This window comes from Miniopterus schreibersii (genome assembly GCF_964146895.1).
Source record: "Miniopterus schreibersii genome assembly, chromosome: 8".
Taxonomy (NCBI): Eukaryota; Metazoa; Chordata; class Mammalia; order Chiroptera; family Miniopteridae; genus Miniopterus; species Miniopterus schreibersii.
This window is the reverse complement of record NC_138109.1, coordinates 21,753,438-21,895,390: the sequence shown is the minus strand read 5'-3', so window position 1 is coordinate 21,895,390 and position 141,953 is coordinate 21,753,438. Positions and strand designations below refer to the sequence as shown.

At 51.9% G+C, this 141,953-nt stretch overlaps 3 protein-coding genes and 1 long non-coding RNA gene across 8 annotated transcripts; 2 read left to right on the top strand and 2 right to left on the bottom strand.

The window, feature by feature from the left end:
* Positions 1 to 51,229: 51,229 nt before the first annotated feature.
* LOC308560391 lies at positions 51,230 to 95,793 on the bottom strand. The gene is made up of 5 exons (XR_013999328.1): positions 95,259 to 95,793; positions 71,103 to 71,274; positions 68,340 to 68,555; positions 52,805 to 52,907; positions 51,230 to 51,426 (listed from the first exon to the last, which is right to left on the bottom strand). It is a non-coding gene; the product is annotated as an uncharacterized lncRNA (long non-coding RNA).
* Positions 95,794 to 96,116: 323 nt separating this feature from the next.
* On the top strand, positions 96,117 to 99,007 carry POU3F1 (POU class 3 homeobox 1; the record flags this gene model as incomplete). Its single annotated transcript, XM_081145190.1, has 1 exon — positions 96,117 to 99,007. The coding sequence occupies one exon, from the start codon at positions 96,117 to 96,119 to the stop codon at positions 97,464 to 97,466; it is 1,350 nt and encodes a 449-aa protein (XP_081001316.1). The 3' UTR covers positions 97,467 to 99,007.
* Positions 99,008 to 116,443: 17,436 nt separating this feature from the next.
* On the bottom strand, positions 116,444 to 127,791 carry UTP11 (UTP11 small subunit processome component). Its single transcript, XM_081143930.1, has 9 exons — positions 127,658 to 127,791; positions 125,648 to 126,167; positions 122,488 to 122,549; positions 121,189 to 121,291; positions 120,687 to 120,800; positions 120,124 to 120,217; positions 119,897 to 120,027; positions 117,410 to 117,520; positions 116,444 to 116,685 (listed from the first exon to the last, which is right to left on the bottom strand). The coding sequence occupies exons 2-9, from the start codon at positions 125,708 to 125,710 to the stop codon at positions 116,602 to 116,604; spliced, it is 762 nt and encodes a 253-aa protein (XP_081000056.1). The 5' UTR covers positions 125,711 to 126,167; positions 127,658 to 127,791; the 3' UTR covers positions 116,444 to 116,601.
* Positions 127,792 to 129,959: 2,168 nt separating this feature from the next.
* Positions 129,960 to 137,764, top strand: FHL3 (four and a half LIM domains 3). 5 transcript variants are annotated; one of them, XM_081146092.1, is made up of 7 exons: positions 129,960 to 130,327; positions 134,259 to 134,438; positions 135,027 to 135,200; positions 135,288 to 135,462; positions 136,402 to 136,571; positions 136,675 to 136,861; positions 136,988 to 137,764. In XM_081146092.1, the coding sequence occupies exons 3-7, from the start codon at positions 135,045 to 135,047 to the stop codon at positions 137,140 to 137,142; spliced, it is 843 nt and encodes a 280-aa protein (XP_081002218.1). In that variant the 5' UTR covers positions 129,960 to 130,327; positions 134,259 to 134,438; positions 135,027 to 135,044; the 3' UTR covers positions 137,143 to 137,764. The 5 variants fall into 5 exon arrangements, with proteins under 5 accessions (XP_081002218.1, XP_081002220.1, XP_081002217.1 ...); XM_081146091.1 differs by lacking the exon at positions 129,960 to 130,327 and adding an exon at positions 130,469 to 130,698; XM_081146094.1 differs by lacking the exon at positions 134,259 to 134,438 and having other exon boundaries at positions 129,984 to 130,327.
* Positions 137,765 to 141,953: the final 4,189 nt, after the last annotated feature.

Sequence of the window (141,953 nt, the reverse complement as noted above, 5' to 3'; positions counted from 1 at the left end):
CAAAATGCTAACAAGCGCTGGCTCTAGATGCCAGATTTATGGATAATAACTGAACTGTTCTTTCAGCTCATCTGCAAGTTTGAAAACTTCCAAAGTAAAATGCCGGGGAGTAGGGGCGGGGAGGGAGCCCAGAGAGCTTGGGAGCAAACTCAGCCAGCTCCGTGTGGCCGGCGGGGCCCTGGCAGGACGAGGGCTGTGTCGCTGCTGGAAGCGGCCCTCTGGCTGTGGCTCAAGCTGGGGAGGGCAGGAGGGCGAGGGGTTGGGGCCCAGCTGCAGCTTTCACCCCGCCCCACCCTCTTGGAAAGGTCAGCTCCCCAGGCATCAAGGAGGGCCCTGTCCCCGGGGAGGCTGGAGCAAGAAGCATCCTGTGAAGTTCACTGTTCCCTGGCCAGGAGGTGACCGTGATCCCCAACTCCTTGGGACAAACATGCTTTTGTTTTTGCTCGTCTGAGCTTTTGGTCCCTGGTGTGGGTGCTGCTGTTGGTTCCCATTTCCAAATGCTCCCGTAGCAACGTCCCACCTCTTTATTTCTGCTGGATGACAGGAAAACGCTGTCTGGGCCAAGAGGGTGTTTGTGGAATTTAGGGGAATGTTTAGGGATCACAGGGGTTTCCAGACAGCATGGGCTGAGCCAGGTAGAACCTAGCTAAAAACTTGGGGACACAGCAAAAGAGAGGACTGAACAGAGAGGGCTGCTGGGCCTCGGCAAACTCTGTGAGGGGCAAAGATTATCATGGGATTTAATCTATCCAAGAGGCTGCTGGAGGCTCCCATGCAGCCTGCATCTCTGAGGCACTGGCCAGATCTCAGAATCCATGGGAGGAGGCTAGGGGACCCACTGATCTAGGGTCTTTGTCGACCTCACACCTCTGTCGACTTGCATGAAGACACATAAAGAGACTGCACCAATGCAGCTGAGAGCCCATGGCATAAAGAAGGTTTTCCAGTATTTGTCGAGTCCTTCCAAAGTGCCGGGTCCCCTGCTAAGTGTGGTCCATGCATGACCTCATTCAGGACTGGCAGTTCTGCTTGAGCTTCTCAATTATAACCAGAGGATGCAGACCATCTGTCTTTTTCCTGTGGCTGTGGATGGACAAATAAACAGGAAGGAAATAAGAAATGGTGTCCATCTCAGGAAGCACAGTGAACTAGGACATCCATCCAAATGGATGGTTACTCCTGTCCACCCAGAGAACAATATTTTTCCTCTGAAGAGCACACTAGCTCCAACCCAGCATGTACAAAAATGGGCCATTGAAAATTCAAGTGTGGGCCCCGGCCGGTTTGGTTCAGCAGTTAGAATGTCAGCCCGTGGATGGAAGGGTCCCAGGTTTGATTCCCACCAAGGGCACCTACTTCGGTTACAGGCTCGATCCCCAGCCCATCGGGGCATGTGCAGGAGGCAACCAATCAATATGTCTCTCTCATATCAATGTTTTTCTCTCTCCCTTTCACTCTCTGAAAAGCAGTGGAAAAAATAACCTGGGGTGAGGATTTAAAAAAAAAATTCAAGTGTGGGCCATAAAGAAGAATTTCCAGAATGGATCTGATTAGATGTGTTTCCCATAAGATAGTCCATGAAAAGAGATTTTGAGGTTAAAAGAGCTTAGGCAACTCCTCAGACTATGTTTCCCTCTTGGAGAGCCACAGAGGATCTCAGCAGCTTGAAGGCTCTGAAAACTCCTGGAGTACAGAGGCCTCCCAACCCTGTTTAACCTGACGTTTCTCAAACTGTTTGCCCTCCAAACCCCCTTTCTTGCATAGCACTGATGAAAGCTCTTGGAACCCTCTTAGGAAATCCTGCTATGGAGCCATCACTTTAGCCTGTGGAACAAATCTAGCTTCTGGAGCACCTCATTCACTTAAATGTTTCCCCAATTCATAGGGCAAACTAAAACTCAATAAGATGAAGACCTAAAATCATCCCAAATGCCTGGAAAGGGCAGACATGGAAAAAAAGAGCCCCTCCGAGATGCGGTCCTGAGCTGGGATGGGGAGGGGTGCGCTCTGGCAGTTCGAGGGATTATTCAGTCACAAGGCCGGTTGTTCTCAACAGATACTCCCTTTTTTAAATCAGACCCCAGCCCAACTTGAACACAGTGGTGAGCAGAGACCGGCCCTTCCTCGCAGGGCTCACAGGCCAGGGTAACATGGACAGGAACAACTAATAGCACAAACAGAGACAGAGTGACCACTGTAATAGTGCTTCATACACGCCCGTGACTCTGACAACTTCTAACAGCAGACCTGACCCAGTCCTGGGAGTCAGAGACCCGGACACACTCCTCTTATCTAAGGGCTTCCCTATATATTTTTATATTTGTATGCATCATATATGTACTTATATAAATATGTACTATGCAAAGCTGCTTGACTAACCCGTATAGTGAACTGCATGTCTCCATTAATCCTGCTGACTTTCTACATAGCAAGTGCCTTCAGATATTACTTGTGATCATTGGTGTCCAGAGTGAGCAGAGGCAATAAGAGCCCTCATCCAGAACAGGACCCCAGTCCGGGAGCATTCTGTCCAGATGTGCCAGCTGTTACACCTGCTTGGGAGAGTGTGTGTGAATTTGGACAGGGATGTGCCTACAGGCCCTGTGTGCCTCACTGTGTGTGTGTGCATGCTTGCCATACGTGTGCACATGTCTGTCACATGGGCTCACATGTGTATTTGTGTTTGCCGAGCTGGGGGTGGCGGGGAGTGCCTGATTTCCCTGGGTCGGCAGTTTTGCCGCTTGGTGCCTCCGGGAGCCGGCGCTCGCGCACGCCCTGGTGTCCCTTACAGCCGTTTTGCCTGCAGCGGTCACACAGTTGAAAAATCTGGGTCCGTGTGACTGCTCAGAGACCGTGCAAAGGCAAACAAGTAGGATTCGTGGCCATTTTGCAATTCTTGCTCATTAGACATGTCTGGGGCCTTGTGAGTGAGCTCTGAGGATAAATAAGTATAAATATTATATTTGCCTCCAGGTTATCTTTAAAAATGTATTTCCTCTCCTTCTACCTGCCCCCCACCCCCCAGCCCCCCCAGCAACTGTCAGTGCCTCCTGAAAACCCCTGGGTATCAGGAGTGCCAAGTGAGAGTCTAGATCTTCCCAAGTTGTTTGCTTTCCCTGAGCTGGCCCCCGTCACCCAGTCCAGGGGGTGGCCAGAGGCAGCAAGGCACCTCATGAGCTTCTTGGTGTCCCCCGGGTGGGGAAGAAAGGCATGAATGTCCCCTGTGTGCGGAGAGCCTGAGCCACCAAGCAACACCACACATGGAGACGACAAGGGGCTTGTTTTTCTCCAGCTGTGCCTGGCTGGCATGGCAGGGACCGCAGAGGAACTGGAGCCAACCCTCAGCTGGCATGATGCCACCCCCCTAGAAGAGACTAAGGCCCCCACGTCGGGGCATAGAAATTCCAGGTACCTCTGATTTGTAGGTCCTTAGTTTTAAGAAAACAAAACCTACTCTAATAACTCAGAGAAAAGGAGAGACTTGAGGGCAGTGTATGTGGATTCTGTGCCCCTGCCCCCCTCCCACGACCCCCTGGATTAGCAGTGTCTCATGGGTGGGACTCGGGAAGTGGTGTTGTTAGAAAGCTGCCCTGTGATTCTGGTGTTTGGCCAGAGGAGAGAGCCACAGTGAGAAGCGGACAGTGCCCAGAGCCCTGCTCATCAAGCTTCGGGCCTTTGGATGGTCAGCGGGCTGCGTATCAGGATCTGCAACCCTGCAGAGCATCTCCTGTGAGTCCCCCCCTCCCTCCCGGCCACAGCAAGGTGGCCGCCCTCTCCGCCCCTGGCAGCCTTCCGGTGGCCTAAAGAAAAAGACAGAGCCGCCTGCACGATCTTCTCCGGGCTGAGCTTCCTATGTCCAGCCCTGCCACAGGCCTCAGCTCCCAGCCACTGTCCTCCACGTGAGCGTCGCGTGCCACTGTTGCTTAAAATAAGGGACACGATGGGTCTGCTCCATGTCCAGCTGGAATAGCAGGTCGTGGGCTGTCGTCCCCACCTTGAGAGACTGTCCTCCTGCCTGCCCTGGCAGGCACAGACCTTCTTGGACTCTGAGTGTGGGAAGGGGTTGCCTCACCCTAACAACATGGAAAAATCCCCCCCAAATTACAGAACAATAATAGTTATCATTTAATACTTTCTGTGTCCCAGGTACTCAGCTGGTTGCTTTATGTGTATAATCTTTACTATAATGAAGGTAGCGTTATTGCCATTTTGCAAATAAGGACACTGAGGCCCAGAGTGGTTGGATAACCATCCTAAGGTTACACAGCTCCGAAGAAGTAGAGACAGACTTGGAACCCAGGTTTTTCTCATCCGCTAGTCCTGAAGAGCCGTGCAATCAAGGGCAAGAGATGCTGGGATTAGAAAGGCCTGGTCCTAGGCTCGCCTGTGGAATTCAGAGCTATTTTCAGCAGGAGGGTGAATGGATGCTGTGGGGATGTGTGATTAGGGGTTGGAGGGGCTATATAATAGATCTCCACCATGCTCACCAAATACCAATAGAGATTTCCAGGAACCTCAAAAGGGAGAGGAGAGTGTTCTGAGTCATGGGCATTGTATTCTGGTCACTGGAAGGCATATCACCTTTGTTAATAAGAGTTGGTCTTTTAAAAAAGCAAAAAGCAAAAAAAAAAGAGTAAGTCATCTCATAGTCTTAGGCAAACTTCACCAGTCTCTCTGAGTCTTCTGTTCTCCAAGTTATAAGTTCTGCTGCAAACACATTTTCTTTAACACTAATTATAACAACAGTAGTAACTTCTCTAGACACCCACAGTCCTGTCAGGGTCACTTGGGTGGGAGAGGGGGCAAGTTCCTACTTTCCCAGGCCCTCCCTTATCCTTTGCACTTCTGGCCGTTTCTCTCTGTTTCCACCTAGAACTGATTGTAACTGCCCTTCAGTGAGATCAGTTAGAATGCTCGTCTCCTGAAGGCTGACAATTACGTTGCAGGAAACAAACAGGCGCCCTCAGCCCCGGAGTGGCTCTGGCTGGTGGGGAGCAGCCACTTTGGAGGGAGTAGGAAGAAGTGGGCATCAGAAAAACCTCCAACTCTGTATTGGCCTCAGAGCCATTCATCAGAGGCTGACAGCGCCTCCGTGGCTGGCCCAGGCCCAGCGGAGTGAGTGGCTCATTTCTGCTGCATTACAGTTTGAGTCCATATGCAAACCAGAGGGCTGTGTCTATAAATAAGATATTATAGTTAAATCAATATTGATTATTAGGAGTTAGTGTTATATTTAAAGCCATAAAACTGAATAAATATTATGGTAAAAGTGTCCTAAATCTCACAGGCAAAATCATTGAGCAAGGCAGAGACACGGGCCTTGGACTAATGGAGCCTTGACTCCATTCCTCACCCCCGAAAAGGGACCGCCAGGCAGATGGCTGTCCCCGGCAGGAGCAAGAAAAAGGCAATTTGGGGACAGTAGAGATGTCCTCCAACCCATTTCTCAGCCACATTCTTGGCTTTGTTCAGACCTGTGTATGTGTCACTTGGTATATGCTCAGATGATTCTCATGACTGACAGTAGAAAGGTAGCTTATTGACAACAGTGACAATTATATTCACCAAGTTTATTTTTCTAAGAAAACCTTTTTCTAATTAAAAAGTATTTCATGTTTATTGTAGAAACTATAGAAAAGACAAGAAAATCAAAAAGAAGAAAATAAAACCCACCCAGAATCTTGATACCCAGAGATAATCATTAGCATTTTGAAATATATCCTTCCAGTCATTTTTCTGTGTGTGTGCGCGCGCATGCGTGCGTGTGTGTGCATGTGAAATTTTTAATAGGTTTGGAAGAGCCAGGCAGTTTTGCAAGCTGAACAGATTCAATTGTATGTACCAAAATTTATTTAATCAATCCCTTATTATTATATGTTTAGATTGCTTCCATGCTAAGTAAATCACTTTTAAGTTTTATTCATTAATTCATAAGTAGAATTAAAAGGCACTTATCTTTAGAAAATAAGCCTTTCTTTTTCCAGTTCACTAAAAGGAATGAAGCCTGAGACAGGAACAGCGCACTATGTCGGAGAGGACCCAGGAGCCACGGCCCCTGGTTGCAGCACCCGCCTTACCGTGGAGCAGAGGCAGGATCACAGGGACTGGCCCTAGTGGAAGGTGAGTCAGTACAGCCTCCCGCCTGGGCCTCTGCCCCACAGAGTCCTCTCGAGGCCCCGAACTGCCCATCACAGAAAAGCTCAGTCTGAAGAATTGAGGGTGCCCTCCTCCTTAGTGAGCATGGGCTTGGAATAGTTGTCACTGCACAGATTCATGGCAGAAAGTAATTCCCCAGGTCCACAGCCCACTGCTCATCACCAACTATGCACCTAAAAAGTCATATCCTTGCTCTCTTTCAGGGACTCGGGAGGAAGTGACCTAAAGTTGGCCAGTCAGTCACTGTCTCCCAGGACTCTGAATCTTGAGCAATTGCCGCTAGGATCGCGGGGCCATTCGAAGGTTGATTTCAACAGTGGCAGAAACAGCCTTGGCATCAACAGTCATGTCCTCTCCCACCTGCTCTCACTGAGAACCAGCTTCTCAGCTCCCTGCTGCCTGAATCCCAGGCTTCCACTGCCTCCTTAATTCCTGCCTTTCCCAGGCCTGATCTCCCAGCCTCCTGTTGGTTAGTTACATGGAGTTAATTCTGTTGCTTGCACACAAGAATCCTAACTGAAACCTACTTCCTCTCCACTCTACTCATCCATCCTTCACGGTTCAGGTCAAATGTCATCTCCTCTCTGAAGCCTTCCCCAGGTGCCCTAGACACAATCAATATTATCTTTCTGCTTCAATTCCACATCTCCTTGTTCATAACTCTTACAGCACTTATTTTCTCCTAACTGGTATGATAGGTCATTTTTAACCTGACCCAGAGCCAGGGTTGTGCCTTACACAGTGGCCATACGAGTTTGCTGAATGAATGAATGAATGAATGAATGAATGAATGAAAAAATATGCATATCTATGAGAATAGAATGCCTACTTTGTGTTCAACCATCAGTTGATGAACCGATGTTAACAGAGACACTGGATACTGTTTAGTATTTAGTTCAAACAAAAAGTCATTTCCATCATCTGCAGCTATGAACAGTAAAGTTGACCTGGTAGGCTGGGAACACGTGGACATTAAACTGTAGATGTTTCCTAGTGCTTTTTATCTGCATTCAGCATTAGCTGGTACATCTGTCTATTGTTAGACACAACTATGCCTCAGGTCCCTCTATATCAGGCATCACTGAGTGGCCACCCTCAGGCCAAATGCCTCCTGAAGCTTTATTTGGCCCACACAGGCATGTTTTTTTAAATTGATTTAGTTGCCAAAATCTCAGATTCAGGAGGTTTCACATAAAATTACAGATTTCTTACTTTTCTTGAAAACTCAGAAGCTCCGACAACACCGGGGTTTAACTTCCTACCTGTCAAAAATCTGCTGGACCTAAGCAGAGGCTACTCCACACCCAGCTCCCACCCTCTGTGTGGAACATAAACTCCCCAGTCCCCACAGTGCCCACTTCACTTATTACCTTCCTGGTCCCTGAAGACATTACTACTCTTGGTCTCTATTCACTAAGATTGGTCATTAGAGGTAGAAAGACAGCTGGGTGGGGAGTTAGAGAAGGGGATATCCTTCTGTTGAGTCAGTTTCCAGAGTATCATAGTCAGGAAATGCTTATTTAGAAGATTCTAGAAAACTGTCCTCCTCTTTATCCCCACCTTCCCCCATGGAGGACTCACCTGCTTCTGTGAAGCTAAAACGCAGCTCCTCTTTTAGCCTCTAGAGGCACAAATCTATCTTCCCCAATAGGCCAGAGAGGGGAATTCTGACACCCAGAGTCTCCAAAGCCCAAAAAGGAGCCAGCGGAGGCCATGCCTTTCCATTCCTCCACATGCGGTGTAAACCACAGCCCAGTGGGCACCACAGGGCATCAGCCTTCGAGGCTGCGTGACAATATCTCCCACCACGTGCCTAAGACAGGGCAGCAGGGATGAGGGCCGATGGTTCCTCAGCTTGATTGCTCTCAGGACAAAGCCCGATGGGGATGGGAGGATGGGAACAAGCCAGACTCAGCTCACCTCCCTCCCCATGGCTCAGTTCATGAACAGGGTCCACCCTACTGGCTCAACTCCAGGCCAGGCTGCCCCCAGGAAAGATGAGTTTGACCCACAGCCCCTTTCTGAGACAGTGCCATTAGAGCATGAGGATGGGACCGACTTAGAATTCTTGTCCAGGAGCCTCTCTTTTCTCTGTAATGAGGCCCAGGAAGGGAGGAGGGCTGAGTCTTGAGGAGACACCCTTGCTTCCTCTTTCTCTCACCCCCGCATCCAATCCATTTGTAAGCCTGATGGCTCTACCTCCAAAACAAACCTTGACTCCACCACATCTCTTCCCATCCATTTCTACCACCCCATCCTCGCCACACGGTTGCAATGGCCTCCTAGCCAACTCCCTGCCTTCACACTTGACCTCACTCAGCCCATTCTCAACACAGCAGCTGAGTGAGCTTTCTAAACTATAAGCCAGATCTCATTTGCTTAAAGCCCTCCCAAAGGCTTCTCATCGCTCTTAGAATAAAAATCTATTCTCTACCACGGCCTATGAAGCCCGGTGTGCTGGGACCTTCACCTACTTCTTGAAACACATGTCCGAATGGCCTTCCCCAAGCTCACCACGTTCCAGCTACACTGGCCTTGCTCGTGTGTGTGTTCATTCCTTGAACCCAGCCAGGCTCAGTCCTATCCCAGGACCTCCCCTGCTTGGAACTCACACATCTTTGTGTGGTTGCTCTTTCTTGCCATCCGGGTCTCAGTTCAAATGCCACCTCCTCAGAGAGTCCTTCCTAACACTCGATCTAAAGGAGCTCACCTCGGGTGACTTTCACTTATATCACCCGATTTTGTTTCCTTCACAGGACTAACATTAGCTGAAATTATTTTGTTTAAGTAGGTGCTTTCTTGCCTACTGAGTGTCTCCCCGTCCTAAGAATCCAAGTCCGTGAGCTCCAAGCCAGTGTCTGCCTTGCTCGATGCCACTCCCCCCAGCAGCGCATAGTGATATGCAATAAATAGTTGTTGAATTCATTGACTAGTTAATTATCCAGCGAGAGGTGATAGAGGCATAAACTAAGGCAGTTGCATTGAAAGTGAAATGGAGAAAATATATGTGAGGTACTTAAGAACCAGAATCAACAGGGCCAGTTCTAAATAAGACATGAGACAGCCAAAGCCTCAGGCTCTAGCAGCTTGGTGGGTGGCGAGATAACCCATCAATATTGGTAATTGATGGGGAGGAGGAGTTTTGGAGGGAACGTCAATGAGCTCAGCTTTGGGAAGCTGATTTTGAAGCACCTGAGGGACTTGCAGGTGCTATCCAGAAGGACACACGTTTTGAAGATTTGGGCAGCTGGCTGCGATGTGGGGAAATCCTGGGTGGTCGATGAGTGATCGGTAGTCAGAGCTGTGGCCTGACCCTGAGTGCAATAAGAGGACCTAGGATGCAACCCCAGGAGACTTAAAATTTAGCAGGGCAGACAAAGCAGAAGCAGAGAAAGCCTAAGAAAGAATGTCTGGAGAGGTAAGAGGGGGCCAGGGAAGTGTTGTTAGGGAGAAACAGTTCAAGGAGAGTGGTCAACAGTTTTCAAGGGAAGAGAGATCCTAAGGATACAGGCTGTGATTTGGGCATCAGTAGGAGCCTGCGTGGAGGAGTTTCAGGGCCAGGCTCTGGATGGACGCCAGGCCCGAGTGGGTTGCGGGTGAATGAGAGGGAAGTACATGGAGACAATGATGGAGTAGGAACTCCTCCAATCGATCCAGCTTTGAATGGCAGGTCAAGGATATGCTAATAGCCAGGAGGACAAGGGATTGAAGAATGATTTTTAATTGGAAAAGACTGACATATATGTAGCCCAAACCTTTGATTGTATACAAGTCTGTAATGTGGTCTAAGTTCTTTCCCAACAGGTGAATCACTGACTGCAGTGTGTCCTAGGTACTCAGCAGTCGCTGTGGCAGGAAAGAATGTTGAAATTGTGCAGGAAAAGCAGCCCTTGAGCCAGGTACAAGTTCCTCCACCAACATGGAAGAAAGTAAAAGGAGCAGATGACTGTGAGAAAGAAGTAACAGATGATGCCCTGGATAATGTAACCCTCCTAGACTTTGAGGGGTGGAGAAGTGTGCAGGGTTCTGCTCTTATGGCCTTTGGATTCCCCTGCCTGGCTCCGATCAACAGAAGCTGAGCAGAACAATGTAATAATAACAACAAAAAGGCACGTCCCTGGAACACGTCCATGGATTCTACTTCCAGCTTTACCACCAACGACGTGACTCCTCTTCAGGCCTCGGTTTCCCCCTTTGTACTTTAGGGACATTGACCTAGACTTTCTCTGAGAGCCCATCACCTCTGACACTATCTCTGAGGCCAGTGTGACTGGACTGAAACCCCAGCTCTGCTGTTTTCGACCTGTGTGACCTTAGGTGTATTACTTAACTGTTCTGCATTGTGCTTTCCTCATTTTTAAAACAGGGTTAATTATCCTACCTCCTCGAGTTGTTGTGAGGATGAAATGAAGATAGATAAATGATAGATGATAGATAGATAGATAGATAGATAGATAGATAGATAGATAGATAGATAATAGATAGATAGATAGATAGATAGATAGATAGATAGATAGATAGATAGATGATAGATGGTAGATAGATAGATAGATAGATAGATAGATGATTGATAGATAGATAGATAGATAGATAGATAGATAGATAGATAGATAGATATGGAAATAGAGATATCACAGCCTTAGGATAGTGCCAAGGACCTAGGAGAGCACTATAGAGGTGTTGGCTAATATTATTATGGTAACCACTCAGTCCAGGAGAGACCCCCAAGTGGGTGAGTTAAGCATCTTGGTATCGTTTAGGAGAGAGAAGACTCTAGAACGGTGTGGACAAGCTTCTGTAAAGAACTAGATAGTAAATATTTTAGGCTTTGTGGGCTATCTGGTCTCTGTCATAACTACTCAACTCTGCCATTGTAGTAGAAAACAGCTACAGACAGCATGCATACAAATGAGTGTGACTGTTTTCCCATAAAGCTTTATTTATAAAAATAGGCAGATTTCCAGACCCCTATTCTCACACCAGGGACCCTGGAAAGAGGGATGGTGGATAGAGCTAGAATCTTCATGCACCCAGACCCAGGCCAGTGGTCTGACCACTCCTGGCTGCAGACTCGCCAAGAAAGTAAAGCTCCCAACTCACAGAACAAGCAAATAATAAACGAGTTTTGAAAATAATTAAAATTGAAAATTGATTGTCTGGGCCACAGCAGATTTATGCAAAGGGGCCCTGCTCCACGGGGAGTAGAAGGAAGGTTTCTAAGCTCTGTGTTGAACAAGCTAAGCATTTTTTCAGATTATTCCCAGCATAATATGCCAAAGGGAATAGGCTCCATTTATTATTTCCTTAAAAAAATCAATGAGCTGAAACATTCCCTCTAGACCTATAATATTTATTTCAATGTTCTGTCAATAAATATAACAAGGTTAGCTTTCTATCAGTTTAGTTGGAAGAATCATTTGAGGGAAGTTCTATTTGTTAAGCTCGATTACAGAAAGCAATCAATAGGGGAAAATTCCCTGGTCACTATAGGCAAGAAATATAGAGCTCAGAGGAGCCATCCCAGGAAGGAGATTGATGCCACTGCCCCATAATCCCTCCCTCCCCCCACAAGAAGTAGGAGATGTGGGTGCCACACTGAGTTATGGAGCATCAGGCTGGAGCAGTCCCCATCTGGTGCTGATAGGGAAACTGAGGCCCAAAGATAGAAAAGGAATTATTCAGAATCATGGAGTGCAGAATCTAAACTAAAATCTAGATATTCTGATCTCAGATTTCTCCCAGGGACTGAATTATTCCAAACAGAAAATAACAACTCTCCTGAACTGTCACTGAGATTAAGTAGGAATTTGGAAAGAAAATTTCAACTAATGCAGTTGAACAAATATTTGAGTTCCTAACACACCAGGCATTATTTTAGACACTAGGAGTACAAATGTATTCAACAGCCTGCTGACCATTACTACCTGAATGTTCCCCAGTAAATCCCAAACTGAATTCAATATCCTACCAACCAGTCACCCAAGCCAGAAACCTGGGATCCATCAGACTCTGCCCCACCTGTCACCTGGCCCAGCACACATTTACTGACCCTGGGTACAAATACAGTCACATCACTTTAATAACTTGGAGGCATCCCAACAGCATCCGATCAGATTTATTAGCACTGGCTCCAACTGTCCTTGCCAGACATGAAATCCTGAGTCCAAGGAAAGTATTTTTATATCAATAAATACTCCCTAACCTAGACTTATATTCCTCACCCCCCACCCCATGCCAAAACCTTCAGGACTCACCTCTATGTGTATTCTCCTGGCTCCTACTGATATAAGTTAACAGTTTGTGTAGCTACTTTGGTGACTAAGCTATTTCCTTCTGGAGCAGGACCTGAACTTCTCTGCTCAAGCTATGCTGGCACCTGACTCCAGTTAGATTTTCTACTTCTATGATGACCATGGGACCAACATAAAGATAGGGGAGCCACAAAATGGAAGGGGTCTGGGTCCCTAATTGCCACTTGGAAGAAAGTCACCAGTGATCAGGAACATCTATTTTGGAAGCAAGAAATAAACTTTTACTCGGTTAAGATATTGAGGGGTGAAGGATTTACCTTTTATAGCAGTTGGCCTTACCTTAACTAATATAATGCTCTAGTTACCTCCATGCCTTAGAACCCAAGGCAAACTGAACCAAGGCCCAGAAAGAGGAGGAAATTTTCCCTTAAAGCTAAATGCTACCTCATAACTTCACATTTCCACTCCAGGATTAGCCTCCTCCCAGGATGATTGAAATTGGGAATGTCAGTCCCTTCCAAGAGAAATATTACCCTCCACCCACAGAGATATGATCAGGCCCTAAAGCTTCAACAGATAATTAAACAGAAATCCAATGTTAATACATTTCTCAAAATCTGAGCTTTCAGCCTTAAAACTACATATGAGTCCTCACCGGCCCTACAGGTTGGGAAAGACTGTGCTCAGCCCAGTTTCTCTTTACCCTCCCATCAACATTTCAAAAAATCTTACCCAAGCTTATTTTATTTCTCCCAAAGGTGAGTCAAAGGAAAAAGGAAGGAAGAGAAATATGAAGCAAAGAGGAGGAGAGCTAAGAGGACTATTTGAAAAACACGCTACTGCGCTATCTCTGTCCCACAAATTACCACACTGGAGACTTTGGGAGACATCTCCTGTTTTGTGAGAGTCAAGGCCAAGAAGTAGCACCACGTCTGAGAAAGAAGTCCCTGTCCGGAAGCTAGAGGATGGGTTCTGGACCTCACTCAGCCACTCACTTGCCCTTAGTCTTGTCAGCTCTCTGGATCTTGGCTTTTGCATCTGAAGGTAATTCCTGTTTCCCAGGCCACATAAGTCAGAGGTAAAAATTAGAGCGAATAATAGCCCCAAAGGCACAGCAATGGGTGACCATCACTGATGTCAATGCCACCACCGCTAGAGCTGTCACTGACCCACCCTCGACACCATCCAGTCATTCATGCCGCACACATATCTTGCATGAGCTGGGAACACAAGAATAGCAAGGATATCATGGCCCCTGCTCTCCTAGAACTTACATTTTATTGAAAGAAACGAGTTTTTATCAGATAATCAAATAAATTAGTGTATAATTACAAACCGATATAAATATTCTGAAGGAAGACAAACCATATTATGAGAACAAATAAAGGATACGTTGGCTTAAATGCATCTCTGAGGACATAACAATTGCACTGACATCTGAACCATGAGTGGGAGTTAACCAGGCCCAAAAAAGAGAGGGTGGAGGAACAACATTCCGAGCAGACCGTAGACCAGGTGCCAAGGCTCTGCGATGAGGGGAGAGAGACATGAAAGTGTTGGTGGAAATGAAAGGCGGGCACGGAGGGAGCACAGAGGCCAAGGGGAGACTGCCATGAAATGAGGCTGGAGGGGCCGGCGGGGGCCAGGCCCTGTGGGCCTTCAGACCTCATTGAAGGTTCTGGTCCCCCTGGTAAGACCAATAGGAGGTGGGTGAAGAGGGAAGTAGAGTGACCAGATGGACGTTTGGCAAAGATCACGTTGGCTGTGATGGAGACAATGGATTGGAGGCAGCGAGAGTAGAGGGAAAAAGACAAGTGAGGAGCCCTTCACAGTAACCCAGGCAAGAGATGTGAAGGCTTAAGGCCGTGGGTGTAAAATCAACAGGACTTGGGTGACGGGCGGATAATGGGCTGAGGGCAGGTGCTGCTGACACCTTGTGCTCTAAGCGTCTCATGAAATCTGCAAGGTTCGTTTGGTCTGAACAAGGGAATCTCATTTTACACGGGGGGTTAGGTGTTGAAGTCTGTGCATAAGACAAGAATTGCGTGGCAAGTACCCTTGAAAAACTCTTAAACCACTCCTACAGGCCGGTCTCCGTGGGTTCGTTTATACAGACATGAACAGGAATTTTTAGGCACACTAAAGCTAGACAGGTGCTGAACTAGAATAAAGAAAACCAAGAAAGAAATCCCATATGCAAATGTCTAGGCATTCACATCACTCTGCCCTTAAGACAACTATTGAAATCCCTAGTAGTGAATGGGGGGATTGTGGGCAGGGGAAGGGAGAGAATCAACGTACATGTGGGAGGAAGGGGTAGAAATCTTTAAAATGCTTCCTGACTATTTATTCCTTTCAGTTTTAACATTAAGGCTTTATAACTCTAACATGTACTAATGTATTCGTTTCTTATATTAGGTGGCTTGTGTGTAGAATTTCCATGCCAACATCTACTCTGGCCTCTACTCCTCCTTCCACAAAGGTGAGTTCTTTCCCAAGAGCCCTGTCTCCACCCCACTCCAGATGCACCTGAAAGCTAGGTGAGCTCAGCTTGGGTCAAACCAGGACTCTTGTATCGGTCAGGACACAAGGTCATGCTACCATGATAAACAACTTCTTAATCTTAGTGGCTTTAAACAATTATTTCTTAGTCGTGCCACTTGCATGCTATGGGTTGGTTGGCACTCTGCTCCGTGTCTCCTCACTAAACGGATGGAGCGGAGACAATTTCCAACATTGCCAGTCACCAAGGCAGAGGGAAAGAGAACTCCAGAAAGGGTTTCACACAACAATTCAATGCCCAGACATGGCACGAGTCACTTCCATTCGCAACTCATTGGCCAGAATCAATCACCAGGCTTCACCCAACCACAAGAGGGCCAAGAAGTACAATCCTGCCATGTGTTCAGCAGGTGCACAGCCAGAAATATTTGACAAACAACACTAATGACTTCCACATGCTCTAAATGTACAATGACAAGAGAGAGGAAAGACGGGCTTTAATTATTAAGTCCATGTTTGGATCCCAGGCCCTGTGCAAACATGTGGCTGAATAAAATGTGCCCCATTCATGCCCCAGGGGACAGAGTGCATGCCCAGAAATAGACTCCCAGACAGCATTTGGATCAGCTATCTTGGAAATTAAAGAGGCAGCTGACAGCCAGAGGCTTGGCTCCACTACCACTCTACCCCCTGCCCAAGGTTTATGGAGACCGAATCCATCATGAAGAATATTGGGGTTGGGGCCCATTCTCATAAAAAAATCTCTGACAGCTCCTGGAAGTGCTTGGGTTAGGGGCAATGGATATACAGCTGAATCCCTGCCCTCAAGGAATTCCTGGTGGAACCACTGTTATGCACTGTAGTAGACAGTTTCCAAATATGGTCATCAACCACTCTCATGCCTAGGCACAAACAATGCTCTTCCCATCAACAGGTGGAGCCTGTTTGCCCTCCCCTTGAATCTGGCAGGCCCTGTGACTCAAGTTGACCAATAGAATATGACACAAGTGAGGTTCTAAACTTTCTAAGCCCAAGATTTAAGAGGAATGGCCATTTCTAGATCGTCCCTCTTGAAGCTCAGCCGCCATACTGTGAGGAAGCCAAAACTAGACTACTGAATGACTAGAGGCCACGCAGAGAGAGGCCCTGGCTCAGGCACAGTGGGGCTCCAAGCCCAGGGCAGCCACACAAGTGAACTAAGCTGCACCAGACAGAGCAGAACTGCCCAACTGAGTGAGGCCAGTCAACCCATAAAATCATGAGAGGAAAAGCAATAAGTACCTGAAGCCACTAAGCTGGAGGTGTGGGGGTGGTTGTTACACAGCAACAGATAAGTGAAAAACACACACTATCAGATGGATATGCATGATTTTAAGGGAACCCAGAGAAAGAGGGCTTAAAAATACTTTGAGAGGTGTTTTCTATTGGGTTCTCTGGAAACAGACTTTGAAACAGAGTTGCACGAGGCTTGTTGGGAGTTTTGGGGGGAGGTGCCATGGAGAGATGAACCTATGAAGAAGAATTGAGGAAGCTAGGATTGGACCAGCAATGTGGCTGCAACCAAGGCCTCAGCCAGTCATGCAGCTCTGGTGAGGAAGGAAAATCAGAGTTGTTCCAAATCGAGGCAAGGGATCCAGGCCTTTTTCCTCTCTTCAAATAGTATTGCCTGTGGGCTGGCCCCAGAGTGGGCTTAACCTTAGTCAAGGTGCCTCTCTACAGCTGAAGACAGTCCCCATGGAGCAATGCAGCTGCGAGCACTCGGAGCCAGTATTCTCAGTAGCTGAGGACAGAGGTGCTGGCCTGAGCTGGGACAACACAGCATCTCCCACAGAAGGTGACCGGTGGCGCCTGAATGGGAACAGGGAAGTGCCTGGTGAAGTGAGGAAGGGGAAGGAGTTTTCAAGCAAAAGAAACAGCAAAAACAAAGGCTCAGATGTGGGAACATGCACTGCAAGTACAAAAAGAGGACTACATAGCAAAGGGGTGGGTGAGGGTGAAGCCACATGGGGCACAAACATGTGGACCTTATCCTGCGGCCACGAGGAGCTACTCGGCAGGGCAGAGACACGATGAGACGTGTTTTAGAAAGGTTCCTTCGGTGGCCACATGGAAGGTGGGGCAGCGGAGTAGAGACTCAAGGCAGAGAGCCTGTCCATGATGCAGGAGAGAAAGTTAAACTCCCGGCTCCCGCTTGTGTACACTGACTAAGTCCCGGGGGAGTCGACCCTGGAGCGGGGGGGGGGGGGGGGGGGGGGGGGGGGGCATCACATGACAGCTGGCACCTTGCAAGTTAGAAGCCTCTGCATCATCTTCAAACACGGGGAAGACAAAGGGCCCTGCTGCCTCAGAGGGCCACAGGCATTTAAGTGCATTAACCTGCCCCAAATGTTAGGGCTCCGCTCCTTCCCAATCAAGGGCCTAATGATCAGGCATACCCAGCTTGCTCTGTTGAGAATTCCATTTTCTCAGGAAATCTGCTACCCTTATAATTCACTCAATTTTTTCCTGCCCTCCAGCTGCAGAAGAAAGTCTCCTTATCTGATGGCAAAGAGGTCCTCTGACTTTCACACTTTACCTTAAACTGGCAATTAATCACCCTCCCAGCCTTTCATTGTCTTTTTCCAACCACTGATAGCCCCCAGCAACAGTCGTCTAATTCCATAGTCTTCATAATTATTCCTTCCTCTGAGCCTCTCAATGTCTGTGTTACTACTCCCACCAGTATGTTCCCTTCCACCAGTATCCCCTCCCAAGCTCACCACAGGTAAAAGTTTAACAATTGCACTGCTAGAGCACGTCAGGGGCCATTAGGACTTCTACTCACCACCAGTGATGGGGTTCCCGTTACCAACTGGCCAGTGGGTGATACAACTCCAAAATCCCATTTGAGAGTCTGTTTCCTAGGAGCGGCTCCTAGCACCAACGGTAGTAGGAGGTCAGGTTTCCTAGAAACAGACCGAAAATGGAGATTTGCACGCAGAGGCTTATTGGAGATTGAGCTCAGTAGGGGCACCTGTGAAAGAGGGAGGGCAACTGGATGGGGCAGAGGGAGAAGTTCAACTCCGATGCATTTGCAACAGAGGCCTCAGTCAGTCCAACCTCTAGAGCAGGTATGTCCCCAACTGAATAATCAGTCATTGAGTTTGAACAGCCTCAGGGAGGGCCATAACCTTGGGAGAGGCCTTTCCCTTTGGCCAAAGATAATACTTAGGGAGAGACTCAGCTGAATGCCGCTGGCCACCAGCGCTCCCGTTGGCTGGGAGAGCAGGTGCCTCAATCCTGAGGGAGGTACCTGGGGCCCATGCGACAGCGTCCACTATACCCAGAGAGTGACCTTGGCCAGCGCAAGATGGAGAGCCGTGGTCAGCATCGGCTGTCGCTGAGGTCACGTAGGCATCCACTGGATTTGACCTCAAGGAGCTGGAGATGGGGAAGCAAGTGCATTCAGGGGGGCAAGGAGGGAGAAGCCCATGCAGAAGGAAGGAGTAAGCAGAGATAAGGAGGGAGAGGTGGCTCTTTTGACCTCTCCAGAGCCCACTGCTGGCTGGTGTGGAAGAAAAAACGGGGTTCTATGGAAAGCAACCTCACAGGGTGATGTGATCATAAATTGCTAACTGGGCAGGTCACGGTGGGTAGATATGCCAGGTCCATCTTTGCCTTAAGTGAGCCCTGTCCATTGTTTCATCTAGGTTAGCACACCTTTGAATAAACCATAACCCCCCTCAGGAGAGCACCTAATCTTATGAACTATCCTGTCATCCTATCCCTGCCTTGCTTTCTCCCACCTCCATGCTATTTTCCTTACTTTCCCATCTTAAATTTATATGCATAAAGGAAGCTGCAAAGCTGTTATTCTGTGGAGCACTTACGATACTGCTCCCTGGCATATGTCATCGGTTTGGCTCAAACAAACTCTTTAAAAGTTCTCTACAGGTTTGGATGTTTCTTGCATTGACACTGGCTTCCTATGTGGGCCTAATACCTAAAACAAGTTATCTTTTAGGAATGTGAGGCATTGAGTATCGCTTGCGTTATCTCCATACAAACACGTACAGAAACACGTACACCTTCAGGTACATGTTGAGATTTCCATGGCTTGTGATCAGATCTCTGACATCATTAGCCAAAAATTGAGCCCTGCGAGTCAAACGTGCAGAAACAGGGCCCACTGCTACCTGTATACCTGTAGGTACCCCAGTCGGGGTCTCAGCTTTGTCTCTAAGTCTGATCAGAACTCTGGCAGCAACCCAAAACAAGGAGAGCCCAAGTCATCAACAACATTAACAGCAGATAATATTTATTGATTACCAGTGTCAGGGAGGAAATTTTTTTCCCCTCTGCCCTTCTAAGTTCTTCTGGATGGTCTAAGAATTAAATTTACATGAGACAGATTAATTGAAGAAAATCAACTTTCATGACATATGGATAGGGAATCCACATAAACAGGAGAGATTCCAAAGACAGTCAGGCAAAGTGAGGCTTATATGCCTTTTTGAGCTAAAGCAAAGGGGACTTCAAAGGGAAGGAAAGCAATTCACAGGAAGATGGAAAGAGCAAATGTTTGGTAAACTAATGTTTGCTGGGCCAACCAGAAACAATGGAACAGGGAGAGGAGCTTTAGCAAATAGACTCTGCTAGGTTCCTCCCTGTCTACCACACCTAGTTCCTATTGCAAGATAGTTATCTACGGTGATAGCTCCCTTCCTGGAGCGGGTCCTCTGTCTGAATTCTGTTAGGCAACTAGGGGGAAGGTCAAGGTTCTTCCTGAGTCTTTTGTTTCTTAAAAATAATCAGCCTAGTCCGGCTGAGTGTGCCTCAGCGGTTGAGCATCGACCTAGGATCCAGGCGATCGGGGTTCGATTCCCGGTCAGGGCACATGCCCGGGTTGCGGGCTCCATCCCCAGTCAGGGGCGGGCAGGAGGCAGCCAGTCAATGACTCTCTCATCATTGATGTTTCTATCTCTCTCTCCCTCTCCTTTTCTCTCCTGAAATCAATAAAGACATATTTAAAAATAATAATAATAATCAGCCTGAAATAATCTTCCTGTCAAAGAAACACATCTTGGGGTGGCAAATTTTGCTCCCCTACACTAGCTTTGTTACAGGCACCTGTTAAGAGCTTTAGTTCATTTAAAAGCATTAATTCATTTCTTCCTCTCCGAACCCCATGAGGTGGTGGATACTTCTATTATCCCATTTTACAAATGAGGAAGCAAAGGCTCCAAGCAGTTAGACAACTTGCCCACAGTTGCACAACTGGTTGGTGGCAGAACTGGGATTGTGATTCTAATAAGGCTGATGACAGACACACAGGACACTGATCATGGGCAGGCTCATTCACTCATTCAGCACATGTTTATGGACAGCCTACTATGAGTCCAAACTATTCTAGGCACTTAGGAAACACCAGGGAGCTCATTTTCTAGCAGGAGAAATAGATGTAAACAATGACTATAATACAGTTACATTTACTCATTTATGTAGATTTAAAGATGCAGTGGACGCTGTGGTAGGGTGACCAGACTCCCCAGTTCTGAACTGAGGCACTCAGTCCCCAAGCTGCTGGGAATGCTGCGCCCCATGGCATTCAGCTTAGTCACTCTCCTCCAGTGCTGCCCTCAGAAAAGACACCTGCTTCACCCAAGGCCATGCCCCTCCATCAGGGCACCCCATAACCAGTATCTGATAGAGAAGGGCTTATAAAGGCCCTAGCTCTCTTGCCTCCTCCTGGTTTCTGGCAGAGTTCCTGAAACCCTCAGAATTTCCTAAGTGATGAGAACAATGAAGTTGTCTTGTTATGTCAATGAGATGACTTTTGAAAAGCCCCTGGGTAACCTAAGGATGGGGGCTGGTTGCCAGGGAAACCCACCACCTGACGGGAGGGCTGGAACTTTCAGCCCAACCCCCACCTCTGTGGAGGGGAGAGGGACTGGAGATTGAGTTCAATGACCAATGGCCAATGACTGAACCAACTCCGCCTACAAAGGAGCTTCCATACAAACCCAAAAAGGATGACTTTCCGAGAGCTTCTGGATTTATGGAGGTGCTGGGAGTGCAGAGCTCAAAAGGGCATGGAAGCTCCACGCCTTGCCCTATGTGTCTGTTCCATCTGGCTGTTCCTGAGTTATATTCTCTTTTAATAAACTGGTATAATCTAGTAAGTAAACTGGTTTCCTGAGTTCTGTGAGCCATTCTAGCATATTCATTGAACCCAAGAAAGGGTGTGGGAACCTATGATTTATAGCTGATTGGTCAGAAACATAGGTAACAACCTGGAGTAGCAAGTGGCATCTGAACTGGGGGCAGTCTCGTGGGGTTGAGACCTTAACCTGTGAGAGCTGATGCTATCTCCAGGTAGATGGTGTCATGATTGAGTTGAATTGTAAGACACCCAGCTGGTATCAGAGAATTGCTTGGTGGTATAGAATTGGCATCAGAATTGGAGTGTTTTTGTCCTGAGCAATGCAAGGAAGACTTGCCAAGAGCTGAAATGGGGAAATACTACAGGTAAGGCAAATTTGGGGAGAGATCAGGAGCTCCACTTTGGAAGTGCTGAGTTTGAGATTCACAGAATAGCGACCCCAGTGACTGCGTAGCCAGCTGAGCTCTGTGGGACAGTACAATCCAATTGGGTGTGACAGCAGGGCTAAAGGGCACCGTGGGAGTGGGTGATGGGGGAGGGGTTCCACGGCACAGGGGCCTGACTCTATAATCCTGTCATCTGACATTACCAGATCTACTCCAAGCTTCTGTGGCAGCCGAATTCAGTGACTAGCAGACAGACACACAGACGGAGAAAGCTCATGTGACAATGAATGACTGAAACTATACACGTGTGGGACTGAGTTGAGAGTGTGCCTGGAGGTAAGAGTAGGGGGTCTATGCAAATAGTTTGTCCCTGGGTGCGGAAGTGTTGACTGTGAATATGCATGAGTGTGCGTGTGTGTGTGTGTGTGTGTGTGTGTGTGTCCCTGCTTCTGTAAATGTGTGCATGTGTGTATGTGTGGACACTTCCTGGAGGGTGTGTGCATGTGTATATGCTTCCTGGAGTGTGTGTGTACATGTAAGCACGCTTGTATGAGTGTGTGTTTGTATGTGTGTGTGCCCACGCTCCTATGAGTGTGCGTGGGTGTGGCAGTGCAGGTCCAGGGGCTGGGCACACTCTGGAGTGTGCAAGTGTGCGTGTAGTGTCACAGTGGCCCTAGCAGTGGGGCGCACATTGATGTGAGGAAATGATACCAACTCAGAGCCTGACACGCTGAAGGCGCCTATAGTTGTGAAACATGTCAAATAAACAAATATCTGCCATCAGTGTCTGGAACAGAGCACTTGAGTCACCTGGACGGTGGGGGTAGAAGCCCCCTTAGCCACCCAGAGCCACACAGGTCCCTTGAAGCCCTGCACAGACGGTTCCAGGACATCGAGGTCCCTGCAGCTCCCCCATTCCATGCCCTTCTGATCCCCTGATGCTTTTGGCAAGGCTGGGAAAACTGCCGACACAGCTCAGGGGAGAGAAGGTGGTTAACTCTCCATTTGCCATTAAACATAATCAGGAAGAAATCCATGTGGGGCCTGCTGCTCTGGCTGCTAAGTGATTCCCCAGAACAACAGATAAAAGCCTGGCACTAAAGTGCAGCCAGAAACGATGTGTAATTGGGATGAAAGAATTCTTAAATCTGCATGCTGCTTTTAACATGGGAGGCTTAAATTACAATTAATAGTTCCCTAGAAGAAGGCAGGAGGGAAAATAGAGGAATTCCAAGGTCTTGAGCTCAGAGCCCTGGGCCCCATTCTCAGTTCTTCAGTGTTTAGGGGAGTGCTGGTGGGTGGGTGGAGCGGTAATAAGAAGGGAGGAGAAATCTGGGAGGAGGGGAGCATTTTCAGGGTCTCAGGCTTTCTGATGGGCTGTATCCATTGCAAGTTCCAAACCCACCAGTTCCCAAATAAGCTCATCTGAACTTCTGGACCTTGGCCCAGCCCCACTCACAACATTGTTTGGATTTTGCCAACATCAAAAATCATCATTCCCATTTTGCAGATGGGGAAAGCACTCCTTTCCTGGGATTCTGGGGTGCAGCTAATCCACCTGCATCTCCAAAACTAGGAGGGGCCTAAGAGCTCATCCCTCCCTGTGATTCAGTGGGGTACAGAGGCCCAGAGATGGGAAGGTGTTTGCTCAACATCACACAGGGCAACAGAGTAGAGTCAGCACTAGAACCTAAGCGCCTGACTTTAGTGGCTGTCCCTTCCTTTGGACCCCTGGCCAAGGAGCTGCATGTCCCCTTCCTTCCCCCGCCTACTCCAGGGGCAGGGATTGAGCCCTGACTGCTTACCTAGGAAAGGTTGGCAGTCCTCCGAGGGCCTGAGCCTACCCCCTCCATCTGTACTTGGCCAGGTCTGGGCTGCCCCCCTTTCAACCAGCACACAAACTTGCCAACTGTCCCTCTGCCGGGACTTTCTGCTTTCTGCTCAGGAGTCATGCCCTGGGCTTTTCCTCTGGGGTCCGTGGATAGGTGTTCAACTGGGCAGCAGGTAGGCACAAATCAGAATTATGAGGCTGTCTGGCTGTCCTCCAGGAATGAGGACTTGAGCCCTCAGATGACACGAACAGATAGTCAGAGGGAGCCTTGGGAGCTGCCTGGGCATTCCCAGAGCTGCCTGAGTGGCTGCCCCTGCCACCAGGTCTGGAGCACAGGCTCCTGTGTTGGCCAGAATTCTGAAGCTCCCTCACATGAGCTCATGGGTGGCTGGGTGCCCAACCCTGCATTCATGGCTTTGGAATGTGTTCTCTGGGCTGGCCTGTTTCAGTCCCCCCATCTTGCCACAGCAAGAGTGGCTGCCTGTTCTCGGCCCTTCAAAGCCATGCAAATTCCATAGAGGACTTTATTCTAAGCCTGCCAAATTGTGCAAGCCATACATGCACATTCATGTGTGTGTGCATGTGTGCGTGCGCATGCAAGCCCCATGCATGCAAGCACTCTGTGTGCATGGCTTAGTCGTGTGCACCTGTCTTTATGCATGAGTGAATATACGTGTGCGTATTTGTGTGCGTATGTGTATATTTCGTGTGTGTTCTGTGCATGAGTTGTTTTAAAAGAATGCAGCAGGATCCGCTTGGGGCCCTGCGTAGCTGAGCCTTATTTATAGCTCTCCTCTGTCTGGTTCGTTTCCTCTAACTTCCCTGCAGAATGATATGAATGAAAATGACACTATTGACTATCTTGGTAACCATAAAAGACCTTATAGAAATAAGATTTTTATAGTTTGTGGACTGGGAGAATCAAAAGACTAAGAGTTATGGACTCAGAGAACAGAAGAGAATCAAGCTGAGGCGGTAGGAGAGGTCCCCACGGTGGACCGTCTGTGGGTTATTTTAAAGCAAACTCATATAAATAAAGTGATTGTCTTGAAAGAGTTATGAGAGCCCTGAAGCCGGTGGGCAGTATCTCTGTGGCCCCTGCTAAGGCGGGAGGGTGATGCCGTCTGCCTGGGAGAAAACCCTGGCTTTAACTGGGTTCTGCTCCTGGCCTCCCAAGTGAGGCAAAGCAGCCTGCAGCAGGACCGGTGCTGCCCCTCCATCTCCTGGAGACCTACAGAATTTAGCAGCCTTGGGAGAAGAGCCCCAGGGCTGGGCCCCCACTAGCTCGTGTGAGTCTGTGGGGCCTGCATAAGGATTGAGCCTACAGATTCCAGGGCGGCAGCCCCTCCAAGCTTGAATGGAAAGACTCCCCGCATGAAAACAGCATCCAAACCCCGCACAGTGACTTTCCAGCCCCATCAGGGGAAGCCACACCATCACCATCGACAAAACCCTGCACAGAGAGCTCCTGCAGCTTCCAGGTTCAGTCTGAGCAGGCCTGTTTTAGCAAAATCCAAGCCCAGTTCCACAAATCTTTACCAGTGTCCACTTTGCATTTGTACCCTCATAGGCAAAAGGACTACATCCTGCCCTCAAGGAGCTCTCAAATCTGGGGGGATGGAGAGGGAAAGTGTGGACAGGAAGACATGCATACGCAGGTACACAGGTATGCAGGTGCAGACCATGAGCAGTGGTGAAACTTGGGGGTGAAACTTCTGATTTTACTCACCCCAACAGAATAGGTGTTGGGCCCTGGGCACACAGAGCTGAATCAGACTCGATCCCAGCCCTAGAGGAGGATCTCATGGCTAGTGGGGACAGGGACACTGACCAGGGCAATCATAGTACAGATGTTAAGGGCTGAATTGTACCAACTGCCCAGGGAGCACAGATGACCTCTGCCCAGGAGTCAGGGAAGGCTCTTCAGAAGAGGGGATATTTCTGCTAAGCCTTGAAGGGTAAGGAGGAGTTGACTGGAAAGATGGGGAAGAAAGGTCATGCCTGGCAGGTGGAATGACAAATGCAAAGGCCTGGAGGTGAGAAAATACCAAGTGTATTTGGGAAACTGCTCTGGTAGTCAGAAGATTGCCAGCTGGGGGTTGGGGCAGGAGGCACTGAAAGGACCACTGGGGGCAGGTCTTGATTATTTGCGATGGTTCATTTTCTGTGGACAATAAGGCAGCATGGGAGTGCTTTAGGGACAAGTTAGGGTCAGATTCAGGTTTTGGAAAGGTCACAGTGGGCATAGAGAGGTCATGGAGGAGGGGTGACCCAGGGGTTCAGAGTGGCAGTAACATTGGAGAGAGTCATATCAGAGATAGAACCTCAAGGGAAGGTGGGAAAGGCTCCTCCCCAGTTTTGCATCTGAAGACTGTTCCAACAGGGCCAATGGATTTTCAGACAAAGAGCAGGATGGCACACTTAATAGCCATGCAGTCAGCAGCCAGCTTCCCTGGTGCCTCTCCTTTCTCATTCCAGCCCCCCACACACACACTTGTTCCCAGCCCTCTGGAGCAACACCAGGTCTCTTCCACTGTGAAAGGGGCAATTCTGAAAACCAGACAGAAACCACGCCATCTGGCCAGGCAGCCATCTGGCCCGTTGGAAATATTCTAGCCAGTCCTGAGAGGCCATCCAGACTCTGGTCTCCTTTCCCCACCTCCCCCCAAGGACCTAGGGACGTAGGGTGAAGGCCACGACGTGCCGGTGGCACTTATCAATGCCCTGACTCCCTGTCTGCAGGCATCGATTTCTCTCCTCCCTGACCTTTCGGGAGAGGCACCCTGAATTCAAAACCCAGTCATTGCAGCACTGGTGGTGGAGACTCTGGGAGTCCCAGCCCCCCTCCTGCAGCCCCTCCAGGATGGGATGCGTCTGGAAGAGCAGTCTGACCACCACTGTCAGCTGGCCTGAGAGCATCTGAATCCAGGCGAGCCAAGCAGGGCTCCCTTCCTACCGACTGGAGCTGCGAGGAGAGTTTATGGTTCTTGATTACACCCAGCAGGGAGGCCTTCTTAGTGATGAGAGAGAAAATATTCAACAACCTGTCTTTGCAATGTGCTGATCTCTTGGAGAGAGGGAGAGCGGGCGGGAGGGAGTGGGGGAGGGGTTGAGAGAAACAGAGAGAGTGATTTATGATTTATGAGAGAGGAGAAAGGTTGCTTTTAATCCAGGGCTCCCCGAAACTGCCTCAATGCTTCCTCTTGCTTATTTGGTTTTGCCTCGGTGTAACTTCCAGGCAAAATGATGCGAGCCCGCGAGCCTCCGCAGGGCAGTGGAAAGCTTAGAAGGACGTGGACCCAGGAGCCCTCGCCGAGCACTGGCTCGAAGCTGGGAGAGAGGGGACCTGCGCAGCACTGCCTCTTCCGAAGCCCCCTTTTCATATTCTTTTTTATACTCAAGCTGCCTCTGCTTGTGCTTGGAGTGCAGACGCGAGGCCTGGCTCCTACTTGGTGCTAATAAGCGAAAAACAGAAGAATGGCTACGTACCTGTCCTTCCTCCCGAGGCAGAGACCACTTGTGCCCCCCACAGCCCCAGTCCAGTAACTTGAACAAAGCCAGCGCTGATTATACGTTTTGAATGAATGGGCGAGCGAGTCAGAGGTCCCACACCCTCCAGGGCTTCTGCACCCCGGCTGAGCTGCCCTTCACTCTGCGCGCTGTCTCTGAAGTTCATTCGCGTTTTAAATGATACAGCACATGCCCCCAGAAAATGGGATACCGGAGGAAGAGAGGGGGCTTTTCTTAGAGATTACATTTTTAGTTGTTTCTTAATAATTCATGGGAACTAGAGTTTTAAATCACTGGATCTAAAGGCATCTCCCAGTGGATGGCCACGGTGGGGAGGGTCCCTCAGTTTCTGGAAACCCCCAAGCTCTTCCTTCCCAGTTTCAGTAAGGAGTCTGGGGGCTGACCAGGTTTTCTTTGCTCTTCTCTCTCAGGTCCTCTCTCCACCCTCCTCAACTCCCTGAGGCTTCTCTTATGGCCCAGTTAAGACCCTGCCACTTCCCTTCCTGCCTCGGGCTCCTTACACAGGAGGGCAACTCAGTGGAAAAGAAAAGGCACTACTGACTTCACATAAACAGCACGATTCCAGCCTCCACCTTGCCGGCCTTGGAATTGGAGGTGGGGAAGGAGGTAGAGGCCCAGTCCCAGAAGGGTGGGTGGGTGACCCGCCTGCCACCACCAGCAGAAGAGGGGAGGCTCTCACCCAGGACCAGTCCCTCCAGGGAACTTTGCAAGATCTTCAAGGCCTGCAAATTCAGTGTCTGCAGGGGGAGTGGAGCCCGAGGCAGGTGGGGTCTCCGCCTGTCCGGCCCCCCTTTCCCAAGGTGACCTGGGTCACGGCTGAGAGCCCGGGCAGCGCGCTCCCCTTGCCTCTGGCTCTGCAACCCACCGAAAGAGGCGGCGGGCAGCGCCACTAGGACGATGCCCCGAGCTCTGAAACTTGACACGGGAAAGTTAATCCACTGAAGCGGAGCCCGAAATAAGCGCGCCGCCTAACGCGCCGGGAAGCGCCGCGCGAGGCCAGGCCCGAGCGGATGTCTGCGCGTCTCCGCCCGAGCTGCGTTCAGCGCCCGCGAGCGAGCCTGGGCTGCGGCGCCGCTTTCACGCCGCCTCGAGCCGGCAGTTTATGGATCTTGATTGCACCCAGCAGGGAATCCTTTTTAGTGATGAGAGAAAAAATATTCAACAACCTGTCTTTGCATTGGGTGTGTTGGACACACTTCCCTGCTTCGGAATCAGACATATGCAAGTTGTGGGAGTGAAGCTGCTGTCAGCAGGCCAGAAGCACGCTCTCCTCTCCGCGGCCCCGTGGAGGGGGCGGGGAGCCCGGAGCGGCTGTGGACAGCCCCAGCCCCCGGGAGGGAAGGCAGCCCCCCCCCCCGCGAGGCTCCCACCTCGGCCTCCGCCGCCTCCCCGCTCGGCCGCCTCCCTCCGGGCCCCCGTGCGCGCCTGGGCGGTCCTCGGGGAGCCGGCGCCCGCGTGGGGCCCGCTGACAGCGAGCCCGGCGGAATATTGTATTAGTTGGTTGTGAGCTGTGTTCTCGTCAGGGTATCTGAGTTTCACAGAACAGACGGGGTGAGAGTTTTTGTGCTATATCCAGATTGGCTTAAAATAATGTCGTTTTCGTAGCTTATTAAACCACAGAAACTACACCAAAGTCATCTCGGCTGCTGCCAGCAAACTCTCCGAGTTGAGGCTGGGGTAGGATCTGAGCTTCGCCAGGGGCTCAGGCCCCTTGGGGAGGCAGAGCAGGGATGACAGGGGAGACGGGAGGCAGCCAACTGCTCCTCACGCAGCCTTTGGGGACCAGGCTGAGGGATCTGCGGCAACAGGGGGCCCCGGCCCTGACCCCAGCACCCCCTCTGGGACATCTGAGCGAGCTCAGGGATGGGGCTTGTAGGCACCAGGGCTGCTTGGGAATGAGACTGCCTGACAAGGGGAGACCCTGGGCTGAGGTGGGCATTGCCTGCAGCAGGGGAAAAGCTAAGAAATGGCAGGCCCAGATCCCGTCCTGGGCAGGGGTGATGGGTGCCTGAATTTCAGCCCCTGTCTGGGTTTGTGGTCTTGTTCCAGGACTGCAGGAAAAAGGCAGGGCTGGGAAATGGGAAGGGGCCTGACAGACAAAGGGTGCCGGGCAGTAAAGGCTCATGGGTGCCCCTCCCTGGCCAGAAAAGCCTCAGACCTCCTCCCTCCCAGTCCCCAAAGAATGGCTGTGTCCCCTACCTGTGGGGGGAGTGGAGACCGAGGGAAAGGGCTCCTAGGAGGCTTGGGTAAGAAGAAAGTCCAAAACAGTGTTCTATGTCATCCTGCCCTGATCTGAAAAATCATAACTAGAGCTGCTGTGTGGTGATTTATCTAATATAATCTTCATAACAGCCTGTGAGGTATGTGCTCTAATGGTCCCTAATTGTCAGATGAGGAAATGAAGGCTCGGGGAGGTAGAGTGATTTGCCCAAGAACACAGAGCTACAGAGTTGGAATTTGAACCTCCAAATGACCACAGAATGAAAGTCCTGACCATTGAACTACAGGGCCCCTCAGTATTTGAGACTTAAGAATGAATGACATATTCATTCTTACAATCCCTGTGAGTGTTTTAGAGATGGGAACACCTCAAGAACATGAAAAACATTCAAGGGAAAATCAATGCCCCCTCCCCCATTTCCTGAGATGCCTGTCCAGGCCATGCCTCTGACCTCCTGCCGCTCAGCCTATGGTGTCCATCGGGAGAAAATCCAGGGCCAGTCCAAGCCTCTCCTGGGCCAGGCAATGCCCTGCTACCTCTCTGGGCACCATCTCTAGGCCGCTAGGGCCACAGGCTTCCCTGCCCTCCTGAGGGACCCATGGCTGTGTCAGGAGCTGCTCTCCTCCCATGGTCTCTGTCTACCCAGGTACCCAGAAATCTAGGAGTCATTTATTCTCAGTAACTGCTTCCCCCTCATACCCCCCATATCCAGTCTACCACCAAATACTGAGACTGCTACCTCCTGAATCTCATCCCCTCATCTCCACCCCCGACCCTACTCCAGCCCAGGCCTTATCACCCTTCTACCTGGATCATTTCATCCCTCTGCTCACCAGACTCCCCACTTCCAGTCTCTCTCCAGTCCATGCTGCAGCCAGATTGAGCCTCCCAGGGTGACCATGCCACTCTCTTGTGTGAAACCCCTCTTGAGGAACCCACCACCTATTCTATAGGCTGGAGGTCTCACACCTTAGCCTGACCTGCAAAGACCCTACACAAGTCACCCCTGCTCGCCTCTCTGCCTCACCCCTGTGTGCCCCACTACACCAGCCACCCAGAATGAATGGCCCTCCTAAACCCAAGCTCCTTTGGCACTCCCCCTACTTTGGCTCAGTTAGGACCACCTGCCTGATACTCAGGCTTTGTGGGAACAAAGAACATGAGACAGAGAGAACATCAAAGTAGTGGCCCGTAGGCCCTGTGCAGGAGACGGAGACCCGGCCGCACCTCCAAGTCCAACAGTCAATCCCTCTCAATGGTTAAGATTTGGGCCTGGGCCCAATTCCTAGCTCTAGTATTTGGGCACATCATTGAATTTCTCTGTGCTTCAGTTTCTCCAACTATAAAATGGGGTAATAATAGTGCTCACCTCTTGAATTGTGAGGATTAAAATAGTTAATATATATAATGGGCTTGGAACAGGCTTGGCATATAGTGTTATATGTTAGCTGCTCTCACCCTCACATGGGCCACCCAAGCCCCACTTCCTTTGACTTTGACCCCTTTGATCCCTGATGACCCTGAAAAATTCCTTTCTCCCTCCTTTCTTCTCCCTTCTCTTCTCTTCTCTCCTCTCTCTCCCTCTCTCCCTCTCATTCTCTCACACATACATGCCCAGGTTTATATATCCAGATGCATGAGGATGCACACGCGTGCACACACGCACACACACACACAAACATGCGGCAAGCACCCTCATGCTCACACCAACCTCCCACCCTCAAAACTCTCCTCTCCCTGGCCTAGCCGGGTGTGGCTCAGTGGTTGAGCATCGACCTAGGATCCAGGCAATCGGGGTTCGATTCCCGGTTAGGGCACATGCCCGGTTGTGGGCTGCAGATGATCAATGACTCTCTCATCATTGATGTTTCTATCTCTCTCTCTCCCTCTCCTTTCCTCTATCTGAAATAAATAAAGATATATTTTTAAAAAAAAACAAACAAAAAAAACTCTCCTCTCCCCCTGAGGACCTCTGCGCCCAGGCCTCTCTACCCCTTTGCCCCACCAGAATTCAAAGTCGGGAGCTCCCAGGAGCCCTCCTCAGGGCCCTCCCACAGCCCAGAGGACTAGGCACACCATATCCCCCGCTAGAGCCTGGTGGCCGGGGTGCTGGTACCTAGAGAAAAGACGAGCGAGGCTGGTGCAGTGTACCCAGCAGGCAGTGGGCAAGGGGGGATGGCCCTTGGCAGGGTGAGCCCAGCCAGCCCTCTGCGGCAGCCCTGGGGCCGGCGGTCCCACCAGCATTAGCAGGGCCCGTTTCCTGGGGGCTTCGCTGTGGTCTGCCCTGCAAGGTGCCCAGGGCACATCAGATCTTCATTCATGAGGGTAGCACAACCTCCCTCAGCCTCACAGGAACCCTCCTGACACCCAGCTCAGGCTATCAATTTCATACATCCCAACCTCTATTTCGAGGGGAAAAGGGGCGATCTGGACTGAGGCAGAACTGAGTTCAAATTTATAACCTCCCTGCTGTGCAGTTTCCAGGACATCACTCAGCTCCTCGGAGCCTGTTCCCTCCTGGAGACAGGAATCTGTACTTAGGGCTGTTATGGAGAGTGACAAGGAAAATGAATAAGAATATGCTAGAAAAATTCCAGAGCATCGATGCAAGTTGTTCAGCACCTTGGGGATGTGCTACCCACTCTCCATTTGCTGTCCCAAGACCCATTTTCTGCCCTGCTCTGTGCCCCAGCAGCCCCACCATGGTGAAGGGTGTTCCCCAGGCTGCCCCCCGCCGGCTTCCAGTCCAGTCCAGCTCCTGCACAGCACCAGCAGGCGATGCAGGGCAGGAAGACAGAGCGGTTGGGGCTCTATCCCCGTTTCTTCCTAACTCGCTGCATTCAGCACAGGCTAGGAGAGTCCATGGCCACAGCTCTGTCAAGTGGCCCCTGTCCCTCCTTCCCTTGCCCCTTCAGCTAAGAGTAGCCATAGCTTCCTTCCTCCAGTGACTAATGTCCAGATGTGTCACCATCCTGTTGTTTCTCTTATACCTGCCTCTCCCTCTCTAATCAAACTGCCCTCAGTGAAGCCTCTCTGTGTGTGTGAACCTTCCCAAGCTGACCCCAGTGCAGATCGTAACTGGGCCTACCAGCATCCTCCATGCTCACCTGGCTGTTCTGTCTTGAAGACGCCCTGGGTGCCCAGCTCTGCCACCCCTGTTTGCTGAGTCCCTGTGGCTTTGGGTCACTGAGGACTCACAGGATGAAGCTGGAAAAAAATAGGAAGGGACTGGAATGAGTCCACAATGGCTGCCCCACTGGTACCTACAGTGGAAGGAGCCTCAGCTCCGCCCTCGTGTTGCCAGTGCTCCCTGCAGGCAGAGCAGGCAGCCCATGTGGGGAAGACCTGCCCTGGCCCTGCAGCTGAGGGCAGGCCCGGGAGCCTCAGCCACGAGTGGCCTTTGTCCCCCACACTTGGAGCTCAGCACTGGCTTTGCCCGCTCGGTGGAAGCTGTGGTTTAATTAAGAATCTAAGGAGAAAATTCTCTCTTGTTATTTTCTGAATAAATTAAGGAAGTAACTTTGATGCAATATCATTTTCATCTAATCAGGAACATTCTCAAATTACCATATTGTTTTCCATTAGAAACCCCATCAGCCCCCAAATCAGATAACCAGGCTGGTGGTTGCCAAGGCCCCTCTGTCCTGGGGCAGGCGCATGCTACAGAGAGAAGAGGGGTAAAAAGGGACTTGCCACTCCTGCCACCATCCTTTGTTGAGTTCTGGAGACTACTCTTGGCTCTCAGCAGGACTCTTCAGCCCTGGTTAGGGCTGGGGAGGGGTCCCCCAGGCCCAGGCAAAGGGGAGGGGCTCAGGGAGTCTTGCAGAGCAGGTTGGGTCTGATGGGAACCAGCCCAGGAGCTTCTTGGCAGTTCAGCTGGAAAGAGGGGAGGTCAGGCTCTTTATCTTGAGCCCCCACTCCCACCCCAGGCAGCCTCACAAGGAAGGGGGCTCATAAGATCCCAACTGGCACCAGGGGGAATAAATAAGGGAGCAGGGGATCCAGCATCTGGGAAAAGGCTGGAGACCGCCCACACGAGGTGGGGCCAGAGGCTGCTGGGAATTTGGGAAATTCCCCCGCCAAGCTGATTTCCCATCTCTGACAAAACTCCCTGGAGGCTTGAGCTGAGGCAGCAAGACCAGAGCGAGGCAGGGGACAGTGGAGGGGAGATGGGAGGGTTCCTGAGCTGGAGCACCCTCCAGTGAACTCACTGCCATGTCCAGGGTCCCCTCGTCCTCAAGGTCACTCCCCAACCCATCTCATCGGGAGGGGAGCTGAGGCCAGTGAGAGTCCAGGGCCTGAACCCAGGCCCCCTTTCCTGAGGACCATTCCAGGGCTGTGCAATCCTGTACTGAGAGAGACCCAAGTCCACTCCTAAGAGAAGAGGGTGATTTTTTTTTAGAAGTGCCTGGTGATTGGGTCAGAATCTCCTTCTGTTGGTCTGTTTGTCCCTATTACTTTTCTCAGTTTCTCTGACTTTAGTTTCCCTCTCCCTCTCTCTCTCTCTCCCCCCCCTCCCTCCCTCCCTTCCTCTCCCCCTTCCCTCTTTTTTCCTTCTCTCCCCTCCTTCCCCCCTCTTCTCTCTCCTTCCTGTGTCTACTTCCTGCCATGCTTCAGGCCTTGGAGAAGCCAAGAGCCTTACCCTGAACCCAGTGGAGACAACCTTCACCCCGCCCCTGGGTCCCACCGGGCTCCCAGAGCCCAGCCGGACAGTGAGGGAGTGGGAGGTGCTGGGGAGGAATCTGAGCTGCTCCGCACACTCCTGACAAGGCGATGGCAGATGTCACCCATCGAAGTGAGTGTAAAGGAGGAAAACAAGGGAGTGGGAACAAACGAGGAGGAAGGTGGCTGTGGCGTGGCAGAGGAAAGCGTGTGAGGGCGGATGGGAGAGTGAACAGTGGGGAAGGGTCCGGGGAGGGTAGAACTCCAGCCTAAGCATCTTGCTCAGCCGCAGAGGTTCTTTGAAAGCAGTGAGTTATTCTTGTCTCTGGGCCCTAGAGTTGAGCAGAGGGCCAGGCCCATGGAAAGCGCAGGACACATTTGCTGGCCTGAATAAAAAACTCGGAGAACATGCCCTGTGATGCAACCTTGTCCCCCATAGGCACGTGGAACAAAGGGGACTCTGCAGCAGCTTGGGCCCACAGGCTGGGAAGGGCAGCCACCAGGAGGCGCTGTGGAGGGCGGGGCTGTGGCCTTGGCACTGCAGCAAATGCTATCTGCCCTGCTGGGTTTGGTCCTCTTGAGCCCACAGACACAGAGCACGGCCAAAAAAGGCCAGCAGCTCACAGGTGGACCTATTCCTTCATCGACACAAAGGTGTCTCAAGTGGCTGTTTATGCAACACTCCTTGGGTGAGGTCCGCTCGCCTCCCTGTGATGTGCACAGAGGTGGTGGGCACAAGTGTCAGAAGATCGGGAGTGGGTGTGGTTGTAGATCAAGTGGGACGATGAACATGTGTGGGAAGGACTCGATTGTGCTTGCAGGCTTATGTGGGACCCACTGAGGGAGAGGACAGAGCTGGGACCGTGGGAGGGGTCCAAGGGCAGCCCCCAACTGGCAGGCTCAGTGCAGTGCCCACTACCGCTGCTTAGCTCACCTTCTGCTCCAGCCACTCAGGGGTGGGGGGTACTTCCTCCTAGACACCTTGCCCAGGGATTTCCAGGATGCTCCTGGAAACAGCTCCTGGAAACCCACAGTCAACCACTTGACATTGACAGCCTCTTACTTACCACAATGGGCTCAATCTGAAGTTACCAAGAGGTGTTTTAATATATTTCGCTCAGTGAATACTTCCCACAGTCTCTTCTAGGCTTTTCCGGCTTTGATTCCAAATCAGCTCTTGCTAACACGTGGCCTGACACACAGTAGGTGTCCCTGCTGGACCTGCCTTTCCCTGATCTCCACCTCTCACCCAAGCTGACAGGTGTGCAAGCTCCCTTGGTCACTGGACAGTCACAGCTCTCCTTCATTCTGGACCACAGTTGAATCTAGCACTCAATTTCAGTCCTGAATTGTCCTCCCCAGCACCAGCCCTCCCTCCTTGCTGCTCCCCCAAACACCCCAGCCCCCAGGAGCCAGAAAAGAGCTGGGATCCCCTTAAAGACTCCGACATTCACCCCCAGGCAGCCTACCGGCCGTTCCCAGAAAAAGTACCCAGTTCCTGGCCTGAGCCCTGGCTGGGACCCAGCCCAGCGCGTAGGGACGCCCCTGCCATAGCTGGCTGAAGCTTGTTGTCTAAGCCAGCCTGGGGGTGCCTGGGAGCGGGCAGGCGGGGAGGGTGGCCTGACAGGGCTCAGAGAGCAGGCACACCCTGGGTGAGGTCATGCCTGTCTCACACCTCTGGTATTCCGGCTGATCTCTATCTCCTCCCCCAGCCCTCCGGTTACTCCTCAGAGATGCAGGTAAAAGAGGTGCTGATATTGCACATCAGGCCGGAGGCAAGACGTGGCTGCAGCTGAGCCTGGCCGGCCTGTCTGAAGCTCCCACCATGGCCTCTGCCCTGCCTGTCTGTCCATCTACCCGCCAGATGGACAGACACAGAGGGCTAGCTATCCCATGAGAGAGATGTCCGCTCCCCAGCATAGCACCTCCGTCTCCATCAGGCTGGGTGTCCTGGGAAGATCCCTCCTCCCACTCCTCTCAGGGAGCCAGGCCAGGAGGAGGGAGCCTGGGGGGTGGGAGGGAGAGCAGGTTTCCAGAGGGCTTTCCCCTTGGAAACACACTTAGTCATCTCCCACCCCACCGTCTGGGCCTCCTCACCTCCATGGCAACCAAACCTCAATAATTCCAGCAGTCATTATCGGTACGGGCCATCTGATTTATCATGCAAACTTTTGAGAATGAAAGAATGAGAATCATACACTGAGACTGTCCCAGGCAAACAAATATATGGATGCCCTGATTCTCGAGCCCCTGCAGCGTGCTGAACTGGACCCCCAAGAAGGCATGTGAGCATTTTGATGAGCTTAGGCTATGAGAAAGCCTGCTGCCCCCTCAGCCTGAGGTTCTCGGAAACCAGAGTGGTGTTCAGTCCTGGATCCCTCTTTGTAACAGAAAGGAGGGGTGGGGGAGGAGGTTCCCTAGGGATCGGAAACGAGGGACAAATCCCAGCAGCTTTCAGGAGACTAACTTGCATCTCTTGTTCTCTTTACTACCCTTCCCCCTAGACTGGTCTCTGAGTCAAGGAAATGGAGGCCCTAAGATGATGGCGGGCCAGGCCACACATCTGGGTAAATGAGAAATCCTCTCCCCTCCCATCCCTCTTCATACTCCCAACACACACGCACCCTGCACTCCCTGTCCGCCTCCTTCCTGTGCCACAGCTACGCCAGTGGTTTTCAGTGTGTGGTCCCCGGGTCAGCATCAGCATCACCTGGAACTTGTTAGAAAAGCACATTCTTAGGCTCCACCCAGACCTACTGAATCAGAAACTCAGATCTAAGGCAGTTAGAAGCACTGCTTTACCCGTCAATCTTTAACAGGTGTACAATCACCTGGGCATCTTATTAAAGTACAGATAATGGAAGGGGGGATGCAGATTATGATTCAGGAGGTCTGGGAGGGGCCTGATATTCTGCATTTCTTAGGAGCTCCTGGGTGAGGCCGTTGGTGCTAGTCTATGGACTACACTTGAAACAGCGAGGCTGGGGACATCCTGGTTCTCAACTCTGGCTGCACTTAGAATCACCTGGGGAGCCTTAAAAACATACCGGTACCTGGGCCCTGTCTGCAGAGATTCTCATTTAATTGATCTGAGGTGAGACTGGGGCATGGGTAGGTTTTCATATCTCCCTGGGTGGGTCTAATACGCATACCAAGTTCTCAGGCCACGGTGGTGAGAAGTGCTTGTTACACATACACACCATGTCCCCAGTCACCCTCTGGGATCCCCTTCTCTCTTCAGTCCTCCTGTTCCCTTCCTCACCTCCTCCCCACATCTGCAGACATTCGGCACTCAGAAGTGCCAACGTATGGCCACGCAGAGGTGCAAAGGCAGAGCCTCAGATGCACCCAAAGGCAGGCAGCCAGGCAGAGCAGAAATGGACAACCCATTTGCTGCAAACACCCACAGGTGTATATAGATAGATGGACACACGCACAAACACACCACACCTGCAGGAGCACACACCAGCCACAAAGAACTCAGAGGGGTCCTCCGTCCGTCTCCACGTGTGACTCTTGGTCCTGCTGCTCCAGGCGATGGGGCCCAGGTCTGTCCCTGACAATGCTGAAAACAGGAAGCCTGGGCTCAGGCCCTCTCCTCTCCCTCAGCACCACTGTGGCACTCTCGGCTGAGCACAGGCCTCCCAGGGAACCATTATGGTGCCTGGCAGGCCAGCTCAGCCCCGGGGTCTCCAAGGAGCCTCGGGAGCCGTGCCTGGCCCTGGTGCCCAGGCCGGCCATGAAGGGGCACTGCCTCCGGGGTTTGACCCTTTCTGGGGTCTGTGGGTGTCTTCAGCCCCTCAGCTCATCACAGTGCTGCTGTGTTGGGGCCTCCTTTGAGTTTAAAATCCTGCGCCCCACCCCAGCCCCCACCCCGAATGCTGGGGCCCTCCCCAGACAGGCCTGATTGATGACTCTGGGGGACTGTGGCGGCTGCAGGCCTATTTTATGATGTCATTAGGCAGCTTCGGCAGCGGGAAGGAATCCCTCCTGACATCATAAAGGACTTGATATTTCGCTAATGTTATCTTGGCGGCGTGTCGCCCTGACATTTTCTCTTTGCTGCGCTCCCCCCAGGACCAGGAGTTGTCTAACGACAGCCTGGAAAAAATGCAAAACAGACAAATGCACCCTCGGGGGACAGCAGGAGAAAACTAATAGACCAGTCCCCGGCTCCCCACCCACGGAGGTGGTTTAGGTGGGAAGCATGATGTGTTTGTCAAAGGGGACAAGGCTGCCTCCCTCCTGCAGCCTCTCCCCCTCGGACCGCCTCTGCCCCGCAGTGGGAAGAAGTCGGTGCTGAGATGCCGCCCAGAGGTCCTGGGCCTCAGTCACCCCGTCACACCACAGGGGGATGGGCCCTGACAATTTCAAAGGCTGTCTTGGGCTCTGTCGAGGGCCTTGGAGCTGTGGGAGAGGGGAGGAGGGGGTCACAGAGGTAAGAGAGAGGGACCCCATCCTACACTCAAAACAGAATCTCTGGACACCTGGGGGAAGCTGGGTTTACAATCCCCCACCCCCAGGAGTGATTTTGTGGGGCACACTCAGGATAGCAAAAGGTTTATCCAGCCCAAAGCCCAGGGTCTTCAAAAGACCAAGACCAGTTGCTGGTTCTGAGTCAAAGTCCTTGCACAGGCCTGGCAAGCAGGGCCCAGGAGAAAGTGACTATTCATCATTCCCAGGTGGCTTGGGTGGCTCAGAGCTTGGTGAAGGAGATAGATCCAACAATCTTGGGTACCTCCTAGATCCACCTTCGAAAGGACCTTGGGTTAAATCAGTCCAAATCACCTCCCCCCAGCAGCAATCACCCACACCACCCTCACCCCAGAATCCCTCAAAGATGGGCCTCCAGCTCACCACCTCCAGGGATGGGACAGCCCAGCCATCTTCCTCCCTGTGGCTCTCTACCAAGGGTCCAAACTCCAACTCCTGGGCATGATGGGACATGGCTGCTCCCTCTATCCCAGGACCCTGCAAAGATAGGCACAAACACCTTCCCCTGACCCCCACCCTCCAAGTGTTCGGGAGAAGAAGCCAGGGTCTGTGCTATTTTCAGACACTGGAAGATTTGCCTTCAGCAAGTGTAACTGGCCGTTTTAACCTGGAGTCCATGGTTAGAACTGCAGGTCACTGCAGTGGGTTTCCTCTGTAAGCCTACGTACTTTATTTTATGCAGATAAAAACCCTGCTTGAAGAGGGTCCATAGGCTTCACCAGACTACAAAGTCCATGGTTTTTCAAAGTCTGTTCTAGAATCCAACCAAAGCCATTTCAGCTATGAATGTGTCAGGTTTGGGGAGATCATTCTGGCCTGGGCATCTCCCCCAGCTCTGGACAACCTCTCTCCCATGTCTGAAGAAACTAATTACAAGTGAAGGCGGGCCAGGCCGGGCGTGGCTCAGCGGTTGAGCATCAACCCATGATCCAGAAGATCACGGTTCGATTCCCGGTCAGGATACATGCCCGGGTTGCGGGCTCGATCCCCAGTCAGGGGTGTGCAGAAGGCAGCTGATCAATGACTCTCTCATCGTTGATGTTTCCCTCTCTCTCTCCCTCTCCCTTCCTGTCTCTGAAATCAATAAAGATATATTTAAAAAAAAAAAAAAAGTGAAGGCAGGCAAGACCTGCTCCCAGGTCTGACCTTCACCACCATGTTCTTCTGTACCCTGAGGTGAGGAAACCACCCAAATCCCAGACTCTTGAGCCAAACAGACCACCCAGAAGCTATTGATGGCTCCTGCTGAGGGCGGAGCTCTGTTCTAGACGGGCAAAGATGGATGGAGCCCGATCCTGGCTTCCGAAAGTTCTCACCAGGCGAGGTCCACATGCGCCAGCCACCCCTGCTGCCCTCTCATCCCCTGCACACCAGGGGCTTCCCGCATGCTTGGTCCTGTCCATGCTGCTCCCTGGGCCGGAGCGCTCCACGTGAGATGGGACCATTGGTGGTTTTGAGCAGACAAGTGAGGTGACGTGACTTGAACGTCAAGAGGATCGCTGTGGTTGCAGTGTAGAGGGAACAGGCCACCGGGGAGTGGGACGGCAGATGATGGCGCTCAGCCTGCTGCCGTGGCAGTGGAAGGGGGGGGAAGCGGTTGGGTTCTAGGTGTGTCCCGAGCTGGAATTATACACACCAGGCATTGCCCCTGGCCCTGTGCACCATTTTCTCTCATCTTCACTTTATGAGTGACCACCTTATGAAGCAGGTCCTTTATCCCCATTGTACAGAAAGGGAAAGTGAGTTCGGAAAGGTCACACAGCCCGTAAGTGAGAGATTCAGCCCAGGCTTGCCCAAGCCTGAAGCCCAAGTGCTTCACACGCCACCTCAGTGCCTGCCTGTCGGGATTCCAACAAGGAGAACGTCCAGCCACAGACACCAAGGCTGGGGACAAAGCCAGCGCACTGGCCAGCCGAGAACCCCATGCTAATTGGAATTGTGCATAAAATGTCATCTTAACACACTTTCTCCTTACATTAAAGTTCAAATGATACTTATTGGTGTGAAGCGTTTTTATTTTCATTTATTCAGTTTCCATCTTGTAACCGATCTTTTTGTTTTAAATTCCATCCAAAATCGACAGTGAATGGAGACAATCATCAGGAGAAAGGGGTGACTGAAGATATGAGCGAGAGCACCCAGTTTCTTACCAGGACCATCCATCAGCACGCCTATCCCCACACTGCTGTGGGCCCGGCCTTGGGCCAGGGAACCAGGGCCAGGCAGGGGTGACTCTGGCCCAGCCCTGCAAGTGGAGCAGAAGAGACATTTACAGCCAGCACATGGGAAGAGCCCTATCCAGGGCGAGGCTGCCTGGGAGCGACCCGGTAACTGAGCAGGGAGGTCCAGCCAGCGAAGGCAGTTCTGAGCACAAGCAGGAAGAAGAAGAGCCGGAGTAAATCCCGGAGAAGGTCCACTGATGGCAGACAAGACGCCGACAGACAGCTGAGCTGGGGCAGAGGTGCCCTGAAGTCTGCGCCAGCAGGTCTTCCAGCAGGGGGTGGGGCTGTCCAGTGCCAGCCCTGTAGGAAAGCTTGGAGGGGACTCCTCGAAAAAGAAGGACAGGCTGGCTGGTGTGGCTCAGTGGTTGGAGGGTGTATGACACACAGAGAGGCGCAGAGGCACTGGAAAGAACACACATGCTGTAGAGTGGTGCTAGCGTGGAGGCCAACAGGAGGACGTGGGCCCACGTACACAGGTACAGAGATGGTAAGACACGCACCAGTGTGGATGCACCAGTATGGACATGCCTGTGCAGATATTGAAGGGTGTGTGCAAACGGACATCCACAGAAACAGGCAGAAATGTACAGGCACACATACATGGATGTGCACACGCAAGAAGTGCCCTTATACACACTGAACACCTTGCCACACAGATGTGCACAACTACACAGATGCACTTATTCTTGTACTGATATGTGACGCATATACACACATTTATAAGGACACATGTTCCCAGATGTATCCTCAGACACGTGTACACACACAAAGGGACACCGACTGACATGTTCAGACATTGCCAACAGCCAGGCTCAGGAACACGACTGGGCTCTGTTCTGACCTCGGGCTGCAGTTCTCAGCATCCCCGAGCTGGCTGTCCTCAAGCCAGATCCTCTCGTGCCCCACTCCTGCCAGCTGCCTACCTTTGGCTAGCTCCCTGGTGCTCCAAACCTCCCACCATCCCTTTGTCTGCCCACTGGCCCTGGCCCAGGCCCCAGGCTCCAGGATGTCAATTGCCCCATTCTCCCAGGTGCCGAGTCAGCCAAATTTTACACCCAGAAGTGGAGCCAGGCCAGCAGGGCTTGTTGCAGCCCGCTTGGGGCATCAGTGAGGGGGTGGCGGCAGGGAGCCGGGATCCTGTAGTGGCAGAGAGAAGAGCAGCCCCAGCTGCTGTGCAGACCTGCCTGGCAAGGCCGCAGGCTTCCTCTTCTCCAAGTCATCCACCCTCTGCAGGCCTTAGGCTCCTCACCTCTGAAATGGGACAATAGACTTGCCCCACCGACATTTGGATTCAATACATACATGCTCTCCCAGATGACAAGAGGACATTGCCCAGCCTTCCCTTGTTTTATCTTTATAACTCTAACACATAGGTTTTATTTCCCCTGTTTTAGACTACCTAGCTGAGCTCCAGAAGGGTAAGTCACTTACTCAAGGGAGCAGACAAGACTGGAACCCAGGTTCCTGCTCCATCTTTCACGGTCAGTAAATATGCCACATAAGCTTCCAGGGTCCAATCACTTGCCCATAGCAGACATCATTAATCGATCACAGTCTCCTTTTTGGTGAATCCAGACTTGGCCTCAGAATCCTTCTCAACAGCACTCCAGGCAGACATCAGTAACTGGCCAGAGTCGGCACCCAGGATGGAACCCGCTGCTATCCTGTCACTACATCTGATTCACCTAATTCAGAGGGTGGATGTGACGATTCAGTGAAATCAAGGGCAGAAAGGACTTGGGAAGAGAACAGTGATGTGCCTGTCAGAGGGATTTTAGTACAGTTTCACATCCAAGGCTGTTCACATCCAAGCCCTCCCAAGTCCCCACTACCCTGGGGAGAGAATTAGGGGCAAGACAGTCACTATCATTGCTCCATTTTGCAGAGGAAGCGCCTAAGGCTCAAGCGAGTGAGTCCAGGGCCACACAGCTAAGAGTCAGAGGTGGGACTGGGAGTCAAGCGGCGCCTCCCATTTCTGTGCCCTCCGAAAGTCCACACCACCAGCCAGCCAGGCCGGGCCAGAGTATGTGGGCATGGGAGCCAGGGCAGGGAGGGGAGCAAGAGGGCCCAGTCTCTTCCCAGCAGAAAGGAATCGCCCCTACAACTAATTGGTTCAGAGTGCTTCTTTTGACCCTAATTAGCTATTTGTCATGTCTCCATTTGCATACCAGAAAAGATGCAAATTTGCATATTTGTAAATGAGGCCGGGCCTGGATGTGGGTTCTGGAAGAGCTTGGCAGTTGCTGGCAGGCAGGGAGGCAGCTGGCTCTTGCCACTGAAGCATGGGCCGTGGAACCAGGAGGTTTGGAAGACAGCTCCTTGGCTCAGGGCTAAAGGGGCTCTCAAAGGGGGTCAGACAGGCCCCCTGCTTGCCCCCCTCCCCTGGGGCTGAGTGGTGGGCACGGAGAATGGGTGAGCCTAATGCTGCTATTTTGATTAGATGAAACGAGGAGGGGGGAATATAAAGTAATTTCAGGACGCTCTGTGCTGGGAAGCCTTCTGTTCCCGTCCTTGGATAGAATCTGTAACACTTGCAAAAGGGGGGGACGTCCCCCTCCACCTCGCAAGAGATTAAAAGGTTTGGGAGGGAATGAAGGTCAGGAGGAATCGCACCCTAACTCTATCTATCTATCTATCTATCTATCTATCTATCTATCTATCTATCTATCTATCTATCATCTCTACCCCCTCAGAGGGACATATACACTTTACACACACCTACAACTCAATCACACATACACATTCACATACGCACATCCACACGCACACAAGCCTCCCCGCCCCAGCACCCTCATAAGCGGCACCCCAGACCCACATGCAACTCTAACTGGAGAGGCGCATTCGCACATGCAGACATTCCCAGACTTCCCGCCACATACACATTCACGCCCTTACACATACAGACACACACTCAAACACTTGAACATAGATGTAGGCATACAGACTCACTTAAGCTGTGCGTAAATATTTACATACACACACACACAAGCCATACATGAGCACATCCTTGCTAAGACCCAATTCCCAGGCAAATTCTGGAAACTCTGACCCCTCTGCCAGAGTTCCCTCTGCTTCTGCAGGAAGAGACAAAGGAAGCCAGGGAGTCATCCTTCCTAGAAAGGGAGCAGGTCTGTCCCCGAGGAATTGGACCCCAAGTAAGGACTGGTTTCTTGTCCAGGAAAGCAATGACTAGGGAATGCCCCGGTGCCTTCTGGGCTTTGGTCTAGGACTTGGAGTGGGAGCTGGGTGGGTCTTGGCAAACAGGAGAGCATGGAGGCAGAGGGCAGGGGAGTGGGGCCTGCCCTGTGCATTGAGCAGGAAAGCCTGGATGCCTCAAAATGTCCATGTTGACCTTAGGAGTCGGTGTGGGATGGGTGGCACACGCTGCTGCACCTTCGGGCATGCGGGCACCAAGATGCCAAGCTTACAGGGAGCCCCAGACCCATGAGGCTTCCCAGGTTGGGGGCCTGGGTGCTGACTTTGTGGCCTGGGTGCCCAGGGTCAGGGACCAAATGCCTCAACCACAGTTCCCATTGCCAGCACCTCCTCCCCAATGCCTGCATCTCAAAAGGCAAGCTAAATAGCTCCGTATTTGTAAATTAAATATAGCTGCACTCCAGCTTTCCAAAGAGCTGGGAAGGAGAGAAGGAGAGAGAAAGAGAGAGGGAAGAGCAGAAAAGCTGCCGCCCTCAGGAAAGTCTGGCTGGTACAGATTGCCTGAGTCATGAATATTCATCTGGCGAATGAGGAGAGCGGGAGTTTGCATAACAGCTCCACCCACCCAACTGAAAGAAATGTCACCGCCTTTGCCAATAAAGTGCCAAAGGAAGCCGGTGGAGGCTGCCAGCCAGACGGTGCCAAACTGCTGACTTCCACTCCCGGGCGTGGAGAAAGCACATTGTTTCCGGCCCAGGGAGCCGCCACTCGGGGCTGGAGGAATGGAGCTGGCTGCTGGGAGAGAACCAGGAGGGAAAGTTTCGCTCGCCACCCACCGGGAAGCCTGGTGGGTAGGGTGCCTGGGCCACAGCCCCTCTGAAGAGAGCTCAAACCCACTGATCGAGGGCACCCACTCTGGCCAACCAGCAAGGGCCTGGGGCCCAAAGACCAGAGCTCCATGCTTGGGATCCCCTTAAAGAAATCTCAAGAGCGTCCTCATGAGTACTGAGAGGTTACCAGAGACCAAGAGGCAAGGGGACAAACTAGATGTCACTTTGGGGCCTAGAAGTCCACAGTAACCTTGGCCCCATTTCACAGAAGGGAATACCCCAACTGTAGGTGACTCTTTCCTCTCTGGGTCACACTCACTGCCAAGGCCCAGTCCTACTGTCTCTATTCCAAGAAGTCTCTGACGCCCTTCCCCAAGACAGAGTCCATCTGTCCATCCTCTGTACCCCAGTCCTGAAAGTTTGCCCTGTGCCAGCCTTTTCTCTGCCCACAGCTGTTTCCTCCCCTAGGCTGTGAGCTCTGAGGTCAAGGGCTGTGGCTGATCAATCGGTCTCAGTGTCCCAGCCCAGATGGAGATTCAGAGAAGGCATCTTGAGCAATTTGTTGAATGAAACCATTTTCTTCCATCCACTTCCATCCCCTGCCTGTACCTGGCCCTGGGTCCTTCTTGCTGCCCTGAATTGTGCTCATCAAGCCCCTGGGAGGCGACTAGTCCTGACCCAGCAGCTCAGTCGGCACCCACTGGGATCAGGATGGGTGCTCTGCAGCTGGCCGCCCATCCTCAGGCCCTACTTCCCATGAAGAAAGCAGAGAAGTTCCAGGCCAGTGGCATCCCATCCTCATGGTGGCACCTACTCGGTGGTGTTACAAACCCGCCTGCCCGCCCGTCTGCCGCAGCTGGCTCCTTCCAGTAATTACCTAAATGAATGGAAGAAGCAGAGCTGGAGAGAGGATGTTCTCTTGGTACAGAAAAGCAATTAGGGCTGTGGGCGTCTCCAGCTGCTGCTCCTGTTATGTAAAGTTTGGGATGTGTATTTGGGACTTAATGAGGATATTTATGTGTTCACATCTTACCTTCACAGGCTGTTCATTTCAAGCATCCCAAGTATTCTTGGGCCAAGTACTCAGCAATATAAGCCAGGCAATAATATAAGACAGGCTCCAAGGGAACAGTACCACCTCTGGGGAGCCAAAGAGCCCCTCTCCCAGGGCTTGTGGGCCTCCAGAAATAAATGATGACAGCCACCTGGAGCCTGGCTCCCTTCTGCAGCATCCCTGACAAGCCCACACTCTGCTTGAGGCCTCCAAGGACTGGAATTCCTTTACTGTCTCTGTTATGGTTAAGATATCTGCAATTGTTGCAAAGTTCTTCCTTGAACTGAGCCAAAATTTGTCTCTTTGCAACATCCCTATATCAGGGCAAACTCTGCCCTTGGGACCACATGGCACATGTCACTCCCTCTGCCCCAGGTCAGCCACTCATCCTGCAGGAGTTACATTGGTGTAAAATTGAAAACGTTCCCGTAGCTAAATAAGTTTCAAAAGGTCTATGTCAAAGTTTCTTTGCCAAAGGACTTCTCAGAGCCTTTACTGTGCTCACCTGTACCGAGCTGTGGGAGCTACATTTCATGAACACAGTTGCTCACAGAGCCCTTTTCTATAAAACAACCTCAAGAAACTAGGATTCCAAGGAGCTGTTTTGGGAAACACTGCTTCAGCAGGTTAAAAGCAAATGTCTAATCCTCGGCCTGAGCTGCTTCAAGCATTCCTCCTAGACTGAACAGGATGCCGGGGCCCCTCCCATGCTGGTCATTTCTGGAGGAGAGCTCTACCCATGCGCCTGTGTCCTCCACTGCGTCAGACAAACTCTGGCCACTGGAGCGCAGAGGAGCCTTTACCTCCTATATCCAGGACCCTATGCTCCCACTAATGCGATCAAAGCACACTGGAGACACGGCCGCTGAGTCACACTGAGTCTTTCCTAAAAGTCCTCCCAACAGGCCACAGTGGAACTTCAGTTCCTCGGTGTGCTCTCGGGCCTGCATTGGAGCCCTCAGGCAGACCCCGACGTGCCATGTGTCCCAGACAATGGGGCTCCTGCTCCGCCTTCCCTGGGCAGCCAGATGGCGGGCCATAGTGAGCCCCCAAATCTCTGCTCACCAACCAGCGATTCGCACACAGTTGGGCTTTTTTCACAGCATCGCCCGAAGCGTAAATTTGTTCTAGCATCTTGTCACCTCAGATTCACAGACGGGGCTCTCCAGTCATCCTGGGCTCCGGGCCCAGAAGTCTTCCCGGGCCGAGGCCATCGTCCACACCGGCCCCGGGGGCCCCGGATCCACAGGCCTCCTCGCTTCTGCACCTTTAATCACCCTTCCATGCCTTCCTTCTCATCACCCTCCAAGTATGCGTTCAAGCCCGGGCATGGCCAACAGGTTCATCTCCCTGGCCAAGCCCATTACACTGCTGGTGGCTCCCGGCCTGGCTGTCGGGGGAAAGATTCGGAGGCTTCCTCTGGGCTTGACAGAAGGATTAGTGACGCCTGCCCGTGCTGGGGAGTGGGCAGGGTGGCTCACGTGCCAGCTATGGCCATCCCTGATCAAGGCTCAGTCCCTCACCCTCAAATCTGCTACCCCAAGCCGCAACCCTCCTTTCCCCCAGGACAAACTGTCCCCCACGCTCCGCACACACTCTCCCACCAAGACTGCTCTCTCTGGAGTCACCAACAAACTCCTATTTGTCAAGTCCTGTGCCCCCTCTTGGTCTCAGCGCCTTTGCTGCATTAGATACGGTTGACCTTTCTCTGGAAATTCGCCCCCGCCACCACGGAATTCTTCTATGCCGCCGGTGGTCCCTGGCCTTCCTGACCACTCATCCTGCTGCTTGTCCCATCTCATAAATGTGGCCGAGCTCCAGGGCCCGGCTCAGCCCTCTCCCGGGCCTGCTGACGCGCTCCCTCCCTCCCTCCCTCCGAGGTCTCGTCCACAGCTTTGTCCCCTGGAAGAGAGGCCCCTGGGCCATGCCTCTGTGACCGGCCTTATAAGCCACAAGCCCACCCCCTGAAAACCCGGCGCCTTCTCCTTCCCCCAGAAGCAGCTCTGGCTCTAGCTTTTCCACCAGGCACAAAAATCAAGTCCTATTTAATATTTATCAAATATCCAAAACGAAAAGAGCTTTTTTATTTGTTCCAATTGAAAAACATATCCTTTTTTTTTTTTTAAATCAAACCAATACTTAAAAGTATGAAAAAGAAAGTAAAAAATCACCCAAAATCCTACCTCCCAGATAGAGCCACTCCCAGCATTCTGGTGAACAGCCTTCCAGACATATCTCCATGCATATATACACACAGAGATCTATGTATATAATTTTATAGACAAGGGATTGTATTACACATACTGTTCTCACTGACACCTACTTTTCTCTCTCAACAATATGTCATAGACATCTTTCTGTGTCAATAAATAGAGCTCTACAAGATTATTTTAATTCCTTCATGGTGTTTCATTGTATGTATCATACTTTAACTGGGTCTCTATTGATCCTTTAGAATGTTGTCAAGATTTACTCTCCTAAACAATGTTGTGATAAATAGCCATGTGCTTGTCTCCTTGCTCATTTTTGTAACTATCTCCTTAGAATTAACTCCTTCAAATAAACTGCATCACTAAGGGTGTGTTTTTTCTAATTTTGTCAGTCTGCCCTTCAGAAAACTTCCAACAATGTGCTTCCCATCCACAGTGCTCCAGCACCTGTCTGCCCGCACCCTCGCCAACCCCGGGTTTTAATATTTGGCCAAATCGACAGAAGGCAAATGACACTCATTTTTATTGGCATTGCTTAGATTAGTGAGAGTAAATGAATATCTTTTCATGTGTTCTGGTCATCTGTAATGATTTTCTTTTCGAATAACCTGTTCATGTCCTTTACCCATTTTTCTAATGAGATAATTATCTTTTTCTGAATGCGTTGTAAGAGGTCTTTGTACATGGAGGTCATATTAAACATTTGTCTATCATATATGTTTTCTCTCTTTTTTTTACTTTCATTTTAATGGTCTTTCAGGTATTAAATGTTTAAATTTTATATATCAAAATTTCCAGTCTTTTATGGTTTCTAGATATCAGATCATGCTTAAAAGGACCCTCCCCAGCTTAAAATGACCAAAATATTCATTTCTATTTATATCTCTGTGGTCTTCATGGCTTGATCAGAGTAAGGTAGAAAACCAGTTTGTGTTGTAATGGCTGGTCTGTTATCCCAACATCATTTATAAAATAGCCCAAATTTTCCCAAATCAATGGAAACATCATTTTATCACATATAAAATCCCCTAAAATGCTTAGATCCATTTCTGGGACTCCATTCTGTCACAATTACCTGTCACTCTTACATAGAATTTTAACTATTGTCCCTTTATAAAACATTTTAATATCTGGTAGCATAAATATTCATCATTTTTTTTCAGCATTTTTCTGATTGCTCTCATTTTTTATTCTTCCAGATGAATTTTCTAATAATTTTGTCAAATTCCAAAAACAAGAATCCTGTTGGGGTCTTGATTGAATTGCCTTAATTTTGTACATTCATTTAAGGAGAATCGACATCCTTTAACTTTTATGTATGAAAATTTCCAGTCTTCTATGGTTTCTAGATAGATCACGCTTAAAAGGACCTTCCCCTCCTTAGAACGACCCAAATATTCATTCTTATTACATCTCTCCACCCAAGAACTAGGTGTGTGTCAGATGCATTCCAGTCTTTCATATCCCTCAGAAAAAAATTCTGGTTTTCTTCATATAAATTCTAGATGCATCTTATAAAGTTTATTTCCAGGTATTTTGTATTATTGTTTTATTCTTGACACTGTGGGTGAGGCTTTTTGTTTTACCTCCTAGATAGTCATTTTATAAATAAAAAAGCTATTTGGTTTTGTTCATTGTTTTGCTACTGGCATTTTACAAAACTCTTTATTCTTTTTCATTTTGGGGGGGGAAATTGAGTTTTCCAGATAAACAATCGTCTTCTCTGAAAACTATGATTATTTTCTCTCCTCCCCCAATATTTACGCTTTCTATTTCATCTTCTTATCTAATTGTAACATCCAGCACTTTAGGGAAAGTCTATTGTGAAATATTGATACCCTGGTCTAGATTCCAAAAAGAATATACGTAGGGTTTCACCAGCCTAATGTCTATTGCCCATCCTTTCCACCCCTGTGATCACTATTCTAGTCTAGCCCATATTAATTTGTCACCTGTTTTATTACAAGCGTGAGGAGTTAGAGTGCAGAGCTGATTAAAGCCTGCAAGAACACTTTATACAAGCTAGCCCTTCTGACCTTCACAACAATCATCTAAGACTCAGAGAGGTTAAGTGACTTGCCCCATGTCACACAGCCAGAGACATGATGACATTGCCCCAGAGGCCTCTACAACAGGTGGCGTCTCTCTCTCTCTCTCTCTCTCTCTCTCTCTCTCTCTCTCTCACACACACACACACACACACACACCCCTTATCCCTCCTCCACTCCCCCACTCAGGCCTGACCTGAAGATGCAGAAACCCCCTGGCACTGCCTCTTTTTTCCCACTTCACCTCAATTTCTAGAGCTCTGAGACTTCCTCCAAAAAGTACAAAGTTTTCTTGCCAGACAGCAGTTTCTAAGATTTGTGTGACAAGGCCGGGTAAAATTCAAATGACTCTGGGTGATTTAATCTGCTTGGGGCTGGGGTGGTAAATCAGCTCAGCCCAGGCTGCCACCGCCGCCCCAGAAAGCCACAAGCCGAGCCGACGATAGGAGTCTATCTGCTGATCTGCAGGTGAGGGCCCTGGAAGCGTGAACTGCGGCCTGGGGAGTTCCCCTCCACTGTGCTCAGAATACATTTGAGGGGCCTACAGCCCACAGCCTCTCCCGGCCTACATGTTCCACCAGCAAGCGCCTCTCCCAAGGATGCAGCCCTGATTCCTCCCTCCCCCGCCTCCCCCACCGTCAGAGCTGCCTCCCAAGTCCACACTGGACTCTTCAGGGAGGAGGCCAGCATTGGTCAAGCTTTCACTGAAACTGTGGCCTCGGTGCCAGGTCCTTGCACACCCACACACCCATTACCTCATTTCATCTTCACAACAACTTAATGAGAGAGGCATGTCCATCCTCAGTTTACAGGTGACTTAATTGAGGCTCAGGGTGATTAAATAACTTGCCCAGGGTTATTACATAGCCAGCAGGAGGCAGATCCAAGATTCAAACCTAGATTCGTAAGATTCCCAAATCCCTGTGCTTTTGACTCCACCCCTCCATGGAGGCCAAGGAGAGATGACAGCTTTCACGGGAGCCACGTCGCCTGAGATGAGAGAGGGGCCAGCCCCTGGCTGAAGGGGAGTTGTTGCTCTGGACAAATGGAACAAAAGCTTTTCCTGGACGAGGGAAATGCCGAAGGTGAAGGCAGTGACACTAGCACGCACCGCTGCGTGTGCCCAGGCAGGGGCCGTGGGCCCGCAGCTAACCGCACCTGCGCAAGCAGTGGGATGCTCGCAAACATCGGCCAACCAGCCATCCGGAGGAAAAGGCAAGCCCTGATTTACAGCGTCTGCCAATTTCTGTGGTGTCAAGATTCCCACCACGGTCAAGTGCAAGCTACCAATGGATGTTGCTGAATACGGGGTTGGAGAGAGATGCCCTCAATCAGCTCTATAGCCATAGGCGTGCAGCACGGGGAATACAGCGAATAAGACGGTAATAGCTACGTCTGCTGGGTACTAGACTTAAAAGGGAATCACTTCCTAAGTTCTATTAATGTCTAACCACTATGCTGTACACCTGAAACTAATATGATATTGAATGTCAAAGCACAAAAGCCAGTAGGAGCCAACTCCAGCACACCACTGCCTGTAAGAGAGGTTTTATTAAACCCACTTAACAAATGAGACCACACAGAAAAGCACTCGGGCTGAAATCCATTTCTTTATAATTTTCTAAAGTCTGCATTCTCTCCACAGCTCCATGTTCCCCGAACCAGAGGTGATGTGGGAGCCACGATCACTGATTTCTAATCTCTGAAGGACGGTAGACTCTGGAGAGGTCCTGAAGGGCAGAAGAAAACCAGTGGGTAGGTCGAGGTTCAGCTTAGGAAAACTTCCTAGACGGACGGCTCTGGGAAGCCAGCATCCAGCTGTGCCTGGCACATAGTAGGTGCTCAATAAATAATGAATGAATAAATAAATGCAAGAAAAAGCCTTCACATGCATGTTCCATTGATACCTCCAACTCACCTAATCCATTACAGAATTCATCATCTTTCCCCCAAAATCCTATCCCCCCTCCTGTGTTTCTTGCCTCAGTGGGTATCACCAAGCCAGCAACCCGGGAGTTCTTGACTCTCCCTCCCACTCAGCCTCCACATCCAATCAATCACCAAGTCCTATCCATTCCACACCCTAGTCTCTCTGGAACAGACGCTGTCCTCAACATAGCCACTCTGCTCCCTGCCTCAGACGTCACCACCTCTCACCACGCTCACACCAGAGCTTCCTAACTGGTCTTACCGCACTCGTTCCTGGCCTGGACCCACTTCCAGCCCCCGTCTAATCCATCAGCAAGGAAGCTGCCAAAGTGATCTTTCAAAACTGCCCCTCTGAGTGTGTCCCATCCCTTCAATGGCTTCCCATGGCCCAGAGGATGGAATCAAAGCCCTTGTTCGTCCAAGGTCTGGCCCATCTCCCTCACCCGTTTGACCACTTAGCTCTTCCTCCACCCACGTTGTTATTTACTCTTCGACCCCACCAAGCAAACGTCCTGCCTCCATTCGTGCCTTTGCTCAAGCTACACTCTCTGCCTGAAATGCCCTTTCTTCTCTTTTCCATCTCCCTTCCCTTCACCTCCAAAACAAATATTCACCCTTTCAGACATAACGTAAGACGGCTCAGTAGATGATTCCTTTTAGCACTAACGTTTCATGACTCTACTGATAAGAAGGCCTTCTGGATTCTACAGTCACCTTCTCTCTTCATGGGACCCTGTAAGGATCATTAGGGATCCTCTGGTTCAACTCCATCATTTTACAGACAATCTAAGACCCTGAGAGGGAAAGGGACTTGACCAAGATCATACGGCAAGTCTGTGGCAGAGCCAGGCCAAGACCCAGACACCTGCCTCCCAGCTCAGGGCTCTTTCCCTGCAACACACTCTCCAACCTGATCACCCCCCATCCACTTCAACACTTATGTTCAAACCATCACTGCCCCACCCCAACTTACCTCCTCACACCCAAGCCAGGCTCTCACCTTTCCTGCCTTTGCTCACTCTGCAGCAAGGCCATTCCATCTCCTCCATTCAACTTCCAGGGCCCTGCACCTCCGGGAAGCCCATCCTGGTTATCAAGCCAAACCCACCCACAGCCCACACCCTTCCCCAAGTCACCCATATTTATCAGAACCCAGCAACCGGGGCTTAGTTCACTCACAGCGGTCATTGTCTTGTATTATCTCGAGCCGGGTAGGATGTCCACTCCTCAGAGCTGGCTGGTGTCTCTGCACCTTCTTTCACATCCCCAGCTCCATACACAACTGCTCGGGTGACAAAGTAGAGCAAAAAGAGGGTCAGATAGACGGAGGCTCAAATCCCAGCTCTGTGTCCCTGACTGGCTCACCTTGATCCATTTGGGCCTCAACTTTCTTTATCTAAAAGAATGAGCTCGCCCATAGTACAGGCCCAGCACTTAGTAGGCTCTTGATGAATGACAGTTCCCTTCCCAAGTGAACCCCCAAGGCCCTTGGAGGAGGCAGCCCCTGTGGGCTGGGAGGTGAGCAGAGTCATGAACATCTCTCCTGCTCCCGCCCTCACCAGGCTATGAGCAGCCTGTGCGCAGAAACGTGGGGCGGCGCCAACCCCCTTCCCCACCCCCAACAATCTGCTTTAACCTTCCTATCACAAATGCCTTGTTTATTTCAATATCATCCGTTTTACTTTTCCGTTCCTGCAAAAAAAAAAAAAAAAAATTTACAAAAACAGATTTAAGAGGAAAAGAAGTCTTTAATGAGTAAAACTGTCTGCAGCCCTGTTTCTTTCTCAGGAAAAAGTGGCTGTGATTCTGGCATGAGAGGGAAGCTCAGCAGCTTCACTTCACCGCAGCTGCCAGGAGAAGTGCATTTCAGAGTGGAACAGAACCTCCAAATTAAACAGTACGCCTTTGAGCCAGGCGCTTCCTGTGCCGGATTCAGCTTGGCAGGTGACACCCAGCTCAGGCGGCATCCAGCCCCGCTGTGAGCAACTGCCAGGCTCTCTGTCCCTGCCCGCCGCCTGCCTGGGAGAGGCGGCCCCGCCGGGCCTGGCAGACCACTGACCAGCAGGGTAAGGGCTCTGAGACGGGAAGGAGACAGCGGGAGAGGCGGCGGGCACACCTGGCCGGTGGCCAAGGGGACCAGCACCTCTCCCGGTTTCGGAACATTCAGGGACCGGCGCTTCCTCTCCCCCAATGAGGGCAGTGTGACATAACGATCAGATCCGGGACTTGCTGCTCAAACAAAAGTTCAGAAAATCTGCAGCCTCGTTCTCTCCTTCAAAGGTGTCATTTCAGGGGGCTGCTCTGGGTGGGATCCAAGGGTCAAACTCCAGAAGTGCTCTGCTCCTCTAAGCACCACCCCCCCCCAAAAAAAAAAGCAGAGGAAGAACTGAGAAAAAAAAAAGAAAAAAAAAAAAAACAGAAAAGCACACATGACCTTCAAATATGAACAATAGTGACTGCCCCAGGGCAGAGAGCAGGCCAGGTCAGGATGGTGGTCCCCTCCCTTGTCCCAAACGTCATACCTTTATTAATGTAGCCCACTGACTCATACTGAACTTAATGGCCCATGACTACTAAATCTCTTTCTCTTGAGCTGCTGCTCCTCTCTACAGTTTTTCCTGTAGTTAAGATGGGCCCCAGCATTTGTACCTGTGACATTTCATTGTGCCATCTTGAACCCGAGCCCATTTAGATCTTTCTGGGTCCTGATTCTGCTATCTGACCTTTTCTGGGTCCTTTTTCTCTGTTTTACCCCCTCCTACTATTATAGGGCTGCATCCCTTATGTCTTCTCTGGATCTTTGGCATATATTGGTCAGAACAGGGTAGAAGGCAGAGCCCCCCAGCAGCTGCTAAAGACCTTCACAGGCTGACCTGGTTCCATTTACATGAACATTCCATGGCTGTTGTTCAGCCAGATGGGAGGCCCCTCTGTGCCCTCACAGCCATTCTCATGTCCTCAAGAGGCATGAGGGACCTGTCCTGTCTTAGGAGGCAGTGTGATATGGCAGAAAGGATCGAATAGATCCAGGCCTAAATCTCAGCCCCACTGGTCTTGGGCAAGTTATTTATCTTCCTGGAGATTCAGCTGCTCGTCTGCAAAATGGAGACTGTCACATCTAGTGCACACGCATGTGAAGATTAAGACAATGTATTGAAGTATCCAGCACACAGTAGGTGCTCAATAAATATATTCTGTTCCACTCCTGTATGGGAAAGCCCAGTTCGAGATATTTTCCCACTAACACTAATTCCCACGTTGTTAGATGCTCCCAAAGACCTGCAGAAGCTACCAAATGCAGTGAACGTGGAACACTCCTGGCAGGAAGGCCGAGCGATGTCACCAAGTCAGCGGATGATCACCGGATCCTACTGCCTCTTCCAGCTAACACCATGTTTCCTTCCTTCCCCAAGTACTGTCTAAGCTTTCTGTCTTTGCTCTGTCTGCTCCACCTCCCTTCCTGGCGCCCTAAAATCTCTTCTTTCATCCTCAGAACTCCATCAGAACTGTTCCTGGAAAGATAGGCAACTCCCTTCCTTTAAAGTAACTTTCCTCTTCACCTTGCTTTCTGTGCTTTTTCTGCATTTTGGTGATATCAGCTCCTACTGGTCCACACATGGTATTTTTATGATTAACCACATTTGGGGTGGGGGGGGTTGACACTGAAGGGAACTCTTGAAGAGGTGATAAAGTTATTCATTCATTCATTCATTCATTCATTCAATAAATCTTTATTGAACATCCACCATGCCACTGTGTGCCGGAGATTGTCCTAATAGGGGGGACACAGACATGTACAACACAGCTAAAATTCCTGCCTCATAGACCTCACGTTCTGGCAGGGAAAGAGAAACCATAAACAAAATAAAAACCCTTATCTGAGGTTTCGCTTTCCACAGTTTCAGTTATCCGTGGTCAACCATGGTCTGAAAATATTAAATGGAAAATTCCAGAAATAAACAACTTGTAAGTTTTAAATTGCACACTTTTTTTAATCACCCCTTTGTCCATCACATCCACGCTGTAAACACTCCCTGCCAGCAGCTGGACAGTCAGATAGACTGTCGTCATATGGCAGTGCCTGTGTTCAAGTCACCCTTATTTTACTTAACAATGGCCCCAAAGTGCATGAGTAGTGATGCTGGCAATTCAGATATGCCAAAGAGAAGCCAGAATGTGTATGTATGTGTAGGAAAAAGCATGGGGGGGGGGGGGCTTCAGTCCTATCCTCAGTTTCAGGCATCCTGGGGATCTTGGAATGTATCCCCCCTGGATAAGGGGGTCTACTCTAAGTGAATATATAGTGTGGTCAGTGGTGATCAATGTTACGGAGATTAAAGCAGAGGAGTAAGAAGGGGAGAGGGGTGCAAGTTCAAGCAAGGATCGAAGGCCTCCTATCCTCACCTCAATCTTTCCACTAAGCAAAACACACCCACAGAATATTTCCCAAACACACCATCACACACTCACACTAGACTCCACACAAACACAGGCGCACGGATATCCTCTCTGCTATGAAAAGTGCCCTTACACACACACACACACGCAACACGCTAGGCATGAACATGCACACAAGCACACTCAGCACACACACACACGCCCAGTTCACTCAAACCTGAGAGGAACACACCCTCAGATCACACAAAGAGACTAGAGAGTCAGAACTGGCAGAACCCTCCACAGCCAGAAGGAGCTGAAGACCAGAGAGAGGCGCCAGCTCCCCCAAGGCCAGCAGCAGGCCAGCGACACGGCGGGCAAGACTCCAGTCCCGAGTCCTTCACAATATACCATTTCCTCCCCTGTCCACACACCGTCAACCTCAGCAAAGGCACCCACACTTGTGAACGCCCACAGGTGAGCACACAGGCTTGTGCACAGGGACACACATGCAGACACACACATTCACTCACTCATTCATTCCCTCTTCCGGGCGACAGGGAGGGGTGAGATTTGGAGAGCCTCTTGCAGTTTCAGCATTGCTTGTCCACTTCACCCTCTCCTCCCCACCCCCCCACAGGTGCCAGCTGTCCAGCCGCCACATTTCCTCCTGCCCTAACCTGTGGCCAGGAGCTCTCTGGATGGTATGAGTGTGCACACAAAAGGACCATATGTGAATGGGTACACATGTGGTTTGCAGATGGGGTGGGCAGGTTTGGGGACTCTGCCATGCGTGAGCACCTTTGTGTGTGCGTGCAAGCGTGTCTGTGCACATGTGTGTGCATGCTCCCAGGAAGACAGGGAAATTTAGAATCTAAATCTGGCTTCTCCCGGGAATAAAAGCAGAGCAAAGTTCAGGTTTAAGTCACGCCACCACGGGCAGGAGGGTTCCCTGGCCTTACGTGGCTATCTGCAGTGTGCAGTGGAATGGGCTGGCAGGCGGGAGGCAGCCAGCAACCCATCAGCAGGGAGGCATTTGTTGTCTCCAGGCCCCTGGGACCTGCTATGACTGCTCCAGGAGCGGGAGACCTGGGAGTGCAGCAGCGACAATCACACTCCCGGCCCAGGTGCTGGGGATGGGGGGAGGAAGCGGGCTGGCATCCGGCTCAGGCTTCCTTGGGCTAAGGAAAAGCAGAGGGAGAAATGGCAGGAGCCCACAGGCAGGAAAAAAGCCCAGGCACTTCTTTGCCTGGATGGAGAGAGAGGGTCCAAGCAAGAGGTAACCCTGGCCCCAGGGCAGACCCCACCCTGCCAACCTCTTCACTGGCCAGGAAAACATCCTCAGGGCTCTAGGAAGTCAGAACCTTAGGCACCCCGAGTTCACCTGGCTCTCTTTTCCCTGTGACAGTCACCCGTGCCCTCCTCTCTGTCTCTCTTCCTTTCTTTTTGCTTCTGTGTGTTTGCTCTTTGTCTCTCCCTGTCTCTCTGCCTGGCATTCTTTTATGTGTGTGTCTGGCCTTCTCTCTCCATCTCTCTATTTTGCACTCTTTTTTTCAGTCCCTCTATCAACCCTAACCTCAAGACTCCCCTTTGCTGACCCCCATCACCTGTAACCTCGCTTGCAACACATCACACACCTCCCAGACATGTCAGGACCTGTGAGCCTCTCATCATTTGCAGGGGAAGGCTGGGAGACTAGAAATCCCATTTTACAGATGAGGAAACTGAGCCCCCAGAAGGCTTACCCAAGGCCACACTGTTGGCACGGCATTAAAAATCCAGGTGTGCCCTGATCAGTGTGGCTCAGTTGGTTGAATGCCGTCCCATGCACCAAGAGGTCACCGGTTCAATTCCCGGTCAGGGCACATGCCCAGGTTGTGGGCTCATTCCCCAGTAGAGGTGGGCCTCCATGTAAGAGGCAGCTGATTGATGTTTCTTTCTCTCTCTTTCTCTCTCTCTAAAATCAATAAAAATACATATTTTTTTAAAATCCAGGTGTGTTCCCACTGCATGACCAGCCTCCCATGACTCCACATCACCTGGAAGCAGGAGCAGTTCCCCCAGTACCCCAAACCCTGAAGGGAAAAGAACTTAAGAGCCCAGTGCCACAAAGCAGCTCATCCCAGCGCAACCACTAAAACTGCCTTCAATTCACAAAAGGTCCTAGAAAACATAAAGGCTGAGGTGGGAGGCATGAGGACTCTCTGTATGTCCTCCCAAGGATGCCCATCCCAGCCCCACTCTCTCCCCGAGTATGAAGTGCCTGTATGTTCCATATTCCCCAGGCCCCCTCGGGTAAATGGGCTTCCTCCTTCCTCAATAGGTGCCTTTTGAGGTCTCAGTCTTCCCATCTGTGCAATGGAGCCGAGGAGGTTGTAATGGTCACACTGCTGAGCTAGGCCCCTGCTCCAACAAACATACCTCTCCCCCTCTAGGACCCTGATCCCTAAAAGACCTCTGGCTTCAGCCACCAAGAGCCCTCAGGCGCCTCTGGAGATCGCTGTGGTTCCGTGGGCCCAAACAGGCTTTGCCCACATAGGTAGCTGGGCGGCAACGATGAAGCCACAGGCCCAGAGACAGAGCTCCATCTGCAGCGAGGTCCAGCAGCGTCCTAACGCCTCCCGGCTGCCTCGGCCCCACCGAGAGGCGTCGGCATCAACGACCCGCCAGGGCCTGCCCATATTCCTTTCTTTTCATTGCCGGCTCCGCGCGCGGTTATAGAACCAGGTCTCCACAGAGTAATTTACTGGCAGAATCTCTCCCAGAATCCAGCTTGAAACCAAGCTGTAAAAACAGCTTCGAGTGTAAATAATTCATGCAGACAATATGACTTTTTTATGTAAATTCGGTGCATTAACCCTCTATTATAATGATGGACGACAGATAGGGGCGACGTTGCCTTGGTAAGAGCTAATGGATGGCCGCCATAAATTCACTGCACATTTTATTGTGTTGCTGGAAATTGTGCCTTCAGGCAATGCTGTTTACTTTTATGTAAAACTCTAGGTTCCCTAAATATTACAAATATTTTACATCCAGCTCCTCAGCATTTGGGCTCGGCCCACAAATCAAGCTTTCTCCATGTGAGTTGTAATTAAAGGTTTGTTGTTTTTTATTTTTTTTCCTGGGACAATTATCTCCTACTATAAAGAGAAATATTTTTCCCCTTTAGATGTTCCGTCATTGACTTATTAACAAATCCTTTGAAGAAGGAGGTTGTCAGCGACTCGCTGTGATACTTGGCACGAGTGGGTCGCAGGAGAAGGGGCGCTGTGGGTACAAGAGCTTGGTGGCTGGCTTTTATGTCTCGCCGCCGCTCCGGTTTATTTACACATATGATATTCTGGGTCTTCCTCCCCCCTCTTCCTTTCTATAATTCATGACCACTTTAGCAGGGTAATTCCTCCAACCACCTTTGCAAGAGATTGGCCCCTTGCAAGCTCCCTGCCGGTGCTCCCCCTGGGATATAGACAGCTGGGCCTTATGCCCAAGAGGGTCAGAAGTGGAGCCTTCACAGCTGGCTGCCCATTCACAAGCCAATTCCTCCCTCCTTGCCCCACACCGCTCGCATGGCCAGAGCACCTTGCGGGGCGTAGGGGGGGTCCTGCATTGATTCTCCTCCAATCCAAAGTGCGGGCAGTGCCTTGGCCCAGTCCCTGCCCAAGCAGCAGTCACGAAGATGCCACTGAGTCTTGCACGAGGTCTGGGGAGAGGAAGGCAGAGCACCTCAGAAGCTTCTTAAGGAAGGGAGGCAACAGCTGGAGCAGCAGCCCTCTTTAAAAATAATCCTCACATTTGTTTATTATTGTCATTAATATTAATGGCCACGCTGTTAATATTCATATAGCTGCATTAATATCATCCAGGAGCACCTGGGATCTCTAAGCACTCCGAATGGCATGTGGATGCTGCCTTCAGGGCCCCGCCTCTCTGCAGGTCACTCCCCACGGGCATGACACCCATCCTACACAGGTTGCAAACCACCCTCCTCTCTGACTGGCACCTGCTTTTGGAAACCCACAGCCACACAGATCCAGAGCCACCTCTAAGTCACCTTTGCCGGGAGGATGGGACTATGGGCCAGGGACCCTGGACATTTCCTGCTTCTCCAAGGGGCACAGGAAGGTGTCTGATAAAGGTGACTTAAGAAAGAAAGATAGCTCGTTTCCCTACAACAGCTCAATTTCCTGTAGAGTCGGAAAGGACACTTTGGTTAAAAACAAAGATGAGATATCACTTTTCACTAGATTGGCAACAATAATTATAATGATAATGATAACAGCAGCGACCAGCTCGCTTCCTGTGGGCAAGTGCTATGCTTAACCCCCCTCACCTACCCTTACCAAATCTTCATGACAACCCCCCATATGCCCGCTATGGGATTGTAAATTCATAAAACCTTTGTGGAAAGTGATTTATAATATGTGACTAAGTGCGATCTGCTTACCCTCTGACCCAACAATTTTATTTTTAGGAATTTTCTGTGTGTTAACAATGGAAGCACTTCTCCAAGTGAAATCCTCTTTCGGTTCCTCTCTCTGCCCACCCATCTTCCCCTTTCCATCCCCTGACCCTGACTCATCTGTCAACCTGAATGTTACCTCGTCAGAGAAGCCCTCCCTGCCTCCCACATCTAAGTTACCTTCCCTTTTCTTACTCTCTCATAGCCTGTAGTTTTCTTCGTAATATGGGTACTTTCCCTTTGTACTCCATATCACCTGTTTCTTGGACAGCTATCTGTGTGAATGCTTAAGACATAAATCCATTGCAAAAAGTTGCTGTCTGGACTGCTGGCAGGGGCTGGATGTCCTGTCTTCCCATTACATCAAAAAACTCTATAGAAGCAGGGACGGACCATGTTGTTTCATTTATTATTTCTGTCCCCAACCTGGCACTAGGCTGGTATGTAGAATATACTCCATAAACATTTATAGCTTGAATGAATGAATGAATGAAATACACAAAGATATATGTACAATGATGTTGGCTGCAAGGATGTTTATAAGAGCAAAACAATTGGGAAAACACGTATGGCCATCGGCTGGGGGCTGGGTGAGGTTTAGCCATACACACAATGCAGGCATTAAAACCACAAGGTGGATCTATATGTACTGACATGAAGGATGTCCGTGACATATTGCTGAGTGGGGAAGAAAACAGGTGACAGAACAGCGTGTGCCGTCTGATCTCGCTCAGGGTGGAACTGCATGCATGGAATCTATTTGTGTGTATTTATGCGCTGAGAGAAGCCTGGAAGGACGTTCACCAAAATGTTATGTGGTTATCCCTGGATGGCAAAATCCGAGGGGATTTTTACATTTTTCTTTGAACTTTTCCATATTGTCTGAATTTTTTGCAGTGAGCATATGTATCCCTTTTTTACAAAATGATAAAGCTGCTTTCAAAAGAAAAAATAGTATAGGAACATTGGGAAAGGAGGGGAGGTGCCTTGCGAGGGGTTCATCCTGAGGCCAGGTGAACGGGACAGAAGCTGAGCCCCAGGGGCCCGGGGCTGTCTCCCCTCTGCACGGACTGGGCACCTGCCTGGCTACAGGGGAGGGGTCAGGGCCGGGCCCCTGCCCCATCCTTTCTGCAGGCACCTCACGCCTGTCCAGCATGGGGCTTCTAAATAGGGATTTCCACATTTGATCCTTCTGACATGCTTTACCGCCTCAGAGCTGTTTTGCAAAATTCATAGCAGTTTTCGCAGGCTCCAGGCTTCCTGGGACCAATTCCATTTTGAACAATAGGGGAGCGTCTGCGAGCGGGCGCGGCCAGCCCGCCCCAGAGCAGCCTCCCAGCCTCTGCGAGCGGGATCCAGGGGCTGAGCGTCGAGGCCACGGCATGAAAATACATGAGCTCGTCCCTGTCCTTGTCCTCACCCTTCTGTCAAACAAGAGGGGAAGAGGGAGGTTGCTGCCCCCCTTCCTGGCCCTCCCGAGCCCTGAGGGGACTCCCCCCAAGGAGGTGCCAGAAACAAAGTCCTTCCCAACATCCCCCCTTTCTTCCTGGATCGCATGCTGCAGGTCTCCTAACCCAAGCATCACCTGAAACCCTACAAGATAACTGGCTTGGCCAAGCCAAGGTCACGGGGCAAGACATGGTAGGGCCTAGGGCCGAAACCAGGGTCCCTGCTGCCTGCTCTGTGCATGCCGTAATTTAAAAAGGCTTGGTGCCCCAATCCTTAAGATACGGCAGCACAGCCATTACCCCAAACTAGGCCACAGGAGGCCCCATCTCTGGCCTCTCTGGCCTTAGCCCTGCCCTCCCTCAGTCACCATGCAGCACTCAGTATGCACGGTGATTTCTGAAAAACACAAAACTCACCAGCCATTTTTCTATTTAAAAACCTTCTATGACTCCACGTTGCATATAGAGGGGGGGGGCATCTATGTTCCTTAGCCGACGCTCAAGGTCTATTGTGATTCGGCCTCTCTCCCACCTCCCTCTCTAGTCCTTCCTGCAGAAGGCAGAGTGATGTTTCTGCTCTGGTCCTGACCCTCTCCTTCTTAAAGGCCTTCACCGCCTCCCCATTGCCCTCGATATACACCTGCGATCTACCCCAGCCCCCTTTCCTGCAACTTGCTCCTGGCCTCCTGCAACTTGCTCCTGGCCTCCAGCCACTGTGAATGGGCCAGGCGGTCCTCCAACTCCATGCCCGCGCACCCTCTGCTGGCGCACTCTTCTCGGCTTCTCTGTCTGAGTAACTAAGATTCTGCTCAACAATCACCCCCTCAGAGAAACTGTCCCTAACCCCTCCCAGCCCCTGTCAACTACCCGGAGCTAAACAACGGTCCTCGAGCACCTGTGCTTTCCCCCCATTAACCTTGCTGACGCTGCCTGTTGGTGGGTTCATCTCTCCCACTGCGCTGTGAGCTCCTCAACAGCAGGGCATATTTATTGTTATGATAGGAAATGTAGGTTTCCTCAGTCCCATTTTACAGATGGGAAAACTGAGGTGCAGAGAGGTAGAGAGACTGTCCCAAGTTCGCAGAGCTAGCAAAGGCTGGAGGCAGAGTTTGAACCCAGATGTCACTGTTTCCAGTGGGCTGCTCTCGCCACTGCATTACAACTTCCCTTCAGAACCACTCTAGCAAGCACTTCATGCAATACACACCCACACTTCAACATCCATAGGAATGAACATGAGTATATCAAACATATATAGAAACACACATCGTCCCACTGACACACAGATGCACGTACACAAATAGCAGACCCCACAGTGCACCTAATGACTCACACAGACATTTACACATGAGCATCCACTGATGTACCCATATGAACATGAACTTACATATTCATGCACATATGCATGTGCATGCACACCAACACGCATGAAAGGCACACATACATAGTGCATACAGACATGGCACAGACACATACATTCATGCACACAACCCAGTCACAAATACACAGATCCACAGACATGCACATATAGGCACGCAGAAATGTACACACACACATTCAGAGGTGCACACATATAAAACCACACTCATATGCAGTCATACCCAGACTAACACACAGGTACACACAGACGCAGGCACACACTCATATGAAAACAGGCAGCACATGTGCACACACACAAAGGCACATATGCACACCCACAGATCCTCCCAAGAAGAAGCATATACACTGGCCGGCGCACACAGATGCACATGTGCAGACACATTCCCTAAGACACGTTAGTGAATGGCACAGGTCAAACGGAGCTGTCTGCTAGGGGCGGGGGCCTGTCTGAAGTACCTCGGGGCGCTCGCGTTTTTGCAGCTCAGGAAGGCAGCTGACATACCAGCCCGGCTGTGATGGTATTTTGCATAAATGCTAATGTATTAATTACCATGTACAGTACACAGAGCTGCCATTTAAAAGAAAAAGTTAAGACTTTTTAATTCAAAAGCCCCATGTGGGGTGGGGGTGGGGGGCCTGCCCTGCATGGTGGGTGGAAGCAGGCAGGGCAGCCAGGCCCGTGCCCGCTGTCCCCGCACTCGGGTCCCCACCTGCAGGCTTCCAGCCCAGCCGGCCTGGGTCAGCCAGCAAGACCTCCGCCTCAGGAGTCCTGGTGCTCTCTGGGGGCCATGCACATCTGGAGCCCTGGTCTGGAAGAGGGATAGAGGCGCACGGAGAGCAGGTAATGCCTAAGCTGACGAGGGGTGGTCCCCGGATGGGGGGCGGACTGGGGCAGAAGAGGGAGCCGGAGATGGACAGCCATCGGGATTCTTTTCTCCATTCAGTTCATTCTCTGCACGGCAACTGAAGTAACCTTTTAAACCAGTGCATGGGATTATGTCATGCCCTGACTTTAATCCTTTCAAAGGCTTCCCATCGCTCTCAGAGTAAAGTTCACACTCCTTAAAAGGGCCTGCAAAGCCCAACAAGAGCTGGCCTCTGCTCCAGCACTCCCCCTTTCTCACTAGGCGCCTGAGCTGGCCAGTGGTCCCCTCAGCTTCTCTAAGCTGGCTTCCTCTCGCCAGCCAGGACTCAACTCGCCTGTGGCCATCGTAGGGGGACCTCCCTGAGCGCCCCTGACCACCCCATCTAAAGGAGCCCCTCCCACATCGCTCTTGCGTCACTGGGGGCTTTTGTCTTTGTAGCGCAGCTCTTTGCAACCCTCTTCGTTGATTTGTTTTACTTGGTAACTACATCCACAACCCCCACTGTGAAGTGAGCTTTGGAGGACTCCGCGGACCTTGTTTCATCACTATATTGCAGCCCCCTGGACAGGGTCTGGCACTTAGTAGATGTTCCGTTAAACGTTTGTTAACTGAGTGAAAACTGGAATGAACGAGAGACGCCCTTTCTGGCCAGCTCCATCCCAGGTGCTCGCCTCAGGCAGGAGTGCGCTCCCCACCTGCTGGGCAGGAGAGCCCCAGCTCTTCCACCTCCCATGGGGGCTCACGGCCCAGAGCAGGAGGTGGAGACCCTGGCAGAAGGCATGTCCAGCATCACCTGGCATCTCAGAGACGAGTGTCTGGGCCTCCTGAGTCCTCCCCATCACGTGGAAGGGAGCCTCGAATGATGCTATTAAGCAGCAGCAACAAACTGCTCCTCAGCCCTTTCCCCTTGCAGCTGACTTTCACATCCACTGTCTTACGTGGGCCCTGTGAGGGAGGCATCATTTCCCCCAATTTCAGGAGAAATTGAGGTTCTGACACATTGGCAATTCTCCCCACGTCTCACAACTTGTCAGAGGAGGATCAGGGTTTAAATGGTGCCTGATGCCAACTCAGGGCTTCCTCCACCGTACCACTGGTCTTCTCTCCCCCTGAGCCCTCAGGGTTGCTCCCGACACTAGAGCACACAGTGATGCGAGGCCCAAAAATGCGCCGCAGGCAACTCCTCCTCCAGAGGCGGGAGAGGCAAGGTGGTCCTGCCAGGCAGGCCAAGAGGGCACTTAGGACCAAACTGGCCCACTCCCCAAGCTCAGGGCGAAGTCCCCAACTCTACCCTCACCCTCACCCTCACACCCATGCAGCTGCCAACCCCGTCCTCCCCTCCCCATGCCCCCTGCTCCGCCCTACTCGAGGCCACATGGCCATCATCTCTCTATGTGACAGCCTCTAGTCTAGACCCTCACATCCACCCTCCACCCAGCAGCCAATGTGATCTTCCCTAAGCTCAAATCCTTTGTCCCTCCCCAATGGCATCCCCACTCCCCACCGCAACTCCCTGTCACTGCCCTTACAGTGACTTGTAAATATGCATCATTGTTAATGCACACTGCCCTGGCCGGTGTGGCTCAGAAGGTTGGAGCATCGTCCTGTACACTGGAAGGTCATGGGTTCGATTCCTGGTCAGGGCACATACCTGGGTTGTGGGTTCGGTCCCTGGTCAGGACGCGTGCAAGAGGCAACCAGTCAATGTTTCTCTCTCACGTCAGCGTTTCCCTCTCTCTCCCTCCCTTCCTCTCGCTCTGAAATCAGGAAGCATATCCTCACGTGAGCATTTACAAAAAGAAGAAGGCACACTCCCAGAGTTCAAATTCTGGCTCTGCCACTTCCTAGCTGTGTGGCCTTGGGCAAGTTACTTAACCTCTCAGTGCCTCAATTGCCTAATCTGTAAAATGGAAATAATAGCAGTATCTCCCTCACAGGGCTGTTATAAGGATGAAATGAGTTAAAATATGTAAAGCACCAAAAACGGTATCTAGAATCTGAAAAACACTACATAAGAGTTTGCTGTCACTCACATTTGGTTTTTGATTATTTGGTTTGTGACTTTGTCCTCCATGAAGCTATAAGCTCCCTGAGGAGGGAGGTTAGACTGGGATGGCTGCTCAGAGGAGTCTGAGCCTGCGACCCAAGTCCCTTTGTCCCGTCTTCCCCTGTCCTGGCTGGGTGTGGCCCTGGAGGGAGAAGGGCATGCCCTCGGCAGGAAATGCGCTCAGCGTCAGAGTTCCCCCCATGACAGTGACAGGCAGCCCAGAGAGGACTGCTCCCCGTGGAGGGCTGGGGAAGGGCTGTACCCTCCGCAGCCCCAAGTTCCCTGGGAGCCCCCCCAGGGCCAAAGCTCCCTTTGTCCGGAAGGTCAGGAGCAGCTGGCCGGCCGTGGGGGAGTTCCGCTGCCCCGCTCCGGCCCGCAGCCCAGATGCGCGTGTTTGCACAGCCGAGCCCGGGCTCTGAAGCAGCCTTGTTGAGCATCATGAAAGGGGGCTTGTGACAAGGCAGGCGGCCTCCGCACCCCGGCCTGCCCGCCTCCAAGACAGCAACCAGGAATGCAGCCCGCAGGAAGCCCTTCCTCCCGGGCCTGCCAAGTGCCCTTCTACTGCCCGGAAAGTCGGGGCCACTGGCACGAGCAGGTTGAACTTGCCAACCGCAGAGGAGATGTCTGGGGCTGTTCCTGCCTTGGTCTCCTCTTCTGTAAGATGGGGAGAGGCCCCAGCGTCCCCCTCCTCTCAGGGAGGCCATGTGATTACGGGAAGCCTGCGGCCGTATGGGCAGAACAGCAGCGTGGCTAAGAGCTCGGGGGTCAGAAAGACCAGGAAAGAATTTTAGCTCTGCGAACCTCGGCTCCTGGGGTTGTCCTGGGGAAGAAGTGGTAATGAGAAGGAAGGGCCGAGGAGGTGCTGACATAACAGGTGCCAACAGCTCCGTGTTCCCTCCTTCTCCAAGCACCAGGCCTCATGGGGAGCCTGAGGTTGCCTGCATGGAGAGCAGGGGATCCCTTCCCACTGTCCCAGAAGAGCTGCTGCCAGAGGCCCTCACACCAGGCGCGGTGCCATGCAGCTGGGCAGTGCTATGCCAGGCACATGGCTCTACTTCCATTAAGAAGGGTTTCTGCCTCTCCCCGTAGTCCTCGGGCACAGCTGGTACCTGGGCACAGTGGGTCTTAGAGCTCCAGATACAGTTCATCCTGGTCTAGTCCAGCTCTGGGCAGGGCCACTCCCTGAGCTCAACCGGTTTGCCAGGTACAGATGTCCTTGGACACAGTTGGTCACTGGCAACGTCAGTCTCTGGACACAGCTGCTCCCCGAAACAGTCTCTGAACACAGTCAGGCTACATACAGTCAGCCACTGGGCATAGATGTTCTCTGGCATAATCAGTCCCTAGGGATGGGTAGCCCCTGGGTCCAGTCAGCCCTTGGGTGGTCATGGTAACAAAGTCAGTCCCTGGGCATAGATGAGCCCCAGTCCAGACACAGGGAGTCCTCAAAGGGTTTCAGTAAGTCCCAGGCACAGTGTGTCCCAGGGCACAGTCATTCCCTGGACAGCTGGTTCCTGGGCACACTTGGTCTCTAGGCATGGTCAGCAGTCAACAGGCACAGTTATTTCTGAGCTCAGTTGCTCCCCTAGAACCTAAGGTCAGTCTTTGACCTTAGGACAGAGCAGACCTGACATAGTTCATTCAGATGCCCCCTGGATTAACATTCATAAACCCACCACCTGCTTCTCTGTGGCCCCCACCCCTCCTCAGATGACCTGGAGAACTGGAACCCACAGAAGGGATAGGAAGTGTCCTCAGGGTCCCAAGAGCCCTGGCATGGTCTGCTTCATGACAAGTGGAGGTGGCCGGGCAGAACTGTGGTGGGGAAAACTGGAGGACTGGTTCTCAGGAGCAGAGTTTGCCCTCGATGCAGGGGGGGTGGTACAAAACACAGTAGAAAAGCCCTGGGCTGGAGGCAGGAGACTCTCCTTCTCTCTAACCTGTTCCCTCTCTATGCACAGAATGGATCCCACAGCTCAGTGGGAGGAGAGCAGCTGGCCTGCTGTAAATCTCCGCGTGACCGTGGGTAAGTGTGTTAGACAAGTTTCTCCTAGTTCTAAAGATACAAATTCCCAACCAGGTGGCCATCCCTGTTCTCCAACCACATACTCACAGCCTGAGGTGTGGTACTCACAGGGAAGGGGGAGGTGGCCTGTCCTGGGGGATTGTCAGCTCCAGGAGACAGCTGGTGCTGGATTTCCAACTCTTCCTGAGTCTGATCAGTCCCGAGGCTCCATCACCACCCAGTCCAGCTGGGAATAGAGCAGCAAGCCCAGGGCAGGGGTCCAGCTGCATGGAGGTCCCATTCCCCAGGCCTGTTGGGTACTCGTTTCCTGATGGGGCACAGCTCCTGCAGGATGGTAATGCGATGTGGCATCCCATTAGCCAGCACCTGCCCTTCCTGCCCACCTTCCTCCCCCAGCCCCCATGCACATCAATGTTTAATTGAATTGCCAGCGTAGTGGTGCAAGTCACATCTGTTTCTGGGTCTGGGAATGAAGCAAGTAACACGCTCCAGTCACCCATTATGGCGACACCATCCACACATGAGCCCTGCCATCCCAGACAAGCCCCAACACTCAGGGACATTCGGATCCCCTGGGCTTGTACCTTCAAAAAGAAATTGAAGGAAAAGTCTGCGTCTGGGACAGGAATGGGTAGGGAGAGCTCGTGTGAAGGGGACTCCACAGGGACAGCGTAGGAAGAGGAATGGAAGAGGGGGTGCTTGGGCAGAGTTGGCCAAGCCACAGCCCAGCAGCTGAGGTCTTCTAGCTGCACACGCCTAAGGGTCCAAGAGCTGGTGAATAATTTACTTACACTTCCTCTCACTAGTGACTCAACCAGGGAGTCCAAGAGAAGAAAGTCCACAGGGAGTGAAAACTCTAAGGCCGAGCAGGAAGTCAACCTGAAGAGACGAGCGGCCTTAAACTAGGTCAATCCAGTTCAGGCTGATCCCGGATGGCTGCCACTAGATCTAACTGATTCAAGCCGGCTCCAGTCGAGCCAGGCCTGTCGGGGCCAGCTCAGATGTGTGGAGCTGGCCAAGACTGGATGCGGCTGAATTCAACTGGTTGTGACCTGCTCAAACCACCTGGAGCCATTGGAAGGCCAGCGATTCAACGCCTACCTCTTTCGCGTTGGCCTTTGCCTAATATATCCTTACGTTTCCCTTCCTCTTAAAACGTCCTGAGTCCTCTCCTTCTCAGCATGTATTTTGGAAACAGTTTTTAATCCAAGCATCACATGAGAGTCGTAGGATATACAATACCTATACCTTCCCAGGTGCTAAGGTGAATACATGGCTAAGTTCAAGGGCCTTTGAGAACCTGGGCTCAGGTCTCCGCACTGCAGTTTCCTGGCTGTGAGATCTTGAGTGAGTTGCCCGCTTAGACTTACTCTCAATCTCATGTGTAAAAAATCCAGCTCATTACAGAACTTGCCTCGTGGAGGACAGTTTTGCAGATTGAGATTATATACACACCAGCACTGTGCCAGGCATGTAACAACCACTCGGTACATGCAAGTCATCCCTATGGTATTTTATCCCTTGGCTCTGACCTCGTACAGCGCAACCTCGGGTGACCAGGTCTCAGAGTCCTGCACTGTCACTTCCCCAGTGTGTGAACCTGGACATTCACTTAACTTCTCTTAAGCCTCAATCTCCCCAACAGAAAGAGAGGTACTAACACCTGTCATTTTGAGGGTTCAATGAAGTGAAGAAAGCACTTAGCACCATACCTGGGATATAGTCAGCATAGTACTCCATAGTATTATCATATTAGCTATTATCATATTAATGATTAATACTTAAATAATGCTAACCCTGTGCTAAATGGTCTATGTACGTTAACTCAGTTAATCCTCAGAACAACCCTACGAGGGAGGTGCCATCATGTCCCCATTTTTAGGAGAGGAAACTGAGGATCAGAACATACCACAGTGATTCTGAACTATTTTAGGGAGCAAAGGAAGTTATACATTTGTCAAGGTGAAGGGCAGTGAAAGACTGAGCAGAGGACAAGTCTGGGGAGGCGGGTGGTGACTAAAAAAAGGACAGGCTTTGAAGTCAAGCAAACCGGGACTCAGTCCCCAACTCACACACTTTCTAAACCTCAGTTTCCTTCTCTCTCAAATGGGAATAATAATCCTTGTCTTATGGAATTGTGAGGATTAAAGTATATATAACTCAAAAAAATATAAGCTCCCTCTCTTCTTCCACAGGGCACAGGCATCCCCAGCGATGTGCATTTGCATGGCGTTTGTCTAGGGTGAGCTGTGTGTGTGGCACACCAGCATCATCTGTAGATGACATCTGCCCACATGTGCAATCCATCTCTACTGTGGCATCTGTCCAGAAGCCACCCACCTTCCCCTACACACCGGACACCTGCCACAGAGAGACATGGCTCTTCACTATCCTGTCACCTGGCCCAGGTTTCTGCTGGAACCAAGCACAATTGTACTCGAGGAAGCAACCAGAGAGATGTAACAAGCTGCACCTCCGGCCAAACATATCCGTTGCGTGAAAGCCCAGTGAAGAAGGGGAGGGCGGTCTGGAGGCGAGAGCATCCTTGGAGGGACGCTGCCACAAGCTGGGCCAGAATGCCGGGCCCTCAACCCACGAGGGTCTCCTTCATCCTGCATCTGCGAACTCTCCACCTGCCACCACCTTGGGCTGAGACCCTCCTGAATGACCCTCCTCTCTGCTTCCTACCTGGATGGATGGGGCTACAACCCCCCTGGTCCCACTGATGATGACAACGACGAGGATGGTGATGGCAACACCTGGCGCTATTTACAACAAACACTGAGTGGCAGGCACTTTTCATAAAATATATTATTACATTCCCAAATTCTGAAAGACTGGCACTACTGCCTCTATTTGATAGAAACTCACAGAGGATGAGTCCTAGTCAAGAGCACAGAGCTGACCAGTGAGGGAAGTAGAGACTTGAGACGTTGTCTCGTTCCAGAAGATATTTTCTGCATCCATCTTGACGGGCCCAGAGTTCCTTTCCTTGCTCTCTTCCTTCTGCAAAGATTAATGCCCTCTGTGTGGCCAACCAGCCCTGGGAGAGACACAAAAAACAAAATATGCTCACTAACCTGAGGAGCTCAAAGTGGATTGTTCCGAATCACTGCAGGGTCTGGTTGAAGAGGGACGGTTTCACCTGAGGTATTACATGAGTGACGAGAGAGACTTAAAGTCTTACATGAGTGAGCAGCAGGGCAGGCCTGTAAGTCAGGTTTGGCTAGGCTGTGCTGCAGTAACAGCAACCACTCCAGCAAAAATGTCAGTGACTTAACACATGAAAGTTTCTTTCCGCTCCTACAAAGTCCACTGTGGGTCCTGCAGCTCTTCAGGGACAGCTTCCTTTCCAGTGGTGACTCAGAGATCCAGGTTGCTTATTTCTTATAGCAACACTGTCTGCAACACATAGCTTCCAGGTCACCATGTAAAGCAAAAAGGGCTGGAATGTCACTCACTGGCTCTTAAATGTTTCATTCCAGAGTATCACATATAGCTGCAGCTCTCAGACCACTGGCCAGATTAATCACATGGCCCCAGACAGCCACAAGGAAGCTGGGAAATATGAGGGGCACATGAATTCAATGAGAAGCAAACGTGTCTGCCATAGAATGAAGCTATTCATCCCAGTTGGGCTACATCATTAAAGGTCTAATATCCAACCTGAAGAAGGTGATGTTTCTGTTCAGCTCTACCATTCTAGAGCCACGCCTGGAGTGCTGTGCCCAGTTCTAGATGTTGTATTTTCAGATATTCTCAAACATATTGAATCTCCAATAAAAGAGAAGACCAAGCTGAAGAAGGGACTTGAAATCTAGCCATATAAGAAGAGTTGAAAAGATGTTTGGTCTAGAAGAGAATAAGCCTTAGATATCTAATTTCAGATTCTGGAAGGGCTGTTATGGGGCAAGAAGAATAAAACTGCTCTGTGGGATTCCATGGGGCAGAGCCCAGACCAGTGGATAGTTACATAGACACTTCCAAGGGTGAAAGTCAGAGCTGAGCACTTTCTTAAAGACTGCCTCAGGACAGACAAAATTTCCTGTTGAAAAAATATGCAAGCTGAGTCCAGAAAGCCATTGGGTTAGATGCTGTGGAAGAATTCAGGTATCTGAAGGCATTGAAATAGACATCTAATAAGAGTCCTTACAGATAGAGTTTAAATGGCAGGGGTAGGGAACACAGCTCATTCAGACTTTAAACTTGGCATTAGAGGTATCAAGAAGGACCTCAACCCTCAGGACCCCTATTAGTCAGGTTAGGCTAGGCTTTGCTACAGTAACAGCAGCAAAAGCTCCATGGCTTAACAAATATAGGTTTCTTTCTCTGGGGCAGGATGGACTGTTCAGACCTGTTTTCTATGGACTCAGCCTCCTCCCCTCACTGCTCCTGTGGTAAGAAACTCTGCCGTCTGGGTGCCTCCCACTCTCAGGGACACTTATGAAGGACACCCAACGTGAAAACAAATAAAAAGGAAATCACCCCATCAGAGCTATAAGTAATAATCAATAATTCAAAGCCTTGATAAAGTCTTGCTGGAGAGCGCTTCAGAGAGAAGGCACAGGCTGAGTTTCATGGTTAATTCAATGTCAATTAGCTGATTGCTAACTTCCCTCCAGCGAAATCGCATGCAGTGCAAGGGAGAGAAATCAAACGTGCTCTCGCTTTAACAAGCCTGGTGTTTCAATCATTCATCTCTGGCCGCAGGCTCAGAACCAATGCCAACAGACGTTTCTTCACAGTTTTATCAACCATTTCTGCATGTCACTGTTTTCTCAGCTGCCCTTAATTGTCCCAGGACCGTCTCTGGGAACCAGGGCTACTTGAAACCCAAAGTCAGAAGAGCAGCTTTCTGCTTCCTGGAAGGTGGGGGACCCACAGCTCCTGAAACTCAGTTTCCCCATAATAATCTCTTCCTCTGTGATCAGTCACTGTGGCAATACATGTAAAGGGAACAGCAGAAAACTTGGTACAAGGTACATGTTCAATCAGAGTAGTTTTTCTCTGCCAACGCAAATCCTGAGATGAGTACGTTGCTCACCTCCAGGGCTCCAAGCCCCTATAGGGGCCGTGGATACCTTCAGCACCATGGCCAGAGTCTCAGCCCAGAGGTTGGAGGTGGGAGGACAGGAACAGGATCAGAAGATGCTGTATTGGCTCAGAGCTGGAGGGCCCGTGGGAAAATCAGTGTGAAGGGATCCGATGGGTCACTGAGGCCCCTGCTTTCCTTTGCACAGGAGGAAACAGGCCAGAGAGGGCAAGGGACTTGCCCAGAATCACAAAGATGCCGGATCTCTGGGCCCAGCTACAGATGCAAAGGGGAGGATTCTGGGTCCACTCCTCTCCTCCCTGGGAACCCCGACAGGGAGGGACACAAGAAGGGAGTTATTGATGTACAGGGAGACGGGAAGGGGCTGCCTGGGGGAATGGGTGCTGCAGGAGAGCTCAGCCCTAGTCTAAAATTCCTAGAAAGTGTCCTTTGCCTATGTCTTCTCCCCACAGTTCCGAGCTGGGGCTTCAGTCGATCATTCACATGTCTGGCACCATGCATGGCACTGGGAGGGGAGGGAGAGGCTCCTTACACATGTCCAGCACCTTCTCCGGGCAGGCAGACATATGTCTCTCACAGTGTGCAGCATGCTGTGATCGCTAATTTTAGGTGTCAACTTGACTGGGCTTAGGGATGCCTAGATAGCTGGTAAAACATTATTCTAGGTATGTCTCCGAGGGCATTTCCAGAGAGATTAGCATTTGAATTGGCAGGCAGAGTAAAGAGGATCATCCTCACCAATGCGGGATGGCCTCACCCAATCCACTGAGGGCCTGAACAGAACAAAAACCTGCTTGAGCTCAGACATCCGTCCTCTCCTGCCCTCAGACACCACTATTTCTGGGCCTTGGGCCCTCCGACTCTCACTGGGACTCAGACCACAGGATCCCCTGGTTCTCAGGCCTCCAGACTTGGACTGGGACTGACTTACACCACAGGCGCTCCTGGGCCTCCAGCTTGCAGACAGTAGATCATGGGACTTCTCATCCCCCATAATCACACGAGCCAACCTCTCACAATAAACCTGTTTCTATGTATCTATATATATCCCATTGTTTTGTTTCTCAGGAGAACCCTGAGTAATACACATGCCTGTACCTGGTGGACTGTGCCCAGGTGTGTGATGACTACAGATATTTTGTCCTATGCTAGACTGGGAATGTTCTGTCCATGACCCAGCAGTCCTCTGGGTCCCTCTCCTTCCCCTGGGGTTGAGGAAAGCCACTCTCTCTAGTCTCCCCTGCCACAGGCCACAGCTGGGACTCCCGGGCCAGGGGAGAAGACCGGGGAGCTGGGCCCACCCAGCCGACCTGTGGCCCTTCCTAGTTAGAGATCTGTGGAGTGTTTTGGTTTTTTTATATATGTCTTTATTGATTTCAGAGAAAGGAAGGGAGAGGGAGAGAGAGAGATAGAAGCATCAGTGATGAGAGAGTCATTGATCAGCTGCCTCCTGCACGCCCCCTACTGGGGATCGAGCCCGCAACCCGGGCATGTGCCCTGACCAGGAATCGAACCGTGATCTCTTGGATCATAGGTCGATGCTTATCCGCTGAGCCACGCCAGCTGGGCCTGTGGAGTGTTTTTAAAAGAAGAGGGAAAACCACACCTCTGCTCTCTGCTGGGGAGTATAGCATGATCCTGAAAACCTACAGAATCCGACACCTGGGTTTGAATTCTGGCTCTGCCACGTACTGGCTGTGGGATATTGTAAACGCTATTTAACCTCTCAGACCCCAGTTCCTTCATCTAGAAAGTGAGGGTGGTGACAGCACCGAACTTATAAATTGAGGGGATTAAATGAGATAATCCACGCAAAGGGTTTCGCATGGTGCCCAGCACAGACTGTTTCATGAAGAAGCAGTTTCCTAAATCTTCCTCTAGTGAAAGTTTCTTCAGGGAAAATCCCAAGCCTCAAGGGTATGCTAGGAGTCTGACCACGACAGAGCAGGTACGGAGGTACTCACGCACAGGCGAGGCCCCTGTGGCCGCCTGGCCCGGGCACTGTGAGGCTCAGCCAGGGCCCGGGCTGGGACTCCCTGTGAGCCAGAGTTCAAGCCCAGTCTGGGCCCAATCAAAGCTCTGGTGCTGGCTGAGAACCCAGCCTTGGGAAAGCCTCCCCCATCAGTCTCACTTTCCTCACCTATGAAATGGAGCACCGGTCCCGCCCAGGCGCCTCCCGGAGGAGGCGGGAGGGCGCCATCCAGCCGAGCACGTGTCCACCTCGAGGTCGGCTTCGTGCTCAGTTACTCCGTGTCCCCCTGGACGCCGGGCCGCCGGGGAGGGACGCTCCCCTGGTTTGCATAAACCCGTGGCCGAGGCCACTCCCAGCACTGGGACAGGGGACCGGGAGGGAGAGGGAGGACTCCAAGGCTCTGCTGCTCCTCCCAGGAGCTGGGAACAGAAGGCTTGGAATTCGCTGCGCACATATTTGCTGACTTCTCTGCACCCTGCCAGCTCCGGGCCTTCACTTCCCAGAAGTTTATTTGAGGAGACGCAGCGGAGCCGGATTCGGGTCCAGCAGACCTGCCCAGACAAACAGGCCGAGCCCTTTCCCGCTGCCTCACACACGCTCCACCTCGCGCCCGTCCTCTGCTGCCTCTCCTTGGCCACCCGCCCCTCGGCCTCTCTTCCCCTCCTGCTTTTCATGCTCTGCTTGATCCCCTGCTCCCCACTCAGCCCTGCCCTTCTCAGCCCTGCTCTGCGCCCCGCCCGGGCTGACCCCACGGACCACATTTGCCGGCCTGGGTTCAGCTGGGGAGGCGCTGGCGGAGGCTGGGGGGGGGGGGCGGTCAGGGATTCCCCCCACTCCCTCTCTCCTGGGCAGCGTTTTCAGCCGCGGCCGTGTTTCTCCATGACTCATCTTTCACGGGCATCCCGTCCTCCCCAGCCCCAGCCCTCGCTGGCTGCAATGACACCCTCTCCTCCCCGTGCACCACCGGCCCTAGAAGTGGGACGGGCTCCTGAGTATCGCCGGGCTCTCCTGTTCCTTCCTAAACTCCACCCATGTCTTGTAAGTAACAGATCCACTGCAGTCCCTGCAGGTAAACCACTCCAGATGAATTCTGTTCCCTGCCAAGAACCTAATCCCTAGCTCCTCGACCCCACCCACACTCTTTGGCATCCTCAGCGTCTCTCACCTTCTCTCACCTTACTGGTTCTTCTGAACTCACGGTGGGAAACATTGAGATTGCTTCTGTCACATCCCTCAGTGGAGATCACCCCAGGGTGCTGGGGTGGGAGGAGGGGGCCCCTGCTGTTACACACACGCACGTGCACACACACCACAGAATCAAGAGCCCTCGAAGCTCCCTCGCAGATCAGGCAGAACTAGGGACAGCCTGGAACTCAGTCAGAAGAGCTGGGTTATAGCACCCCCTTTGCCACAAACCAGCTAAAGCATTAAGTAACCTACATTTCCTCCTATACAGCTGAAAGAAACGCACGTGTCTTCCCAAGCTGTTAGAGGGTCTGGTGGGCTGTGGATGTGGCTGTGGTCTGTGAACCGTAACCACGATATGGGTATGAGAAATTATTACTGGGTCCCCACAAGGAGCCAACAGGCCTCCTGCCTCTCTAAGGCCGGTGGGGGAAGGGATGGCAGGTTTACAGGACAGCCAACATCCATGACCATGGCTGCTCCCTGCCCCTCTCATGAGGAGGGGCCAGTGTTTTCCAAGGGACAGGCTGGTGCTATTGAGGTTGAGGTTGGAGCTGGAACTGGCCTGAAATTAGGAATGAGATTGTGGTTGGAATTCGTGCTGGGGTTAGATTTAGGCTGGGGCCGAGGCTGGGGTTGGTGCTAAAGTTTGGTTGAGGTCTGGTACTGAGGCTAAGGTTGGAGTTGCATCTGTGTTCAAGTTGGGGCTGACGCTGAAGCTGATTTTGAGACTGAAGTAGAGTTGGGGTTAAGACTGAGACAGCCTATGATGGGTTGGAATTGAGCTGAGGTTAGAGCTGGAAAGGGTTTAAGGTTGGGGCTGAAATCAGCATAAGAGATCAAGGCTGGGGTTGGAGTTGGAGTTGGGTCTGGGGCTACAAGTTGAAGTTGGGGTAGACGCTGAGATCAGAACTGACTCAGGGCCTGAACACGAAGTTCCAGAACCCTCCCAGCCTGCTCAGACCTCCACTGGCCTTTGGGAGTCAACCAACCTGCACAGTGGGGGTGTTGACACAGTGACGTCTCCTCCAATGCTCCCCTCTGGGGTGACTACTTCATTCATTTATTATTTCATTCACCCATTCAATAAAAAATCAATCAGTCACCTATTATGTGCTGAATACTGTACCAGATGCTGGAAATGCACTGGTAAGCCAAGGAGATATGGCCGCTGCTCTCACAGAGCTTACACTTAAAGGAAAGATAATACCCAATGATCACAGAACTGGATGCATAATTACAGGCATGCAAAGGGCTATGAATGAAAGGCCCAGGAAGCCATGTCTGAGAAGGCCCAGCAGACAGAGTCATGGAAGGCCGCTGGGTGTGATAAAAGCTCCAACGTAATTCAAAGTTCATAGAGGGGGAACGGAAGACAGAGGGATTGACTCCAGCTAGTAACCAAGGAATGCTTCACAGAAGAGGTGGCATTGTGCTAGGTTCTCCATGGTGAAGCTGGGAGGCAGTGGATGTAGTGCATTTGGAGTCAGATAAGCTGGGCTCAAAGCCAAACTATCCAGTTACAAACCAGCTAAGCTGTGTAGCCTTGGGCAAGTAACTTTCCCTCTCTGAGCCTCAGTCCCATTCTGTAAGATGGAGACAGTAGTTCCTACTCTGTGAGACTTGTGTGAAGATTCTAGATGTGTGTAAAACCCTGGCCCAGGTGAGGTGCTCAGTTAACGTTAGCTCTGTTCCCTTTTCCAGGGCAAGGGGAACAGTAGGAGCTCCGTGTAAGCAGTTGACACTCCACAGGCGACCACTCAGGGTCCAGATCTCCAGGCTCCAGCTGTCACCCCGACAGGCTCAGGCGTGATTTCTCCCTGGAGTTCATGCTCCCCAGTGTGCCGGCATGATTTACACAGTCATCCGGACAACTCCAAATTGGACTAAAACCTAGTGACTGGAAACGAGACGAGTAATGAAATTCTACGCAGGAAATTTACAGGGGAGATTTATTAGGTGGGTTTTATTTACGACGCTGAGCACTTAGGGCCCTGGGGTGGGGTGCAGCATTGGACAAATAAATCCAGTGCACATCACCTGCAGGGGCACTACCTCCGCTCAGCCACCCTAGGCCCCTGCTAGGTGGGAGACCCCTGCAGATCCCCTGTGCTCACTGGACCCACAACCCCACTACCACCCCTTCGGCCAGGCTCCTCCCTTCTTCTCCCTGTACCGCTGGCCTCTCTGGACCCTGGATCTCTCACTATCTTTGGGAAGACAGCTGTGTCCTTGGGCAGGCTGTGCCTAGAGGCTGGACCTCAGCTGGAAACAGGAACTTCAGGGGTGGCCCGTCCGTAGTTGGCACTTAATGAACCTGACCATGGAGTAAGTGGTCCCTGAGGTGCAGGGTGGCAGGCAGAGAGGGCAACAGAAACCCAGACCAGCAGTGCCCTTGAGGTCAAGACCTTCTCATGGTCAGGACAGGGGAGCAGCTGGTAGGAGTGTAGAGGAGAACCCGAGGCAATTCTACATTGCACCTGGGTGCACAAGGGGCCAAGGACCCAGTCAAGAGCTGCAAGAGTGTTTTTAGCTACAGAAAGTAGAGCCTTCTTCTGGTCCCTCCCCTCACAGCTGTCCCTCCATCATCACCCTCTCCATGCCTCCTCCCCCACTGGTCCTTTCTTTCCCTCCACCTGCTTCCCTTGACTCCAATAACTCTTTGACCTATTTTCCCCTCCATTCACCCCACTCCAAGCACACTGGCCTCCTTGTTGTTGCTCCAACATTCCCAGCAAATTCCTGCCTCAGGACCTTTGCACTGCCTAGAAGGGTCTCCCCCCCCCCCCTTAAGCAGCACAGCTTACTCCCTCACTTCCTTAAATGTCACCTTCTAAGAAACACCTGAGAGGGTCCTTACCCAGCAAAATTTCAGCATACCCCTGGATACTTCCTATCCCCCTTCCCTGCTTTATTTTTTCCTTCTTAGCGCAAATCACTAAATGCTTTCTTTATATTTTATTTCTTTATTTGGTTATTGTACGTCTCCCCTACTAGAACATAAGCTCCAAAGGGGCAAAGACTTTTGTCTGTTTTGCTTGCCACCGTAACCCACAGCTCCTAGCATAAGGAAGGCACTGATAGGCTTGATGGGTGATGGAGCTAGTCTCTGATAACCACACTGCCCCTTAAGGAGTAGTGTACCTACGAGCACTGGGGCGATGTGCCAGGCACTGTGCTGGAGGCTTCCTGTGATTACCTCTGTGAGCGGCTCATTCAGCAAGTGTCCTCAGTGCTTGGTCCTGGCCCAGGCTCTGAGGGCACCAGATGAGTCAGACCCCAGCACTGAGCTCAAGGAGCTCCCAGTCTCGGGGTAGGAGAAACTCAGACTTGGGAAGAGCAGTTTCAGGCGTCCGATGCACAGCCCCTGGGAAATGGCAGAGGAAGTCAGCCAGGGAGGCCTGGATGCCAGGACCGCCAGAAAGCAGGCCTGGCAGCCATGCAGAGGCAATACAGGAGCTGGCAGCAGAGGTCCACGGCGCCAGGTATGGGTCTCAGCTCTGCCGTTTACCAGCTGTGCGACCTCAGATGTTCCTCAACCTCTCTGTGCTTCATCTCTAAAATGGAAATAATAGCCTACTCATTGGATGGCTATCAAGATGAAATGAATCGAATTTGCAAAGCTCTTCAGACAGACCCAGAACATAAAAAGCATACAATAAATGAGAGCCATCATTATCATTGCCAATGAAAACTGACAGGCAGAGGGAAAGAGAAAGAATTCCGGGGGACAGCGTGGGCAGCGGCTAAAGGCAGAGTGAGTACAGGCACGTTCAAGGTTAGAGCAGAGCCTTTCAGAGTGGTCTCGGGGCTGTGCTAGTAAAAGTCTAACAAGGGGCTCTGTGGTGGGGGGACCCTGATTTGCGGCTTTTGTCAATTTCTCTGAAATCAATACTCCCACCAAGGTCAATTTCAAACTATCTCAGTGACATCACTGAACAAGAAATGTACATGGAAAGAGGTACACAAGTGACACTTTAGGCACACGCGTGTCCTCCAGCCTGTAGACTGGCTCAAAGGGGATGGCCTGTGTCCACCCCAAACCACCACAATCCCTGGCAGGGCTAGCTCTGTCTGTACCCCACCCTGGGCCCTCAAATTGGGCTCTAGAAAGGAAACAGATTAGGCATGGGGTAGGGGGCAGGGAGAGACCAGCACAGATGTGGCCTGAGGTCCATGTGTGGCTAGACCTCAGAGATCCCTGCCCCAGGGAATCTTGGGAGTCAATCACACACACACACACACACACACACACACACACACACACCTGAATCCACAGCCCTGAGCCCCGTGGCCTTCAGGATATGGCACATCTGCCTCTGGGGAGGCCAGGGTGATTTCAGCCCTTGGTACCCTAGATGGAGAAGGGAGGGAGAGGTCCTTCTTCAAGCCACACGTTCCAGCCTCCCACATGAATTCCCTTCTGAGAGCCCTGGTCCCTGCCTGTGGGCTCTGATGAGGGAAGCTCCAGAAACCAACTTCAGAGAGTTGGGGCTGGGCCAGCCCCCGCAGAGCTGCTCTGCTGAGGGGGGAGGGGCCCTCGAAGCTCCAGGGTTTGCCACCTTGCTCCCTCCCTCCCACCTGCCCTCCCCAGCAGGTTATCAGCGTGAAAACAGGAAGGCTGGCAGTGCTATTAATAATACATGAAGCCAGCTCTGCCCCTGATCTGGCGGGCAGGCAGAGCCGGGGAGGCAGCTCCAGCCCCCAGGGAGAGAGAAAGCCAGGCTGGGGGGGCCTGCCTGCCTGGGAGGTGGGGCAGGGGTGTGGGAGCCCCTCTCCCTTCTCCCATTTGCTTTGTGCACATCCAACATGCAAGGCCAGACCCTGGTGCTCCCTCCATTTCACTGTCATTTCTCTCCTCAGCCTCTGCCTAGGTCCTGCAGAAGCTGCAGCCAGTACAGAAAATCTGGCCTGGGATGCATGAGACCTGGGGATCTGGGAGGCCACAGATGACAGAGGAACACCCCAAGCTTTGTTGTCAAACAGATCTGGGTCTGAACCCTGGCCCAGGACCACTTACTGTGGGGCTTCAGACAAATTACTTTACCTCTCTGAACCTCTGATTCTTCATTTGCAAAATCAGATACTACTAGGGAATGATGCAGTTGGTTGGGCATCATCCCGTGCACCGTGCAGAGGGGTTGCTGGTTCGATTGCCAGGCAGCACATGCCGGGTTGTGTTGCGGGCTCGGTCCCTTAGTGGGAGGTGTGCGGGAGGCAGCCCGATCAATGTTTCGCTCTCACTGCTCTCACATCGATGTTTCTCTCTCCCTCTCCTTCCCTCTCTCTAAAAATCGGTACACTATTCTTAAAAAAAGAAAAATGAGGGAGTGAGCATATGAAGACGTAGGAAAATAACTCCTGGCAGAGAAAACAGCAAGTGCAAAGGCCCTGAGGTAGGAATGACCTCAGCAAGTTTAAGGAGTTACAGGGTGGTCAGCATGGCTGGAATAAGGGAGCAAGGGAGAGGATGGCAGGAGGCAAGATCAGCAAGTAAACAAGAGAGTGGCTGATCATGCAGGGCCTTAAAAGCCATGGTAAGAACGTGTGAGATGCGAACATTTAAAGGATTCTGAAAAGAGGGGAGACATGGTCCAACAAGGTGTTTTAGGCTCCCTCTGGCTGCTGGGTGGATAATGGACCCTTGAGCAGCACTGCTCAATGGAAATATAATATAAGCCACATACACAATTTAAAGTTTTCTAATGGCCACATCAAAAAAGGTAAAGAAACAGATGAAATTCATCTTAATTATATATTTATTTCACCCAAAACATTATCATCTCAATATGTCTATATAAAAAATTAGAGATATTTTACATTCTTTTTTTCACACCAAGTCTTCGAAATCCAGTGCATGTTTTATACTTGCAGCTCATCGCAGTTTGGACCAGTTACATTTTGAGGGCCTGCTGTATTGGACTGACAGCTCCAGAGGGCAGAAGTGAGAACAGGAAGGTCAGGGAGGAGGCAGTGGCCAGATGCAGAAAGAAAAGGCTTAGAGTTAGAGGTGGGGATGAAGGTCAGGAAGAAAACAAGGCTGGGGGGCCCCATGGTTGGAGTCAGTGTCATAGGTCATATTCCCTGAGAATGCCCTGAGACCATGAGGTTTGCATGAAGGGGTTAACTGGTGAGTACTTGCAGGAACAACAGCAAGAGAGGGAAGTGGCATTGGGGAAAGGGAGGAACTGGTGGGCAAGACCATCACACCAAAGGCCTCCGCCTGTCTCAGTCTCACAACGAGCTCTGGAGCTGGGACAGCCCTTCAGAAGAGTCCCAGGTTGAAGCAAGGGGGCCTGGCCTTTGCACACTCCCTTCCAACTGACCAGCCACTGGATGCAGGCTGCCCCATGGGGCAGGCACGACTTTGGGCAAGGTATCCACCTTCCTCCCACCAAAGGCAATTCCTGGAGATGGATTAAGCTGTGAGCTGTCAACCGCCCACACTCAGGAAGCCAGGGGACAGGAGAAAAAGGACAAGAGAGGCCTCCTCACTTGGACAACTTCTTCCTCCCAGGAAGAGCAGCAATGGTGGCCTGGCAGGAGCATCAGGCACAGGCCAGCCATGTTCTGTGGGTAGCCTCTGAGCCCAGCTGGGGAAGTTGCAGTCCCTGGAGGAACTCAGGCCTAGCCTGGGAAGGGGGGGGCTCTGTCTCTAAACCACCCCCCACAATGTGGGACTCATCTCACAGCCAGTCCTCAGGTTCCAGTCCGGCTTTGCAGCTCCCCCTCCTGCACACTGCTCCCCACCGAGGGCACATCCCACCCCCATGCTGGTGGAGGACTCCAACCCCCCCCCCCCTCAGCCTCAGCCTCAGCCCAGCTATTGTGAGGCTTGAATGAGCTTAAGCAAGTGGAAAAGTTTTGTTCACTGTGGGGTGCCATCCACATCGGAGGGGGCTGTTATTAAGCTCCAGACTTCCTGCCTGTGGAAGAGCTGTTCCCCTGGGCGCACCACTTTCTTCCCTTGCCCTGTACCTCCTTCCCTGCCCTTTCTCTCCTCAGACCTTTGAATCTTCCTACTCTCTCCTCATTTTCTCTCTCTCCCTCCACCTATATCCCTCTGCCTCTCCGCATCTCTCTCTGTGTGTCTTGATCTGGGTCTTTGTCTATGGCCCCTCCTCTGAGTTTCACCTTCAACCAGGGCAGCTCAGAGCCACCCCACAGGTGTGCCCTGGGCAGGGAGGAGGGCAGGAAGAGTGACCACAGGCTCAAAGCTTGCCCACCCACCCCTCTGAACCCCACAAGGCTCCTGCTCTTGCCAACACAGCAGCCCCCTTGACCCTGGTTCCCAGCCTGTTTGTTTCCCAGAGCAGTGTGGAGAGGCTCTGCCGCAGCTCGACTTCACCGCTCTGAAAGCTTGGTGCTGGCAAGGGGCCAGCAGCCCCTGCAGCACACAGGCCGGCTGCCACGCAGCGAGGCCCTGCCCTGGAGCAGCTCAGCATCCTCCAGGCTGGGTCATAGTGAGGATCACAGGCCTCGCCCAGTGGAGGTGGGAACAGCAGGCAGGATCCCCACAACCCTGCCCCCCCAGGATACCCAAGCCTGGCAGCTGCTGACAACCCCACAGCAAAAACAGAGCCTTGGCTCTGTAGGGAGGGGTCTCCACTTCTCAGGGAGCCTCTCTAAGGAGCAGGTGGGGAGAGGAAACACACAAACAGAACTGAGATACAAATGTATAAACACTGACCAGCTCTCCAACACACACACTCAATAAGTATAACTGAACTGGTGGTTGTGTTAGGCATTCAGAGAGCAGATGGATGGTTGGATGAATGGATGGGTGGGTGGGTGGGTGGATGGATGGGTGGGTGGGTGGGTGGGTGGGTGGATGGATGGGTGGGTGGGTGGATGGATGGGTGGGTGGGTGGGTGGGTGGGTGGGTGGATGGATGGTAGATGGATGGGTGGGTGGATGGATGGATGGATGGATGGTTGGATAGATGAGTGGGTGGATGGGATGGATGGATGGATGGGTGGATGGATGGATGGATGGATGGATGGATGGATGGATGGATGGATGGATGGATGGATGGATGGATGGATGGATGGATGGGTGTATGGATGGAAGGATGGGTGGATGGCTGTATGGATGGGTGGGTGTATGGATGGATGAATGGATGGGTGGATGGAAGGATGGGTGGGAAGCCAGATGAAGTCACAGTTTCCAGGTTAGCATAGCCCATCAGTACAAGATCTTTCTTCGTCTCACCCAGAACACACCCTTCACTGGGTTCCTTTATTCACCAGACTGACTGAAGAGCTGAACTCCTTCCTTGGCCCCTGAATTTTTAACAACCTTTCTATTTCCTCTTCTCCATCCCTTTTCCTGCAGCAGAGGGGGACAAGTCCAGGTCATGAGCATGGCTAGGTGGTCAGACACCAAGAAGACCACCGTGGCTGAGGCCTGTGCACTGATGTTATTAAGGAAAGGTCAGCAGGAGTCAGGCAGGGTAAGTATGGCCCCTGTTGCATCTAAAGCAGTCTCATCAGACAACAGGTATGGAACCTTCTTTTTTCCCTGCCAGGAGCCTCAGCCCTAGGCTCTCTGAACAGAGCCCATAGGACTGAGAACCCCCCACCCCCAAAGTCATCTCTCCTTCCCCAGTCAAGGACCCTTACCAAGTATGTACACACACACACACACATACCCGGACAATCCTAACTAGGCAACCCAGGTCTAGGACTTGAGCCAATGGGGCTCTGGCCTGGCAGGTGGTCCCTCCCATTCACTGATAGCCATCAGTATCCAAGCATGACAAGGGCTCAGTCAACCTACCAACCACCTGCTCCTCTCAACCAGCTTTGGCAAGAACCACGGTACCATCAGAGTCCACTGGACCAGCTCTAACACTTAAGGGAAAAGAAATCTTTTATTAAGCACTTACTGTGTGCCAGCCACTGTGCTAAGATCCATACACACTTGAGCTCATTTAACCCTCACAACAATAAAACAAGGTAGGTCTTATCCTTATTTTACCCCTGGCCAAGGCAGAATAAACTGGCTAAGTGTTTGGGTTATTGAATGAGCTGCATTGAAATCTAGACTCTTCCACTCGCTGTGTGACCTTGGGCAAGTTACTGCAGCTCTCTGAGTCTCTGCTTCCTTCTCTGTAATGAGAAGATAAGACAGCCACTGCTTTTGATCTTCACGAGGATCAAAGGAGATAATGGATGAAAGTGTAGCGTTGTGCCAGGCATGCAGCCTTCAATCAAGGTCAGAGCCTGCCCTTCCCTCCTTATCTCACCAGCATCCCTGCCAAAGTTTGCAGGCTGGGACTGGTCTCATGGTGCCAGGCACAGGGCTGGGCACAGCCAACACACAAAGAATATTCTTGCTGATTGGCAGATTTCCCCAAGGCCTTAATTGCAGAGAGCACTCTCTTTCCCAGAGCACCCAAGCAGGGGATTCCTGCCCCGGGCCGCACCAGGGGGAGGGGCCCAGGAGGAGGCCCCTTCCTGCCTCTGAGCTTTAGCTTGTTTGGAATCCCTCACCACCACCACCTGACCCACCCTGGACCCCAGATCCTGTTCTGCTTAGATCAGTCTGAGTTCCTACCTAGAAAGCTTGACTGGCACCCTGGCTTCTCCAAGATCATGGTCACCTATAGGCCCACCAGTCACTCACTCAGCACCTGGAGCTCACGGTCCCTTAGCTGGACCATGCCATATGCTGCTCATGGGCACCCCCGACTCACACCAGCTCCAGATCACCTGCTCCAAAATCCCGGGCTCCAGTCTGCCCACTACTCAACCCTCAACCCACAGTCACTTGCACCCCACCCAAAAGTCCCCACACAGGCACACTCAGAACTTGCAGCCGGCCCACCCTAGCCATGCCCTCTGCAGGGCCCTGTAGCCTGGCAGAAAAATCACCAAGACGCTTTGACATTAATCAAAGACACGCATAAATAAATATGTGTAAACCACATGCAAACCAACGTAAAAATTTACATCTTTCACTGCTGAGTTAGCATCTCCAGGCACCCAGTGGGGTGGCTGCCTGCAGCTCAGGAGGTTTGGGACAAGAGCCCTCCCCCACCATCGCCATCTAGGGGCCCACTGACTGATCCCAGATTCATCATCTGACATTCTCAAACTTCCAAGTTGGGAGTACCAACCACCACTTAGTGACTGCCTACTACACGCCAGGCATTCTCTTACCCACTAGCTTCTACAGGCATTAAAGGTGACAACACATGAAGTGCTTAGAATGGTGCCCAGCATGCAGTAAGCACCCAATATATGTGGGCTATTATTATCAATATCATCTCTGAGCCTCAGTTTCTTCATTTGTAAAATGGGAATAATGGTTCCATCTAACCACTCATGTTTTGGTGAGGATGCAATGTGAAACCCAGGTAGAAGCACAAGTCCTGCACATAGTAAGCACTCAATAAATCTTAGCTATTATTATTAAATAGTGTGTGTCCACACCAACAAGTTCTGGAAAGATATAGCCAATAGGAGGTAGTTATGAGGGGTGAGGCAGAGAGATTCGGGAAGGACTTCCACTTTCTGTTTCATATATTTCTAAGGTAAAGAATTTTGACAAATTAATTTGTATTGCTTTTATCATCAGCAAAAACAATAAAGATATTTCTATCTGGGGAATAAAAGCCAACATTCACATCTTTGCTACCTTCTACGGTTCTGCACCCTTCCCTACTCGGCCTCCCTCCCCATATGCTCTCCTGGGGATCTGTGTTCCTCCAAGCCTGGCTGGGTACCAGGTAGGCCTGACCAGGGACAGCAGTTTTCTCTGGACACAACATTCATATGGATAACAGCTTACATGAGTCTCCTCTCTGGCTGGAAGAGCAAGCCTCAGAGCCCTGGAACGTTTCCACATGAGCTAAGCCAGGCCTCATTCTCCTGCCTGGCCTCAAGGATTTGGGCCTGGACCCAGGCAGAGGTTCTCTTTCTTAGATTTAGTCCCTCCCCCGCAGCCCACAGAGAGGCTATCAGGTCTGGATTCAATGCTGCCCCTGACCTTCCCTGCTCTTCCCTGCTCCTGTCAGCAGCAAACGTATTGAATCTTTGGATCCTGTACATCTCTATCCCGGTCACGGATAAAGAACACTGGGCAGGACCGGCTCCAAAAGGCTCAATTGGTTGAGCGCATCCCCTGCACTGAGAGGTCGTGGGTTCGATTCCCCGACAGGGCACATGCCTGGGTTGCGGGCTTGATCCCCAGTGGGGGGCGTGCAGGAGGCAGCTGATCGATGTTTCCCTCTCATTGATGTTTCTCTCTCTCCCTCTCCCTTCGTCTCTCTCTAAAAAAAATCAATAAAAACATTTTAAAACTAAATAAAAATTAAAAAGAAGAAACGAAATGAGATCACAGTGGCACAACCACGTGGTCAATCAACAGGTATTCTTCATTGGTACCACTGCGGACCAGGAGCTGGGCTGGGTGTTGGGAGACAGCGATGAGAGAGCCAGCTGCCCCCAAGAGCTCACAGTCTGGGAGAGACAGACACACAAAGAGTAATGACAACACAGGCCCAGAAACACTAACACAGAGGTGTCTTCACAATACGGTGTGAAAGCAGGTCAGAGGTCCTGGCTTAGTCCAGACAGGGAGCAAAAAGACTTCCCAGAGCAGGTGACCCTTAATCTAGGACTTGAAGGGTGTGACGGGGAGAGAAAGGGCATTCAGAGGACAGGGAATTGCATATGCAAAGTCAGGGAGTCGTGAGGGTCTGGTGTGTTCATGGGGATAGGAGCTCTGAGCTGCTGGATTCCGAGAGCAGACCGGGCAGGAACACTGGGGGCTTTGGGCCCGATGATGTATACCAGGGAGCAATGGAAGGCTTTCCAGGAAGCAAGTGACATGTCTGAGTTGTGTCTCAGAGGAGCACTCAAACTTGACTCAACAAAGGGGCTGGAGGAAGAGAGAATTGTCCTAGACCTGTCACTAGATTTTATGAGCTATCTGCTCCCCTTATACATTCTTTTAACATTGGCTTCCTGGAGCTACTGGGGTGTAGGCTTTGGCTGTCCCTTGAGGTACCCAAAGCAAGCAGGCCAGTAGGCCTACAGCTGGAGGTAAACTGAGGCACTACCTAAAGCCCTTCCCTGGTAGAAAGGAGAGCAGGGCATGAGTCTGGCACATGCTCTGTTCTCAACCACAAACCAAAGTTGATACTCAAGGGTGATTTTATCTGCAATGACATGTCCACCCCCAGGCTCACACAGGTATTATTCCAGGCTCAGCAAACGTCCCCAAGTCAGACAGATGTCCAGGGCTCAAACAGACATTGCCCCCAGGCCAGGAAGATGTTGCACCAGGCCCGGACAGATGCTGTGTCAGGTTCAGACACATGTCCTGGGCCCAGACAGAAGCTGTCCTGGGGCCAGATAATGTGCTGGGCTCAGCCAGGTGTCCCAGCCTCCAACAGATGTTGTCTCCAGCCCAGGCAGATGCTGCCCTAAGCTCGACAGATGTCTGCCACTAGAGATACATAAAGATGCTAAGAGATCCCTGGGAAAATATAACTCCTAAATCTTCCTTTTCCACCTTCACCCTCCACCTGCCACCCCTAGGAAAGCTGAGGCGCGCAAGCATGGAGTCCAGCCAGCTCTCCCCAGGGTCTCCCGAGGAGCTGTGCCCTCCTGTTCTTCCCCGACTCCAGGCTCCTGCATGAAGGGAGGGTGGCACATACTGTGGGGCAATGAATGAGGGACGTAAACAGGAATATGAGCATCTGTGCCATCTGTGGAGCGGTTAATAGTGATGCCCAGGCTACCCGAACTGACTCTGCAGGAAGTGAGGGGATGGGGGGGCGGTTTAATGTAAGGACCAAGCCCACTAAGATCTACCTCAAACCCTATATTCTGGGACTGGAGGGGAGGAGAAGCCTTGTGACCTCATCCCCACAGTCATATCTCTGGTCAACACCCAAAGAATGTCATTACTGGGCGATCTGAAGGTAATTACTGCTCCAAAGCTGGCTGCATTAAGCTAGAGAGAGAGCAATAAGGAGGCCAGCCCAGTGTGGACATAAAGTGGGGGACAGTCCCATTCATCAGCTAGGTCCTGGTTGGAAGAATGACTTTCCCAAGAGCCTTCATAGGGGTCTTCGGACAGGGAAGGAAAAAGAGCTTCCCTCTCAGCCACACAGCTCCTATCAGGAGCTACCGGTGGGCTGGGTATTCCTGGCCCATGGAGGAGGCAGTCATTAGACCTCAGACTGGGGAGTGAGGTGTCACAGTGAGAGCCTGCCCTCCCCAACTACCCTCAGAGGCCTCCTCAGACTCTAGTCTGGAGCTGAGCCGGGGGGCATGGCTCAGGAATATGTCAATTGACCTTGAGCTACGCCCCCAGCAAGTCCTACTGGGACTTCCCTCCATCTCCACCTACTTCCCCTCGAGAGCTACCTGGAGGCTGAGGAAGGTGAGGTGCGGTCTTTAGAACCACTCTCAAAAGGAAGCACTGTCTGACACGCAATGCACACACATTAGCACACGCCAAGCACGAGCACCCTGACACAGGCACACAAACACTTATGGGCATCCGTACAGTACAAACACAGGAGCCCGTGCAAGCATGCTAACATACAGTCACCACACATACACACCAAGCCCCCAACACACTACTGCAAACACTGTACCGCACACAAAAGCAAGAGAACTCTCGTCCCACCCTCCCACCCCACCCAAGCTGCGCCCCCCAAATCGGTACACAAAGTCAACGCCAGCCCAGGAAGGGCACCTTAGTCTTCTTATGATGGTGACAAGGACTTATATTATCACTCGCTGTTCCCACCCCACCCTGTGGTGGTGAATTTTGCAGCCATCCAGATAAAAAGTGTTAAAAAAAAAAAAAAAAAAAAAAACCTTAAACCCAGCCCCAGCCTTTCAGAGTGATTAATCCCACTAATGATTTACCGATTTGCAGAGAGCGTGTTCTGCATAACTGGATTGTGGGCATTAACACCAGCTCAGAGACTGCCATTCTGCTAAAAATGAAAGTAAATTTCAAGAGCAATTGGCCACCCCTTGTCTGACTATTCTGCTGATGCACTGGGAAGACCCCACCTCCGCCCACAGGCCTAGGGGGCTGAGGGGAGGGAGGGGAATGCAAGGAAAGATTCATCCCTAAGAGATGTTTCACCTTCCATCTCGCCTTCGCTTCACCAAGACTGAGAGATAGGGAACTTCAGGTTAAATAAGGGAGCCGGCTTCTCTCTCCTCTACCCTCTGCCCCTCTATTAAGAGCTCTGTCGAGCGCAGGAAGGACAGAAGAGGTGCAGACACCTGGAGGATCTGAGTTTAAAGGGGGAGGGCTTGAGAGCTCAGAGCAGCAATCACATGCCACGTGGGAGAACTTTCTGGATGTGGTGAGCACAATGAATCTGTTTAAGTGAAGCCAACCTGCACCAAGGCAGCCAATGGACAAGATGACTCTGGCGCTGCCCTAGGTGGGAATCTGTGACAGCCAGGACCCTGCCAGACTCTTACAGTTGAAAACACATTCCAGTCCAGAACAACAGGGTATGGGCGTGGTCACTCCTGACATGGCTTAGCAAGAACTGGTCGGGGGAGCAGGCAGGTTCTGATCCTGCTCACATAGCCTCTCACCCCAGGCAGCTGCGGAGAAAAACCAAGCTGCACTTTCCCTTTCCAAGTTTCCATGTGGGCAGTGATCTCACCCCGCCTTCTCAAGAAACCAACAGAGACCATCCTGCCCAGCTTACAGATGAGGATGCTGAGGCTCACAGCCATTAGGAGGCTGAGACTGGTCCAACGTCATCCAGCAGGCCTGAGTCTGAGCCACGGTGGAACCCAGATTTGTTGATGCTCTGAGAATGTGGGATCTAGGGCACGAGGAGAAGACTGGCAGAAGGGAAAGGTAGCGAGCTGTGAGTGCTTCCATCCTGTCCCTGCCCCCAGCCTGGTCCACTCCCAGCCTAGTCAGACCTGGACAAAGACTTAAAGCCCCCGTGCACAGGAGGGCATCCTAAAGCCACCAGCTCCTCCAGCAGCCTTCCCCATGGGCCCTCCCTTTAGCTCCTCAGCACTCCTCACTTAAAGGGATCCAGGTGGAGTGTCCTGGAGCCTGTCTCCCCCCTAGAACTAAAAAGGCCTTGAGTCTGCAACTGCATCTGCTTGCAGCGATTCTTGGACTCCAAGTCCCCACTGACTAACTGACAAGACATAGCACAGGGCTCACAGTCCAGAGGGAGAAGGCAGCCAGACCCAGCTGCCCCCATTCCTCCCTCCCAAATCTAGCTCAGTGTGCCACTGTGCTCGCCTCTCGGGGGGGGGGGGGGGGGTCCTGGAATATTACAGTGCATGTGTGGCCGAAGGGTGCTGATGGGGAGTGTGGTTGTGTTCCAGAGGCTGTGTCTGAATCTCTCAAGAGGGAGTGTGAACGTAGATGGCAGAGATTTGTGTCTTTAACTTGGGGCTCTGCAGAGAAAGGATGTGGGGCTGGAGCTTGTGTAGTTGCCATTCATCCCTGCAGAGCCTCCCCCTGCAGCCCCTCTGGCTCTGAGACCCCCCACAGTGAGGGCCCCATCTGCTGGAGGCTCGGTGACCTGTGTCAAATGAGCAGGCGCTCGGTCACACTCCAGGGCCTGGCGGAGGCTGAGCCACTCTGGGAAAGCCCTGGCAGCTCCTGGCCTGGGGGTGGGCTGGGCAGGGGCCCCGCTGGGGAGAGATGCCTGGGAGCCTCTGAGACTGGCGGCGGCCTGGCTGGGAGCTGCCCTCCACAAACAAGGGGAGTGAAAAAAATATGAAAAGAAAGGGCTTTCCTGCTTCCTTAGGACTAGCACTGCTGCTAAACCACATGGACCAAAATCTGGGCTGGGCATGCCCCTTCCTCCGCTTCTGATCCCATGCAGATGTATAGTTCCTACAGGGTGTAGGTGCATGTGTGTACATCTATGTAATGTGTGGGGTGGGCCTCTTTGTATCTGTGCAGTGGGGACGGGTTGGGGGTGAATGTACGTGGCTGGCTCTATGCTCATGTGTGTGTACATGAGTGCGTGCCTATTTGTGTGAACTGGCACGCCAGTTGAGAGCCTCCATGCTTGTGGCCCAAAAGGCCTGTAGGTCTCGTGTATTTCTGTGTTGCTGAAGGAATGCTTACTTCAGCCCAGTCCAGCCTACGTGGAGGTTCTGTGTGTGTTCCTGTTTAGATGCCTGTATTTATCACTGTGTGTCGGTCCGTGTGAATATGAATATCTATGATATCCAACCCACTGGTACAAGTCCATGTGCCCCTATTGTGAATCTGTATGTTTGCCTCTGAGCTGAAGTGCATGTATGTATCTGCGTGTGTGTGTGTGTGTGCATACACCTGTTCATGTGTCTGAATCATTCTGTGTCTGTGTGATGAGCTGGGTGTCTGACTTTTGTGTTCCATGTCCTCCCCAGGGTCTGTGAGGGTAGGGCTCTGGGAGAGAGGGGCTGTCCTGCAGCAGGTGTTCTGCCAATGGCCATGCCACAGTCCACAGTGTCCCACACAGGATCTCTGGCAGCAAGGGCCTGGAGGATGTGGGGACTTCCTGGAGAATAAAAGTCCCAAATACAAGAAAATTTTAACTCAAGACCAAACCCTTATCATTGTAAAGGGTCTAAAACTTCCCAAGCAGAGAAAGGAAGAGCATCCTTTCCTAGTTCACACTGCTACTCACCCCAGGGGCAGCATGTGACATTCAGAGGGCATCTAAATAACGTGCTTGGCTTCCTCTCCAGGGCTTCAAAGCAATCCTGAGAACTAGGCAGTACTGCTTCTGTTTTAAGATGAAGGATCTGAAGCTCTGACAGGCAAAGCAACTAGCCCAAAGTCACAGGGCTGCTAATGGGAGTAAAGGGATTGCAAGTGAGATTTGCTGACTGACAAGCTGGTAACCTAGGAGCCTGGTTTTGCTACAGACACCCCTCTATTCAGCACAGATCTGAAAACCCAGCTTAGAAGCACCAGCTGGCCTGGCTTTCTCCCAGAGAGCTCCCAGAGATAGGGTGGTGGGCTCTCTGTGCTGTGATGGCCAAAGCCACCGCCTCCACAGGCATCCTTCCCCATCCCACTGGGAAGAAAGATGCGGAGTGGGACCTTTATGAATTCTGTGTCCCCGGACAAGTCTCAGTTCTTTCAGCATTGCGATGATGATAGCAATCTCAGTACACTCTCACGGGGCTGAGAGGTGTAGGCACAATGAGGAATGAAAAGCACTTGGTAAAGCACTGTGCCGTCATTCAAGTCTCAGCGACAATTCCAAAGACTGGACCTGTCCACTGTCCAGACATCTCCCTTCCTCCAACAAAAACTGAGACAGATTCATAGAATCATAGACCATCAGGGCTGAAAGGGCCTGAGAAGTTAACTGGCCCAAACCTCCAGAACTCCACTCTACGAATGAGGAAACCAAGATTTAGTTAGAGCAGGGGAGTAACTTGCCCATTCACTGGGTACTAACAATAGAAACAAGCAGGGAAAAAGCCCTTTCTGAGACCCTTTCTCCCCCATTGTCTTGTACCACCCTCTGACTCACCTTAGTGAGACAGGTGGGCTGCCTATGGTACTGTTATTCCCAATTTACAGATAGGAAAACCAAGAGCTAGAAAACCTGAGCCAAAGTTATCCTTGCCCAAGAAGATAGTGGCAGGTCCAGGTTGGAAGATCAAGCATCAATGTCATGCAGGTCTGATTAGGGCTGGCATGAGACAGACCTTCATTACAGGATTCCCAGCTGCGGTCCTACCTCCTGGGGCTGGGAGAGGGGCCAGGAAGGCAAAGTGGACCAGGAGCTCTGCTGCTTTATGATCATATGAAGGAAATGTGATTCAAGGTGACCACTTTCTGAGCCATAGTCCAAGAAAGCTCAGCATCCCTAGCTGGATCCAGACCCTCTTGAAGCGAGGGTGATACCTAAGGAGCCTGCTCAGGACAGTGGCCACTGGCCAGACAAAGACCTTGCCCTGTCTCACACCCTCCCTAAGGTGCTCAGAGACTGAGTGAGCACAGTTTTTGCCCAGGATGACCCTTGTCACTGTGGACTCTGTCCCAGCCACCCCTGGGATCATCATACCCATGGCAGCTGCCACCAGAACCCCCATCACCCTTCTCACACTCTGAGGCTTTATTTCACAGTCCTAACTTGCCCAGTAGGGCCCTAGCTGGTCCCCCAACTCAGTCCTGTGACTGGGACCTCAGAGCCCTGGAATCTATGACTCCATTGGAGGCAAGATCAAAGAGAGAAAAGGGGCAGGCTAGCACTGGAAGACTGTGCCAGCCAACCCCAGTGTGGGAGATGGAGGCCACAGCTCACTCCACTCCGCCTATGACTCAGTGTGGGGTTTAGAGGCACAGACCGGCTGATGCTGAGGTCCGAGTCCACTCAGGGTCCTTCAGAGAGTCCTCAAGGGGGGAGAGTGGGGAGGTCCCCGAGTTGCATGCCTCACTATTCCAAAAGGCCTTCTCTATCTGAATTCCCTCTTCAGTAGCCCCAAGCAAGTCGGGTTAGATCCCGCCCAGGGCTCCACCGCGGGCTGGACAGCTCCCGGACTGCACGCTGGATTTCTGACGTGCCAGACGCCTTTCCCCAAGTCCGTGCCACTCCTCACCCGCAGCAAGTTTCCCGGAGCATGACCCCGCCGTGACCCCGGCCGACGGGTCGGTCAGGGAGGGAGGAACACGAGCGAGAAGGCTGCGTGGGACAGAAACCGATGAGCCCAGCGTATCCACCGCCCCTGTCCGCCGCGTTTTCCGCGAAGCCGCAGTGGAAGACCTCTCACTCCGAAACCGCGGAAACCCCGCGCGGCCTGACGACATCGCCGCCCCGGGCCGCCCGCACGGTTGCACTCACCTGAGCCGGGGAGAAGGGGAGCCCCCGGGAGGCGCGAAGCCGGGGCGGGTCCGACTCCGCCCGCGCCGGACGCGCTCCCAGGGCAGCCGAGGTCGGCGCGGTTGCGGCGCTGAGTCTAGGAGAAGAGGGGAGAGGAGACGCGCCGGGGAGGCGCGGGGGACAGCCCTGTTCCCGCTGTAAACCGCGGGTGCAAGGCGGGCGAGAGGAGCGGCCGCCCGGAGCCGAGTCCGGGACCCGCGCCGCCTCCCCGCAGCCGCCGAGACCCGCGGGAATCCTAGCCCGCCGCCAACGGCCCCACGGAGATGAGAGCGCGGCGCCGCGCTGCTCCTCGGAGCCCGAGCGCCTCCCGTAGCCCGCCGTGCTCGCCGCCGCCTCTGGCTTGCCGGGCGGGAATTCAGCTCCCGTGGAGAGTGGGACCCGCCGGGCTCCGAGCATCCAGCGCGGGGGGAAAGAGGGGCCCACGCAGCCAGGACGAGAGGGGGTGCGGTCCCACCGCCACCCCCGCGCCACTCCCCCACGTGGCAGCCGCGCCCCCGGGGCGTGAGTGTGTACGCGGAGGGTGGGGGCGCAGTGAATGAAGCCCCAGCGGCCAATCAGCACCGCCGGCGCGCGGGACCCCGGCAGCGAGGCCCAATGGCGAGCTCGGGGCGGCCGGGCCGAGCGGCGGGCGGGCGCGGGGGGCGGGGGCTGAGGCCGGGGGGCGGGAGGCGGCTCCGCGGGCAGCCAATGGGCGGCGGGCGGGGTGGGGCTCCGGAGCGCTGAGCGGGTCGGGGCTTTAAGCCGGCGGAGCGCGGCGGCAGGGCCCGCAGACGGAGAGGAGCGGCGGCGGCGGCGGCGCGGCGCAGGGCGCGGGGCGGCATGGCCACCACCGCGCAGTACCTGCCGCGGGGCCCCGGCGGCGGAGCCGGGGGCACGGGACCGCTTATGCACCCGGACGCCGCGGCGGCAGCGGCGGCGGCGGCGGCCGCCGAGCGGCTGCACGCGGGGGCCGCGTACCGCGAAGTGCAGAAGCTGATGCACCACGAGTGGCTGGGCGCGGGCGCGGGCCACCCCGTGGGCCTAGCGCACCCCCAGTGGCTACCCACGGGAGGAGGCGGCGGCGACTGGGCCGGCGGCCCGCACCTGGAACACGGCAAGGCGGGCGGCGGCGGCACTGGTCGAGCCGACGACGGCGGCGGCGGCGGTTTCCACGCACGCCTGGTGCACCAGGGGGCGGCCCACGCGGGCGCGGCGTGGGCTCAGGGCGGCACGGCGCACCACTTGGGCCCGGCTATGTCGCCGTCGCCGGGGGCCGGCGGGGGCCACCAGCCCCAGCCGCTGGGGTTGTACGCGCAAGCGGCCTACCCGGGGGGCGGCGGCAGCGGCCTGGCCGGGATGCTGGCGGCGGGCGGCGGTGGCGCGGGGCCGGGCCTGCACCACGCGCTGCATGAGGACGGCCACGAGGCACAGCTGGAGCCGTCGCCTCCACCGCACCTGGGGGCCCACGGACACGCACACGGACACGCACACGCCGGCGGCCTGCACGGGGCGGCGGCACACCTGCACCCGGGCGCCGGCGGCGGCGGCTCGTCGGTGGGCGAGCACTCGGACGAGGACGCGCCCAGCTCCGACGACCTGGAGCAGTTCGCCAAGCAGTTCAAGCAGCGGCGCATCAAGCTGGGCTTCACGCAGGCCGACGTGGGGCTGGCGCTGGGCACGCTGTACGGTAACGTGTTCTCGCAGACCACCATCTGCCGCTTCGAAGCCCTGCAGCTGAGCTTCAAGAACATGTGCAAGCTCAAGCCGCTGCTCAACAAGTGGCTGGAAGAGACCGACTCGTCCAGCGGCAGCCCCACCAACCTGGACAAGATCGCGGCGCAGGGCCGCAAGCGCAAGAAGCGCACGTCCATCGAGGTGGGGGTCAAAGGCGCGCTGGAGAGCCACTTTCTCAAGTGCCCCAAGCCCTCGGCGCACGAGATCACGGGCCTGGCCGACAGCCTGCAGCTGGAAAAGGAGGTGGTGCGCGTCTGGTTCTGCAACCGGCGGCAGAAGGAGAAGCGCATGACCCCCGCCGCGGGAGCGGGCCACCCACCCATGGACGACGTTTACGCACCGGGCGAGCTGGGGCCGGGCGGGGGCGGCGCGTCGCCTCCGTCCGCGCCCCCGCCGCCCCCGCCGGCCGCGCTGCACCACCACCACCACCACACACTGCCCGGCTCGGTGCAGTGACCCCGCGGGCCGGGTCCCCGCCGGCGCGCGGCCAAGCGCCGCGCGGCCTGGACTCTTTTTTGTTGTTGTTGTTGTTCGGTTGCTTTGGATTTTACAAAAAGCCCAGAAACTTTCGAACAAAACCAAACACCCGGACGACCTGCTCCGGCGAGCGGAGAAGACGACGGATATGCTGCGTCGCCCGAACCCCGAGGGAGAGGAGGGAAGCCCCGGACCGCGCCAACTCCCCCCGGGCCTCCCGCCCGCCGCCTGCTCCCTGCCCCCACTCCCTCGACGACCCCCGCCCCCGCCCCCCGGCTGTTCGGGGCCGGATCCCGGCAGCGGCCTCCCCGCAGCGACAGGTAACGCGGTACGGGATTAGGAATTCCCCGGGAGGCAGGACGGAGCGAGAAGGGCTCCCCGTCCCCTCTCCGCGGCGCGGATCCCCGAGCCTGCGGGTCGAGAGTGGGGGACTGTCACTTTATTCGCTCTATGCCTCTTCTCTGCTATGAAGATGCGCCCCATCCCCCTGATCCTTCCTCCGGGCTTGGTTTTTTACGGTTTTTATTTATTCATGGAGCCTCTCGGCTCCTAGGGACCTTCTAACTCCGCCCGCGCCCTTAATTTAAATCGCTGTATACTGTATTTATCGGGGCCCCGGAGGGGAGGCCGCGAGAGCCGCGTCTGTGTATAAAAGCAGGAAATAGCCAAAGCTTTAATCTAGCCTAATTTATTTTTTTCCTCTTACCTTCCCAACCCTACCCCACAAGAGCAAAACAAAAACAAAAACAACAAAAAAAAAAAAGCGAAAACTAACAAAAAAATTTCGAGTGCTCATTTTCGTTTCGTTTTACCCGAGCTCCGGCTCGGTTCCCGGCCACGCCGGAGGGGTCTGCGCTCCCACCCACACCCCGACGGGAAGGGGCGCCTGCCCGCTGCGCGCGGAGCCCCCTGCGCGCGCCCGCCGCTCCCCGCGGGGCCCGGCCCGCCTGGCCGCAAACAAACGAAACTTGGAAAAGTTGGAGGTATTTTTTAAAACAGCTGTAGAAATAAGCCGTTCCCTGAGCGCCTTCTGCCTGAGTCCCTGCAGCTGCCGCCTGCTCCCTTTGCAGCCCCCTGGGACGCGGGAGGCTGGGAGAGGAATTACCCAAGTTTGGGGTGAGGTGGGAACCATGTAAATATGTGAGATATGTACACATTGGCGGGGAGAAGAAACATTTTGTGCTTGATTTTTATTTTTGGTTTTCCGGGTTGCCCTTGGTCCCCATCCTAAAGGATTTTGTACACCGACTAATCCGAAAAAAGATATTTTAATATGATTTCCAGATTTCTGACCCGTCTCTATTTATTTTCTGGATGTGTTTGGAGCTTCCCCCTTCTCCATTTCTTGTTTTGTTTGTTACCGTTTGAATTTACATTTTGTTATTTTTATTATTTTTTGGAACAATGTTTTGGTGCATTCTCTTTGTATCTTTATTGCAAAAAAAATAATAATAATGTAGACTGGGAAGTTCCCTTTATATTTATGTTATAGTAAATATTTTATTACTCACATAAACATGTACCCCAGGGCTGTGTCCTGTCCTCTTTACTACCAGGGCTGGGTGGGTTTGTGGGTAAAGTGTTGGAGTACCCTGGCTCACCTCCCCTAAAGTGCTGGCCTCGGTATTTTAGAGAAAGGTAACCACACAAACCTTCTTCCAGACCAGCATCGGTACAGACTGTTACTTGGGCAACTGTTGGGCCCCTGCCTCCAATGAGTGAGTTTAGGGAAGATGAAGCTGCCTCGTGTCCCCTCCCATAAACAGACTATCCTGAGACGGGACCAGGGCCTGAACAGTGAACCGCAGACACCATGCTGAATTCGGGTCAGCCGTTCCTCAGGCACAACTCCACTGCTCTTCTTATCCAAGGAAGAAGACAACCTTGACCTGGACCATTAGTCTGACATCTTTATATCTCCCTCCGGAGACCCCAACCCCTGCTTTGGTTTCACTTTGCGCTCCGCATGTGGGGTCTGGGCTAATTTCACCATTCCAGGTCCTGGGGCAGCTGGAAGCTAGGTCAGGCCCCACCAGCCCGCCCCAGCTGGCTCTCCAATCTCAAGCAAATAGTCCCTAAACCTATCTAGATCCACTGGCAGTTCCCTCAGTGGTCCTTCAGGAGTTGAGTGGGCCTAGGGAGGGAGCCTTACCTGTTTTGCTTCAGCAAAGGCTGTCCTACCTCTCAGCAAACAAACCACCTGCCTCGACTTCTCCTGTGGAAGAGGGGGGGTATAAACAGTTGTGCCACCAAAAGCCCTTCCATCTCTCTGGGGATGGATACCCAAGGACACCCCCCCACACACACCAGGGAGTGATGCAGATGCCTATGGGAGGACCCCACAGTGTGCAGTCATGACCTGGGTGGAGGGCCTAGATATCCTCAGACATCCCCCTCTCAAAGCTTCAGCAGCAACATGCCCCTCCCCAGAGTCAGGATGATGGAGGCAGATCAATGTTCCAGGCCCAAAGCTCAAGACTACCTGTGTACCAGCCAAGATCTTCCTTTAAAACAACTCTTCTTAAAAATACTAATAAAAAAGCCCTCTTTCCTACGTAGATTCATTCTTTTCCCTTCTCCGGAGAAACTACATGAGGTTTCTTTTACTCTGCATGGAGACAGAGCTTGAAGGCACAATTGCTTGACTGGGGAGAAAGTTGTGTCCCCAATGAGGGTGTATGTGTGTCCCCCCTCCCACCAGGGAAGCTGCCCACGCCCAAGCCCGTGAGAGGCCGTGGCTCCAGCCAACGGCACCTGGGGTGCCCAGAGAGGTGTTCCCAGGCCCCTGAGTTGGTGGTCCCTGCCCACGCTGGGGCTTCAGGATGACTGTGCCATGCTGAGAGTTCCAGTGACTTTCTGGGCTCTGCCCCTCAATCTTGGGAGAATTGTCTCTACAAGTACAAAGGCAACCTCGGTTCTCAAATGCTCAGCCTCTCACTCACTGCTCCCTTTTTTTTTTTCTCCCTCCTTCACTCCAGCCTAGTGAGCAATTAGCCCTGTAATTGGCACCCGTGTCCCAGCCAGTCCCCAGTGAGCCTCCCATGTTTCTTAAAGAGGAGGCCAGGAATTTACGGGCCAGCAGGGTGACAGCATGGCCCAGAGCAGCAGGCTACCCTACCTTGGCCTCTCATTTCCTGCTCCATGAAGTATAGAACTTCGAAGCAGTCCCACACGCCCTCCTTACGTCTCCATTCCTGGATCTGTCCCAGCCCCAGGACCCTGAAGCACACGAAGCTCAGAGCTCCCTGCGGCCTGCGCCGCCCCGAGCCTCAGCAGGTTTGGAGGCTGGAAAGGGCGACGGGGAAGACAGGCCCTTTCACTGGCCTCTGCCTGCAGCTGACATCAATTGATTGATTGATTTCCTAATTATCTGCTTAATCCTGTACAAGAGGGTGGATTTATTATTTAAGCAAGTCAACTCAAAAACAGCAAAACAATGTGGCCTCCCAAGAACCAGCAGCAGCTGACAAGTAGAACAAAAAGATGAAAAAAAGTAGAAAAGGGGATGGAAGAAAATCTTCTACTTTGTGAGAATTTTGCTTAATGAGACACCAGCCTGGGACTGCTACCCAATAACCAACCCCTGGTCACCGAAGGCCCCCCGGCTCCTTCCCCCCGTCTCCAGCCTGGGATGAGGGTAGAAACCACAGCACATTTGACCTTATAAGGAGAAGCTATAGGGAGAGAAATATTTTACCCTGGAGTCTTGCTCCCTGAATAGAGTTCAGGAAAGGCGCAGTCGGCTATGAGCTTGACCAAGCTGCTTGTCCATCCCATGCCTATATGGATCTACCTGCTCGCTCCTGAGAGCCTCAGGCTGCCTTTCGTTCAAGAGAGGGAGAAGTCTGCAGCACCAACCTCCGAGGAAGCCCAAGCTTTCCCTAGATGATTTGGCATTTTCTGATCCCACCCTCCTTCCTCATTTGAACAAAATTACTTTCTATGATCATGTGGCCGCATGTTCTGTTAGTTAGAGCTTCGCTCTCCCCATGTGAACTTCTGTGTGTTGGTGTATGAATTTCTGTGTGTGCCACTGTGCCCGCAAATCCATAGCTGCTCCCAGAGGTAGGAGGGGAAAAGAAAGTCTGTGCTATGCTGCTAATGCTTTGAGCTGGGAGAGCATTTGCAGGGTCGGAGGGTGGCCAACAACAGGAAGAAGAAAGGTGGCCATTGTGGTCACCTGTGGACATCCAGGCAAACCCAGAAGGTGCCCTGTACTGTCCCTCAAGGACACCCACCTCCTGTACCATGAAGTTGCACTAGCTTATATGTTGCCTGGCTTAGGTCTGGTGCAATCACCCCTTGACCCCAGGACTTGACTGCATGTCCACTGGACTAGCTGATCCCAATCACAGCTACCCACTTAGAGCTGTTCGGAATCCAGTCTCCTCTGGAGAGGCTCTGGGCCTGCATGTGGGAGCAATCAAGACCCCAGTGATGCACCCAGGCCCAGGCTTTCCCCAGCAGGGGTGGAGCTCCAGAAAGGAGATGCACCTGAGCAGGGGGAGGAGGGCGAGGAGGTTTGTTATCCCGGCCCAACTGCTCCTTGTAAGCTTAACGAGGATTCACCCAGACCTCCAGCTTAGTGACTGAAGCCAGAGCAGTTGTCAATCTTGTCCTTGCCTAGCGTATTGAAAACCCTGGAGTGAGTGTGTGGCCAGCCGATCTGGGCCCTTCTTGCTGCCTGGGAGGCCTCCGTGTGGGAGGACTGCCCTCTATTGGTCCCTGAGCTGGGACATGGCAACAGGCACCAGGGCCACCTCACAGCTGAGTGTCCCCCCAAAAAGTAAGCTTCAAGTTGTCTACTTTATGGGAGCACCAGGTAGAGCAGAGGCAACTGTCACCTCCAGGGATGCAATCCTGTTTCACATACACAGCCAGGCTTGCTGGAGATCCTTCCTTCTCCATCTACCACCCCACCCGTTCCCATGGCCACTCTCAGAAATTTGCCATCACAGCTACCTCTTCTGCCTGCCTCCCACTCACACCCATCCCCATCACTTCTGTCAGCCAGCTAAAACCCCGCCGCACACTCTCACCAGCTTGCTCACTCACACACTCACACACTCGTGGTCATGCCCATACCACTGTTTGGCTGCCCAGTACCAGTTTTGGGGTCTTTGGCACTGAGCTCTCCAGAGTCCTCAGATACCAGGCACTGGTAATATTTGACTAAACACACACAGTCTTCCTTCGCAGCATTTGATGAGGCCCCCCTACTCTCAGGATTTCCGAGCACTTACCCCACAAACCGCTTTCCAAACACATCCATGCCCATCATTGTTCTCAGCTCCTCCCAGCTCTCTCCTCCCTTCAGATAATTAAAGTTAGGCTGTGTGTTTGTATGTATGTGTGATCTTATTTTTTAAACACACACCCCCACACGTACATATGCGTGTATATATACAAACACACAGCAATTAGATCTATCCATTCCTGCCATCGCTCCTCTCGTGCAGTAAAACCTCAGCTACTCACATGTCCCCACATCACCACTCGATGAACCCAGCATCACCTAGTCACGGGCTCTGATGTCACACACACACACACTGGCACTTTCACACAATGACACCCACCCCCAGTTCCCCGGTGTTTTTCCAGGGGCACGACCCACCTCCTCGGCATCTGAAAGGGCGCCCCTCAGATGAGCTAAGTCCCGGGAGGGCTGTGCTTCAAGGCCCCCCACACATACGCCCAGTGGCCGTGTCTCCCACTGAGCCTGACCAGGGTGGGTCTCGGTATGATTAGGCTGCAGAGACAGCACGGAGGCATATGGTCTCGTACACAAGAAATAATGTTCATGTTAAATCAGACCTCATGCATAATGCATGGTGCCTGATCTCACATTATTTTGGGTGTTCGTCAAAATCAGTGTTCTTTCTTGTGAGGGCTTCTGAAAAGAAGGGGGGAAGGCGTTTGCTAATTGCACCTGCAGCCTGGACCCAGGGAGCCTTCCTCGGCCCCACTTCACCCACCAGTGGGTCTCATCCCACTGTCCCCTCTGTCTTTCCACATGGAAGGAGGGGCTGACTCAGGTTTGTAGCAGGCGGAAGGCCCCGTGTTATTTTTATTTCTTTTCTCTCGGCGCTCTGTCCCCAGAGGGTTCTGGGGAACAGCAGTGGCTCCATCGTTCTCACACCCGATTCATTTGCCGTTTTATGAACTCCCCGTTGATTCATCGCCTCCCTAAGTCAATGATTCACTCCTGATGGCTTTTCAGAAATCCTTCTTCAAAGGCTCCAGATTATTCAGCTCTGAACAGGAGCAGAGCTGGACCCTGCGCTGCTACTGTTCCCCTTGCTTAGGGTGGAAAATTGACACTGTCCTCACTCAGCCTTTCCCTGGGGCTGGCTCGCCTGGGATGGGGGGAGTGCCCCCTCTATGCAAAAGCTGCTACAATTGACCCCAGCAGCTCATGGACAGACCTCACCTTCCAACAAGGCCCTGTCCAGCCAGTGTGGGTCACCTGCCTTCTCCCGTTGTCATCAAAGTCCTTGGGGAAGCTCTTCATGTCTCAGGGGGAGGCAGAGAATAGAACAGTGAAATGCGGGGACTGTGAGACCAGACAGACCTGCATATAAATCCTGGCTCTACCTCCTATCAACTGTATGACTTTAGGCCAGCTACTTACCCTTTCTGTGCCTCAGTTTCCTAATACAGCAACAATGGCAGTTCCTACATCATAGAGCTATTTTGAGAGTTAAGTGGGAGGATGTGCATAGAGTGCTTAGCATGAGTAGGTGATGAATGAATGAAAGCTGTTTGATTGTGGGGCCTGGGCAGGGCATTGTACAAAAACAAGGGAAGAAAACCAAAATGTAATGAACTTTTACCACAGATCCCACTCTGTCCAAGTGACTTGGACATAATACCTATCCAGCACTTATTTTATTCTTTATTTTCATATCTCATATTAGTTATTCCTATTTTGCAAATAAGGAAACTGACGTCCAGAGAGTTGTAGTGACCTGTGCAGAGCAGGAAAACTAGATAATGATAGAATCTGGGATAAAATCTGTTTTACCTGACACCCAGTCAGTGCTCTTTTTATATTCCCTGCTGAGGCGAGCAGCACTGTCCAGTGCTTGGGGTACTTGGGGCACGTGCACAAAGCAGAAGACGTTTCAGAGCTCAGGACTGGGCCAGGGAGAGAAGCTGTGAACCAAGGGTGTTGGAGCTAATTGGCTCAGATCTGCCCCCCTCTCCACCGGCTGCCATCAGGTAAATCCCATGAGGCTCAAGGAAGCTGGATGGCTTGCCTGGGGTCACCAAGCAGGTCAGTAAGCCCTCCTGATGCACCCATTCAGAGTGCTGCGTACTCAGCAACCCATACAGTAGCTAAGAATGTGGGTCCTGGTGTGTGCACAGGCTTTCATCCTGGCTGCACCACCTGCTACTCATGGGACATTGGACAAGCCACTAAATGCTTGCCATGCCTCAGTTTCCTCATCTGTCAAAATAAAAGAATGATAGTACCTGCCTGGTAGGACTGCTGTGAGGATTAGATGAGAAGTGATATATGTAAACACTCAGAAGAGTCTGGCAGGTTATAAGTGCACATAAAGCTTTAGCTATAAAATTAATTTTATATGCACAATATATACTGTTATATTATTGCTGGGCTGAAGCAGTGCAGAAAAATAATACCTGGTGCTCCCCCCCCCCCCAGATTATTTCTCTTCCTTCTCAGAACCACTCTGGAAAGAAGAGTCCAACCTGCCCACCTCCAGTTCACAGGTCCGAGGAAATGGAGGCCCAAGGATGGTGAGGGACTTGCCCAAAACCACCCAGAAAATAGTGATAGGTGTGCAGTCTGCCAACCTCTTCCTCACTCCTGCCTCTTTGTGGCAACCACATGTCCCCAGTAATGTACACTGAGCCTCTCCCAAGCTCTATGCTAAGTTCTCGGGGAAAGCACCCAGAGGGACAGGAAGGCCTCATAGCTGGTGGTACCATTAAGCTGGGTCATGAAGGATGAGTAGGGATTTGCCTCGGGCTCCCGGCTCAGGGCCTGATCCCAAGGAGGCGAAGCCACTCAGCCCCAGTGCCCTCAGACCCCACTCATTCCCCCTTCCTGAACCTTCCTGCCTCTTCCTGCCCTGCTCAGGACCTTCCACCAGCCAGCTTCCACCCCCTCCTTTGACCCCAGCAGAGAAGGTTCAACTCAGGATCAAGGCCCTAGACCTCGTGGAGCCACCTAACATGAGATTAAGTCTGACTATAGATTCCTTCAGGTACCGACTCCTGGTTCTACTGCACCCCTGCCCAGGAGCTCACCACCAAACCATGCCACAGGGCATCCTGGCCTAAAAGGTGGGGGTCAGTTACCTGGGTCCAGGCCTCACTCCACTGTTCATCCTTAGTATGACCCAAGTTGGGTCATCTGTCATCCTGGGATCTTGATATATGAAATGGCCATTTCCTCATTTAAACATCCGTCTATCCATCCTACATCCAACCATTTATCCATTCATCACCCCACCCACCCCTCCATACAACCATTCATTCATCCATCTGCCCACCCATCCACTCATCCATTCATTCATGCAAATCTCAATACCTCTTCAGCCACCCACCTATCCAGCCATCTACCCAACCACCCATTCCCTCATCTAACCATCCAGTTTAACAATCAATCCCTATGTTGAGCAGCAGGAACACAGACATAAAACATATATATACATATTAGTCCCCCATCCTTAAAACACTCCTGGATTAGCTTCTTCCCCTCCCTACCTCTCAGCCATCTAGGGTAGGCATTTGAGGGCCCAAGTGGGGTCATTGTTTGGGAGGAAACAATGAAGTCTATTGTTGCATCTATGATTCCTGTGTGTCAGAGCACTGGGAACCTCCGTGCCCTGCTCGTTTTCTAAAGGGCCTTCGGAAGGTATAGTCAGTATGGCCTCTGCCTGGCCCTAGGATTTCCCTTAACTCTAATTTCTTACTCCAGAAATGCCAGGTGCTGGCCTGAACTAGAGGGATTTCAAAGGAATTGGGGGAGAGGAAAAAGCTTATGAGCATAACTTCTGCAAAGATTGAAGATCACCGCTGGACTGAGTTTTTCTGCCGGAAACGGCAGCAGCATCTCAGCACTGGGGAGATATGGGGAGATGCTCTGGTCCCAGGCCTGTCACACCTAGCTCTGTAACCTTAAGCACATCCCTGCCATTCTCTGGACCTCAATTGCCCCTCCAGTGCAGTGCGAGGGGTGGCCTGTGGGTCCTCCCAGCTCTGAGATGGCCCCTCTTGATTCTCAAATCCCTTCCAGCCTGGGTGGGCCTTCCCCTCTGACAATGGAGCCTCTCTGACCGGCCCACACACAAGGAGGGGTAGGAGATGACGTGGTTGGTGTCTAGGGCCCTGAGTCCTCTGGCTATTCAACCCTCCCTCCCCTGACACAAACAACCCTCAGTCACCTCCCCCTCCCGCCCCCCAGAATCTGGGCACAGCTGGGGCTTGCTTTGCCCTAGCCACCCCATGAATTACCCCTCTATGGTCCCCCGGGGGAGTGGTCCAGGGAGCATCCTACGCCCCCTGCGGGGTGAGAGCCAGAATCTCGGCCCTCAAGCAGGCAGTGTCTACAGGAACAATGGGGGCCTGTGGCTGACAGCCGGAATGCAGCCATTGTCCTGCCCTGGCCCCCAACCCCAAGGCCTCAGGTCCCCAGGCCGGGCAGGCAGGCGTGGGTCGGTGCGTCAGGCGCTCGTGTGCCAGGGCCAGGACACATGGCATACCGCTTCCCTTCTCTGGGCAGGCCGGCTGGTGGGCCAGTGGGCCAGACCCCACCTCCACACACAGCCTCACAAAGAACCCCACGCACAGGGTGAAAAGCAAGACAGGACCCAAGGAAGCCAAGCCGGCCTCCAACCCACCCATCCCCGGGGTACCCGGAGCAGCCTCAGAGAAGGGGCCTTGAAGCGGGAGACCCAAGCTATACATCACAGTGGGGAGGGGGACCACATTAGAATAATGCAGGATTAGAATGGGGTTGCTATAGCGACGTATTAGGGCAATACATCTAGGGAGTCCCAGCCCCTTGGTGATGTACGACTCTGCTCAGCTGAGGGGAGCAGGGGGAGGGGACCTGTCCCGCTGCTTCCAGGGGAGAGCAGACACCAAACATTCTCTTTATGGACTCCAAATATAGGCTTCTCAGAATTCTGTCAAGACTGAGAGAGATACCCTGCCAATCCAAGCTCCACCGACCCCACTTTAGTCCATGCTCAACTCTGCTGCAACTTCACATCTCAGCTCCAGGCTCAGCTCCTGCTCCCCCGAGCACCCTGCCACGCTCAGCCCGTCTCCATCTCAGCCCCTCCAGGCTCTGTCCTTTCTGCTTCAGTGCTAAGGACCATCCTTGTACTCTCTCCCAGCATCCAACGGGATTAATAGGACTATATCTGGGGAGGGAGGGGGGATTGTCTACAAACACTCCTCGGTCAAGCGACTCGAAGCTGTTAATTTGAGAGACACGCGGAGACTAAGTCTGAGGGCACACAGGCTATCTGTCCCCTTCTCACCCACAGGCCTCCTCATGCCAGTATCTGGGCACCCCACCCCACCCCATCCCAGGTCTGGGAATTTACCTTCCCTCCACATACTCCCAAGGCCACAAACAGGGTGTATGGGTGACTAGCCCTAGCGAAAAAATTGTATGGGGCTCCCAAGAAAGAACTCATTTAAAATCTGCACATAATGTTTGTAATGTTATACAACAAAGTCAACCATGGACTCCCTTTCAAAGTGTTGTATCGAGTCATTTGTACCGGCTGACCCCATTTCAGAGGCCCTGGTCCTCAACTCCCAGGGCACTTTGGGAAAAGATTCTCTTGAGATAACCCCCTTTGCTATACCACCTTAGCATCTTGGTGAGAAATAGGAGGAAGGACCAACTACCCCTTTTAAGAATCATTGGTGCCTGGCCGGGCGTGGCTCAGCGGTTGAGCATCAACCTAGGATCCAGGAGATCAGGGTTCGATTCCCGGTCAGGGCACATGCCCAGGTTGCAGGCCAGGCAGCCGATCAATGACTCTCTCATCATTAATGTTTCTCTCTCTCTCTCTCTCCCCCTCCTTTCCTCTCTCTGAAATCAATAAAGATATGTTTAAAAAAAAAGCAAAAACAATAAAAATAAAAAATAAAAAAAGAATCACTGGTGCCCGGCCAGGCATGGCTCAGCGGTTGAGCATCGACCTAGGATCCAGGAGATCACAGTTTGATTCCCAGTCAGGGCACATGCCCGGGTTGCGGGCTCCATCCCCATAGGGGGCGTGCAGGAGGCGGCCGATCAAAGACTCATCACTGATGTTTCTCTCTCTCTCTCCCTCTCCCTTCTTCTCTTTCTGAAATCAATAAAAATATATATTTAAAAAAATCCAAAATCATCCCTGTCTCTATCTTGACTTGCACTCTGTGTACCCATGTCTGTGTGTAACTCTCACCGTGTGCATGTGTGTGCACATGTGTGCACGCGCACGCACCTTGCTTCCTCACTGAATGGTAATTTTTAGTTAACTCAATTGATTACAATAATTACACAACCCAAACGAGTCTTCCTTTTTCCTTTTGAAAGTGACACTCTGGTCCTGTGCCAGAGAGGAGTGTGTGGCTCCAGCCCAAGCTGGAAGATGCTGACCATAGAAGTCACCCCCTCCCATCAGAGGTCATAGGACAAGGCAGGGTAGGAAACATAGCTCTCTGCATGTGCACACCTGCACACTCCTGCCCATGAACACATACATGTATACTGTGGCCCTGCCCCGGTGGTGTCCTCACAATGGGAGAAACTAGGTTCATCCTTGATTGGAAAGAACCGACAAAGGGAGTCTCTGCTCTCACTGTCCTTCACCTCTGGCTGCGTCCTTTCTAACACACAGAAATACATGCTCACACACAATATGCACACACGTTCACACGCAGCAGAGAGAAGAGAAAGCCTAAAAGAAGGTAGGTGGAGACAGTGCTCAGAGGGCAGTTCCTGGGGCGGGGGTGGCAGGGTGCCCAGGGCACTGAGTGGGCAGGAGAGCTTCATGGCTTCCTCTCTTCCCTAGCCAGCGACCAAAGGTCAGCCCAGGCAGCTTAGCCACGTGCGGTCCATCCACCCCCGTTCAGTCATGTGAGACCAGAACCAAAGCCTCATCAACACGCCATTGTCCTCCAGGGCCCAGCTTTGTCTTGAAAGGAACAGGTCCCCTCCAACCCAAGGCTAGTCAGTGCCCCTGTGGTCCTTGGGCCTAAGGGGACCCTCTGAGGGGGGCTCCTAGCCCCACCTTGAGGACAAGCTGGGTGATGCTCTGCAGAATCCTATCCCTCTGTGGGACTCTCCATCCCCTCCTGAGAAATGGGAAAGAGCAGCTTTCCACTTGCTCTAAGAGTGCGTGAGGTGGGAGCTGGGAGAGGAAAGACCCACTTCCTCATGTTCCCTCTGAGGAGCACATATGCCATCCCAGGCCAATTCCACCACCACCCCGCCCATTCCCCAAATGCTCTGGAGAGGAAAGAGAGCAAAGCAGAGAGGGCCGAAGAGTAGCCCTGAAGGTCATCTTGCGCGTCAGCACTGGGATGGGCCACAGAGCCCCTTGCACCCTGGCTCCCAGCCTGGACCACAACACAGACTCCATTGACTCCTGGGCACCCTCTTTCCCAAGATGCATGCAAAGCTGTGGGCTCACGGTTCCTGCCCACAGGCCCCTGGCCCCATAGGACCCACCCAGGGAAAGAGGTCAGAGCTGGAGGGATGGCCATGGGTGGACGCAGTTCCCAAGGAGCTGGCAGAAGGAAGGAAGAAGGAAGGGATGGATATGGCACCTACATCCTAATCTCCTGAATCTGGGCTGAAGGCTCCTATGGCCAATGTCTAGGCCTGTTCTACCCGGCCTGGAGTCGAGTCAAAGACCTTGGGGACCTAGCTAGGACAGACTCTGCCAGTGTCACTTCTACCCATTCCTAATTCATACTTATTCCTTGCAAAAACAGGGCCCTCCCTACCCCCGACACTGAGACTAAACCTGGGGCAAAGCCAGCCTGGCCCACCCTCTGTCTCCCACAAGGGAAGTCAGGTGGGGAAAGATGGTTGTGTCTGGGGGAGGAGGGCTGGAGGAAAGCCGGGGCTCCAGTAAGGGGAGGGCTGCCCCAGCAGGATGACAGAGAGATGATTAAACCCACAGAGAAGATTGATAAGGGAGCTAAACAGCTGCAGCTCTGCAAGGTGGGCTGGGGACAAATCTCATCTTGTCCTGGCGGCACTCAGAGCATTGGGGGGCTGGGCCAGCAAGACTGAGCTCATGACCTACACGAGCTCCAGAGCAGGGATGGGGGGGCCTGCTCCCACCTTCTTCCCCCAAGGCCTCTGAGGGTGGCTTCCCAAGCCCAGCCCTCATTCTTGCCGACCCAGAGCTGCCTCCCCACCTCACCCCCTCCACACCTGGGCAGCATGCCCCTTCTCACCAGTGTCCCCTGCAACCACAGCATCTCTGCCACAGCTCTCACTCTCGTTATTATTAGATGTGATTTACAGCGGAAATGCTTAGTCAGACAAACCAAGACTCCCCAGAAAGAAGGGGTGGGAGAGGAGAGGAGAGTCCAGGGGAGGTGGCCCTCTCCAGGCAGGGTGGTCAGAAGAGGGAGGCGAGGTGGGGCTCTGGGATGAGCAGGAGGTTCATCTCTCCTATTTCTGCAATCGGCTCCAGGCCCAGGAGCCTCACAAGAGTCTCATGGACATCCTGACCCCTTTCTTGACCTCCACTCGACCTTTCAGCTTTATTCTCTCAGTCTCTGATCTTCCTTGGCAAAGGAACAGCCCAGGGACCTAGAAGTCTTGAAATCAAGGCGGTTCTGCTGGGCCATTTCCGCACACAGGGCTCATAGTTCAGAAGGCAGCCCCTGACTCCCAGGGATGGAGAGAGGCAGGAAAAGTGCATTGCTGGAGCCCGGCCTCCACTGCAGGCAGGGAACACGGGCACCGTGTGTTCATGTGGACATCCAAAGGCACAAGAATTCATGGGCAGCACACACTCATTCCTGCTTCCACCTTGCTCAGAGGAGCTCGGCAGGCAGGTCTGTCTCTGCTCCCTGGGTCTCTGACTCCCTGGCAGGGAGGAACTGGGCATTGTTGCCAAAAATAAACGTTCCCTCTCCCGCTCCCTGGCTCCTGGCTCCCGGCTCCCGCTCATTAGGATGCGTGGCGTTTGGCTGCGGTCCCACACCTTGCAGCTCATTATAAATATGCAGTCGCTGCTGGCGCTACCCCAATCATCTCTGCAATCAGAGCTTTTAATTAGGTTAATTAAATTGTATCAAATCTCGCAGGGACGCAGTTCACTGATGCTGATGAGGCAGCCAAAACAGACCCCAGCTCCTCTGCTAATGAAGGCCGCTGCCTGCCTGCGCAGTGAGGGAGCCCGAGCGCATAATAAACGGAGCGTCCTCTGGGAGGAGCTGCTGCCCAGGCCCTGAGCTCCCAGGACATGGCAGGGGGTCTGCATCAAGGTCACCAGGCTACAGCTTGGGCAGAGCTCCCAACCTGGGGACTATCCCCTTCCCTGGAGAACGAACTGGGGCAGCTTCAGGAGCCAGGGCAGGTGAGCAGTGTTAGGGCCCTGAGCACCTGCCACCCCTACACGGCAAACTTAGGTGTGTCCCCAAGATCCACCGACTCCATCTGGGGTTCCGTTTCTACTTTCCCCCCCAGAATGGCCCAATAAGGCCAGGACTCTGTCACATACACACAGGGCCCTGTCACTGCCCCTCTGGGTTGTCTTATTAGCCAGGGAGGCCAGGCTGACACTAGAAAGCTCATCCAGCCACTGGCGGCCTAGTCTCCATCTGCCATGGAGGCCATCTGCCCCTGTGGGGAGTGGGGGTGGTTTATAATGCTACCAGCCAGTAACAGGAGGGGGTGGCACCCCCATCTCCATATGCCAGATGGACCCCGCATCTTCCCACCCACCACTCTACCTAAAGAGCCCTCTCTAAGGGACCCTTGCCCCCATCCTCCTGGGATCAAATTGGCTCCTTCCCTGGCCCCTGCCCATCCTGGCTGTCTCAGGCCACTGGCAATCCACTGATGCCCACTGAAGACCACAGGCTCCAGAGTGAGAGGGCCCTGCAAAGGTCCTCCCCTGCCTTTGAGCAGGAAGACAAGTGCTGCCACCTCCAAAGGGGCTGTCCCCAACACACGACCCAGCCTGGTTCCAACCCCCCCTCTTAACCCCTCTGGCGCTGGTCTGTCACAGAGCAGCTGAGATAGGATGGGGAAATTTTCAGTGCTCTCGGGACATGTTGTTTCTGCTGTAGAAGCTGTTTTTTTGGTTTGGAAAGGGTTTTTTTCCACCCAGTAATGTGAAAACATGAAACCTGAAACCAACCTCCCCACATTTGTCACCTCAGAGCCTTTGGGGTAACTAGGAGAAAGCTGTAAATGAGTCAGGCTGATTCAGAGCAGGGGGGTGCTGCCCAGGTGCCTCTGGGGCTCCACAATTTCATTAACACTTATGATCTGAGCATGGCCGTCAGGTGACAGACGACAGGAGGAAAGGGCTTCCTTCCCACCCTCTTTTTTACCCCAAGCACAGTCCCCAGATGCACTCCTCATGCCTAGAAATAGCTAGGTCCTTGACACTGTTCTGAGCCAGCCCCTACGACCACCCCAAAGCAGGGGCTTGGCTCCAAGCAGTTTGCTTCTCTCCCAAGAGAGGGGAGATGGCAACTGCCATTATTAGGGCCATCAGGTGAAACAGGAGAGACTGGACAGGGAGAACTAGGTACAAACTCTGGTTAGGAGAGATGCAGGTTAGCCAGCACTTTCCAGAGGCAATGAGGACGGTTCCAAGAATAAGGAACAGATGGCTGCTTACAGGAGTCTGAAGAAGCAGGAGAGATTTCTTTCCTTGGACCAGAGCAGTTTAGAAAAGACCAAGCACGAGCATGAACAGGGCAGTCTCTTCAGCCTCCTAACTCTAAGTGGTGGGCTTGGGAAGGACGCTCTGCCCTCTTGGAGTTTCATAACTTCTCTCTGATCCTTCCCGGCACTTTCTGCTGAGACAGACTCATGTTGCTGGGTGGGAGCCCTGCCAGTAGGGAGGCCCCGTGACCTGGCTGGCGAGAGTGCACCCTCTGACCCCAGGAGGCAGCTGCACAAGCCCAAAAAACCTGCTGGCTCGGCCCCAAGGAGGTATCTCAGGCCCACCCCCAACCCTCCACTCACCTGGGGCTTTGGGCCAGGGCTCCCACCCAAGCTTTGGCCCGTCCTCCCCGACACCCGGGGCACAAGGCTCTGTGAACTGACGCCCTGGGAGCGCTTGAGGAGGAAGGGAGGCCAGCACCATACACCCACTTGCCTCACTCTTTCACGTCCCAACAGGCCTGTCCTCACCGGCCTCCACAAGTAGGCAGAGAGTCTGAGTCTGCTGGCTGCCTTCCTGCTGGAGGACGTGCAACTCTCATTGCTCACTGCCCCACAGCCAGCTATAAACAAACACTCCATGCTGCACGTGGGGAGACCCCTACCAGGTCTTGGTGGAACCACCTTCTGGAAAACCTGGGACTCCAAGACATTTCCTCCAGGGTCCTCACTAGAAATGTAAGGGGAAAGCCCTTCCCTGCCCAGTCCTTGTCTTGGGACCACACTAACCTCAAGCTGGGGGAGCAGAGGTGACAGAAAACTTTTTTAACAAGAGCTCTCCCCAATTAAATCCAATAAAAAATATACACTACGCACCTAATGACTACAGATGCTTCCGACAGAGGCAAAGTGTGCTAAGTTGGGTGGACATCAGCACCCTGAGAACTAACCCCAGAAAAGGGGCAGCAGCTCCACCTACTGGACCTTTTCCCATCCTGTCACCAGGAATTAGTTCTCTAGTCATAAGGTTTTATTCAATAAAGCTAGGGCTTGACCCTCCGGCTTTGGTCAGAAGGGCCCTAAGCTGTGGCAATGGACCAAGTGTCTGCTGGGGAGACTGGAGGGAGGAGAGGGGTTCCATGTGGTCCAGGTAGTTGCTGCTTTGGAGACTAGGGTTGCACAAGAGACCTGAACCACACAAGTTCTGACTCACAGAAATGTTCCCCACCTCTGTAGGCTGCCCACATTTCCCTTGGCACACACAGCCAGGGCAGGAGGCCAAGAGTGCAAACTACCCTTGGGCCCGGAGGAGTGGATCCTAAGGAATCAAGCAATGAGCCAGGAGTCTGAGGTCCCACCGAACACAAAGCCATCAAGGCCCTGGCCTATTTTCAGGACTCCAGGCTCCTTGAGGCTGGAGCCTTTGTCTTGGGTTAGTCACAACGGACAGCCAATCTCTTCCCTTAGAATCCTTGGGTCTCAGAGACAGCCCTCAGTGTGAGCAATTCTAGACACCTAGCTTTATTCCCTATATATCTGATGATCTCCAGCCTAGACCTTATGCTACTCCAAGAGGCTGGACCTCCAGCTCCTTTTGGCCTGTGCACATGCCTCGACTATCACTGGACACCTACATATCACGAGGACTTGTGGGAAGTACAACCTCTGTATGTGAAACCCGGCAGTGTGTTCGTGTACCAGAGGGTAAGTAGATGTGCACACACCTGTTCACAAGGCCTGAGCAGTACATGCCTTGTGCCATTTGTTAATGTGAAAGCCTGTGAAGTATGTGTACCTTTGTGTGGGCACAAGCTTAAGAAGGCATTTGGGTAAACTCCCTACCATCCCCCAGCTTCCTAACCAGCACAGGCAAAGGATAGAGTCAGAGCAGTAATCAGGCTGCTCTGTCCCAGGAACAGATTGCAATTGGTCTGTTCACTCCTCTAACACCTATGTGGCGAGTTCCTTCCCTGGCTAGGACTCAAGTCCCTATGTCACAAGACTATAGACATTTACTTAGCACCTCCCCAGAAGGGAGTTCACCTGAAGACTGGGAAGCACTTACTTTCTAAAGGGAAAAGCTGCTAGTTCCTATTCCCCTTCTTCCTATTTTCCAGGGCCCCCAGATCTCAATCCCAGCGTATACCAGGAGGTAACAGGCTCTCATTTCAGGCTTTGTACAGGAGCCTAGCTAGCAGTCATGGGAACTCAAGTTTTAACAATATTTTTCCAATCCTTAAAATCCATGCATAGCTGTTCCCCCTCCAGGGGATGAGTTGCAGCAAGCCTCCCAGAACCCTGCTCCTCCCACATTTCCTCTGAGCATGCTCAGTGCTGCCCTACCGGCCTTCGCCTACAATCCCAATATGGGCAGGTTAGGGAAGGGTGGGACTCTGGGAAGAGAAGGAAGCTGCCCACACACCCTAGGTCCACTGAAGGTGAAGGAGGGCTGTCCCAAGCCATTTATAGCCTTGGATTCGTGAGTTGAGGAGCGCAGAGGGCAGAAACGAAGAGCCACGTCTGTGCTGATCTGAGCTTCGATAAAGAGGTGCCGCTGTGGGTTCCTAGTTCCAAGCGTTTCTATCTGCAGCTGTAAACTGTTAAGTGAAAAAATCCCTCCTTGGCTAACTCATGAAACCACCTGAATATCAGCATGAATGAGGGTAAACCCAGTCTATTCACTGGATAAAACATTATGCAAACATTAAAAATAATATTTATTTTATTTTTTACTATGAGCATATATATTGCTGTTTTAAAATTTAGTGATGTAACAAAGGGATAAGAGCAAATGATTTTTAAGTGAAGAAAACTAAACTATAAAATTGTTTACTATAATTACAACTACGATACACAAAAACACACACAAAATCAGGTGTCTGTTGTATGGAGGAGATAAGCCAGAATGCTCACATGGTTCGCCTCCACTGGCCTAGCTCCCAGCACTGTAAGTGTGCAACAGCTATTTGTTGCTCTTGAATAAGCACTGGGATTAGGAATGAACTCTATTATTTCCCAAACTTGCTGTAATGAGATTATATAACTTTCATAATTTTTTAAAAAGTATATAAAAATAAGTCTAATTTCACAACCCCGAAACAATGAGGAGAAACAATAAGAGGCATTAATGTTGTTTATATCAAATGTCAGATCCACAATAAATTATAATTACAAACAAGAACACATGTCCTTTACACTAGTGGAATTTGAAATAATGGGGGAAAATAACACAATTCTTTCTCATGCGGAATGACGAGTATTATCTATAACACTTCAACGTTTCCGACGACTCTGAAATTTATAAATAGCTGGGGAGTTCACCGTTTCTTTCTTCACCTTCACTTTCCGAGTTTTATCCTATAAAAAGTAAAAAGGTTACCAGTAAATAGTAGGAGAGGGTTTTGTAAAACAGGAAAGTTCATAAACTACCTATTAGGAAACCCCTAATTCTGTCCTTCTCAAAGGGCAGGAGAGACAAGCCCATCGGCCCTAAGGCACCCCCAGGATACACGAATCAACACCCCCCGGCCCCCCAGGCATCTGCAATGGCACTAGTGTGCAGAGGTTCTTGAGAAAACGGAGAAGGTACTCAAATCATTTGGGGGTGGAGGTGAAGGTAAGGCTTATTCTCTCAAGTACCACAGTTGAGAAAGGCACAACTAAATGATCTGCAAAGCTAAAGAATTTGACATTTAGAGGAATCATAATATGAAAGGGGCATCATATATTCCTCAGCTCTGTTATTTATCTACACAATGTTGCCTATTTTTAAACACCAATGAGAGGCACGCACTGTTTTGTTAACCTGTTTAAATGTTAAAGATAGCTGCTCATAAGCTATAAAGTTCATATGCTACCTGATCCTACCCTTTGCTGTTCCAAAGCACTGACTAATAAGCTTCTTATTACCTTCTTAATCAAGGCACATTTCAACACTGTCAGAGTAACAGACACTGGCTCAAACCACTGCCCCTGAGGAGCAGACATTTTCACTGGGGTTGATTTACACACAGCTGAAATCAGTCTCAGTTAAGACCTTCACAAGGGGAAAAAAAATGAAGGCCTAAGGCTCTCTCCTCACCAGAAGGTCTTTGCGGGTTTGAATTTTCTGTGCAATAACGAACAATTTCTTCTCTCGTTCAATCCGCTGTGTCAGGCAGTTATACTGCTTCTGCCTTTCTTTAGCTATCCGCTGCAGAGGAAACACACATTTTCAATAAAACACACTTAACAGGATAAAAAATGAGTTAGAAACCGTTTCTTAACCCACTTAGGCCCCAATGCACAAATGGTTTTACCAACCCCCTTCTAACTCCACAATCAATACTATAAAGTTGTCCATTTCAGGAACATCACATTCTAGAGCTGAACAGAACCTTGGAGACTTGCCCAGGACACATGGTTCACCTGGAGCAGAGTCAGGACTGTCCCGAGCCTCACAGGCCTCGGGAATCTGTCCGCTGCTACTACACTAAGCTGCTTCAACCTTTCTGTGAGCGTCCGGTTACCTAAGGTGATGCAGAAATGAACCAGTACCAGAAACCCTACACAAAGTGAGTAGAGAAAAAGAGAAGGGCACCAAGCAGTGTGCTGGTGCCTGAGAACCGCAGCCCAGAGAGTGGACACTTTGTCGGCGGAAGTTGACTGGAGAATTCTCAGTGCTGACAATGCCTTAGAGACCAGAGGCCCTTCCACTTGGGGGAATTGTAAGCCTCTGAGAAACTGACGAGAGTTTTGGATTATTTCTTGAAATGAATGTACTTGTGTGTGTACAAATTTGTAAGGCTTATTCGCTCTGGAACCCCAGCTGAGAGAGGCACAGCTAAATGATCTAAGTTTGTACACACATACATACCTATTTGCTCAAAATTTCAGTGTGTGAAGAGGGTGTCCAGAGACTTCCTAAAGCCCATTCATGGACTGCCCACCCCCCTCCAACTTACAGACTGAACATTCCTTTGCAATCCACCCACCAGCAGTCTCTTAATAAAAAAAATTTTGCTTTAAACACATTAAAAGAAACAACACTACTACACAAAAACGGCAAGATCCAAACTTTCCCAATTTCTCAAAAAGTATTTTAGTGAACTATCCTACACAGGAACTTGGTACACTCATCTCCTTAGGGACCATCACAATAGTTGAAGAGCGTCAGTGGCACAGCTAATTGAAAATACAACTAATTGGCAAACAGGGTTATCACGAGAACACTAGTCAGCAGGCTCCTCGCTGGAAGTGTTATCTGCATAGAGGGGAATATTACTGGGCCCCAGACTTAAACAATTCCCTAATTCTAGCACAGTCTCACAGCAGTGGTTTCAGACAGCTTTTGTTTTCACTTTATTGCACAGACTGTCAAATTTATGGGATTACCCAATATAGTCAAACTAATTAGGGGTATTTATATTACTAAAGCAAGTTTAGCTGCCTCTGAGCTAGAGAAACTGCTGTGAAATTAAACATTGGAAGCAAAGCTGATGCGGTGTAAATGATTCAAATCAAAACAGAACAGCTGTCTGACTGAAACACATTGACAGCATTTTTTTTAAATGATTCAGTCAGAAGTGAGAGTTCAACTCCAGAAGGCTTTGAGAAAAAGCATGTCTTCTGCACAAACCCAGTTACAGTGATGGAAAACACCATAAGGAAAAGGCAATACAAAATTCTCATACAGCAAATGCATAATACGAAGACTTTTTGATACGTGGATCCATGCTAAAGATTCAGTATCAAAGTATACCCAAACCCTTAATTTTTAATGCCCCCCCTTTCCCTGTATTTTAAAACTGTTTGGCACCTGTTCCAAGCATTAAAAGTACAAAGCCCAGCCCTGGCCGGTGTGACCAAAGGGTTACAGGTTCAATTCCTGGTCAAGGGCATGCACCTGGGCTGTAGGTTCATCCCCCTGGCCCCAGTGGGGGGGGGGGGGGGAGGCAACCAATCAATGAGTCTCTCTCACATCGATGTTTTTCTCTCTATGTATCTCTCTCCCTCCCTCCCCCGCCACTCCCTTCCACTCTCTCTAAAAAGCAATGGAGCCCAGATGGTGTGGCTCAGTGGCTGAGCATTGACTATGAACCAGAAGGTCACAGTTCGCTTCCTGGTGGAGCATATGCCCGGGCTGTGGGCTCGATCCCCAGTAGGGGGTGTGCAGGAGCAGCCAATCAATGATTCTCTCATCATTGACGTTTCTGTCTCTTTCTCCCTCTCCCTTCCTCTCTCTGAAATCAATAAAAACATATTTTAAAAATACAAAAATAAAAAGCAATGGCACAAATATCCTTGGGTGAGAATTAACAACAACAAAAGCACAAAGCCCAGGGTCAGAGCTCGGATTCAAATTCAGATCAAAGGCTGAAACCTACACTCCTGACCACTATGCTACTTGTCCTCCAATCTTAGAAACCAAGGAACTCTGCTCCACTCCCATCCCCATCCTCAAACCCTCCTTCCACTTTTCTAAGGGAACCTGATGAGTTTTCCACAAATAATTATATTAAATTTGGTGGCAAAAAAAGGAATCTAGATCCCCCTAAATTCAGACCCAAAGAAAAATGGAGTAAATTACCTTAAGTAGAGTCTGATGAGTAACTCCTTTCACTTTCTCTTTCTGCAAGGTCTCTATCGTGGGTCTATTAAAGACTCTGTCCACTAATTCCGGGGCTGTTCGCAGGTGAGTTGCAATATCAAACCGTTCAACTGAAAGTCAAGACAATCCTTAAGGCACTGTCTCTAACACCAAACAACACAGACAAATATGCTAGAATGTCCCAGGAACCTTCAAACATTTCATACCTTCCTTTTTAGTGTCAAAAAAGAACACATGCTTATTCTGTTGCTTCCCCTGGAAATCCAGCAGATGGAGCTCTGATTTTAGTCTTTCAATTTTCTAGAATACAGAATATAATCTTATTTTATATTGGGTTCTTATATTTGCAAAAGTTTAAACCATTCCAAATTATTATCACCAACCAGCAAAGAAAATACTTCATTCTTTTAAAGGAAAGGACCAGTAAAATTTACCAAGCACCAACCACGTCAGGCTTGGGATAATCCAACACTCATTTAATCCTTACAACAATCCTATGAGAGAGAAATGAGGAAAGAGCTTCATAGAGGTAAATTTGTCCATAATCTTGGGGCTAATAAACGGCAGAGCCAGAATTCAATTAAGTCTGTTTCATTCCCCACATTAAACTCTTTCTACTCCACCATGCTTCTAAATCACTTTCCCAATTACGCATACTTCAAGACTGTAAGTGCCAGAAGAAATCAACGTATAACTTTAGATTGAAGGATTTATATTTCTCTTCTTAACCAACAAAAATACATCAGAACAATGAGTTTTCAGTTGTTACCTTAGCTTCTGCAACCCTCTTCATTTCTATGTATTTGACATCCTGAGTTCTCATCAGTTTCAGCTGTTCTGGAGTTACTTCTTCCTTAGTCTCCTGAATAATATGAACTCCATCCTAAAATTTAGATTTAAAAGATACATTCCCTATTAGATTAAAGTCATTTCCAAGTTGTTGACATAGTTCAAGGTTGGAACAAAGACAACCAAAAGCCTTATGCAATGGCAATTCCATGCACTAGGCCCTCGAGGTGCACAGTCAATTTAGCACCTCCAGTCATCCACTCGCAGAATAGCTCCAGGCATAAGACAACTCAGCCCAGACAGAAATGCATGCTGCTCATAAAAGGGCAGTTTTGTCTTGGATACTGGCCAAGAGCAGCACCTGGATCAACTAGAGAGAGGCTAAGTAAAGGCCAAGATTCTTTCTCTCCATCTCCTCCCCCATCCTTAATTTCCTTATGAAGCTGGAGCTCAAAACACCAACTGATCCACTGGACACCCACCTGGAGTTTAACTCGAGTCATTTTATAGTAGAATTCATCTGGATTTTTTTCAAGAGCTTTCTTTCGGAGAGCTCTGAGGTATTCTTGCTTTTTCCGGTAGTCACTAAAAAGCAGATTAAACAAGGTTCACAGCGAAAAAGAAAAGAAAAAAAAACACAACAAGCAAACTTTACAAGCACCTAAAATTCACAGAAAATGAAACTCATAAAAGCCAAAGCAATGACTACATTCAATCCACACTCCAGTGTCACTGATGCTGAGCTCCTGTCTCTATAGGTCCTCTTCTAGCCCAGTCCTACCTGAAATTAACTGTCCCTACCTCACATATGTCTTAGTGCCATTTATATCATTACAAGGAGAGACCAAACAAAGCACAAATTAAAACTGGGTTGTGATCCAGCTTGGGCACCAAGTGACCAAATAAGATTCAGAAATTACACAATGCAATATAGCACAATATAGCAAAGTGACTAGAATCATGGACTCCGGAGCCAGACACCCTGGGTTCAAACCCTGACGCCACAACTTCCAACTGAGTAGTCCTGGATAAGTTAGTTAACCACTCTGTATCCCCATTTAATCTGTAAAGTGGGTAGGATAACAGCAGTACCCCAGAAGGTTGCTGAGAGGAATAAATCAGTATAAAAACTGTACTCATTTATTCTGGCCCAGTAACAGCCCTCAGTTAGTATTATTAGCCTTAAAAACTCTGGGACCCAGAGCAATCCATCACCCACCATCTGTACCAGGAGCATAAAAAGGACTTCAGCTGACATGCATGGCTAACAAATAATCATAAAGTATTTTGCAAATAAAGTGCTAAAGAAGAATGGGGATAATTGTTTTATCAAATGTTTTCAGAATTCATCATCACCCACGCTCAGTCTCATGAGTCCATCTTTCACATCTCTTCATTCCACACCACACACATGGTGATGTAAGAGACTCAACAACTGGAATTTTAGATTTTATCTTGCACTTCAAGAAAAGGGAGACAAAAAAGACTCAGCTTTTGGCTCAAACACCAAGGCAGAGGCAAATCAAAGCCACTGTGAGAAAACGATCTGTAGCAACATAATAAAAAAAACTCACAATGCAGCTACAGTTAAATAAATAATGCTCTGCCTAAACAAAGACAGAAGTTTAGGGTCACAGACAAGTATATGACAGACTGCCAGAGCTTTGGCCATTTTATCAATGGCAGGAAATTATACCATTGGACACCCAGGCAATTCGACTGCAATACAGGGAGGTTGGAAGCTTACTTGGCAGCATTTCTACCAGAAAGACTGAACTCACTTTGCACGAAGTTTGTAATCTTTCTTTTTCTCCAGCAGGCCCAGATGTTTTCGAAAGCCAGGCTAGAAGACAAAAGGAAAAAAAACAGTATTACGTTTCCTCACAACATGAAGGGAATGAGTATCTCTGGAGTGCCCAGTCAATCCATGTCCTTGGAGCCAACACCATATCCTGTTCCCTCCTGTCCCCCAACTGGGCTCTGCCCAAGGATGAGAGGAACTGCCAGAGAGGTCACAAGCACTGCCATAGTAGGCTTCTTGGCCTATTAAGGACAGAGAAAGGCAACAATGACTCGGCACTAAGCAAGCAGTTGCCAGTTGTACTAAAATTACTACGGACTTAATCCAAGGGTTTATAAAATACTATGAAGAGAAAACATAGTAACAGGCAACTGTGGTAAGAGAGCTAAGTTTAGAGTCTGGAGAACTGGATTCAAATTCAAGCTTTACCTCTTAACAATCTGTGACCTTGGGCAAATCACTTAACTTCTCTGAGCTACTGTTTCCTAACTATAAAATGAGAATAACAGTACCTACTTCTCATGGCTATTATGAGGATTAAATGAGCCTCTGTAAGAGGTAGTGCTGGCACATGGCTTGGCACACAGCAGGTGCCCAGAATATGTTTACAGTTATTACTATACCTTTGGTACAAAATATGAGAAAAAAACAAGTATGACAGAACATACTTTCTGTGACACAGAACTTGGAGAGCACAGAAGGTACAAGGATTATATCTTGCTATTATCTTTCTACAAACTACCATTTGTTGAGCATCTAATATATACCAGGATCTGTGCTAAATGCTTGTGCCTACATCATCATAACAGGCCACATTTATTAAGTACTTACTCTGTTACAAAGCAATCTGCTATGCTCATTACTTATGATCACATTTAATCCCCATAACAATCATAGAAAGTAGGTAAAGCAGACAAAGAAATGGTTATACCAATATTCCAAAGGGGAACAGGTTTAGAGAATGACTTGCCCAAGAACAAAGAACTAGTAAGTGGCAAAGGAGAACCAGAACCCACTCTATCTGGAGCCAGTCTGTGCTCTTCCCCTCCCCACTGGACTGCATCCTCTCCTGCTCTGAATAATCTTGACTTTTGAGGAGCTGCATGCATATACTTCTCTACTGTTTAAACTTGTATAATAATTTTGGTGGGATTTTTAACAGTCACCTTTCTCATCTTTCATCTTTGAAGTGATACAACAAATAATTCAGTATTTTAAAATAACATCCAAAACCTCACCTGATCATTTTTATTTTAATTGTAGCAGACAAAGGAAGACTGACAGAGAGTGGAGAAAGAAAACTCAAGGGTCAAAAGGGCAACACCACGAGGCAGCAATCTTGAAAGCTGCCACGTCCACTTGAATATACACTGGCATTATAGAAAAAATCTTGGCACCGCATCTGAAACAGTTCACATAATTACACATCCCCCTCCATAGAGAATATCTTCCATGGCTCCCCACTGCCTCAGTGAAGGACCTATAGGATAAAGTCCAAACTTTATCCAAATAAGGTGTGTTCTTGTCAATGTTTTTACCAACCTTTCCAGCATGGCTTTCTCCATACCTCTCCCACAAAGACCCTCTATTCCTATGCAGACATGGCCATGTCTTGTTCATGACCAGCCTTGCAAGCCCTCTGTCTTCTCTGCTAATCCAAATCAACTACTTACAACTGTGACTTTGGACACACTATTCAGTATCTTTAAGTTTCAAATGCCTCACTTGTAAGATGAGGATAACATCCACGCCATAGGAATGCTGTAGGATTGATTATATGCGATAATCCTTGTACAGCATGTTGGGCTGTACCTAACATATGGTCAGTGCTCAAAAGTGACAGCTACCATCATTGCCTTCCAAGTCCAACAAGTTTCATCACGATGCTTTCTCTCATCATCATCTCTACTCTTCCCACTCAAATTCCTCACTTGGCATTTTTTTATGTGCCACCTCACATAAAGTAGCCTCTCTATTCATCTTTTAGTAGCCTCTAGATTCAAAACACTTGATCTGATTCCTGGCTTTGCCACTTGCCAACTATAGCTGTAATTTGGGCAAATTACTTAACCTATCTGAACCTTAGTTCCCCATCGGCAAATGTGAAATTACAATAGTACCACTTCCACACATTGTTGGGAGTTAAATGAGATAATGAGGAGACAGCACTTTGCACTTTTTCTGGCTCGGGCACACAGTAAGCACTTCTAGCTATTATTACTTTTAGATAGATCCACACACAGGTCCAAACAAGGTGGCAAATTACACTATTGCTCCCAGCACACCACAGAGCACACTGCAAGTAAACAATAAATGTCTAATAAAGGCTATTAAGCAGGAAAACTGAAGTGTGGTTAAGAGGCCTTATTCCAAACCATCAGTTGGTGACACATTAGATACATCCTTCACCCTCTCTTTCCCATCTGTAAGATGAAGCTGGACCAGACCTCTCTAAGGGCCTTTCTGGATTGGATATGTGATTCCATAATTTGTCTTGCACGTGTAGGAGTGGAATAAACCGATTCTGCATACATTAAGCGAATTTCTACTCAAGCTCCACACACACACACCCTCCAGAAAAGTATTACAACTGTTTATTCAGCCTGAATTTGGTGTTTGTGACTGAGCAAGTCACTTTAGCTCTCTGGACCTCAGTTTCCCCGTTTGTGTAATGGGGATGGAAAACACCAACTTTACAGGGTGAGACATAAACGAAAAGCCCACGATGATGACACCACATTTATGACACCGGTTCTCTTCTGTCGCAGCCCCTACACTGCAGCGAGCAGAGCTAAGCACCTTTAGATGTGGGTGCCAGTTCAGGCCGGGCACATACTGGCTGTGTGAACTTTGACCTCAACTTCCGCAGAGGTCAAGCCCTTTACACACACACTACCCCACTTAATTATCTCACTGAAAACTCGCAAGGTAGCTCTGATTATCCTGTGCCCTTCCCAAAGAGAACGACAAGCCGCGAGGCTCCGCCCCAGCCACGCCAGTGTCATTACCATATATTTGCATTTACATACATGGAAAATCTACGTCAGGAAAAGACCGGGACCTGCAGGCAAAGAGGGGGATGGGGCGCGAGAAGCACATGGTGCCACGAGCCAGCACTCGAGAATCCTGTGCGGTCCTACCTGGCTTCGCTCTCGGTGTTCCCGCTGTCGGGACTTCGCTGCCTTCCGAAAAGCCGCAGCCATGTCTGCTCACTCCAGGGAAAGCTCAGCAGACAACGCCAGGGCCGCACTGCCTCAGTCGCAGCGTCCTCCGATCCTACAGGAAACAGGCCTAGCTGCCGGTGGCTTAGGACCGCCCACTTCCTCTCCACAGCCTATGCGGAGCCTGCTTTTCCGGAAATACGTCCTCTAGCAAAGGCGTCAAGCACAGGCTGCTGTGGGAAGTGTAGTTCTCTAAGTCTAGTCTCGTGACTCGACAAGAGCCGGTTCTTATTGGCTAGAGCTTGTCCACGTGTACCTTGCCTTCGCGCTCGGCTCCGCGTTGGCACCTGGGAACACGTGGCTGGCACTGCCCTCGGAAGAGCTGGGCTTGGGGTGTGCGCATGCGCAGTCGCGTCCGGCTGTACTCCGCTTGCGGTGTTTTCGCGGTGCGTTTAAAGCCAGGGGCTGTGTGAATTTTACACTGTACTGGGAAAGAGCACTGGATAGAGAGACAACAGACCTTAAAATCATGACTGACTCTGCCACTTACTGGCTGTGTGACTTTTGACAAGTCATTTGACTTTCATAAGCATTTTTCTCATCCATAAAACAATAATACTCGCATGCACTGCTTGCCTCACAGGGCCGTCAAGGGGCTCACTGTTGAATGGAGGAGTCATATCACGCAATAGTTGTAAAGTTCTGAGCCTTACACCCTCAAGAGAAAGGCTGGTTGCCAGGATGAGCGCCAGAGGCAGTACAATGTAAATGGTTAGGACCATAACCCATGGAGGTGTGTCTTGATCCGAACTGCTACCAGCCGAGACAAAGTTAGCTTCACTCAACCTTGGTCTCCCCATCTGTAAAATTAAGGTAATAATACTGTACCCACAGAACGGTGGTGAGGATTAAATGAAATAATATGTTTAAAATGCTGTGTTCAGCCCGGCTGGGCTTGGCTCAGCAGTTGAGCATCGACCTAGGATCCAGGCGATCAGGGTTCGATGCCCGGTCAGGGCACATGCCCGGTTGCGGGCTCGATCAATGACTCATCGTTGATGTTTCTGTCTCTCTCCCTCCCACTCCTTTCCTCTCTCTGTAATCAATACAGATATATTAAAAAAATAAAATAAAATAAAATGCTGTGTTCACAATCAATTAGAGCTATTATTGTTATTATTACTAAGCCTAACTGTATGGACAGAGAGAGGGTTGGACACAGCAGAGCACTCCAGAGGCATTTGGTTTCTTTTCCACCACCTAAAGCTAGCCTTCAGCAAGTTCTGAAATTGTACCCATTTCACACTACAGGGCTCACTCCTCCAGCTGAGAAGCTCTGGGGAGATCTCTGTCCCTGGAGGTGTGAGTCCAGTAGACCAGTGGACATGAAAAAGCTGAAAGCTGAGATCTGCAGTGTAAAAATTTTTTTTTCTGCCTCTGAGTCTGAGCCTTGCACAACTAGGGCCACAGGCATTAACAAAATTCCATCTCATTTGTTTCTTAACCATTGAAATACAAGGCCCTTCATGATCTGGCTGATGCCCGCCTTTCCAGCCTCATCTTGATTAAGAAGCCCAGCCATCAGGCAGAGTGACCAGGTGGCAGCCCCAGTCACTCCTGCCACTCCCTTTGAAGAAGGCATTGAGTGACGGGTATACCCAGGAGAAGGCAACTCTGTACACTGAAAGGGGGAAGGAGCCCTAGGCAGCCCAAAGGGTAAGAGTGAGCAATATATCCAAAGAAGGAAAGAAGTTTTCTCACTGGGGGAAGAAGGGCTTGTGGTTACAAGCTTCAGAGAGTGATTCAGCACCCAGAGGAAACCATGAGAGGCCTGTCAGTCACCACCCAAGGCCTCCTTCTGGAAAACCTTCCAAGGTAAGAGAACAGCTGTGAGACCCTGAGCAAGCCCCCTTCTACCACAAGTTAAGGAAGGGTGTGTGTGGACCTCCTGGAGGGGTGTGTGTGAAAGGATAACCAGATCTCACTTACCCAAGGCTAGTCATCCAGCACTCAGGCTCTGCTTCCAGCCCAGGCTCAGACACACCTGTTCCGTGGTGGGGGAGGGGGGAGACTGATGGGAAAGAGGAACAGGGAGTCCATGTGGCTTATCCCTAGAGCTCCCTGGGGCACGTACTCCTGGGTCACCGGAAATAGAGCAGGCAGGGAAATGTGAGCCCACTGGGGAGCTGGAAATGGAGAAGGGAACCGGAGGGGCACTTACAGTTTAGGCATTAAGAACAACAATGATAAACAGCCCCTGCCCTACACCAGTTTCCCTTTCCTAGGCTGGGCCAAGTCAGAGATCTCCTAACTTTTTCTGTTCTCCAGACTCCAAGTCCAGCAGCAGAACCTTAACACTTGACTATGAAAGGGAGTGTGGGGGGGGTAGGGGGAGGTCCCACATATTGAATATCTACCGTGTGCTCTCATCCAATCCTCACAAGAATACCGTGAGACAGGAAGACAGCCACTCTTAACAGATGAGGAGACTGAGGCTTAAAGAAGTTAAATGACTACAGAGGTTGTAGAGGCTAACAGTTAAGCTCTTGGAGGGAACCAAATTTTGTCACCCTGAAGCTCCTTTTTTGGGATATTGATTTTAAGCTGTTTATTAAGAAACAAAAGACTCAGAAATCTAATACCCCATCTCCCCCCCTTTCTCCTCTGTCCAAAGAGGTCTTATATACCCATTGTTGCCTTACTGTCTTTAGAATTTTCATGCCTATGTGGATTCCCCATGCGCATGTATTAAAAACTTTTAATCTCTCCTGTTAATCTTCTCTGCTAATTTGATTAGCCCAAGAAGAAGAACTTAGAAGGCGGGAGGAAAAGTATTAATATTTTTAGCCCCTCATCTTTTTTTTTTTTTTTTGGCATAAGGAGTTTTGACATTTGATTGGATTTGAATCCAGCTTGCCGTTATTAGCTGTGTCGCCCTTGGCAGGTTACTTACTCTCTCTGTGCCTCCATTTCCTCATCCTTAAAACAGGGATAAAAATACACATTTCAAAAGTGGTTGGAAAATCAAGTGTATTAATATTTATAAAGTACCCAGATAGGCCTGGTGCAAAGTAAGAACTCAGGAAAGATGGGCTCTTATAAAGGCTGTTCAAGCCATGAGTAAAAACCAGAGACCCCAACTCTGCCTTTGATCCAGCACTATCCATACTCACTCATAACCCCTTCCTTTCTGAAGGCTGTTCACCTGTTCCCTTCCCCCAGAGTAGACTTTTTTGCCATCTCCTCCAAACCAACAGTTTTCCCTGCACTTCCCACAGCTAGGAGTCTCCTACACCTGCAGGACATATCCCAAAGGAAGGGCCCACACATTGGCTGGCTGTTCACTCCCTGGATTCCAGATAGCAGGTGCCTAGGTCCAAACTAGGGGGGAAGGAGGGATCCAAACTGAAGCATGTCTGTCATTCATGCATTCATCGAACATTTGTTATCCAGACATTGGAGTAGGTATTGGGAATGGGGCGGTGATCTTGAAGGACCCATTCCCTGCCCTCGCAGCACTTACTGTTTAGGCATCAAGTACAACCATAATAAGAAAGCAATTAGTTAATTTTGAAAGGAAACCTGGCTTCAGGGGTGACTTGGGACCCAGTAAGGCAGGCAAGTAATTCAGAGGTGGGAGAAGAGGATACTCAGGAGCCCCAGCCTGGGAGGGAATGAATCTCTGCTCTGACAGTTTGGCTGGACCCAGCCTGGGGATGGAAGAGCCTCTGTGGGAGCCTGAATCTCTACTCCAGGTGCTGAGGTGGTTTCCAGGACTGGTTTTGTTGTCTCTTGTTTTGCAAACAGCACAGCAGAGCTGCCTCCTCCCTTCTCCACCATTTCAGATCAAGGCTATTTATTCCTAGTGACAAGCCTGAGGATCCCAGGGGGGATGGCCTCAAAGACCTGCTGGGGCTTTGTGTCCCTGGCGGGCGCCAGTCCTCCCTCATGGGCACAGAGAGGAAGCCAGAGGGCTGGAAACTTTAGAGGTGAAGAAGGAGGGGTTCCCTCCACTTCCCTCCACCACCCCTGGAGTGCCCTGACCATGCACACTCCTCACACTCCTCCCTGAGCTGCCCAAAAATCATGGGGCCAAGGATTAGGATCTCCCCTGGGCTTCAAAGGCCAAAATTATTCCTGGACACTGTGGAAGCCTAAGCAGGACTTCTCAGTCCCAGGATGCAGCTGGAGGTGAGGAGGCGGCTACTTCTACTTTTGCCACTCAGAGCTGTGGAATAAAGCCCTTGGAAAGTCAAGGCCCTGTTGGGAGGGGGTGGGGGATCCTCTCTTCACTCCGTGTTTCCAGAGATGACCTAGGTCGCTGACAGGGCTATGACAGCGCAGTCAAAAACCACCCTCTCATCCAGGCTGGGTCAAGGCCTCTCTCACCAACTGGGGCTGTGTGACCCCTGGGGGTAAACTGGGGGGGGGGGGGGGGGACACGAAGAGGGCATGAAGACCTTTGGTCCCCAAATGGACCTGGGGGGGCTGGGTCCTGTCCCCCTTGCCTGACACTGAATACAGCAGTCTCCCGCTTGCAGCTGAGGGGGGAGGGAGGGTGTTGCGGGGGGCGGGGGGAGCAGGGAGAAAGGACAGCAAAAGCTCGGTGGAGGGGACCGAGGCGGGGTCCTGGCCGCCGAGGAAGGCTGGGAGAGCCAGGTTAGGCTGGGCTTGGGGGGGCTGGAGCGGGCTCCCAGTCTACGAGGGAGGCGGGGGCGGGGTCTGGCCCCCGCCTCGGGTACGGGGGCCGGGGGCGGGGTCCGCGCGGGCGGCCGGGGGCGGCCGGGGGCGGGGTCCGGCGGGGCGGGCCCGGCGCTCACTTCCTCGGGGAGGGCTTGGGGCCGCGCTCCCACTCGCCCGCACGGTCCGGTGCCGCCGGCAGCCTCGCCGGCAGCTCGCTCGGCCTCCGCGCGGCCGGGCCCGCAGGTAGGAGCCGCGGAGGGACGCGGGTCCGTCTTCCCGCACATCCTCCCCCCGCGCCGCGAGCACCGCTCCCCGCCGCCGCCGCCGCCGCCGCCGCCCGCTTCGAGGTGAGCTCCCCGCGGAGCCCGGCTCCCACCCCGGCTCCCGCCCCTGCGCGCCGGCCGCGGGGGGAGCGGGCGGCCCCCCTGCCCCCGCTGCCCCCCTGCCCCCGCTGCCCCCCCTGCCCCCTGCCCCCGCTGCCCCGCTGCCCCCTGCCCCCCCTGCCCCCGCTGCGGTGCGGGCGCTGAGCCCCGCAGGGCGTCCCCCGGCCAGCCCCGCTCGGGGCCGCCCGGCGCGGCGGGGGTTGCGGCGGGAGTCGGGCGGGGGAGGGGGCAAGTTTGAAACAGAAAAGCCGGAGCCTCGAGATAGAGACCCGGAGGGTTCTAGAAACTGAGGTTCCCAGAGAGCCCAGCGGAGCGGGAGACCGGGACCGGGACGAGCGACAGGCTTAGACCGGAGGCTGCAGAGCTACTCGAACCGGGCACGGAGCATGGACGTGGAGTCCCTGAGAGACAGACCCGAGGCATAGGCAACGGCCCAGGTTTTGTGGAGCATTTTAGGAAAAAGCGAACAGTGACCCCAGTGACCACTCCACAGCGCCCTTCCCAGGGCCTTGGAGGGTCCAGGGCAAGCGAGGGGCCCAGAGGCGTAAGCTTCCTTAGCCTCGTGGTGAATCAGCCTCTGTGAGGCCGGTAGAGACGTTCAGAGACAGGAGACAGAGACACTCGGCATGCAGAGATGCTAAGAGGTAGAGAAGTGGGGTGGGGTGGGGACCAAGACATTCCTCCCAATAGAGACACTAAGACCAGACGCGGGTGTTCAGAGGTAGAAATGCACAGAGGCGGGCTGTTGGGAGACAGCCAGTCAGAGATACAGGGACACCCACAACATACAGACAGCTGTGGAGTGTGCAGACACACAGACACAAGCTGAGTGGAACAGCACTAGGCAGGAGAGCCTGAGATTTAATGGAGGCGCACTGACGGCTTCCAGGACAGGCCAGGAAAATTGGGGAGCAAGAATGTGGGGAAACACAAACTCCAGGCCAACTGAGTCCCCATGAGGAGAGGACCTAAGACAGTAAGATTGAGATCAAGCAAGAGCCCCAGGCATACACTAAGACAGGCTCAACTTATTTTTAAACTCAGATCTTGGACGGGCTGCTTCAGCCCTGGGGGACCCGGGGTGAATGAACTGTTCTGTTCCTCTCTTGTCCCCAGAGCAGCTGCTGGATCCTGCTTCCCAACCCCCCCCCCTTCCCCTAAGCTGCTCTCCCAGGCCCCATGGGGAGGGAAGGGGAGAGTTTGGGGTAGGTGCCTGGTAGCAGGGGGTGGGGTGGGGGTAGTTCAGTTTTCCCCCCTTTAGTCTCCTGTCAACTCCAGGGAACTGGCGGAGGGGTCTGTTCTGTTCCTGACTCACAGCTGTGGGGCCTGGCCAGGGTTATGGACAGTGGGGGCTGGAGGGGGTGCAAAAGGGTTGAGCGGTTGGCATGGGTAATTGGAAAGGCTTCTGGGTGTCTTCCAATGGGAGGGCTGGCAGCTGGGGAGAAGAGCCCAGCTCCTGTACTTCTGATGTCACCCAGCATCTCATGTCCCTCTGCTCTTAAATGCTGACCACCGCCTCCACCACCACTGCAGCATTTCCAGAAAAAGAGAAACAGGAAAGGGTTCCTGGGCTCCCTGATACCTGAATGACCTTGAGTATGCCCCTGCCCTGCCCCTGGCCTCTGTGCTCAGCTGTAAATTGGGGATCAGTTGGCTGAGAAACTATTGTCTGACCCCAGTTTGAGGGAGGGGCTAAAATTAAAAACACTGATATCCTCCATTTACTGACAACTAACTAACTGAAAGGTGCTTCCCAAGTATCATCACATTTTAGCCTGACAGTAACCCTAGGAGGTAGGAGGTAGTAGTATTAGATGGGAAAACAGGCTCAGAGAGCTTGAGTGACTTGCCCAAGATCATTCAGGTTTCTATTTCACAGCTCAAGCCTCTACACACCACATGCCACAACCACGTCCAGCTTTTCTGAGCTCTGAGAGGCACCAGATGTGTGTCTAGGTCAGGTGTAGGGGTGTGTGGGGGGGGGGGGCCGGGGGCAGAGACTGAGAGCCATCTGGCCAACTGAGTCTCCCCTGCACAGCCCTCCCCACCATGAAGGAACACAAGACTGGCTCCCTCAGTCCCCCAGTCCTGCCAGGGAAAGGGGGAGGAGGGAAATGGGCAGAGACAGGTGGGCCTTGATAGTGCCCTTCACTCTGTCCTCATTAGAGCCCAGCTGGACAGACTAGGGGATTCTGGGAAGGAAACAGAAGCCATGCTCATACCCTATTTGGGGTGCCCCTGTCTCAGAGTGGTGACTGCCTCCCAGGGGGTGGGCCCAAGGCTAGCATGGCCTGGGAAAGGTAGTGGCTGTTTAGGGCCAAGCCAGGAAGGAAGGAAAAGGCCCAGGGCACTCCTGGACAGAGGCATGGCCACACTCCACCTGTGTGGCCCCCTGCTGCCCAATGGCTGACAGCCCAGGCAATCCTCAGATGTTGGGCCAGAGGAAACCCAGGTCTGAGTGGTGGGGAGGGGACTGAGAAGGGAGGGTACCTTCCACCCTACAGCAGAGCCCCTGCCTCAGAAGTTCCTACTCTGAAGACCCCAGGTTCTGGTGGCCTCATGCCCTGGCCTGGGGTATGAACTGAGTGTCCTCCCATTGTACAGGATAGCTATGAGCTCACAAGCCATCCCTTCAGAAGAGCCAGACCCTACAGGCTTGGGGCGTCTGCTGGCGCCTGGAGTCTGAACACCAAGCCAGAGCAATGCTTGTTGGCGAGAATTTCCCACTGGGGGTGGCTGAGAGGAGGGCTTTTCCTTCAACTTGAGCCAGGGCAGGCTCTGGGGACTGCCAGTTCCTGAGGTCTAATGTGGAGGGAGTAGGTTGGTGGGTTCCTTGGTACTCCCCAGGTTCATCTGCAGCTGTAAGAACATCCCCTTCCTATGGGTCCTCACCAGGTTCCTCTCCACCCATTCCGGGATCCCAGTCCTCAGAGAGCAGGCTTCATGATGGAGGAGGCTGGAGATGGGGAGCTCTGAATCCGGGTCTAGAGACTGGAATCAGGGGCAGCAGAAGGGACCAGGAACCCCATTTCCCTGCCCCCCCCCATGCTCCTGTTCCTGAGGCAGCTGTGTAGATGACCTCATCCCACAAACATGCTTTGTTCCTGAGAAAATGGAAAGTGTCTGAGGTTTGGTGGGGGGGTGGGTGTCTGCAGCAACAGCTCTTAGGGCTCCCCCTTGCCTGACTCCCCATCCAAGAGGGGGCCTGGCTGGGGAGAAAATGTCTTTAGTGACTCCCACTTTCACCTTTTATTTCCCCTATCCCAAACCCTTAGAAATCAGAAAGGCTGGGGAGAAACTGTCTCTCGCAGAGGCAGGAGGAGAGAAATCATGACCCAGGGGATGGAAAGATTCCTGGGTTTTGCCAGATGCTGCCAAGAGTGATGCCCCCCAGCAGGAGATGGCAGGGAGGCACGCTGCATAATCTGTCTCCAGTTCCCCTCTCCCTCCCCAGGCATCTCATTTCCCTTTTCTCTCCCCTGTTGCTGGCAAAACCTGACATCTGGCCATCTGGGCTGCTACAGCTGCTGCAGATGTTGCAGGCCAAGGCTGCCCAGGCTGGTGTGACCAGAAACCCAGCAGGGGGTGAGAGCAGAGGGTCCAGCTGGGGAAGCTTGGCTGGGTCCAGCTTGCAGGATTTCCTTCCTGCTTAAACCTGGGCTGAGCCTCTGAAGTCCTTGTTGCTGGGCTGAGTCTCCTGGGAGGTGAGACTCAATGACATCGCCTCCTCCAACTCCACCATTCATCCTCCCAGCATACCTCTAACATTCCACTGTTTCCTGGATGGGGCTGTGCAGGAACAGCCCATTCCCATCCCTAAGCTCCCCACTCCAGACCTCTGGGTAGGGGTTCCTTTTCCCATATCCCAAGGGTCTCTTCCTGGGAGTCAGGAGAAGGTAGGAGTACTGTTCATATGGGATTGGATGGGGTGGCTCTCTGCCCCTGCTCTTGCCCCCTTGGGGACAGTAGGGACGGTGGAGGCTAAACTCAGGCTGGGGCAGGAAATGAGTCACTGACCCAGGAAAAGCCCCCTCCCCCCAGATCTGCCAGGGCCCAGATAAGAAAACAACTTCTGCTTCCTGATTTTTTTCCTGACCCCCACCGTTAAATACAGAAATAAACATGCAGGACTCCTGGGTTCCCAGGAGCACCCCTTGGCCCCATCACCGCCTACTCTGACCTAGCATTTTCTGTGCCCGATCTCTTGTTCTTTATTTAACGCCAAGGGCTCTTGCAAGAGGCTAAGGCACAGCCCCTCGTGGTGACCCTGCTGCACCTTGTGTCCCTAACAGAGCTCGCTTACAGCCACCATGAGTGAGGCCTTTGACTGTGCCAAATGCAGTGAGTCCCTGTATGGCCGCAAATACATCCAGACAGACAATGGCCCCTACTGCGTACCCTGCTATGACAATACCTTCGCCAACACCTGTGCCGAGTGCCAGCAGCTGATCGGGCATGACTCGAGGGTAAGGACCGGACCAGACAGGACAGGGAGCGGGTGGAGGCTGGAGGGAGGCGGTCAAGGTGCCAGTGCCCCGCCACGCTTCCGGCAGGAGCTGTTCTACGAGGACCGCCACTTCCACGAGGGCTGCTTCCGCTGCTGCCGCTGCCAGCGCTCCCTAGCCGATGAGCCCTTCACCTGCCAGGACAGTGAGCTGCTCTGCAATGACTGCTACTGCAGTGCCTTCTCCTCACAGTGCTCCGCCTGTGGGGAGACCGTCATGCCGGGTATGGCCCCGGGGGCTCATGGTGTGTGGGACCGGCGTGCCTGGCGTCTGTGTAGGGTTCATGCATGTGCAAGGGACTGGCACACGTATCTGATACATACGTGGAGGTTTATACGGTAAAGACCTACACAGGCAGCATGTTCCCGGAGACTTCGTATACGTAGGATCGGTTGCGCTTATGTGATCTTGGGAACTTCGCATGCATAGAGACCGGCATGCACAGGTACGCACATGAAAGCTTAGCGTGTGCAGGAACTGGCAAGTTTGGTACATTCTTGAGGGTTTAACGGGTGCTGGACCGGTGGGCCTGGTATACACCTGTGGGCTTACCGTGTGTGGGCAGACTGACACACCGAGGGGCTTAGCATGTCTGAAGAGCTGCATGTTTGGTACATATAGGAGCTAAGGAGATGCTGAGACTGTTATGCTTGGTGCATTGGGGCTTGGTGTGTGCAGAGACAGGTAAACAGAGGGCTTAACGTGTGTGCTGAGCTGCATGCCTAATAGACATATGTGAGGATTTAGAGTGTCTGGAGAAGGGCATGATTAGGATATGCAGGGGCTTAGCATGTACTGAACCTATCATGTCCAGAACATTAGAACTTTGTGTGGTCAGAGACTTGCTTACCTAGTATAAGTGGGAGCTTTGCGTGTGTGCTAAAACCATCATATCTGGTCCATATGGGGGCTTCACATATGCCAAACCCTCATGTCTAATGTATGAGGGCCTAGCATGTGCTCAGCCGGCACGTCCAGTGTTTGGGGGAGGTTAGCATGTGCAGTGTATGCTGTGGGGGCCCTGGGGGCTCATTGTGCATGGACACCACCCTGCTTGGGCTATGGAAACTGGGGATTCTCCCTGGGAAGGTGGGGGCATGGAAGAGGGTGGCATTCAGAAGCTTGGGACACAGCTTCTGAGTGGGACCCCTGTTCCCCACAGGATCCCGGAAGCTGGAGTATGGAGGCCAGACGTGGCATGAGCACTGCTTCCTGTGCAGCGGGTGTGAGCAGCCCCTGGGTTCCCGTTCCTTCGTGCCCGACAAGGGCGCTCACTACTGCGTGCCCTGCTATGAGAACAAGTTTGCTCCTCGCTGTGCCCGTTGCAGCAAGGTGGGGGCCCTGGTCTCCACTGTATGCGTGGGTGGGGGTGAGCAAGGCTCTGTGTGGGGTGGGAATCCCCACTCCCCACTGCTGACAGATGCTGCCCCCACAGACGCTGACACAGGGTGGCGTGACATACCGTGACCAGCCCTGGCATCGAGAATGCCTGGTCTGCACTGGGTGCCAGACACCCCTGGCAGGGCAGCAGTTCACCTCCCGGGATGATGATCCCTACTGTGTGACCTGTTTTGGAGAACTCTTTGCACCCAAGTGCAGCAGCTGCAAGCGCCCCATCACAGGTGGGATAGGGGTCAAATAACCGAGCGGGTAGGGTGCAGGCAAGGGCAGGGGCTCTGGGATTGGGTGAGGCTGAGGGCCAGGACCGCCCTCTGCATCTGCAGAGCTAACTCCCAGCCTCCCTCCAGGACTCGGTGGGGGCAAGTACGTGTCCTTTGAAGATCGCCACTGGCACCACAGCTGTTTCGCCTGCGCCCGCTGCTCCACCTCCCTGGTGGGCCAAGGCTTCGTGCCGGACGGAGACCAAGTGCTGTGCCAGGGCTGCAGCCAAGCAGGGCCCTGAGCCAGGACTCCTGGGCCCAGGCCCTCCCAAACCAGGGCTTGAGGACTAAGGCTCCTTTTCCAAACCACCTCTGGGACCCAGCCTCTCCCCAGATTGGGGCACCCCCTGGGCTCCAGGATTCAGCCTCCCTACTCCAGTGTACCCAAACTGGTACTCCCTGACCCAGGGCCCCGACACCTGGGCTCTTCCAGAGCCTCTATCATTCATACCCCCTCCCAAGCCTGTTCTCTGGAACTCAGTCCTGTCCCCTAGAGTTGTGGTTCCCAGACCAATCCCCCTGCCCAAACCAGACCTCTAGATCCCAGCCCTCTAAACCTGGACTCTGGGACCCAGGCCCCTTCAATCTAGGCTTCTCTGCAGACTTTAGGTCTCCTAGGGGTGCCTGAGAAGTCCTATACTCAGGCTTGACCCTCCCCACCCCCATTCCACTCCTGTCCCCAAGGCTGGGGCTATTTGGGCAGCAGGTCAGGGGTTCACTGGTTAGGAGGTCCTAGGGTACAGGGTTTTGCCCAGCCCGCATTCGTTGAGTGTTTTCTCATTTCAGCTCCATTTTGCCCAGAGATGGGCAGAGGGGTGAGAGCGGTTCACCCCCTTAGAGATTCTGCAATAAAGCAGTGTGAGGTAGCACAGGCCTCTGTGTGTTTGTCCGGGAATGGAGGGGGAAGAAGGTTCCTACCCGCCCGGGAGACTGAGGCTATTTCAGAGCCCAGTGCAGGGCGGAGGTGGGAGCTGCGGGCCACAGGATGGGGAATCTCCGGAGAAAGGGGATCCCCGCCGCCGCTGCCAGCGTCCCCCTAGGGCTTAGCCTGCCTTCCCCCGCTGGCGAAGGGCTTTTACCTCCCATGGGGGGGGGGGGGTTCCGAGCGGGAGGGGGGAGTGCCGGTGGGTTCCCCAGTCTGGTACAAATCACCCCCTCCCTTCACAGCCCTTCCCAGCTCCCGCGGAGCCCCGGTGCGTATCCCCAGTCTGGGCCCAGACCCTCAACCCCCTTCCCCCTCTTCCCGAGGATTAGCGGAGGCGGCCCGGGATCCGCTCGCGGCCGCACGTTTTTTGCCAAAAAAGGCAAGGATGCAGCTGCACGCGCCGCGGGAACATCTGGATCCGATTCCCGGCATGAATGGGTCACGGCCCCGCCCCTCCCCCGCCCCCCCTCGGTTCTAGGGCGAGGGCGGGAATGAGCCAAGGGGGCTGGACCCCAAAGTGGGGAGATGGGGCGGAGCGCTGCCCCCTCGCCGTCAGACACCCCCGGCTCTGCCCGCGCCGCCTGCGGTCTGGGCTCCGGGTCGGGCTGTCGGAGGCGGGAGACCCGCGGGGGCGGCGGCTGCACGCGGGGCCGTAGGTGGCCCGGGGCGCCGCCGTCCCCCCGCCCGGCCTTAGGTGCCCCCCCGCCCGGCCTTAGGTGCCCCGGGGCGCCGCCGTCCCCCCGCCCGGCCTTAGCTGCCCCGGGGCGCCGCCGTCCCCCGCAGCTCCTGGGTGGGGGGCGGGGCGGGGAGCCTCGCGTCCCGTGGAGGAGGGGCCCTCGGGTCTGGCGGGACCGACCGCGCGATTCTATGTATCTCATACGAAATCCTCCCAGGAATCGCGTGGGCGGGCGTCTTCCCGTTTCCCAGGGGTGCAGGGGGCTCCGCCCGCCAGCTCCCCTAAGGCAGGTAGGTGGTCGCTGGCACGCCAGGGCTCCGGCCCGCTGCGCTCTGCCTCCCCGGCCCTATTCGAATTCTGAACCTTCCGAGGCCCCTGCTGACATTTTCCACAAACCTTCATGAATGCCCGCCGTGGTGCTTGTCATTAATGAGTCTATGTGTTTATTTTTGTCCCTCCCACCAGCTTCTGAGGTCTGGGCTCAGGCTGCCTTGCTCAGCCCCTCCATTCTCCGCTCCCAGCACTTACTACGTGCTCAATAAAGACCTGGTGAGGAGGAGTAGTCCAGGCATAGAAAACGGCTGGTGTAAAGGCCTGGAGGCCTGAAAAAAACATACGGTGCTCTGAGGAAACAGCCAGTAATTTCATTTGGAGGAAGCGCCGAGACACTAAACTGGCAGGCAGAAGGCCGGTCATGAAAAGGCAAATGCCAGGTAGAGCAGCCAGTGGAAATGTGTAGGCAAGGAGGCGAGAGGATCACTCGGCTGCCGTGTGAATAATGGATTGGAGGGTAAGATGAGCAGGCTGGTTAGGGAGGCTCGTGCAGTGGTCCGGGGGAGAGAGAAGGAGGCAGGTGGCAGCACCGGTGGAAAAGACAGGGCTTGGTGACCGGTGGGACAGAGTGGGGAAGAGGAAGGTTTTAGGGAAAGGAAAGCATCTGGTGAATGGTGTTGCTAAGGTGAGCTACCCCCCTAAGAGGAAGAGATGTGCGGATACAATACTGTCATCGATTTCGAGACAAACATTTTTCAGATTTATCGTCTCAGAAACCCAGGTGCATTGTATAATCAAAGGTGTGACATAGCTTAATTGACAATTGTTTTCTTTCTTTCTTACTGGAACATAAAATAATGGTGGGGTTAACATTTGACAGGAGCTCATGTTCAATAAAATATGGTAGATCCCAAACCTGACCAAAAAAAAAAAAAAAAATACTTGCTGAGCTTCTGCAATCTTGAATGGAAATTTCTCACCTCTTTGCCAGTGGTGCAGGAAAAGCCTCTGATGAGTTGTACCTGGGGTCCTCTCCCTAACATTGAGGCCTTGCTTAAATTTTTAGACATAAATATAACCCTCCCAACACCCCACGAGCAGGTAAGACAAGAGTCATTATCTCAATGTTATTTTTCAAACTTTAAAAACAAAAAGTAAAGAAAACAAAAAGTAAATCACTAATAATTTCTTGGTATTTTATAGCCTCTTTGTTGTTGCTGTTGTTTTGCTAAGCATGCATGTGCATATGTATTTTCATTTTTAGTTTTAAGTTTATTTGGAAATTGAAAAAGTCATATATGTATATGTTTAAAAAAAAAGAACTTATCATACTATACTTTGGGTACAAAGAAAAATTCCCTCCCATACCAGATCTTCCAAGCTACCTCCTCATAAACAACCACTTTTTACTCTTATTTGGATATCCTTAGAGAAATAATCTCTTCATACATACTGTTGTACATCAGGCTTTTTTCACTTTGTGTGACTGTCTTTCCATATGAGTTTATACAGATTTTTAAAACAGCTTTATTGAGGTATAAGTTATGTGGACCCCAGGAAGAGAGATTCGTTTGGTGTGAACCCCAAGAAAGAATTTATTTGCTGAGTTGGAATCCCTATATTCAACCGAGGACCCAAATTTTACAAATAGAGCCTAGCAGCCATCTGCTGGCAGGGGCTTCTCCAATACTCTGTACACCAGGAAGAATCTCTGATTGAACTCTCAGTTTCCCGCACTATGCCTCCTTGTTTATGTCATCTGAGTCAATTATATTTTTTTTCCTAATCCTTACCGAAGGATATGTTTTTTCATTGATTTTAGAGAGGGAGAGGAAGGGAGAGGGAGAGAGAAAGAGAGATACATCAATGTGAGAGAAACTTCAATAGGTTGCCTCCAGCATGTGCCCCGACTGGGGATTGAACCCACAACCTTTGGTGCATGAGATGAGTTCCAAACAACAGAGCCACACAGGCCAGGGCATGAGTCAATTATTACAAAAGAGTTCCTGGCTTCAGCTTTCAACCGATGGACTGAGACCAGCCTCAGCCAATCAGAACTGTGTGAATTTGGATACCTCATTTACATAAAATGGGCCTAATTAGGAGCCTGGGTGGGAACTTAGGGTATAAAGAACATCCTCCCCAAGAAGATACTTTCAGGGATCATTTCTATAGTTTGTTACTAGAGAAGTTTCTCTGAGTGTGTAGAGCACCCAAAGCCACAAGGAGGAGGAGCAGCATTGTCTTCTGAGTGTGAACCAGCTCTTGGTGGTGTTTTTTCAACTGCTGTTGGCCATTAAGATTGTTCTCTTCCCAGGGAAGAGTAGGAGGGAGAAGACACAGTCTGAGTGGTTTTTGTAAAGAGCCTCCCCTTTGTCTCAGGTGGAGCACATTTTCACTTGTTTAGGGGAGGCTGTGTCTTCCCAGTTTGCAAACTGTTTGCCTGAATAAAGTTTCGCCTTTTTTTATTCTAATACCTTTTGGGTTTGTTAACATTTTGGTGGCAGTGGTGGTTATCTGAAGCAGCACCCAGGTTCTCCTCCCAATGCCACCTCAAAATCAATGCCCCGGCACCAGCAAGAGTCCTTTGCACTCAGTTGTTTCCCAGAGGTACTGAGAGCCTCAGGTAAGTGTCCTTTCAGTTGAGGTCTCAGAGACTCTATTTAATTCAAGGAAGGGACCTGTCATAAGGTTCAGTTTGGGTTTGGTCCATATGGCTCTTGGGACCTCATCCATAAAGCTCAGACTCCATATAGTTCTTTGGACTCTGTCCATAAAATTTTGTGGGGACAGTTAGTCTTAAGGGGCACTCAAGGGGATGAAAGGACATCTTTATTAGGTGAGTGTAAATGGGAAGCCCACGTTCTGAGCTCTCTTTCAACGACCAGCCACCCTCTGGTACCCCAGCCAGCTTTATGCGCAAGACCTATGGCCCAGAAAGTTGTAACTGGCTGGGTCTTTGGACAAAAATCACTTAGACCCAGAATGATCTTAAATTTTGCTGGTCCAGATGGGGCTCTTTGGAAATTTCAAAACGTGCTTATTGCACCCACAATTGGAACAAAGAAAATACTGAACCTCCCAAAGACAATGGGAAGCTTTCTTTAACTGATACCTTGAGAGTGCTAAAGGAAACCTGTTATCACCTCTCTTAAAGAGAGTAATTCTGAATTGCATAA

Coding starts and splice junctions, on each gene's coding strand:
- UTP11 (XM_081143930.1), bottom strand. CDS start 125,710: ATGGCTGCGGCTTTTCGGAAGGCAGCGAAGTCCCGACAGCGGGAACAC. Junction 120,028..120,123: donor TTTTGACACTAAAAAGGAAG/GTATGAAATGTT, acceptor CTTGACTTTCAG/TTGAACGGTTTGATATTGCA. Junction 117,521..119,896: donor CTCATCAGACTCTACTTAAG/GTAATTTACTCC, acceptor TTTCCTCTGCAG/CGGATAGCTAAAGAAAGGCA.
- FHL3 (XM_081146092.1), top strand. CDS start 135,045: ATGAGTGAGGCCTTTGACTGTGCCAAATGCAGTGAGTCCCTGTATGGC. Junction 135,463..136,401: donor TGGGGAGACCGTCATGCCGG/GTATGGCCCCGG, acceptor TGTTCCCCACAG/GATCCCGGAAGCTGGAGTAT. Junction 136,572..136,674: donor GCTGTGCCCGTTGCAGCAAG/GTGGGGGCCCTG, acceptor CTGCCCCCACAG/ACGCTGACACAGGGTGGCGT.